General features: G+C 45.9%; 3 protein-coding genes and 1 non-coding gene across 5 annotated transcripts; all 4 read left to right on the top strand.

The window, feature by feature from the left end:
* The first annotated feature begins 4,805 nt into the window (after positions 1 to 4,805).
* LOC118094599 (dickkopf-related protein 3-like) lies at positions 4,806 to 9,098 on the top strand. The gene is made up of 4 exons (XM_060282083.1): positions 4,806 to 4,958; positions 6,444 to 6,621; positions 7,532 to 7,727; positions 9,044 to 9,098. Exons 1-4 carry the CDS (start codon positions 4,806 to 4,808, stop codon positions 9,096 to 9,098), a joined length of 582 nt encoding a protein of 193 aa, XP_060138066.1.
* Positions 9,099 to 10,099: 1,001 nt separating this feature from the next.
* On the top strand, positions 10,100 to 10,171 carry TRNAC-GCA (transfer RNA cysteine (anticodon GCA)). Its single transcript has one exon. It is a non-coding gene; the product is annotated as a tRNA-Cys (tRNA).
* Positions 10,172 to 17,429: 7,258 nt separating this feature from the next.
* On the top strand, positions 17,430 to 37,549 carry ARL5C (ADP ribosylation factor like GTPase 5C). 2 transcript variants are annotated; one of them, XM_035134961.2, is made up of 6 exons: positions 17,430 to 17,506; positions 25,156 to 25,216; positions 27,437 to 27,584; positions 31,695 to 31,778; positions 34,206 to 34,357; positions 35,661 to 37,549. In XM_035134961.2, exons 1-6 carry the CDS (start codon positions 17,461 to 17,463, stop codon positions 35,707 to 35,709), a joined length of 540 nt encoding a protein of 179 aa, XP_034990852.1. In that variant the 5' UTR covers positions 17,430 to 17,460; the 3' UTR covers positions 35,710 to 37,549. The 2 variants fall into 2 exon arrangements, 1 of the variants encoding a protein (XP_034990852.1); XR_004693767.2 differs by lacking the exon at positions 35,661 to 37,549 and adding an exon at positions 33,174 to 33,357 and having other exon boundaries at positions 17,431 to 17,506; positions 34,206 to 34,332.
* Positions 37,550 to 46,822: 9,273 nt separating this feature from the next.
* Positions 46,823 to 102,601, top strand: PLXDC1 (plexin domain containing 1). The gene is made up of 14 exons (XM_035134960.2): positions 46,823 to 47,167; positions 59,770 to 59,933; positions 73,834 to 73,977; positions 76,512 to 76,581; positions 80,085 to 80,207; positions 82,005 to 82,123; positions 82,778 to 82,877; positions 84,225 to 84,320; positions 88,082 to 88,163; positions 92,086 to 92,146; positions 93,481 to 93,622; positions 96,853 to 96,885; positions 97,948 to 98,108; positions 100,043 to 102,601. The coding sequence occupies exons 1-14, from the start codon at positions 47,068 to 47,070 to the stop codon at positions 100,151 to 100,153; spliced, it is 1,506 nt and encodes a 501-aa protein (XP_034990851.2). The 5' UTR covers positions 46,823 to 47,067; the 3' UTR covers positions 100,154 to 102,601.
* The last annotated feature ends 265 nt before the right edge of the window (positions 102,602 to 102,866 follow it).

Raw genomic sequence — 102,866 nt, 5'->3', positions numbered from 1 at the left:
CCCTAAAAAATTCTTTTTAGATGATTTGGCATAATATTCGGTTTGATTGATATATATGTGTATAATTTGAAATAATGAATGTGATATAATTGGTTTTAATTGGAAAAATTAATAAAAATATATTTAAAAAAAAAAAGGAAACAAGCAAGAGGTCACCGAGGAATCCACTCAAGAGTACCCCCAAAGCCTCTGGAAGCTGCTGTTTATCCAAATAACTTCTAATTCCCTTCCCTGCTGGGCCAATCTGTCCAGGGAAGAAGGTGCTAAAGATAGCAGGGAAGTAAACATGTCATTTGCAACCCCATTAAGAAAAGTGCTAATGCCATCACTGGGAGGAGATGAGTTGAGGGTGGTGATGGGATGTGTGGGGAGATCATTTTAGATAAACATACACACAACAACAACAACAACAACACCACACACACATACCCATAAAAACAGCTACTGATAGATACTTGGCATAATAAGCACCGCATAGCTGAATTAACAATAAAGCATTACAGCACTAATCCCGTAAGTCCTGGAGATGCAAAGAGGTGGAGGGAATATGTTGTAGATTTGTTAAAGGGTAAAAAAGTATCGGGAAATGATCCATAATCAATTGAAAAAAAATGTTTAAAAGGACTTTCCGAAAAACAACAACCCAGAGTCCTTTCTGTTGGGGATAATTCAGACTTAAATTCCCCGGTGTCAAAAAAAGGTTATTTATGTATGCTACAACTGCGGCCCATGTTTTGTTAGTCCAAAAATGGAAAACGAGCGAGGTCCCAACCAAAGAAGAATGGCAACTTAAGTTGACAGAATATGCACAACTCGCAGACTTAACATATAGAAGAAGAGAACAAGAAGAACATACGTTTAAGGCAGATTGGAAAACGTTTATTGAATATATGGGAAATAATTTGTGTGCAGCTGAAAACGCTGGCAGCATTAAGATAAATTCAACAAGTTTTGATGGATGCAATAATGGAATTCTGAATGGTATTGTAAAATATGCAGGGATTTAAGATATGTGAAACGAACCTTGGAAAGAGGAGAAGGGAAGTCACTGATAGCTTAAGGATGTAAATTGAGTATTTTAAATTATAAAATAGAAAACTTAATAAAAATTATATTGTTGTTGTTTAGTCGTTTAGTCGTGTCCGACTCTTCGTGACCCCATGGACCATAGCACGCCAGGCACTCCTGTCTTCCACTGCAAATCTCTCCATCCAGGAAAGCAAGAGGCATAATCGCATTTCAAAGATATGGTACATCTACGTAAGGAAGAGCACCCAAGGAGGGTGAGGAGCAGGGCAAGAGAATGTCTAGTTGTCATTTTAGAGCAAGACGACTCCCATGTCTTATTTTCCAAATGATGGACTGGCTGCGATTGATTCTCAGTTAAACATCCGGCTGTTGTTGTTTAGTCGTTTAGTTGTGTCTGACTCTTTGTGACCCCATGGACCAGAGCACGCCAGGCACTCCTGTCTTCCACTGCCTCCCGCAGTTTGGTCAAACTCATGTTTGTAGCTTCGAGAACACTGTCCAACCATCTCGTCCTCTGCCGTCCCCTTCTCCTTGTGCCCTCAATCTTTCCCAGCATCAGGGTCTTTTCCAAGGATTCTTCTCTTCTCATAAGGTGGCCAAAGTATATACAAAAGCAATAAGGCATTACAGATGGCAACATCTCATTTACTGCAACAAGATGGCAGCATATGAAGGTCACAGAAGGAATCAGTAGGATAAGGCAATAAAGGTTGGTTGATAACACGACTTGTATGGTAAAAGCAGGCAACGAGGGATCCATTTTGACCGATTAAATGTTCTTTGAGACTTGACAGCTTGCATACATACAAAACCCTTGAAACGCCTAGACTCTGGAACAATCCCTGAAGGGCCCCTAGTGGATGTTTATGATGAGTAGCACAGCTTAAGTGTGTCTCCTCCATCTTTCTTACAGAATTCGTTTCCTGAAAGGATGGGTGCTTGTCCACACGAGGAGGGCCTGTGCAACATTTTAAAACATTTTCCAAACTTCTTGCATTTGCTGGGTGCTTGCCACCTCCAATGTCTGCCTCACGTCCCCTGTGTGCTGCAAAGGATTCTGGGACATTCTGTCTGGCGCATCCATAGCATAGATTTAAAGCACTCATATGCCGCTTTAACAGTCAATGAATCGTAGGAACTGTAATTTTCTGAGGGCGCTGACTTCACAGAGCTACCATTTCCAGCTCCCTTATCAAAGTTCAATTCCCGGGATTCTCCATGACTGCTGAAAAGGAGTAAAAATGTTTTAGAAGTATGGTGTGGATATGATGCGTCACTTCATGTGGGGCATCGGCTAAACCGCTTGGGCCTTGTGTTTCCTCACATAAATAGTAAGTTTGGCTTACTTCAACTATTGGGTGCGGCGCTCATCTCACTTTTCAGGCCAAGGGAGCCGGCGTTTGTCCGCAGACAGCTTTCTGGGGTCATGTGGCCAGCATGACTAAACACTGTTTTTATATACATTTCGACCGATGACCAGTAGAGAAGATAAGAAGAAAACAAAACACAGTGAAATACATTACATAAACTATTACATATTGTGATTAAAAACAATGGGAGATATTAAAAGCCAACAAGAAATATAAAACAACTACCGGGTATATTAAAAAAGGAAAGAAAAAGCAAGGTCAGGTGATAATAATTCTAAAATTAAGACAAGATCCTGTGCCGACAAGGCATTGCTGCCACACAAAAAAACCAGCTACCTTGGCAGTGATCTCAGGAAACTGGTCAGTCAAAAGGTTATCAATATAATTATTGTCCATTTGTTCTCTGGGCACCTCTCAAGATATCACCTCTGGGCACCTCTCAAGATATCACCTACACAGCTTTGCAAGTGAGGAAAATATCTTTCTCCTCTCTATGCCATGGCCAGATGGCCAGACTTTACACTGCTCTACACAAAGAAAAGCTATGAACCATCTCACCTGTCGTAATTTGCTTTGAACAGAAGTTTATCTCCAGCAGTTATGGATGAGGGAGAACCCCCTTGAATCCTGAAACCGGGAATCCTTTTTAATTGTTGGTGCTAAGGACCGAACATCGTCCTGGGATATGTTCCGCTTTATGCAGGTTGGGGATTCAAAGTTTAGTGATGAAGAATATGCATTACGTGCAGTGGGATGCATTTAACTAACCAGAATGGAAAATGCAAGCTAGGGCTGAGCCTCTTGGCAGCCTAGCTAAGACCAACCAGCTAACCAACCAACCATTTTTTAATCAAGTGAAAGGCTAGCGGGGGTATAGAGCAGGCATAGGCAACATTGGCTCTCTAGATGTTTCGGAACTACAACTCCCATGATCCATAGCTAACAGGGCCAGTGTGGTCAGGAATCATGGGAGTTGTAGTTCCAAAACATCTGGAGAGCCAAGGTTGCCTATGCCTGGTATAGTGTGTTTCATTGTGCCTTGGCTTCTGTGCTGGCAAAACGCTATAGTAAATGGACTTTAAATATGGTAGTTCCCCTGTGCATCTGATTAATAAATCTTTCCCTTCCCCCCAACTTTTTTTTAAATATTAAAAGATTTTCATGAATAACTAAGGTACATATAACGTCTCTGTTTTCAATGCGTAGATTCTTTTTTACATGTCGTTTGCTGTGAGACATTGTTGTAATAGCCATTGTGAGCAGGGGTGCCAACTTGCGCAAAATATGGGGGGGCGGTATCGGGTAAGCCCTGCCCCACATAATTAATCACAACACATGGTGCGCACACAAACCATTTGGAGAGCATTTCCTATCAACTGGGGGGGGGGAGAGGCACCTCTCTCAAATATTTTATTGTGGGAGCAAAACCGACTTCACCTCCTATGATTGAGAAGTTGGGGGGGGGAGGGGGGAGAATGAATCTTTCCCCCCATCTTAACCTCACAGTCAACCAGGAAAAAAACTTACTACAGTATATTAATTTAGCTGCCCTGGGTGCTGTCTAACTATCAACTGGATTTAAACTGGGAAGCCCCTTTGCAGATCAGTTTTGACTGGGGAGTGGGACCCAAGTAAGAGGCACCATACACTATGGTTTTTTTTTAAAAAAGAACAAAACTAATGAGCAGGGGTCAGCAACCTTTTTTAGCTGTGGGCCGGTCCACTGTCCCTCAGACCATGTGGCTGGCCGATTATTATTTTTTTTGGGGGGGGGGGAAGGAAATGAACAAATTCCTATGCCCCACAAATAACCCAGAGATGCATTTTAAATAAAAGCACACATTCTACTCATGTAAAAACACCAGGCAGGACCCACAAATAACCCAGAGATGCATTTTAAATAAAAGGACGCATTCTGCTCATGTAAAAACACGCTGATTCCCGGACCATCCGTGGGCCGGATTGAGAAGGGGATTGGGCCGCATCCGGCCCACGGGCCTTAGGTTGCCTAATGAGCAAGCATTAGTATTGTCCTATAAAAGGGTAAATGATATTAACGCTCTCTGTTCATGGTTTCATAACAGTGACCCACCCCCCCTCCCACCCCAAAATAATGTTGTCTTAAAAAAAATGGAGACAGGAGCATTGCTGTGCTGCCATGGAGCCAGACTTCTGGGGTGATTCGTTTACTCTTCTGGGGGGGTGGACGGTCAGGCACTTGTAATAATTAGGCTAAGCCCCTAAAACCTGATTGCCTCCTCCTCCCCATTAGATTGGCAAACAGCTTAAGCAGCAGGAGCCGAGATAGGCCTGGCTATATAAACTTTCCCAGGCATCCTCCCTGTACCCATCGCCTTTGCCAACTGTCCTTCAGCCAGAGCCGTCAGTCATCCATCCGTGGTCAAGATGAGGAGCCAGATTTGCCTTTTCGCCTTCCTCCTCTGCTGTTTATCTGCGGCGCAAGGCTCCATCTGGGCATGGATGCACTCTCTGCCGCACACTGCCAACGGGGTGCCACCTCGCAGGGACCCTGGGTCATCATCCGGCCAGGAGCTGACGGTAAGCATCTCCCCCCAACCTTAGAAAACAGCAGGGCACCTTTGCCTTTTCATCATGTGGGTTGCCTAGCTTCTAGCAATGAGGAGGGAGGGCAATTGGTATGAACAAGTGAGTGGAGTGGGGAATCTGTCCTATTAATCCTGGGATAGGGAACCTGTGGCTCTCTGGGTGTTGCTGGCCTCCAATTCCTTTTGTCCCTGACCATTTGGCCACTTTCGGTGGGGCTGATGGGAGCTGGGATTCAACAACATCTGCAGGGCCACACCATTAATCTTTGTTGGTGCTGGCAGCAACTTAACTCCCACAAATCTGTTTCCAGCTCCTCCAGCTCTCACCTAGGCACTTCCAGCGTAATTATAAAGCAGAGAGTGTTTCTGAGCATGTTCAGAGTGCCAGACTTAACCTCTGGCACTATTCTTCTATAAAGGAGAGGGGATACAAGAGAAGAGGTGGAATTATAGGAAGAGATCTTGCAGGAATTAGGAGGAAGAGTAGATTGCACTGAGCTGAGCTCTGATAAATTAGCTCTGATAATTTCTAAACAAAGAAGGTTCTCAGTTCAGGTCCACTTGGAAGCCATACTTTCTGCCCTAGAAGACCTCTTGTTGAACCCACATAAGTAGGGTGCTGGTTTTAGTTGCTCTGGAATGAGAAATTTGTAGACGCAGAGGCCACCTGGTTACAGCTTTTCTCACTAAAAAGAGATGCATTGCATTTTTTATTTGAATTATAGCAATTATTTCTAAATTTGCATCTGTATAGATGAGCATATGCTTCTTCTTTTTTGCAAATATGTCACCTGTTTTGTCCTCTCTCTCTCTCTCTTTTTTGACAAACACAAGCAGCTACCCTAATGGGGAGTGAGAACTAGTTCTCTGAAATGACCAGATGTTGCTAAGCAAATCTTTTACACCTCCACATGTTGCTGATCTCTCTCTCTCTCTCTCTCTCTCTCTCTCTCTCTCTCTCTCTCTCTCTCTCTCTCTCTCTCTGTGTGTGTGTGTGTGTGTGTGTGTCTGTCTGTCTGTCTGTCTGTCTGGGTGTGTAAAACTTGAGTTTTGGAGCTTTTTAAAAGGCATTTTCAGCACGATTTAACCCCCGTCGCCGGTTTTCCAGCACATTTGCCTGATTTCTGAAAAAATAATCCAGGACACAATTTTGGAGGCGAATTCAAGGACATGTCCTGGAAAACCAGGACGTATGGCAGCCCTACCCACATGCATCTACAAAGTGTGGGTGCCATTTTTTGTGGGTGTTAGTTGGTGCTCCCTAAGAGCTGGAATCTCTCTCCAAACGACCCAGCCTCTGTGCAAATTTCAGCAAGCTTCAAACTAATAGTTCTGTCCAGCTTTTCTGCCATGGACTCCATCAGGCTGCTGGAAATCCTTTGCCAGCAGCCGCTGCCATTCTTTATAGCTTAGCAATTGACACAGCTAGATCATGTGTACAGTATCTGACCCCCATCTTTCTCCATTCGCACTGCAGGCGGCCGTGTGCAGCCACGAAAAAAACTGCCCCCGTGGATTCTTCTGCGACCACCACTTTGGGCTCTGCCTGCCCTTCAGGCAAGAAGGCGAATTCTGCCGACGGGATGCCCACTGCGCCAGGGGACTTAGCTGTATGTTTGGCAAATGCCAGGAGACTCTGCCTGGCGGCCAGGAAGGTAAGCCATGCGGTGGGGTGGGGTGGGGTGGGGGGACTGTTTTGCAGTGTTTCTTTTGCATCTCATAGTAGCAAAGGTTAGGCCTTTCAAATAAGGAGCCTAAATGTCTAATTGGAGCTCTAGTAGCACAGGGAAGAGGCATGTCATCATTTGTGCATCCTAACTGCAAATTTTTCTCTCTGGAATAAGGAGGGACAGGGCTTTCAGATGGAAGGACTAGGTTTCCAAGCAGGCTGAATGAAGACCCAGTAATTCATCGAGCTAGAAGTCTGCACTCTGCTATGCAAAGTCTGAAAGGACAGGTTTCTGCCCCAAAGAGCTCACAATTTAAAATCCAACACAAGGGAGGCAACAGAAAAAAGCAAGGGAAATTGAGGGAGAGGGGGAAACATGGAGTGAATACATTTTGGGTTAGAATTTACCATTGACTGTAACTATTATTTATGCATCCTTATCTTGTTCTTGAGGGCTCTGGAGGAAATGGAGGGTTTAATGTGAGTCCTTCCGTTGCTCCCCTTCCCCCCGAAGTTGGACTCCCATCTCCCATCAACCCTAGACAGCAAGGCAAATAGTAGCTGGGAGCTGTAGTCCTGTAGCATTTATTTTCCCCCCTTTATGTTTTTAGGTACTTTCATTTTGAAACCCAAACTAATTCGGGGAGGGAAATTAATACAGTACATCACAGATTAGCAAAGTGCTCTAGATGTCTAAGACATCTCAGTTTTTCAAAAAAAAAACTTGCTCGATGTCAACGATTAAGGGCGTCTCAGGTTTGCAAAGTTATCATGCCGGATTTTCCAAGATTCCAAGGCATGGAATCTTTGCAAAATGTGCTAGGTTTGGAGGTCTGTATCGCCATCCTCAAACGCATTTGGGTTCTCAATTACTCTCCCTTCCTTGCCCTTCGGAGGTGCCCGCTGCCACCACGATAAGGATTGCTCGCCCGACGCCTGCTGTGCCCGCCAGCATGGGGAGAAAGTCTGCAAGAAAAGGCTCCTTTTAGACGAAGGGTGCTACGTACCCGAAGGAGGGATCGCATTCAGCGTGAACCAGGTGTGCCCCTGCCTAGAAGGACTCGTGTGCAAAAAGATGCCCCCTAACCGAGAGTAAGTACTGATGTGGACTGGAAGTGGGGGGGGGGGATGGCTAGCAACATATCGTGAAATTGCTTCCCTTCCACCACGGGGCCCTTAAGCAAAGAAGTGCTTTGCGGAACGTGGTACGAGGGCTCCTCCCAGATGGGTGCATTCTGCAACCGTGCTTGTATCTGAAGAAGTGTGCATGCACACGAAAGCTCATACCAATGACTAATAAGGTGCTACTGGAAGGAATTTTTTAAATTTTGATTGACCCTGCTTTGTTCTGCAATGTGCCTCCACACACTGTCGTTGTTGTCTCGAGCAGGTAGTAGAGTGCAATAAAAGCGGGACAAAAAAAATTAACCAAAACATTTGTGGCATAAAAAGGTGATGGGGTTTTAGCGGGGGGGGGGGGAGTTAAGGGGTATCGAAACGAAGCAGCGCCACACTTTTTCACAGGCGTGAATGGCATTGAAAATGTGCGTGATAATAGCCCTGAAAACATTGTGAGCACAAATAATAATGAAAAGGACATGTTGGAAATCTCAGGCTCATGGCCCTAACCAGGCCTGCCAGGTCTCCCCACGTGGTCCTCCACACTGGGTTTTTTTTTGGGGGGGGGGGTCAAGCCCTGCCCTGCACCTGATGTCATATATGATGTTCAGGGGTAGGGCAGGGGGAAAAACATGCAGCACCTGGCAGAAAGCAGGGTTTTTGTGACACTGCTGTTCAGGTTATTGCTGGCTCTTTCAGAAGCCTTTCAAATGCACTTGCTGATGAGGTGAGGTGATTTTCAGCGCTTGCAAAGTCACCAGGCTTTGCAAGTGCTGGCATCCTCAGCTGATCAGCGGCTCCTGCAAAGCCCAGGGCCTGGTAAGTGTTGCTGGTGTGCCTTTTGCCCACTCCGCACCATTTGGTTTAAAAAGAAAAATGGGCCACCTGGTGTCATTGTTAATGTCAGGGGGTGGATGCCAGCCCCATCCGTCTCTCAAATTTGGCCCATGGGCAGGGGAAAATCCCACGGGCCAGATCCACTTCCCTTCCTCTGCACTAGATCATTAGGTGTGCTTTATTATTATTATTATTATTATTATTATTATTATTATTATTATTTATTACTCGATTGACAATACGAAATATGCACCTGGCTAAGGTGCGCACTAACCTACATCTTAATCACAGAACGTATTTTAATCTGAGTCACAGCCAGCTCCAGAGGCTAATGTCAATGTGCTCTGTCTCCTACCTGACGAAGTATGCTGTGTGACATGAAAATCTGCTTCAACACTCCTATAAAAGTTTTTTTTTCTCTCTCTCTCTCTCTCTCCCCCCCCCCCTTGCAGGGCCTCATTTGAATACCGGTCGGATAAAAGTGTCTGGAGATGCCAAAAACAATAGGGAAGCAGGGAGTGTGGATTTTTTTTAATATTAAAAAAAAACAGAGCTGTATTTATTCCATGTAAATAACACTGTACATAAAAACTGTTTTTGCCCTCCTCTTTCTATTGGACGTTTGTAATCCAAGGACCGAGTCAGTCTTCCCTCCCACGCTCTGTAATTTTTGTTTTTATTTAATGAATAATATGTACATGAAAATAGTGCTTGAAATTCGTGAATATGCAGATTTACAATAAACTGAAAGCATCATAAGGTTGTATGTTGTCTTGAAATCTGTTATTGCAAAGTATTAGGAACACATAGCCCCCTTTCCCATAAAACTGTTTGACGGATTAATGTGTATTGAGTCACATTGTGCTAATTAACATTGGCCCTGGCTGGACTCCAACTCCCATCATGCCTTGGTATGATGGGAGTTGGAGTCCAGCAACATGTGGAGAGTCACAACTTCCCCATCCCTGGTCTAGACTAGAGAATGATATTCTTAGGGCTATATTAGGTGCAAGACAAGAGCAACATCTCCATCTCTTTAAATGCAGATCTATCCCAATTGTGGTGTGTCCATGATTTGTAGAACTTCCTTCCCCTGGAAGCACATTAAATTGTGAGCTGGATTATTTTCCATTCTTGAAATACTTATTTAGCACTTGGGTTTTTACCAGGTATACATCTAATTCATCTGGGTTACAATTTTTTAAAAAATAATAGTTAATGAATATTCTGTCAAATAGGTTTCTCTGGATTGTTGGTACTTTAAACTGTTGTCAATTCTCCAAGATCTTAGGATGAAGGGTGAGATAGGCAAATAAAATGAACTGAATACTTGTGAGCACTTAGCTACCCTTTGCAGAGAGAGCCATTTTTATAAGGTTGTTTTTCGCAGCAGGAAAAGCAAACACCCTTAACACACACAAGTATCTTCCAGTTATGTGTACTTTAGAAGCAATGTGGGTGTTTACTCTGAAGCAGAAAAACAGTACAAGCAATCCTTTTGGGCAGCTGGGGGTATAGCTCAGTGGTAGAGCATTTGACTGCAGATCAAGAGGTCCCTGGTTCAAATCCAGGTGCCCCCTTGTTTTCTGTCTAATTCAGGAGTTTCATTTTTCAGTTTAAAAAACATGTTCTGTCTTTTCTAATTATTGGAGGAAAGGGTGCTGTTTGTTGTGACACAGTTTAATAGGAAATTGTTAAATCTCATAATCTGTGTAGTGCGAGAAATTAAAGATTTCTGTTCAGCTGGTTACAGGAAGGGTGGAAAGTCATACGAAGAGATGCAAATATAAATTATTAAGGTCTGTAAATTCTAATGTTAATTGACTCATGCAGGAATTCCTGCAAGGCTTGATTTGCTCACTTTTGAGATACAACTCTGACAGAGCATTTGAGATCCAGGGCTATTTACTGATAATTGATTCTGCTTCAAGAGCCTTATGGGGAGATTAAAAACCTGATTTATCTGCAAAACTTTACCGGGCAGCAATCATATCAAAATCACTCGGTCTGTTGCAAAGGTCAGGAGTTTAAAAGGACAAGAATGGGGAGAGACAGGACTAAGTGTGGCCATGGTGGCAGGGGGAGGTAATCAAAAAGCACACACACAAAAACACACACACACTCCTGGGAATTGTAGTTTACCCCTAGAAGAGCTACAGTTCCCAGCATCCTGAACAAACTGCAGTTGCTAGAATTATTATTTTTGTAGGGGCAGAGGGAAAATGTGTTTTAAACAGTGTGCACACGGCTCCTGGGTTGTGAAATGAACAGTTGAGCGTTATTTCATGGTTGCCTGGCACATTTTGAAAAATAAAACTGTGTTTGTTGGGAGCCTGAAGTCATCCTATGTGAAATCAATTCACCCACAGCCCAACTAAACCTTCCACGTGATATCTGTGACTGGATCTTCTTAAATAATGTTTTTTTCCCCCAAAGCAGCTGCGTCTCTCTCTCTCTCTCTCTCTCTTTCTCCCCCCCCCCCCCGTGTGTGTGTGATATTTTGATCAGGGTTGTGGTGTTGGGGCAGAGGGATCTGATATCTTCCCACCCACCCACCTGCCCACCCCCACCCTTTCTGCAGCCCACCCTGCTGCTTGCTTTTAGGATAATATTACTTGGGGAGATTCAGTCACAGATACCTCCCCATGTAATGTCAAGTTTGACCTTGTCGGGGGAAGGGGGGGCAACTGGATTTCCAGTAAGAAATGCACTGATCCATCTTCAGATAATAATAATTATTATTTTCAGGCCCCTGTCTGAGGCTTTGCCTCTCCAGCTTTTATCCTGGGTTAGACTGTGTTTTAAATTTCAGTTAGGCGGCGGGGGGCGGGCGGGTTTCAGCTGAGGGAATGGCTCTCTGCTCATGTTCAGAGGCTGAGGTTCCAAGGCTTGAGATGCAGCTAAGATTCTTAAGGCAGTTTTTTCTTAAAGACTCTGGAAAGAGCACATTCCACAGGACACATCAGACCCATCAAGTCTGGCTGATTCCAAGAGATAGGAAGGGAAAGACTCAGTGTGGTGAGATGCCCGGGGTTCAAATCCTCCCTCAGCCATGAAGCTCACTGGGTGACCTTGGGCTAGTCACCTTCTCCAAGCTGAACCTACCTCACAGGGTTGTTGTGAGGGTAAAATGGGGATGGGGAGAACCATGCATACTACTTCAATTTTATTGGAGGAAATAATTTTTTTTTAAAAAAAACACCAACAAGGGTGGGTTTGCATTTGTAATTTCTTAGTGCGTATTTTATACGGTCTCTACTTTCCACAGGACTGGGGGGGGGGGGAATAGAAGCTTAACACGTTACAAAGCAGAGGAAATGCCCACATCCTGCCTTGTAAGAATCATACCACCACAAAACCGTGACAAACTGTTTCATTCCACAAAGAACAAGAAGAAAACAAACCAGGCTTATGGTTTTGAAAAAGGTTTTCTGCATGGTCATCTTCTAGATTCCGGGATTTAAAAATAATAATAATAATTGTATCATCAGCTTATTGTTCAGCAAGTAAGTAGCAATTGTTGCCTTGGTCCCAAAGGGTACAAAATAGCCAGACAGGAATATTTTTTTAATTTTTATTTTAAACCCACCTACGTACGGTATATGGGAACATGGCCAATCGGGGGACGGATTTGACCTAGGCCTCAAGTTTCAGAGGGAGCCTCAAATTTAGACAATGTTTTTAAGCGTGCTCTCACGTTTAGAACTGCACATTTAAGTAAATAAGAGATACGTTTTAGTAAGACACCTTTATTTTTTGGTCAACTGATACAGATTTTGTCATTTTTAAAGCATTTGAAATGTCTATCAATATTAAAAAGAAAACGGTGCCTCAAGCTTAGACTGTCCCCTCACACTAACAATTAGTGCAGTGTTTTTCAACCACTGTTCCGCAGCACACTAGTGTGCCGCGAGATGTTGCCTGGTGTGCCGTGGGAAAATTTGAAAAAGTACTTTATATATAGTCAATATAGGCACAGAGTTAAATTTTTTAACATTTTCTAATGGTGGTGTGCCTCGTGATTTTTTTCATGAAACAAGTGTGCCTTTGCCCAAAAAAGGTTGAAATACACTGACTTAGTGCATATACAGAAAAAGCATGGGGGGTGGAAAGGTTTTTGTTTTTAAGAAACAATTCAGATTTTTGGTTTTGTGTTTCATCATTTTTTTTATTTTTTATGACTGCTTGGGGGCCTCAAAAGCAGGAAGTGACCCGGGCCTCTCTGAACTTCTCTCTCAGAGTAAACCACAGTGTATTGTTATAGTTCATTTATATAGTATTGCTTTTCAGTACACAGGGCCTCCTACTCTGGATGTGGGTGGTGCTGTGGTCTAAACCACTGAGCCTCTTGGGCCAAGGGCGTAGCCAGGATCAAAACTAGGGGGGGGGGCAAGCCATGATCATTCAGGGGCGGGGCCACAAAGTGGGAACGTGGGCGGGGCTACAGGGCCAGCTGGCCTGACGACATCGTGGTGGCGGCAGCGGCCACCTTGTGCTTCTGGGGCTGGCAACGGCGGCGGCTACCCTGCTTGGCTGGAGAGGACGGGAGGGTCGGGCAGGCAAGAGGGGGTGACAGGGTGGGCGAGGGCAAGGCAAGGCACGGCCGCAGTCACGACGGCTCCGAGGCGTTGCTGCATATCAGCATAATATTTCAACCATGTTGTGGGTTCAAGCCCCACCTTAGGAAAAAATTCCTGCATTGCAGGGGGTTGGACTAGATGACCCTTGTGGTCCCTTCCGACTACAATTCTATGATTCTATTGATATATTGCCATAGCATATGCATCATTCTGCTTTCTTGAATTGTCCTACTCCTAGGCATAGCAGCCAACTCCTAGAGGCCTAGGTGCCTCCCCCCCCCCAAATACTAGTAAATACCGTATGTGAAAGAGTCACCCCCCCCCATGTTGATGGGCTTTCTATGTGGGGCTTATCTGCCCCCCCATATTTTATTAAGAATGGAAGAGGGAGGGAAGGAAGGAAGAAATAGAGAGAGGGATAACTCATATTTGTGGGTGCCTCTGGGTGACGCTGTGATGCTGGAACTCTGCAGCAAGAGGACGGGAGGGTCGGGCAGGCGAGAGGGGGTGGCAGGGCGGGTGAGGGTGAGGGAAGGCACGGCCGCAGTCACGACAGCTCCGAGGCGTTGCTGCATATCAGCATAATATTTCAACCATGTTGTGGGTTCAAGCCCCACCTTGGGGGGAAAATCCTGCATTGCAGGGGGTTGGACTAGATGACCCTTGTGGTCCCTTCCGACTACAATTCTATGATTCCATTGATATATTACCATAGCATATGCATCATTCTGCTTTCTTGAATTGTCCTACTCCTAGGCATAGCAGCCAAATCCTAGAGGCCTAGGTGCCTCTGCCCCCCCCCCAATTACTGGTAAATACCGTATTTGAAAGAGTCACCCCCCCCCCATTTTGATGGGCTTTCTATGTGGGGCTTATCTGCCCCCCCCGTATTTTATTAAGGATGGAAGAGGGAGGGAAGGAAGGAATAATAGAGAGAGGGATACCTCATATTTGTGGGTGCCTCTGGGTGATGCTGTGAAGCTGGAACTCTGCAGCAAGAGGATGGGAGGGTCGGGCAGGGGAGAGGGGGTGGCAGGGCAGGCGAGGGCGAGGCAAGACAGGGCCGCAGTCTCGATGGCTCCGAGGCGTTGCTGCATATCAGCATAATATTTCAACCATGTTGTGGGTTCAAGCCCCACATTGGGGAAAAATTCCTGCATTGCAGGGGGTTGGACTAGATGACCCTTGTGGTCCCTTCCGACTACAATTCTATGATTCCATTGATATATTACCATAGCATATGCATGATTCTGCTTTCTTGAATTGTCCTAGGCATAGCAGCCAACTCCTAGAGGCCTAGGTGCCTCCCCCCCCAAAAGAAATTACTGGTAAATACTGTATTTTAAAGAGTCCTCCCCCCCCCATGTTGATGGGCTTTCTATGTGGGGCTTATCTGCCCCCCCACCCAGTATTTTATTGAGGATGGAAGAGGGAGGAAAGGAAGGAAGAAATAGAGAGAGGGATAACTCACATTTGTGGGTGCCTCTGGGTGATGCTGTGATGCTAGAACTCTGCAGCAAGAGGAAGATACCGGTACACCTGTACAGGAGCCTTGTAAGCAGCTTTCTGCTTGATTTACAGCAAGCACGTCCAACAGGTAAATTGTGATCTACCAGTAGATCACTGGATGTCTGTGGTAGATCACTGCTAGATCACTGGCACCCCTAAAAAAAGCTCACCCAAATTTTTCCTCCTCCCTAAAAAAAGTTGAACTATGACCTGAAGCCCTAAACAAAAATGGGCCTCCCTCCCTCCTAAAAGAAGCTCAACAAGTTTGACCTAAACCCCCCAAAACAGGGCTTCCCTTCCTTAAAAAAACTCAACAGCTTTGACCTGAACCCCCCAAAAGGGGGTAGATCACTCCCAGTTTTTAACTCTGTGAGTAGATCAGAGTCTCTTGGGAGGTGGCCACCCCTGATTTACAGTATACAGATGCAGGAGGAGGGGCAGACTGGAACACCAATGCTTTTTATAAACATCACTGTGTCTATCAAAGCTACAGCCCCCCCTTCTTATTCACTTCCTTTTAGCCTTGCAGGGCCACCTTAGTCAAATTGAATCCTCTGCACCCTCATTAAATCGCCAATAGAACTGTTAATGCGATCCCTGAATGCCCATTAACAACTCCCACTGAATAACAATAGGGTGAATAGGGTGGACCTTGCCTGAAGGGATATTCTGCTCCATTGTCTTAACTGCTTAAGTACTGGTAGCCACTTTGCTTTATTTATTTGATGTATTTTTGTTACAGCTGTGTTCCCGCCCCCAGCAAGTGGAGAGCTGCTCTTGCTAAAGCAAAGCCCTTTCCACTTCAGTTTTTGGAGGGGCAAAGTATTGGCTATGGTCTGTAAAATACAATAATTTTTTGCTTCTGGGGGGGGGCAGCTGCCCCCTCCTGCCCCCCCTGTCTACACCCATGTCTTGGGCTTGCTGGTCAGAAGGTCAGTGGTTTGAATTCGCATGACGGAGTGAGCTCCTGTTGCTCTGTCCCAGCTCCTGCCAACCTAGAAGTTCAAAAGCAAGCCAGTGCTAGTAGATAAATAGGTACCACTGCGGTGGGAAGGTAAATGGCATTTCTGTGCACTCTGGTTTCAGTCACGTTGTGCCAGAAGCGGTTTAGTCATGCTGGCCACATGTCCCAGAAAGCTGTCTGTGGACAAACGCCGGCTCCCTCAGCCTGAAAGCGAGATGAGCACTGCAACCCCATAGTCGCCTTTGACTGGACTTAACCATCCTGGGTTCCTTTACCTTTTAACCTTTACTCTAGTGTAGGGAGATGTCAGCTGCCAGATGTCTCCCTGTGACACTTTAATGCACACATTAACATGGGGGTAATGTGTTGGGCTAGAGATGTTGCAGGGGGTTGGGCTAGATGACCCTCGGGTTCCCTTCCAACTCTACAATTCTACGATTCCATGCTTCTAGTCAGCTTTCGTATTGAAACCAAATATGAGTCTTGCGGCAACTTAAAGTCATGGTTTGCCAGCGTTCCCCCTACTGAAATCAGTTTCCATTCGCCAATACTGTATAAGTCGTCCACCCCCCCCCCCAGCCAAATCTTGGTAGAACAGCAATTGTTTTCTTTTTTGGGCTGGGGGTTGTACAACTGGGGAGGGAACAGTTGTAGCATTTGTGTGGTGCCTACAACAGTTTCTCCGATTTTCCAATGTGCCCTAAAAGGCCGAAAACCTCCTGCTTTAAACCCCAAAAGCCAGAAGGATCATGAGCAAAGAGTTGTAAATACCAGCACTTTGGATTATGCTGGGAAACACACAACGCTCAACACGGGTATGTGTGCAGCTCAGTGATGCTCATTCTTGGCCAATGCACTTTGCACAAGTTGAAACATTTAGAGTCTAGTGTGCTGCAGGAGCAGTATGAATAATTTTATACTACACACAACACAAACACACTTTTAAAAAATGTACCGGTATTTTCTTCAGCCAAATAAAAGCCAAGATTCCAGATTGGTTTACCAGCATCAGTGATAAAACACTCCCTGGCCTAAGGCTTAGAATCTAAAAGGCGCACCAGAAAAGGAAAAGTGATTGGGAGGGATGAGGAGGGGGGAAAACCCAATGCGATAAAAAGCCAATACAATGTGCACTCCCCTCCACCTGCTTTAAATACCAGACTGTTATTCCTTTGATGGAAAGGGTAAGAAATTCCGGCTGGTCTCCTTGACTCCTTCTGTTCCAATAATTTTGTAGCACTAAAGACAGCAGGGCTTGCCAACCTGAATAAAATATTTGGGTGGGGGTGGGGTGGGGGCCAGATAAGCCCCGCCTCACATAATCGATCACACACGCTATTTGAATGGCGATGCCCATCAACTTTGAAGGGCCCCCCCGGCTCCCTCAACTATTTTATTGGGGGGGGGCACGGACCCCTAGCAGTTGGTTCCTAGGAGAGAGAGAGAGAGAGAGAGAGAGGGGTACAGGAGGCGAGCCCCCGCGCTTTGCCTGGAGCAAAAGCACTTTGCACATGCTCGCCTCCCACCCGGAAAAGAACTTTGCCCTTCCTGTGCGCCGTTCCCCCCCGTATTTGCCGTTCTCATCCTCCGATGGCGCTCGCTCAGACAGCTGCCCTTGTTGTCCGGGGTTCCCTCGCGCTAGAGGAGGAGTTCCCCCACTTTGGAAAAAGCAATAATAAATCCCTCCAGAGAGGGAGGCGCGCAGGAGGAGGAGGAGCCGGAGCCCGGGCGCGCCTCTCCCCTGGATGCGTCACCGGCCGAGGCTATAAAGCGGGGCTGGGAAAAGGGCTCGCTTAGGCGGCTGCGGGGCTCCGTGATGGGGCAGCTATTCGCGAAGCTGCTGAGCGTTTTCGGAAGCCGCGGTAGGCACCCCCTGCGCCCTCCCACGCTTTCTCCTGCGCCCCCCCCCGCACGTCGCCCCTGCACCTTGCCTCGACCCCCACCTCCTCCTCGCTGCCTTCCTTCCTCTCCTCCCGTCCCCTGTTTTCCGCTCTTTTGTTGCAAACTTTGCATCCACCCTCCTCCTTTTTATTGACTTCGCTCTGGTTTCCATTCCCTCTCCTTTGTGTGATTCGCTTTTTCTCCTTCCCTGGCGGGTTTCCCCCTCTTGCTTCCATTTTCTCCTTTTCTTTTGCGCTCCTCTTTTGGTTTCTCCTAGGCTGCCTTCGGTTTCTGTTGAGTTACTCCTCTCTGTTTTGTTGCTTTTCTTTCCCTCTCATCAGTTTCGCCGTCATCTCTCTTCCCTCGCTGTCTTCTTGTTTTTTTGTCCTTTCTTTTTTCCCCTTTCCCTTTTTTGTCCTTTCTTCAGTGACTTTCATTCCCCCCTCGTCGTCGTCCCCTTTCAAGGAATTTAAGGCCATCTGGGAGAGTGAAATGGAGGGGAGGGGGAGACGAGCCCTGACCTTTTCAACACCCCAGAAGAAGCTGTGGAAAGAATGGCTTTTCCTGCGAGTTGGGTGCGGGAGAGTTGGCACGGTGGCCTCGTTTGCACTGTACATTTAAAGCACTATGATACCGCTTTAAACAGCCATGGATTCCCCCAAAGAATTCTGGGAGCTGTAGTTCGATAAGGGCACCGAGAGTTGTTCGCAGACCCCCTGTTCCCCTGACAAATCTGCAATTCCCAGATTTCCCTGTGAAAGCGGGGTGGGGTGGATTGTTAAACCATTTATGAGAACCGTGGCTTCGTGAAGCTAATAGAGGGACATTGCTCAGCACCCTTAGCGAACTACAACTCCCAGGGTTCTTTGGGTGGGGGCTGTTTAAAGTGGTATGATGCTGCTTTAAATAAACCGTGCAGAAGGGGCCTTCTCTCTCTCTGTGTGTGTGGTGCCTGAATTGTGTTATTGGTGGACAGAGATTGCCATGGTATGAAGCGGAAGGAGACAGAATGACACCTGTGTGGGCATCTGCCATCCAATGATCTACTTGATCGTTGCAGGGGGTTGGACTAGATGACCCCTGAGGTCCCATCCAACTCTACAGGGTGACTGATCCTGAAAGCTTGGAGGGACGTTGCTGTTGATCATCTATAATGCAGCATTTTTTCCTGACGCAATTAGCATCTTTCATGTTTCCTTGGGGGGCTGCGGTGTATCGAGCCAGCTGACGTAAGCATAACTCAATATGTGCCTGGCACGCTTGCTAGGTTAAATAACTTCTGTCTGGTGAGGGCCAAAAACATTGACTGGGTTTGTGTTATTAAGAGGGCAGGCTGGGGTTTGTGTGAAGTGTTTTGTGTGTGTGTGTGTGTGTGTGTGTGTGTGTGTGTGTGTGTTATATGCAGAGGAGGAGGAGAAACTCTGTTGGGGAACAGAGATGGGATAAGGGAGCGAGCAAAGGCTGCCTTTGAGAGCCGCATTTAAATGTGAAGTTATTGGGAGGAGGAAAACCTGCAGCTCTTGTACCTCTCTGTGCATTTTCTGTTTGAATCCAGGAGGACAGTAGAGCAAGTGGATCTAGACAAATCCATTTCCTCGGGGAATGTTGGGCATCTAGTGTGTTGGCTGTGCCAGGAAGCCCCCCCCCTCCTCCTGGTGACTACAGGAAACTGTGGAAGGTCCAGAGGTTTTCTTTTTCTTTTTTTGTGTGGGGGGGTGGGGATGGCACAGCCCCTCCTGTCTGTGTTTGGGACAGTCTGTGTTTGGGACAGTTCGCTTGCTCTGGCAGGTGTTTGGTGGCGAGAGGATTTTCCATTCTTTGTTCAGACCATCTTTCATGTTGGTGCGGTCCTTTTGTCTGACAATGAAAAAACCGCTTCTGCTCAGAGCCTTTTCAGACCTTGGGGGGTGGGAAGTGATAAAAGACCCCTTTGTGAGAGATTCTTGTCTTGCACACCACTTGTATGCTGGCAAGTTTGCATTTCCGCTTCTGAATACACGTTTATATGCAGAGATTCCTTCACACTCCTGTAGAAACACTTGTGACCGCATGTGTTAGTAGGAGAATATTTTCCTGTGAATATTTTCACAAAGCAGGCACAAAGCTGCATGTAAGATGCATGCGTACCTGCAAATGTGTGCAGGCAGACATTGTTCAAAGTGCTACAAACTGGTGTGTGTGCATGTATTGAACACAAAACTGTCCTGGGACAGAGAATGCTGCATTTCCCAATCCGGAGTCCTTCAGAACTACAGCTCCCAGCAGCCGCCACCAGCAAAGCCATGTTATCATGGCTGATGGATGTTGTAGTCCCAAGCCCCATGTTGAAGGAGGCTGTCATTGTTTGAAATTAGCCGGGTGTGTTTTGCACCTGACATCTCCATCATCTGGAGGTGCATGCCTGGGGATCATTGGATCGGGACTGTTTTTACCCACTGACCCCACATCCTGTAGAATTCTGTCTGTTATATTTTATCTGCACGATCGGAATGAATTTCTGGAACCAAAATGCTTTTTCTGTGCAGCCTGACCATTAATAAAAAAAGAAGTTGGAATAGCCAAATATATATGTGGGCTGTTCCTGGATCAAGTGGTGAAAGAGGAGAGCGCAAAATAGGGTCTGAAGCTCAACATAAAAAAAACTAAGATCATGGCCACTGGTCCCATCACCTCCTGGCAAATAGAAGGGGAAGAAATGGAGGCAGTGACAGATTTTACTTTCTTGGGTTCCATGATCACTGCAGATGGTGACAGCAGTCACAAAATTAAAAGACGCCTGCTTCTTGGGAGAAAAGTGATGACAAACCTAGACAGAGACATCACCTTGCCGACAAAGGTCTGTATAGGTAAAGCTATGGTTTTCCCCGTAATGATGTATGGAAGTGAAAGCTCGACCATAAAGAAGGCTGATTGCCGAAGAATTGATGCTTTTGAATAATGGTGCTGGAGGAGACTCTTGAGAGTCCCATGGACTGCAAGAAGATCAAACCTATCCATTCTTAAGGAAATCAGCCCTGCGTGCTCACTGGAAGGACGGATCGTGAAGCTGAGGCTCCAATACTTTGGCCACCTCATGAGAAGAGAAGACTCCCTGGAAAAGACCCTGATGTTGGGAAAGATGGAGGGCACAAGGAGAAGGGGACGACAGAGGACGAGATGGTTGGACAGTGTTCTCGAAGCTACGAACATGAATTTGACCAAACTGCGGGAGGCAGTGGAAGACAGGAGTGCCTGGCGTGCTCTGGTCCATGGGGTCACAAAGAGTCAGACACAACTAAACGACTAAACAACAACAGCCGGATGTTTAACTGAGAATCAATCGCAGCCAGTCCATCATTTGGAAAATAAGACATGGGAGTTGTCTTGCTCCAAAATGACAACTAGACATTCTCTTGCCCTGCTCCTCACCCTCCTTGGGTGCTCTTCCTTACCTAGATGTACTGTACCATATCTTTGAAGTGCGATTATGCCTCTTGCTTTCCTGGATGGAGAGATTTGTTTGTTGAAATTCTGCGCAGCTGGAATTTAGCCTACGGTAGGCAAGTGTCTCATCCATTGCTGTACAGTCGTACCTCGGAAGTTGAATGGAATCCGTTCCGGAAGTCCGTTCGACTTCCAAAACGTTCAGAAACCAAAGAGCGGCTTTAGATAGATAGATAGATAGATAGATCAGCTAAACCTCAAGGAATCTGCATTCTGGGATCTAAGAGAACCTAATAGGGATTCAGCTGAAATCAACGAAGTGCTTTCTGTTGTGAGGACTTCCCCATCCTATACTTGTTTTAGAAGTCCGTAATTATCTCTCCCCTTTTGGTTTAATGTAAGTCAGGGATGGGTGATCTTTGGCCATCCAGTTGCTCCTGGGCTCCAGCCCCCATCACCCCTAGCCAGCATGGCCCAAGGGATTATGGGTACCGTTGTTCAGCATCATTGTGAACGCTGCAGGCCCTTCATCCCTGATGTAGGCGTCACTGTGTAAGCTTGTGTTGCAACACCAACAACAAAGACTACAGCCAAAGCTTGGAAGTTGAACGGAACCAAGGCGCGGCTTCCTGCAGCCAATCGGAAGCTGCAGTGGACGTTTGGGTTCCAAAGAGCGTTCGCGAACCAGAACACTCACTTCCGGGGTTGCGGCATTTGGGAGCCAAAATGTCCAAGTACCAAGGTGTTTGGGATCCAAGGTACGACTGTACAGTGGTGCCTCGACTTACAAATTTAATCCGTTCCGTAGGCACGTTTGTAGATCGAAAAATTCGTAAGTCGTAAAGCGCCATTGGGAACGCGATTTCCCATAGGAATGCATTGGAAACGGAAAAATTTGTAAGTCGAAGCTACCCCATCTAATAATTCGTAAGTAAAAAAAACCCTATCTAAAACCGCCGCGGTTTCTGTTCGGATGTCGAAAAAAATCGTAAGCGCGCGGCCATTTGCCCCATTCATGAGTCAAAAAATTCAGTTGTCGAGTCGTTCGTAAGTCGAGGTACCATTGTACCTAGTTTGCACCTGGCCCCTGGGAGGCTCTGTATGAGCACATGTGGCCCTTGGCTTAAAAAGTTTCCTTAATTCCAATTTTGTGTGTGTGTGTGTGTGTGTGTGTGTGATTTCTGACGTTTGAGACTTCTTCACTTTTAATCCGTATATCTCCTTTTTATACAAGGCGATTTATAAGCTGAAGAGACAACAAAATACACAGCACAGACCACACAGCTCATAACAATCTGTTCCAATGTAACAAGTTATGCTTTTAGCATAACTTTAAAATAAACAATATATGTATATCAACTAAAGAAATATCCCATCATTCATTAGAATATAATAAAGCAAACAGTAAAATTAAGTATCAGCAAATAATAATTGAACAGTTTACACTTGACAGTTGCAACAAAGAATTACTAAACTATACTTAATTAAAATAACAGCAAGTTGCAATGCATAAAATACCACAGAACATAACAAAACCACTAATGGAGTCTGTTACGTGAGGCCAGTCTTGGGATATGTCTCTGGAGAAAACCAGTTCTTCCATTGTGTTGATTCTTTACCTTGCAGTAGAATTTCCTTCCTTCTCCAGAAAGCAATTTAACCGTTTATCTGATGGAGTCGCCAAACACTTTCTTAATAGGTAGGGAGCTGATATTTTAAAACATGGCTCTTGGCCAAAAACGACAAAAAAGCCTTTCTTGTTACCTAATCTGGCCATATATGGAATTTTTACCCTAGCCGACGGGGAGAGACAGATTATCATCTGCAACTTGCAGCGTAAAACAAACTTTTCCTGAAACAGTCGTTAACAGCCATCAACAGGTTTACCACTCCTATCAGCCCATCACTCATTCCCATCACCCCCACCCTCTGAATATACATAAGGGTCTGGTGGATTCTGTTTCAGTGTATCTGACGAAGTGTGCATGCACACGAAAGCTCATGCCAAAATAAAAACTTAGTTGGTCTTTAAGGTGCTACTGAAGGAATTTTTTATTTTGTTTCGACTCAGACCAACACGGCTACCTACCTGTAACTTTTCCTGAAATGTTCATGAACTAAAACACTTGTCGGGTGGGGAGTTGTTCGCTGGAGTCTTGGCTTTTAACCTCGGCCATAACCAGGTACAACCTGTTTGTTTTGTGTTCCGATTTCTTCTGTGTACTCTGCTGCAAAGTTGGTTTCTAAAGTGCCCAAGGGATGGAACGGAGGACAGTGAAATTCCGTTCGTACCTGATTTTTTTTGCTGATAGGAATTGAAGTATAAAGAAGTGTAAAGGCCATATGCAGCTTGTGCCAAACTTTTCCCTTGCTCCAGGCATCCTTTGGACTCGACAGTTGTGTGCTCTGATGCCTTTGCTACACTGGCTGGGGGTTGGTGGAAATGCAACATTTGCTTCCGAGTCTTGGCTTTGTTGTAGCTTAAGTCCAAACTGTGGTTCCTCTTTGAGCTCTCTAAGGTTCTTGGTAATGCAAGGGCCAAGTACAGTGGTACCTTGGTTCTCAAACGCTTTGGTACTCGGAACAACTTGGAACCCAAACACTGCAAACCCGGAAGTAAGTGTTCCGGTTTGCGAACTTTTTTCGTAAGCCCAGCATGCTCTGTTTTGAGTGTTAGGCTTCCGATTTGAGTGCCACACTTCCATTTAGAGTGTTACGTTGAGGTCTGTCTGTTTTTGCTTTTTATTTTGCGTTTTGGTTTTTGAGGCTCTTTTTGTTTTGTTTTTGTGACTGTGTGGAACCCAGTCCAGCTACTGATTGATTGATTGATTGTGTGACTGCAGTACATTGTTTATGGCTTTCATTTTATGGATCAATGGTCTCATTAGATAGTAAAATCCATGTTAAATTGCTGTTTTAGGGGTGGTTTTTAAAAGTCTAAAACGGATTAATCCGTTTTGCATTTCTGCCTATGGGAAAGTGCGCCTTGGTTTTGGAACGTCTTTGGTTTTGGAATGGACTTCCGGAACGGATAAAGTTTGAGAACCAAGGTGCCACTGTAATGAAAAAAGGGGACGACAAAGTGAGTGCACGCATTGCAGTCCACGTGTTGATTTGCTTGGCTCCTAATACTAAGCCATGGTTTGTTTTTGAAACAAACCACAACTCATCCTATAGGTGACCAAACAAACCATGGCTTAATTACCCCAAATTTGGATCCCCCCCAAGCTCTTCTTGCCTTATGCCTTTGTAAGTTTGGTGAAAATCTAGGGTGGGGTGGTCGTAGAAACCATGGTTATGGAAGGCTGTTGGGGTCACACACATAATGCCACAGTTAAAACAATCAAGGTTCATAACCCAACAACAAACCATGGCTTCGGGTCATGGTTTTCATAGAATTGTAGAGTTGGAAGGGACCACAAGGGTCATTTGTTGGTAGTAAAGATACCACACTTAAAGAGGCTGGATGGGATTCACACAGCACTAAGCTAAGGTTTAATAAACCATAGCTTGGTGTTATGTGCGATAGCAAAAGGTTGCTTGGTTGGTGTGGATGCCACAGCTTTTGGAAATCTAGAAACAGAGCCGGACCCATCCTTGAGAGACACCTCTGATGGACCCACTCCTACATCAGTGGGTCAACCCAAGCGAATTTCCCCAATGTTGATTCTCCTCTGATCTGTGCCAAACAGTTGCTATATTTAAGTTTGATTCATGGTCAGTAATTTGTAATGACAGCTCTCCAGCGGGAGAGTGGGGTGTTGTGTGAGGATGCAAGACAGCGTTGGCTGGGTTGACAGGGCTCTGGCAGTTGCACAAAGATGTCTAGAGAGGGACCCACTGGCATGGGGAAAGGCTGAGTTTGGGATGCTCCAGAACTTATTATGCCTGCTATTTGTTGCCTTCCAGTCAACCTAGTCATGTGTAGCCACTGTTTCAGCTGCAAAAGGTTATGCACATATGGCAATTGAGTGTCTTTGCATAAGAAACTTTCTGTTCTTGTTCATAAGAATGCTGAATTGCTCTTTGTTGCCCAAACATGGACAGCATGGCAGTAGTCTTCTTGTGCAAGGAAGTGCACAAGGGGATATGCTAGCTAGAGGATGATAGGTTGAGGAAGCCTGAGTTAAATAAATCTCAAACTTCATTTTCCTTAGAAACTTGTTATCAAAATCTTGAACATCTGCTGTGTTTCCCCCCCCTCCAGAGCATAAAGTAATAATTATTGGCATGGACAATGCTGGGAAGACCACCATCCTCTACCAGTTGTGAGTACCTCTCTCACATATTGAATTTTTATTTATGTTCAACATACTGGTTAGATATGAGGGGTTCTGTGAAGCGTACACACCCTACATTTAACACACCCACTCAAAGAATCCTGGAAACTGTAGTTTAAGGCTGCTGCGAATGATAGCTTCGTGAAGGGTAAACTCCAATTTTGAGGGGGGGTTGCTTTAAATGTATGGTGTGCTTTAAATGTGCTTTAGATGTACACAGGTTGCATTGGGACTTGGTGCAAGACTGAGCCTGTTTCAAATGTCAGGGCTAAACTGTGCCTCACACATGGGGAGATTCATACAGGAGGGGAGCAGCCATGTTTGCACATTGCAAAAAGCCACTCTTTAAAAAAAATGTTTTTATTGGTTTTCTTGTTAAAAACTTTGGCAAACAACATAATGGCAAAAACAAACAATCTTCATCCACATGCTTCCTTTACAAAAAGAAAAAAGGCAATGTGGAAACAAATGTATAAGAAAAAAGAACAAGGAACACAGAGACAAAACACACAAAAACAAGAAAAAGATAAAGAAGAAGAAAAAGCAACACACTAGATATTAGATAAATACTAAAAGAATAATCATTAAGTAAACATCATTTACATATTTTCTATTTTGACTTCCAATTGACCTCTCTGCAATTTCTGAGTTTTAACCTTGTTATATCGCACAATTCTTAGCCTATTTACATCATTGTCTATTCCTTGATTTACATTGGGTTCAATTGCATTCTGCCAGTTGGATTTTAGATATCTTGCTATTCATTATATAATCATCAAAAATCCTCCATTCCTTTTTTATCTTTTGCTCTGTCTGCCCTCTTATCATTCCAGTATATTTTGCTAGCTGTGCATATTCTTTCATTAAAAATTGCCATTCAAGTATGCTGGGTGTGTTGCTACTTTTCCAGTTTCTTGCGACTAATATTCTTGCCACTCTTATCGTGATGCGATGCCTGCTGAGCACTGACCAGTTGCTCCCACTTTGCTTCTCCCCGGCCTCACGAGATGAGGATAAACAAACCAGGGCGCCTTTGCTTCCTGTTATGTCTGAACCAGGACTCATGGTTTGTTTGGCTTCCTGATAACAGCCAACAACTGGCTAATAATCGAAGACAAACCACAATTACGGATTTGGACATAACAGGAAGCCAAGGCTTCCTGGTTAGTTTCTCTCGTTCATACCCAGTAGAGGAGCAAAGTAGGAGTGACCAGACAGTGTACACTTGCATGTCGCTTGTTCACAATACTGTGTGACATGCAGATATGGGGCCTTTTGTACCTAAATGGTGCAATTTAATTCACTGTGGGTAGCACTCGCTATGGCTGGCGCTGGAACTTAGCTGAATACAACTCTTTGTACCCAAAGACAATGCTTGAAATATTAATGAAATAAAATAATGAAATAAAATAAAATAAAATAAAATGATAGATGGGTAACCTTTGGCCCTCCAGTGGTTCCTGGGCTCCAGCCCCCATCACCCCTAGCTAGCATGTGGCCCACATGTAGCCCTCGGGCCTTGGGTTGGACACTGTGCTGTGGAATGTTCTTCCCAGGGAGGTTCTACTGGCGCCTTCATTATACTGTATACCTCTAGCAGCCGGGCAAAAACGTTCCTCTTTAACCAGGCCTTTGGCTGGCTGACATCCAATGCCCTTGAAAAATGTGTTCGGGAGGGGGGAATTCTTGAGTTTTTAAAAATGTGTTTTGTATTTTTATATTGTGGTTTTATCTTGTGAACCACCCTGAGACCTGCAGGTATAGGGCGGTATACAAATTTTAACAACCACAACAACCTTTTCCCATTGGCCTTTGCGTATTGCACAAAGCGTATTGCACAAAGCGTATTGCACCAAGCTGTGTATTGCACAGCTTCTCAATGCCAAGGCAGGGTTATTGTTGCTGGAAATCAGCCTTACCCTCCAGTCTGGACCCTTCCAAATGTTGGTGGCCTCCTGTCAGCTTCACCCACCATGGCCAATTGCCAGGGAAGATGGGAGTTGTAGTCCGGCAACTTGCGTAGAGGACCAGGTTGAGGAATCCCGTGTCACAAGCCTTCCCAGCATCTCCTAGATGTTGTAGATTGTTAATCAGAGCCAGGGGAGGAAGGCCAATGTGTCTCATAAGCCCAGCTCATTTTTGCAGGTTGGAGGGTGGTGAGGTAGCTGTTGAGGGCACAGGTGGCTTACTTCCCTGATCACCTTCCAGCCTAATGAACGAGGTCGTGCACACATCTCCTACGATCGGCAGCAACGTGGAGGAAATCGTCCTGCGCAAGACACACTTCCTGATGTGGGACATTGGTGGGCAGGAAACCTTGAGGTCTACTTGGCACACCTACTATTCCAACACAGAGGTGAGCTGCGTGGATTCAGCCAAATAAGGCGAAAGTAAATTAGGAGGGTTAGACTAAACGTTAGAAGAATTTCCTAATGGCACAAGCTGTTTGACCTTGGAAGATGCTTTGCCTTATTAGCAGAGGCTAGACCAGGAACCCCAAACTGCGGCCCTCCAGATGTTTTGGCCTACAACTCCCATGAGCCCCTAGCTAACAGGACCAGTGGTCAGGGAAGATGGGAATTGTAGTCCAAAACATCTGAAGGGCCGAAGTTTGGGGATGCCTGGGCTAGACAGTCAACTTTTATCAGGCATGCTGTGTAGTAGAAGTGGGTTTTCTGCACTGGTAGTGAACTGGACTTAGATGACCTTTTAGGCACTTCCCAAGTCTGATTCCATAAAAAGAAATATTGCAGCATAGAGAAGATCCAGAATGAGTGACCTCTGCACTAGAAAACATCACATCTCACTGTCTGTCTGTCTACCTGGATGCAAGCATGATCCTCTCAACCCATTCACCTTCTGCAAAGCAGCCTGTTCCATCCAGATTGGGGTGAGATGAGCAGAGGGTTAGGTGTTTTACAGAAAAAGGTGCCTGTAAAGAAATGCAGATTACTTGAGCCACGTCAGTCAAGCGACATGTGCAATTAGCAGAAGACTCAAAAAGCCCTTCTAGGGTCACTGGCCAATTAGAGCTGGGAGACAATTCCTTCCCAATATAAACTGGGGCTCCAGGTTCCTAGCCTTTGGAACAGTGACTAAGACTGAGCTTACAGATCATGTTTCGACCATGAGCTCACTAAGTTGCCTTAGGCAAGTTGTACTTCACTCAGCCAGGCATACCTGCCAAGTTCCTTCTTGAAAAATAAGGGATCGGACCGGAAGTACCAGACCGGAAGTAGCGCTGCCACCATTTTGGAACTGGGCGGAGCATGCTCAGAAGTGACTTGATGCTGCTTTGCCCAGCTCCAAAATGGCCGCCGCACCAGAAGTCGCGCTGCAGCCATTTTGGAACTGGGCAGAGCAGCATCAAAAGTCGCTTCTGAGCATGCTCCGCCCAGTTCCAAAATGGCCACTGCACCAGAATAAACTGAGAAAAAACAAAAAAAATCCGTTTTTTTCGGCTGGGAACAGCTGGAAAAACGGGGGTTTCCCGGGGAATACGGGAGACTTGGCAGCTATGCAGTCAGGTGAGCTCCCACTCACAACTTGAAGTGCTTCTGTCCATTCACAGCCTCCTGGCCTGCTGTTTGTGAGATCTAGGTGTTAGTGGCTGCTTAAAAATTCTGGTTGGAGAAGAGCCATAACTCAGTGAAGGACATGCTTCGCATGTGGAAGATCTCAGGTTTGGTATACCAGGTGGAGCTGGGACAGATACCCCTGCCTGTCAATTACCTGATGTCACAATGACATCAGGTGGCCTGTTTTCCTTCACCTGCATAGTTACAAAGGCGCATCAGCTGATGGACTTTCAGCAGGGAGCTGCTCCACACCTGACATCATCGTCTCTAGGGCATGTGGTCATGGCTTGGCCAAAACTTCCTTTTAGGCCAAATGAGGTGGCTCGGCTTGAGTTTCTTCCCCAACTTGGTGCAGACAACACTGGGCTGGAAGGACTCATTTCTGACCTAGTATAAGTTTGGAAGGCTGGTGTCATGAATTTAGTTCATTACGTTCTGCACTGCTATCCTGGAAATTATTTCACGTTGCAATGTAGTTGGTGGCCAGTTCAGGACACCGTGACTCACCTGCTATCTGATGAACAGAAATATCTGTCCCCTCAACTTGCGATGTTTGAAGTTCCAGCGTAGAAAATGCACACAATAATTTTGAACCCAAGTGTCAGTGGTTTGCAAAGGCGGCACGTTAATTTGAGCAAGCTGAAATTTTAAAAAGAGCAAACCCCCAGAAGTTCCAATGTTGATTTTAACTTTGATCTGATTTTAAGGGAAGATGATATTTACTTGTCCTGTATGCTTGCGTGTATTATTGTACTTCCAGTGGCCTGTGGCTGCAAGCATTAAATAGCTATCAACTCGGTATAAGGTTGATTCTTCTGGCGAAAAATCATAGCTTAGTCCTATTGTGCACTGCTCTGCATGCATAAAGCCCCATAGTCTGGCATCTGCAGGTAGAGAGGGGAAAAGACAGACCCTTCCTGAACCCCCGGAGAGTCACTCACAGACTGTATATATAAATCATACCAACCTAGATGGACTCGCAGTCTGATTCAGTCAAAGGCAGTTTTCCTTGTTCCTCTAATGGTATTCACAGTTGTCTCAAACCCAAATAGACATGTTCTGTCTACTGTTTTATCTCTCCTGGCATATTTACACTGCAAAATACCCTCCCTAACCCGTGCTTAGCTAGGCTTTGCTGGCTTTTCTTCCCAGGTCATTGGGAATGAGGCTAAAACAATATTTTGTTGGGAGGAACGAGACTTGAGCCCCGTCTGCGTCACATGCAGCTCCGTCTGCTCTGGCAGAACAAAGCCAGGCCGAGACACGTCCGTTTGACTGCCAAGAGGACATTCTTGACATTTCTAGAAGCAGAAAGTTCCCGCCCCCTTTGTTTCCCCCAACCACCGTCTGTGTGTTTTCTCCATTTTTTGCCCAGGCACCAAATCAATCAACAAAGCAAGACACCCAAAATAAACCTAATCCCTTTTTAAAGCAGTTTTCACACCAATTATGTATCGCTTATGGGAGAAGTTGAGAAAACTCGATGGCCCTGTGTATTCTTTCTTTCCCTACTCCCCCCACACAATTTAAATTTGGTACTCGAATGCGTAAATCCGTGGCATGTATAAATTGAGCCATTTTTGTTTCTGTATGTGTATGTTGCATAAATTTGATGCTGTTTATGGCAAGCGACCGGGAAGGGCCGTAGCTCAGGGGTAAAACATTTGCTTTGCAGGTAGAACAGGGTTTCCCAAACTTAGGTTCCCAGCTGTTTGGGGGCTACAACTCCCATCATCCCTAGGTACCAGGACCAGTGGTCAGGAGTGATGGGAATGGTAGTCCAAAAACAGCTGGAGACCCAGGTTTGGGAAACGCTAGTGTGGAAGGTCTTAGGTTCAATTCCCCAAATCTCCAAGTTGTGATGGGAAAGACTCCTCTCCGAAACCCCATCCCAGGAGCTGCTGCCAGCCTGTGTAGACACGGCTACATAGACCCAGTGTTCTGACTTTGTATAGGGCAGATTCTAATGTTTCTAAGCTGCAGAGCCAGGAGCTATTCAGAGCCTATAAACAAATTCCTGCTCAGCCGTGATCCCTGCCACCCACTCCATGGCTTTTTTGAGGTTTTGTCCAGCTTTAAAGGTAAAGGGTAAAGGTCCAGTTGTGTCTGACTCTGGGGTTGCAGCGCTCATCTCGCTCTATAGGCCGAGGGAGCCGGCGTTTGTCCACAGACAGCTTCCAGGTCATGTGGCCAGCATGACAAAGCTGCTTCTGGCGAACCAGAGCAGCGCACGAAAACGCCGTTTACCTTCCCGCCGGAGCGGTTCCTATTTATCTACTTGCACTTTGATGTGCTTTTGAACTGCTAGGTGGGCAGGAGCTGGGACCGAGCAACGGCAGCTCACCCTGTTGCAGGGATTCGAACCGCTGACCTTCTGATCAGCAAGCCCTAGACTCTGTGGTTTAACCCACAGCGCCACCTGGGTCCCTTTTTTCTTCTTCTTTCCCCCCCTTGTTCCATAAAATTTTATTAAGGCTTTTTCGTAATACAGTACTGTACAATAAAAAAACAAATCTAAATGAAAACAAAAACTGGAGGTGTAAGGTCTTCTGCTACCACAAGGGGACTCTCTCCAGCCCACCCACCCCCCAGTTGGCCCAGGAGGGGGTTAGAGGAGCCCCCGGAACATCATGCAGAAGAGGAGATTGCTCCATTTTTTTACCTGCCATCTAAAAGACTATAAAGCTGGACTTAGAGGAGAACTTCAGCAGAGGGAGGTCTTTCCACAGAAGTGGAGCCTTGTGGGGTGGTGTGGGTGGGGAGAGCTTCCCGATGGGGATCGAACAACAGCACCCAGCCTTATTAGGTTTTAGGTTTCAACCCTGTAGCTTTGGATTCTGTTGCCGAGGTGAGCTCATAGCTTTTGGTGCTTTCTGCTTCCTTTGTAGTTTGTCATTCTGGTGATCGATAGCACAGACCGCGAGAGGCTGACATTGAGTAAAGAGGAGCTGTACAAGATGCTTGCTCATGAGGTGAGTCTGTCTTGCCACACAGCATACAGAGGGGCGGTGAGGCTGTTTTGCAAGCTGTATATTAACCGTGAGCCAATGATGCTTGATGACAACCAAAGTTGAGGGTTCCTATATTTCAAAAAGTGAAAACCAGGACAATTTGTTGAGCTTTTTTTTGGTGGGGGGCAAAATTGTTGAGCTCTCTCTCTCCCTCCCTCCCTCTCGATTTGGCAAGAAAGAGAGAGAGAGAGAGAAAAGAGTTTTTGAGCTATTTTTAATGATATTCGCCAAAATCTACACTACCAACATGGGCTGCCATACGTCCAGATTTCCCCAGACACTTCAGCGATTTCCACCCAGATACTGCTTCTAACTGTAGTATTCCGGCTATGTCCGGGAAATTCTGGACATAGGGCAACCCTACCTAAGTTGCTGGACTTAAAGGTAAAGGGACTCTTGACCATTAGGTCCAGTCGTGACCAACTGTGGTTGCGCGCTCATCTCGCATTATTGGCCGAGGGAGCCGGCGTATAGCTTCCAGGTCATGTGGCCAGCATGACAAAGCCGCTTCTGGCAAACCAGAACAGCACATGGAAACGCCGTTTACCTTCCCGCTGTAGCGGTTCCTATTTATCTACTTGCATTTTGACGTGCTTTCGAACTGCTAGGTTGGCAGGAGCTGGGACCAAGCAACGGGAGCTCACCCCGTCACAGGGATTCGAACCGCCGACCTTCTGATCAGCAAGCCCTAGGTTCAGTGGTTTAACCACAGCGCCACCTGGGTCCCAAGTTGCTGCACTACTGCTGCCTAAAGGCCCAGATTGCACATGGCAATTGAGATGGCAGAGTTCTGTGGTGGTCCGAATGGACTGTTTTATTTCAGACTGGGCGAGGATCTCATTTTCGAATGTTCTGCTCTGGAACAATTGCCCCACAAGTAGAAAGCTAGCTTAGCAGGCAGCAGGTTGTGCAAGAGCCTTCCTCCCCGGTGAGTCTTTGCAGGGAGTCTTCACATGGCAAGCCACGGCCTTCTCTCCATGCAAATAAAGATTCATTCATCCCCCACCCTGGAATAGCGCATTCCATTCTGCCATCTCATTCTGCTGCCTGCATGTGTAGACCAGGCTTGACAGCTGAGCACAAATTGCCTCAGGGAAGAGGCCAAATATTCATTAAGGTGCTTGATGATACATCTCCATCAGAAGTGAGGAACCTTTGGCCCTCCAGATGTTGCTAAACTCCAACTCCCCTAAGCAATGACAAGGGATGATGTGAGTTGTAGTTCAGCAACATCTGGTGGGCCAAAGGTTCCCCACACCTGAGGCGGCCAGGAAATACCTAGTTATTTTAAACGAGTTCAAGTCTTAGGAGCAGATCAGTTGTATTGAACTTAGGATCTTGTTGGTGTACTCTCAGAACCTTTTCCTATCATCTTTGAGAAATCCTGAAAAATCGGATAAGATGCCAAAGTGCTGGAGGCAGACAATGTTCCAATCTTCAAAAATGGAGGAAAGGAACATCTGGAAAACGACAGGCCAGTCAGGCTGACTTTTGACACCAGGAAAAAGATATTAGAACTGATGTTCAAGCAAGTCTAATTGTAAGCATTTTAATAACAATGCAGTGATTAGGTGCTCACATGAATTTGTAAAGATTGAATCCCTTCAAATTAATCTTATTCCTTTTTTAAATTGGTTTACTAGGCTGGTGGATTGTGAGAATGTTGTGGATGTAATTTATCTTGATTTCAGCAAAGGACTTGACAAAGCCCCCCCCCAACATATATTGGTTAGCAAATTGGCTAGATAATAATCTCCTCAGGTAAATTCAAGGCAAATAAGCTAGATAATAATCTCTTCAGGTAAATTGGCCAGATAATAATCTCCTCAGGTAAATTCACAGCAAATTGGTTGGATAATAATCTCCTCAGGTAAATTCACAACTGGTATGAGCAGCCTAAAATCACCTAGTGAGCTTCATGGCTGAATGGGGATTTGAATCCTGGTTGGACACCCTAAGCCAGGCTTCCTCAAACTGCGGCCCTCCAGATGTTTTGACCTACAACTCCCATGATCCCTAGCTAACAGGACCAGTGGTCAGGGATGATGGGGACTGTAGTCCAAAACATCTGGAGGGCCGAAGTCTGGGGATGCCTGCCCTAAGCAGTACAGAAGCTGGTAAGACAAATAATTCAAATGCTGCAGGCATACAGAGTTCAAATGTGTATCTTACACACGTTATCTTCTGATGTCCTAAGATGGACCTACATTTGGTTACTACAAACATTAATTTGGCTGTCTAAGAAGCTTTTTTTTTTTTTTTTTACTGAGTGACCTCCCATATCTTTAAGCCAGTAGTTTTATGCGTCAGTCCTATGGTTTTGGGTGGGCAGTAGTGTGGCTCAGAGAGCTGGACATAAATGGGGAATTTTCTCCTTCCTCTCCCCAGGACCTGCGTAATGCAGCTGTGTTGATTTTTGCCAACAAGCAGGATGTCAAAAATTCCATGTCTACCTCTGAGATCTCAAACTTCCTTACCTTGAGCTCTATCAAAGACCACCCGTGGCATATTCAGGGATGTTGTGCGCTCACAGGAGAGGGGTGAGTACCACCCATTTAGGCCAGTTTTGTAATCTCTGGTTTGAAATGGGCTTGTTTTAAACGATCAAAGAACTATGATTAGCCACAGTTTGTCAGGTCTGGATGAAATGACAAGGTGTAGTAGCTAATTGCAACAACACTAGAGGAGGGAGGAATGTGTTATTCAAGGGCTCACGGCAGTTTGTTCCTGTCACAGTAAAACAAAATAAACGAAGCACCTTCCAACATCTGAGATCTGGTGCTTTTTGGTATTCTCTAGTGCTAAAACACTTAATTTGTGCATTAAAATTGTTTTAATTGTCCAAAATCAGCTGTTTAAACAACAACAACAACAACAACAACAACAACACACACAAGTATTTATATATAAAAGAAACTGCAGGTAACAATTGCCATCTTAAATATTGTGAGATATATGTTGCCTTTCCATTTTTTAAAATAATTTTAAGGATGCTTTTAATAATGCTTTGCAGGTATAAATACCTCAATTAATAACGTAGACATTTTAAAATGGCTAAGTTTTTAAGTAACTGCCTGTAGAACAATAGGATGCATAGACCTTTGACACGTCAAAGGTTGCAAATTTAGCTCATGTTAACCATGCTTTTCTTTCAATAAACCTTTGCTACTTCACTAATTTTGCCCAGAATTTATTTTAAAGGATCCTGGGACTTTAAGTCTTAGGGATCAGTGTTTTTATCTCTTGCAAATCTGCATCCTGGTTGTGTGGCAAAGGGGACATAAAGGGTGGGGCAGAAGGAGGAATGCTATACAAAGCCTTGCTTCTTTCTTACGAACATAAACTCGTTTACTGTAATCAGTGAACACTCATATAACTGATCGGACGTTTCTCTAACCTGGTGACTGCTGTAACATTTTTCTAATTGAAAAATATTGCCCGTCCTGTCCCCCACTTTAGCCAACCTTTGTTATTTCTGATAATGTGGCTTCACCATTTTAGACTCAGGCGTCATCCTCAGTTGGGCTTGCCCTTGGCCTAGAAAGTAAGAGTCCGAGAGGTTTTCCGCTTCTTCCGTGCTTTCTATAGTTTGCCACTGAATTGGAACAAATGTCAGTCCGCGGAAAAACTGATTGATGTTCGGTAAAGTAGGAGGACAAACAGAAGTGTGGGTGAGACCCTCGGTCTGGGCTTAGGATGGAGATATGATGAGAAGAACAAATTAGGAGGAAGATAAGGCGCTTGTCCCTTGGCAGACAGCAGTGATAATATACCAGGTTGGTTACTAGGAGCTGTGCTTTTGTGATTTCCCCAGCACTAACTCTTCCTCTCTACTCCCTGCAGCCTCCCAGCTGGTTTAGAATGGATGATTTCTAGAGTTGGAGCCAAGTGACAACAGCCAAAGCTGCTTTTGGGAAAGAAAAAACAAACTTGCCGTGTATTTATTTCCATTTGTGTGTTTTTTTTACAAACACTCAGGACTTACTGGAGCTTGATTGGCGCTCCCCCCCTTTTTATTCCCAAAGCCACCAGAACTTGATTTTATACATTTCTTAGAACATGGACCATTATAGAAAGTGATTATTAATTGTGCCTGCGGATGTGGGGGATGGGAGCTTCTTCTTGGACCAACTTTGCCTTACGAAAAGGGAACATTCTTCACGGCACGGCGGAAGGGAGAAAACTTAAAGGCTTTGCTCAAGCACACCTTGTCAAAATGTTAGCCTTCTCTCTTTTTTTGGGGGGGGGGAGGTTATGAAAGAGCTAAGCATCAAAAAAGCAAGGAGTGCCTTCAGCCTTCCTGAAAAAGAAACGTGCTTTGCTTTATCATTGTGGGATTTACACAAACTTTATGCTTTGACCTTTTTTGCTCTGGGCTCCGACATACCTGGGCTGTGCTTCCCACACTGAGAAGATGCGGAAGAGACTTCTGGAGCTGATTCTTTGTGTTCCCAAAGGGTTGTTCCCATTTCACTGTGGATAAATAGATGACAGAACGATCTGGGCACTGAATTGCTCTTTGGTGCTTCTCATCCAATCCGTTTTTGCTAGAGTCCTGACCTCCTTCCTTTTGCATGCGAGCCTGGCTTGCCGAGATCGAGAAAGAGCTGTCTCAGCAGCTTCTTCTGTGAGGGGATTTCTCTTGGCATGCCAAGGCAAGTCTGGGACATGAAATCTGGAGGAAGCTGTGGTGTATACATACAGAAAGCAGTTCCCGTAAGAGTGGCAGAATTTTCGTGTGGGGGGGAAAGGTCAGCCACTACCTTCATAAGCTAAGCAAGCAAGAAAAACTTGCTAAGTTGGCAAGACAAGCAGCTTATTTTTAAACCTCTGTGCAAACACCAGGATAATTTGGAGGAATGGGGAACAATAGTTGACATGTGACCCGGCCCCCTCACTGCCTGGTCCTGAGAGTCTACAAAACCCCCACTGCAAGCCACAGAGGTTAGGGCCAGACTAGACATGACTGGTTGTAACCAATGTTACTCCTACTCAGAGGAGACCCATTGAAACGAATGCACACAATTTGCTTAGGTTCGTCATTTCAACAGGACTGCTCTGTAGAATTTGGTTGGCCACAACTCGCTGGCAACTGTATGCCTTGTAAACAATGGCTTTCATTTGCAATTAATATGCAGTTTTTGTGAATGTGCTTTACACGTGTAGCAGAATGAGGCAGCACAGCAAACGGGACCATTTTGGACTGTAGATGAGAGGCTATTCAAAAGTGGCATCCCTCGTGTTTTTAAAAAAATCATTTTCCCTGCCCCCAAAGAAAGCTAGCATATGAGAGAGAATATTCTGTGGCACAGCCCTTTTGCCTGCTAAGCCAGTTTTCCATTTGTGTAGAAGTTTTACATCTACGTATAATGCATTCAGAAGTGTGATTTCAGGATGCAGTCTCGAATGGTGCAGTCCATCCTGGCAACTCAACTGTGTGACCACCACATGTTGCTGCATGTGTAGGCCAAGACATAGGAACTAACATGTAGTGCCTCGGTTTCTCCAGCGTGGTAAATGGCATCCCGCTTTGGAGGCTGTACAATATGCTTGATAAAGGTACAGGAATGATGTAGTCTGTAACTGGAAAGTTCTGCTGTGTTTTAACAGAGAAAGATTTCCCTCTCACATCTTAAGTGTTCTCCAATTGTGGGTTTTGTTTTTAATATTTCCAGACATGATCTGTTTGGAGGTGTTTGTTTTTTATATATAATTAAAATGTTTCTTTATTAGATGTGTCCTCCTTATATTTTGCACATTTGTGACTTGCTAGTTACTGCCTGATCTTCCTGCAAACAAGACCTTTGCCCCATGTGGACCCAAGCCACAACTGCGTGTGACTTCCTGCTTCCCCACAGTATCATATGACTCATCAAGGTTCTATGCAATTTGCACCTGCAGATGTCAACAGCTGCAGAGTGGCATCGCAGCCATTCCTTGCCTGGCACCCTACAGGTGCTGAGGTTGGCAAGCCTCATCCGAAGCACGTAACTCGGGTTGGTGCATCAAATCTTAAAACTGGCTTGTGGCAAACCGTATTTTCTGAGTAGAATAATAGTTCCACCTGGAGCATCTGTGATTAGGCCAGTCCTCTGGCAGGCGGACAGCCTGCCTTTTATTCCCCCCGTATACATTCTGAACCTCTGCCTGGAGGTCATCTCTTGGACCCGGTCAGCTATCCGGCTGCTGAATTCTGCACTACAGCAGCTGCAATTTCTGCACAGCCTCCAGAGGCAGTCCTGGATCTAATTTCAGTTTATTGGTTTTCATCCAGCCCATTACTGAGCATGACGCTAGTCTAGCACATCCATTGTCACACCTGGGGATGTAAAGGAGAAGTAAAGGTAGGTAAAGGGTAAAGGACCCCTGGATGGTAAAGTCCAGTCAAAGGCAACTAGGGGGTTGTGGCACTCATCTTGCTTTCAGGCCAAGGGAGCCAGCGTTTGGCCACAGACCGCTTTCCAGGTCATGTGGCCAGCATGACTAATCCGCTTCTGGTGCAACAGAACACCGTTACTGAAACCAGAGCGCATGGAAACACCATTTACCTTCCTGCCGCAGAGGTACCTATTTATCTACTTGCACTGGTGTGCTTTCAAACTTATAGGTTGGCAGGAGCTGGGACCGAGCAACGGGAACTCACCCTGTCGGGATTCGAACAGCCAACCTTCTGATTGGCAAGCCCAAGAGACTCAGTGGCTTAGACCACAGCGCCACCAGTGCTGCATGCCACCAGCAGATTGATGGCAATGCAGCCCAACTTCCCCAGAGGACCCCAATCAGAATTTTAATTAGAACTTAGCATGGGGGAATAAAATCAACCACTGTGATAGCCCACCTTAGAGGACTCAATGGGCTGACCAAAACCCACCCTCTGGAGACGCCCATCTGCAAAGTAAGACAGTATGACCTACTCCCAATTCAGATGGATAGCTCAGTTGGTTAGAGCACAGTGGTGATAATGCCAAGGTTCTAGGTTCCATCCTCATAAGAGACAGTTGCATATCCCTGCATTGCAGGGGGGTTGGACTAGATCAGGGGTAGGCAACCTAAGGCCCATGGGCCACAAGCGGCCCATGGGGGTCGTTTAACTGGCCCATGAGCCACCCCTGAACCGAGCTGCCCACTCGACGAGTCCCCACGCACTGTGCTAAACCTGCGCAGCGTGCCATGGGGACTCTCTTCCGTGGCACCGGAAATTGCATCTGCGCAGACGCTAGAAATCGTGTCTATGCAGATGCCAGAAATCAGGGATGCGCATGCTCACACACGCCCACAATCCGGCCCATGGAGGGATCTCTGCTGGAGTGAACCTGCCCAGGCAAGGTAAACCTTGCCGACCCCTGGACTAGATGATCCTCGGGGTCCCTTCCAACTCTCTCGGTGCTCTAGAAGGATACCAGGGTTGACGGTTTTGAAGGGATCAAGTAGAATCAACAGGGTCACATTGCCCATCTCTCTCCTGGCAAAGGCAACCAAAGTAGTACTGTAGTGTCCTTTTCCAAAGCCAGACCTGGATCCCAATTGAAATGGATCTAGGAGCTTAGTCTCATCCAAAAGAGCCTGGATCTATTAAGGGTGATGGGAGTTGTCCAAAACATCACCGGGGCGTGGAACACTGGGATATAGGGTACTTCAGGGGCTTCAGTCAGTCTTGTGTACATTTTGTGGGGAAAGATCTATGCAGAAGGACAACCTGCCAGTAGGAAAAGTCTCTCCATCCCACCAGCCCACCCCAAATCTCTCGGGCCACTAAGAATTCATAGGGCGTCCTGCAATGCTGTAACTATGCATACCACTTATTAGGAAGGAATTCTGCTGTGTAGTTTTGCATCATGCAAAGCTGTTGTTCTTGCCTTCCCTTCCTTGCTTGTGGTTAATCTCATCCCTGCCCAGGTAACAGGCAGGGCTGGCCCAAGGCATTTCGGCACCTGAGGCAAACCCCAAAATGGTGCCTCCCTCCCTGCCTGGGAAGATCTACATCAAGGACAAGCAGAGGAGTGCGGAGAAAGACAACCCGACATTGGGATCTGATGACCTTGCCGCCTGAGAGAGTCACCTCATCTTGCCTCATGGGTGGGGCGGCCCTAGTAACAGGATGACTTGATAGCCCTGGAAAAACATGAAGACTTGCAAATCAAGGCTGCTCAGATCTTTTACAATGGGGGATTTGTAATCAAATATTTGGCAGGCTATTTTGAGTCAATATCAAAGACTCTCTATAGGAAAAAACATGTGGAAAAACAAATAATGACACAGAACACCTTATTCCTTTTGTGTCTCTGTTGCTCTGCTATAACTAGAAAGTACATTTCTACTGTCCGGGTGTTGTGGAGGAAAAACCCACTTTTCTCCTCACTTGTAGTAGTGCAAAAAGGTTTTATAAAACGATAATGGGATGTTTCCCCTCATAATGTTGTGTTTAGCCTATCGGTCTACCCAATGCTATTTTCTCTCTCTCTATATATATATATAGAAAAAGAGGTGCTGGAATTCACCATGAACACCTCCCATGTTCTCTTATAACGACAATGGCGTCCATCTGAAAGGTGCTGGAACTGAGTTCCAGTGAGTTCTGGCTAAAAAAAGCCCAGTCTACCAGTTGAGAAATATCTCCAGGCCTGAAAGCTTTGTAAACAACAACAACAACAACAACAACAACAACAACAACAACTGTTCAGGTCTCTAAGCAAAGCATAAGATTCAGCTCTCAGCATTGTTTAAAGAAGTCGTGGATTTTGCTGGGGTTGTGGTTTGAGGTACAGGTGTGGCAGAATTAAGCAATATATAGGGTTTTCACCCCTAGATTTAAGGGCCCAAACCTAAGAACTAAGGGTGGCCCCTGGTGATATCATTAAGCATGACACATTTATCACATGAAGGTATCTGAAGAAGTGTGCATGCACAGGAAAGCTCATACCTATGACAAACCTAGTTGGTCTCTAAGGTGCTGCTGGAAGGATTTTTTTTGTTTTGTTTTGTTTCGACTACGTCAGACCAACATGGCTACCTACCTGTAACAAACATTTATCACAGTTCAGCACCTGAAAAGGAAGTGCAGAGGTATTTGCACATATGCTTGTTGTGAACTGCTCTATAGTTTTGGTGGTTTACCTCCTCCCCCTTTACTTTTCAAAAGAATCTTTATTAAATTTCTTTGATGTAAGTAAAAACTAAAAAGGAAGAAAGAAACCAATTAGGCGCATGACTGTGTATAGGCATGGCGCAGGGAAAGAAACAATTCGATTTAAACTGCAAAAAAGGGTGCAAAAACAGCATGAAAAGAGCAATGAAAATGACTAGCAATCCCAGGAGCCTTTGCAACTGCAATCCCAGAACCCTTTGCAGCAACCATTGAGGTCTGGGGAGAGTTTTGAAGGTTGGGAAAATAGGTTTGGAGGGAAGTTTGTGGTGGAATTTGGCAGGTTTTTTGGCAGAGTTTGACTGACAGCCACCATTCATGCCCGTCTGGTAAGTGCTGCTGGTTCTCTCAAAGGGTTTCCAGAGACTTAAGAGGTTGTTTGCATTGCAGGTTTTTTAGATGGCATAAGTAGAATGTCGCCTGTACAGTTTCCTTTCTCCGGCATATATTTCCTTCACACTATTTTCAAGGTTTCAAGAGGAAGAAAGCGCTCCAAACGTCCATGATGGTGGGGGCAGGCATAATAAAATGCTTCCCGTGTTTCCTCAAATGGGTCCTTTTATCTTTTGTCCCCTGGTTGCTATTTTCATAGCTGCCAAGTTATCCCTTTTTTACAGGGATTTTCCCTTATGCTGAATAGGCTTCCTCGCGAGAAAAGTGAAAACTTGGCAGCTATGGCTATTTTTGTGTTGTTTTTCCCCCTAAAATAGCACCTGGCTAATATTTTAATTTTTTTTCTCCACCACTGGTTGATATTTACGTTCTGGCGCGTCTTCCAGCTCTGAGCTGCAACCACTTGTGCTACAACTCCCCACCTCCCAAATAATAACCCCTCTTTTCCCTCAGCCGCTATGTCCGTTTGAGACTTCGGAGGTAGCTAATGGCAACGGCTGGGGAGGCATTGGCCCAACCTCCCTAGGCCTCACAATAATGGCAGGCGGCTTTTCTGCCACAATTTATGATTAAAAATATCTGCATCATGTCTACAAATGGGTGGGCGGATGTCACAGCATAAACTTGGATGAATTGACCTTCCGTTATCTGTCTCTGAAGGAAAAGGCAGAATGGACGCTGCAGGTAGATGTATTTAGAAGTATATTTATTTAGAAACGTCAGCTGGCTTGCACTTAAAGCCCTGCACAGTTCTCTTCATCGCTTTCGCGGCAAGTGGGGGTCGTGAGGGAGTCTTCAGGCAGCCCTACGGCACCCCCTCCAATATTTCTCCAATAACAACAACAATTTTATTATATACTGTACATGACAGCCATCTGACTGGGTTGCCCCAGCCACTCTGAGCAGCTTCCAACAAAAAAATTAAATACACAATAAAACATCAACCATTGAAAACTTCTCTGAACAGGGCTGCCTTCAGGTGTCTTATAAAAGTCAAATAGTTCACATCGGATTTGGGGGGGGGGCAGTGCCGGATTTACGTATAAGCTAAACAAGCTATAGCTAAGGGCCCCACTCTCTTGGGGGCCCCAAAAAAATTTTAAGGAAAAAAAACACCTGGATGTACATTTCCAAAATATAAGATAAAAAAACAAATAAAATAAAACCTACATACTGCAACAGTGTTTTGCTTTGTGTTGTGTAGGCTCCTATGATGTAAGTCATGGGCCCCGCCTGCTAGCCTGCTCCCTAAAATATCACCGGTTTGCTCATTTCTTTATATAGGGTGCCTACATTCTGCATGGACTGGTTGCCTATTAGGTCCATAAATTACCATATAGCATATATTCAACACAAAAAACCAGCGACAATTTGTTGTTGACAAAGGACAGCTGGACATATAAAGGGCCCCATTACCTTCAGTAGCTTAGGGCCTCAAGGAACCTAAATCCGGCCCTGCTCAGGGCAGGCACCACTATGGAGAAGGCCCTCTGCCTGTTTCCAAAGAAAATAGGGGCATCCTATTCCATCCACGTGCTGTGATAGGAGTAAAAATTGTAGTGAACTTCATTCCCAAAACCAATAACAAACTACAGCTCCCAGGGTTCTTTGGGGGAAGCCATGGGTTTTAAACGTTTGGTGTGGATGTGATGCTTAGTCCCAGGCAGTGTCCCTTGTGCAAAGACCAGGCCTTCTCTCACCATGTTCCCATGTAGAAGACTTGTATTCAAAACAGTAGTTATCTGCTGCTTGCCCTTAGGACAAGGGTAGGCAACCTAAGGCCCATGGGCCGGATGTGGTCCAATCGCCTTCTCAATCCAGCCCGCGGACGGTCTGGGAATCAGCATGTTTTTACATGAGTAGAATGTGTCCTTTAAGTTAACATGCATCTCTGAGTTATTTGTGGGGCCTGCCTGGTGTTTTTACATAAGTAGAATGTGTGCTTTTATTTAAAATGCATCTCTGGGTTATTTGTGGGGCATAGGAATTCTTTCTTTTTCTTTTCTTTTCAAAATACAGTCCGGCCCACCACATGGTCTGAGGGATGGTGGACTGACCCACGGCTGAAAAAGGTTGCTGACCCCTGGATTAGGATATGGAGGCTGTAGCTTCCTGGTGAGCTGTTGTGCTCCAGTTTTTCTTCTTGAGGATTAGCTCCTGTTAACTTGCTAGGCCCCATGCTACAGTTCATTCATGTCCTAGTCATTCAATTCTTCTTCCGCCTCCTCCTTCTCCTTGCTTCACTTTGTGAAGAGAACTCACCAAAACATCCCCACGCTGTGACTAATTTGTGTCGCAGAAAAAATCAAATAGGTGAATGAGACACTTCTGCACCCATGGTAACAACTTCCAGAGACGGTTTGTTTTGCAGGAGAAACAGCAAAGAATGTTGTGGCATCTTACAGACTGGGGCATTTATTATGACCTGAGTTCACAAAAGCATCTGCCATGTGCTGATCTTTAAGGTGCCACAAATTATTCCCTTACCATTTTCTTTCACACCCATAAATGGCATTACCACGGAGGGGTTAGGAGTTGTTATTCAAGACTAGAAATCCTCATTAAGCCTCTATGGTGAAATGACCTTTTTTTTTTCCCTGGTAAGGCTCCAGAACATTTTGCAACTGCACGCAGGCAGAAATTCTTCATGGCAAAGCACAAGACGCTTTATGCATTTATTTCTTTATAACAATATTTGTAAAATCATAAAAACATCAAAGCAGTTTACAACAATAGTACACAAGTATGGACACACATACAAAAAACAACAACATCCAGGTTAAAAAAAACCCCACAAATACCAGAGAACATTAACTATGAAAGATTTTCTTAGTTGCCTACATAAGCCTAGTGGCACAGAAAAGTTTTCAGCAGACATTGGAAGATTAAATCAAAAGGCACCGGCTGCATCTCTATTGGAAGAGCATTCCTGCAGCGGAAAGCACATTTTGTGGTGGTTTTGTTACTTTGGGGTTTCGTATTTACTCCTGCCATTTTTGTTGTGCATAGATGCCCTTCTCCAGGCCATGCATCCACAGGAAGCTCTGGGCAAGGCAGTGTTATGAAAAATGTGCCCCAAAATGCGTTGCCTTTTAAGAAGGACAGACGCGGGTCGGAAGCTCCAAAATTTGCACTAAGTTCAGCTCCGCCGGGAAAATGACAGAGACCACACGATGCTGTCAGGAAAAACAAACTGATCCCTTTATTGCAGAATGCAAAGCTACAGCTGTAGGGTCCCTGCCTCTGGAAAGAAGGAAGGAACCCCGGGAAATGGTAAAGTCCCCTTATATACCCTCCTGTCCCTGCATGGAAATCTCTGGACTGGGAGGGAGGGGGAGACAAGGGCAACGGGTGGGGGATCGGATTAGCTGGGTGCGGAGATGACTTTTCCTTTCAGATGGAGAGATGTCAATTGCTCTTCTCCTGTCGCTGATGGTGCTCCCTGTTGTTTGGCAGGAAGGGCAATCAGTCGAGATGGGTGCAGAGGTGGGGCAGTTCCTGGCGATTTCCATGGGGTGGAAGTCCGCCCGGCAGTGTTTTCCTCCAGGCCATGGAAGGGTGGGCTACGTTGAGGATGGCAATATATTTGAATAAAGTTGTTCCAGCTAATCCCTCTATTGTCCGTGTGTCCTTGAATGGGTATAGGGTGGTAGTAGGGCAAGGTTCAGGTGGGTTGAGATCATACAGGGTTCATACAGAAAATATACCTGGAAAACATACCTAATGCAGGGATATCTAATTAAAAGGTAGCAGTCCTGACATATACAGTTCTAAGATATAAAACAGCAATTCTAATACAGAGGCAGCGGATAGAGATTTCATGGTAAGAGAACATATAATAGGCTGTATTATTAACTTGAGTAGAAAAGTGTCACTTTGGATTTGGGCGGTTTCCCCCCCCCCCTTCTTCTGGAAACATTGTTTTGTTCTGGGCGGAGGGGAGGTGGAGAGGGGAAATGTGTGAGTTTATGCTAACTGTTGTGCATATGCAGATCCTTAAGCCTTCCTTCAGGCAGGGTCGCGGGGTGGGGAGACAGGGAAGATGGCATTGAACAGGATTCTGGGTATTGCAGCTGTCAAATTCTGTCACCCCTCTCTGTTCATTAATAATGGTGTCCTGCAAACCCCCCCCCCCAATATGATTTTATAACAGCAGGATGCATCTTGCAGGTGCCACTCATCTGTTTACTTTCTGTATGATTTGTCATGGCCCAGAGGAGATTTTGTGGTGAGCAACCCCACTTACTCCTTTTTAAAAAAATAATTTCAAGATGTCACCATGCATTTATGGGCATTCTGCAAGCCAAATGACCATGACCGAATAACTTTATTTTTGTGATTTGAAGGGGTGAGTCCCCAGTCGTGGAGATATAAAATATACAATGCAATACATTCATTTGGGAGTTCAGGGACGTATGAGCTTTTGAGTTGAGGGACATGTGTAGTTGCCTTCATTTTTAGTGCTTTGACCTACATTAGCTCCCGGTACGTGTCTGAGCACAATTCAAAGTGTTGGTGCTGACCTTTAAAGCCCTAAACGGCCTCGGCCCAGTATACCTCAAGGAGCTTCTCCACCCCCATCGTTCAGCCCGGACACTGAGGTCAAGCACCAAGGGCCTTCTGGCGGTTCCCTCACTGCGAGAAGTGAGGTTACAGGGAACCAGGCAGAGGGCCTTCTCGGTAGTGGCGCCTGCCCTGTGGAACACCCTCCCATCAGATGTCAAGGAAATAAACAAATATCTGACTTAGAAGACATCTGAAGGCAGCCCTGTTTAGGAAAGTTTTTAATGCTTGATGTTTTTGTCTGTTTTTAATATGTTGGGAGCCGCCCAGAGTGGCTGGGGAAACCCAGCCAGATGGGTGGGCTATAAATATATTATTATTATTATTATGGAAAGGGGAACTTGTAACTAACTCCAGGACCACACTTTATTATTTATTACTATCTTGGCCAGAAATAAGGAACATATTAAGGAAGTGACAGTGTTCCACTTTTGAGTCTCTCGGAAATGAAAGGGTCTAAAGGCCTTGCAGAAACGAAACTCTAATTTTAGGGCACCCTGTTGATGTCTTTTGATCCAAGTTGTCTGCTAAGGAGAGCATTTCCTCCCCACCCCTGTTTTTCAAAGCTCAAGTGTTGATCCTGCCCATTTAAGGTGCTGGATCCAACCCGGAAACCAGTTCCACACAAGACAAACGTGGATCTGAGCATCTTTCCCACTTGTATCACATGGGACAGCAACTGCGCAACGCGGGCGATGTAGGTGTTGCAGGCCGGTTTAGGCGCAAATTGGTTTAAGCCAAATATGCGAAAATGCCTCAAGACTTCCTTTTCTCTTTTTTTTGGCATTCATTTCTCACTGAACAGCATTGCATGGCTATGCTCCCAACTGGCCACCAGAGGGCAGGCACTCCCCCTGTTTCATCCACCTCCTTTGCTTCTCTGTGTCTCTCCCCCTCCCTCCCATTCCAAGCCCTGCTCAGCTGAGCTTTGACAGTTGCTTGCTGCAGCCCCCAAATGCTGGGTTTTCTGCCAGTCGAATTCCTTCACGGACCAGGAGGAATCTTGCGGGATCTGCTCATTCCTCGCCAGGAGCCTGGAGGTGGCAACTGCTGAGAGAAGAGGGAGCCCGGGAGCCGAGGGAAGAAACTGCTTGGGGAGGCAGAGCGGAAAGTTGTTGCCAAGAAAAGGTGGCGCTTTGGAGGGTCACAGGGATGCACCCTGAATCGCTGAAGATTTCGTGGGGAGCCCTTGTCCTGCTCTGGCTGCTGCAGGAGGAGGCTGTGGGGTCAGCAAAGGAGAGGCAAGCAGCAGGTACTACCCACACCTTCCGGGGCAGTGCCACCCTCGTGTGACACTGTGTGCAAAGTGTGGACAGGAGTGGGGTGAATGCCGGGGATGTGCCTGGCAGAGAGCATGCATGGGAGTGTGCATCTGTGAATGGACCAGGGATCCAGGCATGCTCAGGCAGAGCATGCAAGGGGAGGCAATGGTGAATAGGGATCCGATCTGTGAAGGTGTGTAGACAGGTGTGCGAAATCAGGATCAAATGTGATAAGGTGGGAATGAGGTGCATGTGCAAGCCTGTTAACATTTATGAGCATGATGGACGCGGAAGTGTTGGGTGTTGGCATAGGAGTGAGGGATACATCATTCAGTATGTGCACAAGTGTACACGAAATTACTTGGGCCTGCAAACAGAAAGGTTTTAGAATAAGTACATGCCAGACAGGAATATTATCAGTATATGGAAGTCCTCCATCCGTGCAAAAACGCACGTGTGTGCATTCAGATGGTAGCGCTCGCAGCAATGAGTGTGAGCAGGTGTGCTGGTGCCTGTGTGTGCAGTTGGTCACCGCTGTGCACCACAATTCTGTGCAATTCTTGTGCGCACAGCCTTGCAATGTGCCTGCGTACACATCAAATTGCCCGTGTGCACTTCTGGCGATTTTGCACCAGTTTTGTTAATGGTTCGACGTTGGTTTGCCAGGTTCAGCCAATTTTGTAAAGGTTTCCTTTTCTTCAGGTTATTTTGAGTTGTGCTGTCCACACGTGTTGGAAATCCAGCATGCCATGCCATGCTTTAAACCCGCAGCAGGAGCCCACAGGGATTGGCTTCACCGTGTGAATTACCCTTTTGAACAAGCATGTGGCAGGGATGTTGCTTCCAAATGATTCATCTGCAGAGCTGCTGCACAGACTCACCCCTCAGCAAATTGTGCTCCTACTTAACAGCCTTTGCCCCAGGATACCCATTGGAAGAAAGTGGTTTTGTGTATTTGGGGCAGAAGCTGGCTGTGCACTACACTGATTGGCTGGGGGCTTAAATGGCAAGCCCACCTCCACTGGACCAGAATATATATCAGATCCATGCAGAGATTTAAGACACACACAATATATTATTTTTTAAAAGGCAGGCAGACCACCTGATTCAATGATTAAAAGCATTGTAGGGAGACTTCTTTTTAAGTACTGTATATGTTATTCTATCCTGACATTTGCCAGGATGTCTTGCCCTTGGGACCCACCTTGGGACCCAGGTGGCGCTGTGGTTAAACCACTGAGCCTAGGGCTTGCTGATCAGAAGGTCGGCGGTTTGAATCCCTGTGACGGGGTGAGCTCCCGTTGCTTGGTCCCAGCTCCTGCCAACCTAGCAGTTCGAAAGCACGTCAAATGCAAGTAGATAAATAGGAACCGCTACAGCGGGAAGGTAAATGGCGTTTCCATGTGCTGCTCTGGTTTGCCAGAAGCGGCTTTGTCATGCTGGCCACATGACCTGGAAGCTATACGCCGGCTCCCTCGGCCAATAATGCGAGATGAGCGCGCAACCCCAGAGTCGGTCACGACTGGACCTAATGGTCAGGGGTCCCTTTACCTTTACCTTGCCCTTGTATGTATAGCAGAATATAAAAGTCCATGTGTGTGTGTGTGTCAGTGATCCCGTTATGTGTATGTTTGTGTTCTTCTGTCCGCATAGTGAGTTTGTTCAAATAACCAGGTGCCGTTGTGTGTGACAATGATGGCAACCACCAACTCCCATCTATGTGGCATTTCAGATTGATGTTACAAAACTGCCCAGCTAAATTCGCTGTGGGTGGTGAGAAATGGCAGCCAGCGCTTGTAATGAATCACTCAGATGAGTGGTTCATTAAGAGCACAGTTTGGGCTGAAGACAAAGTTGCTGGCCTCACATGCAAGGGCCATGCTGGCTGCCCTGAGAAGAACGCACCGGTTTCCTCGCTGCTTTTGCGTGTGCACGGGAGCAAAAGTGCAGAAGCGTCTACTTGGGCACTTTTCAGCAGGTGTGAATGGGGACCAGTTCCTGTGTGCATGAAAGCAGGATTCAGGCATGTCGCTGCAACAACAGAGATGGTGCATCCGTTTCCTCCTGTGTGCGTATGTGGCACTAAACGCATTTGCAGTGTGCACATGGCAACAACAAGTGTGAATTCACTGCCTCAGGATGCGCAGCCAAGAGGTGTAGACAGTTTTAAAATGGGGTTGTGGAAGGCAGGTCTATCCATGGATTTATAGTCCTTACTGTTTCCCCTGCTGGTTGTATCTGTAGTTTGAGCTTTTTTAAATGGCTGTTTTTGTGCTTTAATTGTGAACTGCTCCAAGAGCATAAAAGGGATCCAAGTGCAGGATAACTAAATGGGACCCTCAAGGTTCAGAGGCAATATTCCTCTGAATACCAGTTGCTGGGTGGGTGTTAGACTCATAGACTCATCAAGTTGGAAAGGCCCCTAAGCACCATCTAGTCCATCCCTGCAGTGCAGGAATCCTGCCCACAGCTGTCCCTGGGGGGCTTGAACCACCAACCTTCCGGTTAGCAGCCAAGCACACCAACCCATTGTGCCACAGGATATGGGGAGTGAAAGGCAACTCGTAGCAGTGGGAAACTGCCTCCAAGCTCTGCTTTGCAGAGGCATCTGAGTGATCACTATTGGAAACAGGAGGTGAAGCTGCATGGACTCTTGGACTGATCCAGGAAGGCTGTCCTTATATTCTCAAATTGTGTGAGCTCCTGTCGATGTCTTGAACTGAACAGTCATAGAGCAGAAAGGTGTCGTAGACATCCCATGTTGCATTGACAAGGTACGATTTGGAGAAAAGATACACACATTTTTGAACACACAGCCCTCCAAAAAAAGAGAGAGTCTTGTGGCAGCTTGATCTGATGCATAAAGTGCTGTTCTCAGTCTGTATGTATGAGGAACGGGGCCAAAAGGCAGTGAAATGCAAGGGGGAAATTTGTGACTTGCCATATGCAGAACCAAGATGTATATAACATGCCCTCCAACATTTCTCCGATGAAAATAGGGATGTGTTGTTGTTGTTGTTGTTGTTGTTGTTGTTGTTGTTGTTGTTGTTGTTGTTGTTGTTGTTATACCCTGCCCTTCTGACTGGGTTGCCCCAGCCACTCTGGGCGGCTTCCAACATATATAAAAACATAATTAAACATTAAACTATGCAGGGCTGCCTTCAGATGTCTTCTAAAGGTTGTATAGTTACTTATCTCATTGGCTCAAGGGTCGCATAACTCCATACCCTCCAACAAAATAATAATAAAAATAGGGACATTTTAAGGAAAAGCGGGACATTCCAGGATCAAATCAGAAACCGGGACGGGTTCTGTAAATGTGGGACTGTCCCTGGAAAATAGTGACACTCGGAGGGTCTGAAATAATGTAAGAACGGATTGAACAGTTCAAAGAAGCCATTGTAATTTAGCTATGCTTTGTTATACTAGTTTCACATGAGAAGAAGGAAAGAAGCCGACAGTTCTGATTAGGTTCGGGCTGAGTCTAATCAAATTTGCTGATATGCTTCTTGGGTTGAAGAACGAGGACTTCGAGGGCAGCAGCAGGATGTCCTGAGATGCTGAAATGCCCTCCTATATGAATGTTACCCTTTTTAAAAATGAAAGATCTGTGTCTATTTATTTCTTTATTTGCACAGAGACAGACCTGTTTGTCCGAAATAGACATCAGAAAGGCACTGTTGGCAGGTGATGCCATTTTTCCTGTTTTGGGATGAAAGGGCGAATGAGACCCAGATGGTATGGAGGATGTTATTAGCTCCTGAAATAGCGTTGGCATCTGGGTTAATTGCATAGCATTGCCCCCGAATTTGTATCTCTGCTAGGTGTTTTGTTGCGGTTAGTGAATTAATCACCAGTTTAGATTTAGGAGAGTTGCCTTTAACTGAGAACAGACTCACCATCCAAGGACTGTGTGAGAGAAATGTCATTTTCCTGTGAATGAGCTACAGACACAATTGATGATACAGTGGAACAGTTTTAGCTGGGAGCTTATTATTATTATTATTTATTAAATTTATATGCCACCCTTCGTTTAGAGATCACAGCTTTAGGGGACACCAGGCCACACGCTGTCACTTTATTTTCTAGGCCTGCCTTCATTTAGGGCAGTCCACGGCTGCCTTGACCAACTAAATTCTTTCTGCGGCACCCCTGTGGGGCTCAGGGGCCCGGTTATGTCAACCCTTGCCTGCAGAGCGGGCAGCCTCTCACCCTTTCTCGATCAGCCTCCCCTGTGGAGTGTTCCCTCAGCCTCCTCTCCCCTCTCCTTGGGAGTCCCCCGGGCAGCCGCTGCTGCCACCCCTGTCTCTGAGCTGCCTACCCCAAAGACAGGTGCTTCCTCACACTGCCCCACAGGGGCCTGGGACTTGTCTGTCCATCCCCAACAGCAAAGGCTGCTGGACTGGCTAGCTGGGCTCCCTTACCTGCTTGCTTCAGCTCCTGGCAACCAGCACCCACTGGCCAGCTCCAGAGGCACAATTTGCCTCTGGAGCTTGTAGCCAGGACTGCTGCATCAAACAGCTGTGCAAGCCTTGGGGAGGCAGAGATGTGAGAGGGCATCGGAAGAGGGGGGGAAGGAAAGAGGGACAGGAGCCAGTGTTGCCCGTGGGACCCCTGACCATCATTCACGGCACCCTGGTTGAAAACCACTGATCTAGGGAGTTTGTGCCTGGCTTGTCAGGAATTCTTTAGATTCTTTGCTGGGGATTTGACTCCATGGGTCCCTTCCAATTCTACAGTTCCATGGTTCTATAACTTTCATGATACGTTCGCATTAGGGACTTAAAACACAGTGATGTTGTCCCCGCCTGCATTTCAAGTTGCATTTTCACAGTATTGTTCTACAGAGAGGAGGAGGAGATGTTTTCACCTGGCACACATAACTTGAATTATTTCCCTGTCTCTGCAATTCCATGCTGAACTTCTGTGCATATGTGCACAAAGGCTTAAATACGGAGTGAACACAGCTTAAGTTTTCTAGGCCAGTTAAAGCTGGTTTGAAGGGGGAAACCCACACCGAACAGTCACATTTCTCAAGAAACTACAGGATTGCGGCTAATGGTGTATGTATGTATGCTGCTTCAAAAGCTAGCCGTGGGAACGTACGGGAGAAAGCAGTAATGTGCTCATACCCATGGAAACTTCGGAACAGCTCATGGATGACATCCCCTACTTGCATCTTCGCTCTGAAATAGGCAAAGCAGATGAATCATCCTTCTAGCTCTGCCTTTATTTTTAAGGTTTTCAACTATTAGAAGTGTCAGAGCCTGCCTCATGAGACAGCTGTCGGAGAAATGGACTTCGCTGGGTTCAAGACAAAGCTAGATATAGATATAGCTAGAAAGACCATTTCTTTGTCATTTTTTCCCCTTCTGATGCCTTGTGGTTGAGTCACACATTCATTTCTTTGAGTGGCAGCCTCGGGGCCTGTAGCCAAAGTGTTTGTGGTGCGAGGATCTAACAGGGATGGAAATCAATGCATAGCAGCCAGAACAACAAGCAGAAAGAGCTCGATGTGTTTTACAGTTATTTAATTCTATCACTTCTTAGTGAGCAATTGAGGAGAATACTGTCTGTGAGCTTTTCTTTATAACCCCATAAATTAAAAGCGTGGAGTCTCACTGCCTTGACATGAAAGCTGAAAATTCAAGGAGGGGGAACTCACATAGTTTTAAGGAAGAAGAGGCCTCCCCAAGCCCCCAACCTCTGCAACGGCTGCAAACCTGGACAGCCTGATTCCTACTAACTTCCTGTTGTTTCAGCCAGCACCTGTTCTTGGTATACCATCACTCATCTACATTTTGGGTGGTTTCTGGTAAGATGCCCTCAAATAAGGTATCCACTAGGCTTCACTGAGGCTGCATACACACTGCAAGGTAAAAGATAAAGGTAAAGGACCCCTGGACGATTAAGTCAAGTCAAAGACGACTGTGGGGTTGCCGCGCTCATCTCGCTTTCAGGTCAAGGGAGTCAGCGTTTGTCCACAGACAGCTTTCTGGGTCATGTGGCCAGCATGACTAAACCGCTTCTGGCGCAATGGGACACCGTGACAGAAACCAGAGCGCATGGAAACGCCATTTACCTTCCCGCCACAGTGGTACCTATTTATCTATTTGCACTGGCATGTTTTCGAATATTTTTTGTCCCAACCACTCTGGGTGGCTTCCAACATATATAAAACATAATTAAACATTAAATATTGAAAACTTCCCTATACATTGTTGCCTTCAGATGTCTTCTAAAGGTATAGTTATTTATCTCCTTCGCTTGGGGGGGGGGTCACATAACTCCATACCCTCCAACATTTCTCCAGTGAAAATGGGGACATCCTACGGAAAAGTGGGACATTCTGGGATTAAATCAGAAACCAGGACAGCTTATATAAATCCGGGTCTATCCCTGGAAAATAAGGACACTTGGAGGGTCTGCCATCACAGGAGTGGACCGGGAGGGGGGGGTGACCCTCATATAATTGTTCATCACCTAAGGAGCAATGAATGAACAGGACTTTTGAGGGAGCTGTGCAAAAGCATCTCATCTTCACATCCTTCTGTAATCAGAGTTTCTCCGTCCAGGTGTATGTGAAATTTCAGGGCCTCTTGTTCTTGGAAAGCACCTGAACAATTTTAGTACATCCGTCAGCAAGTCAACAAGGCCGGAACATCTTTTCATAGACAGCAAAGGTTATCTGAGTCAAGTACAACTTGGCATGCCCCAACGTCACTTTAAAACATCCCACGTTTGCTCGGATCCTTTGCCTGCAGCCCAATCTCAGCTGGAAAACCATGTAAACAGGAAAAGTCAGCAATGCGTGGCCAGCAGGAATGAGTCTCATGGTGCTTTCAGTGTTTGCCAGTTTCATAAAGTCTGTCTCAGCTTAATATTTTCACGCCAGGAAATGAGAGGGAAAGCAGCCAAACCATAGAGACTAACTAAGCCAAATGGCCTTCTAGGCTTGATTGGGAAATGAAAGATATGTTGTGACATCATCATACTCAGAATTCTGCCCCCATCAAACAGCAGCCAATGAAGTGAGGCAGGGGTGGCAAAATTCTGAATGCAAATGATGTCATGCATTTCTTTCACGAGATGTTACCAAGGAAAACAGAATATTTCGTTGTTTTCTTCTCTTGCTGTTTGCTGCTCTATGATATTTTGCAGGAATGTGGTGCCATGAGTAAAAATATATATGGTTGTGTATGCAGTGATTTTGTGAGGGGTGGAGAACCGTGTCTCTTGCAGTGAGCTCCTTGGAGGTAGGACAGGGTGTAAATATAATCAATAAATAGGAAATGATATTATGCTGATGTTCAAAATGGCAGAAGCAAGGTTTTGAATGATACAAAGCTCTTCTTGAGATGCATTTTTGCAGTTGGAGAGGACAGCTCTGGTGGGGCACACGATGCTCTGGTGAGGTCAAACAATTCCCCACCCAGTTACAATAACACTTTTTTAAAAAACAACAACAAATAAATAAAAATCCTATGCTTTTACTCTCAGGCTGTATACACAATACTGTGTATCTTTAAACCACATTCTTTCCCTCAAAGAATTATGGGCTCTGTAGTTTGTTGTGTGTTGCTAACTTGGTAAGGGGTAAACTACGGTGCCCAGAATTCTTTGAGGGAAAGAATGTGCTTTGAAAGTGCTGCAAAGGTACAGTGGAGCCTCTAGTTATGTACCTCTCTGGATACCTACGAACGCGGCAAACCTGGAAGTGTATACTTCCGGGTTTCACCGCATGCGCAGAAGCGGCACCTCTGCCTACGGACTTTTCGGGTTGCAGACGTAGCCCCGGAACGAATTTAATTTGTATCCGGAGGGTCCACTGTACAGTATATTGTATGCACAGGTTCAGGCTTGCACACTTAAAATCCTAGAACCGTAGAGTTAGAAGGGTCATCTCGTCCAACTCCCTGCAATGCAGGAATCTCAGCTAAAGCGTCCATGAAAGAGGGCCATCCAACCTCTGCTTAAAAACCTCCAAAGGGAGACCATCCCACTGTTGAACAGCTCTTACTGTCAGAAAGTTCTTCCTGGTGTTTAGTCACAATCCACTTTCTTGCAACTTGAAGCCGTTGGTTTGTGTCCTTGCCTTTGGAGCAGAAGAAAACAAGCAAACAAGCTTGCTCCCATCCTCCGTGTGGCAGCCCTTTAGATATTTGAAGATGGTTATCACATCTCTTCTCAGTCTCAAGTCTTATCCAGCCTAAACATACCCAGCTCTTCCAACTGCTCCTTCACATCAGACAGGACATAGAACACAATCTATACGAGACTATAAATTCATGTTTTAGAAATGAAAAGCCGACGCTTCCAGCCTTCTGAACTTTTGATGGCCCAGTATAATCCAGGATCAATTCATGTGCTCTATGCTTTTTAAAACCAGCTAGGCCTCTGAAAGTCTGATCTACCCCCCAAAAAAGGGGAGGGGAGGTTTACTTTCCATTACAACGGCCTATTTTTCCTCCCACCCCACCACCCCTCACCAAAAGCAAGTGTCCAGGACCTGTTTCCATCACCGTACCACTATTTGCATCAGTGCAAAACATCTGGATTCCCAGGCCCCTCCTGGAAGCCACAGCCTAAATGCAGCTTTGTGGAAGGAAGCAGGGCTAGGATGAATATATGTCATGGCATCCCTCATAATAAGAAGGAGCGGTTCCAGAGAGGAAGCCCAGAATAACGTGGCTGCTGTGTGACATTGGTTCCTTATTTCTAGTGGGCAGATAGGGTTGCCAATGCCTTGATTTAAATTGGCACGCCACAGAAGAAGCCTCTCTGTTACAAGGATTTGAACAGGGGACGCGCAAGCATGAAGTTTTAAAAGCGAGCTTACCGTGTTTTTACTTAAGGCGTCTTTCAATCCCACCTGTTCTCCAAGGAATTTAAGGGTAGCTTACATGGACCCCCTCACCGTGTGCAACAATTTTATCATCACAACATCCCTTTGAGGTGGGCTAGGCTGAGAGTATATGACGAACAAAAGGTCATTCAATCAAGGTGCTTCCAGGCAACCGGGGTGTTTACTCAGCATTTGTGGTGATTTGTTCGCAGGGAGGTTAGATGACGTTGAGCCAAAGCAGGTGTTACCCCATTCTTTCCAGGGCAGTTTCCTGTCACTTTCCCTATTGCAAAATAAAAATAAAAATCTGACCTTTTGGGGATTGTTATACAGTGGTACCTTGGTTTACAAACTTAATCTGTTCCGGAAGTCTGTTTTTAAACCAAAGCGTTCTTAAACCAAGGCGTGCTTTCCCATAGCAGCAAGGGACTCAATTTACAAATGGAACACACTCAACAGAAAGCGGAACATGTTCTGCTTCCAAGGCAAAGTTCACAAACCAAAACACCTACTTCCGGGTTTGCAGTGTTCTTAATCCAAGTTGTTCATAAACTAAGCTGTTCTTAAACCAAGGTACCATTGTAATTGTGAAATCAGCTATAATTGTGCAACACAAATCAGATGGCGTTATGGCTGAATCCTACCTGAAAAGGCAGCGTAGAAGTGATCTATGTTTTGTGGCTCAATGGAGATTCAAAATCCTGCCTTTCATGGACTATATGAGAAAGTATTATAATCAAATGAAATTGCGGGCCGGATTCGAGATGAAGCAGCCGTAGCAAAACTATTAAATAACTGTATTAGAGGGATTTCTGTAATAGAGAAGAGTTTGATATATAAAGCAGTAGGAAAAGGTTTGAACGAAAACACTGTGGAGCTGTGGGCAGGAAGTCAGTTTATGAAACAATGTAATTATTCGATTTGAAGTTGTGAAATTTTGGAAATTTAATTTTAAAAAGGATAATACAAAAAGGAGGTTCAAATCCTGGTCACTGACACACTAATCACTGTGGCTCGCTCAGTGATTATGATCTCACTGTCATTCTAGTGTCAAGCGGTGCGCTAGAAATAGTGAGAGGGTGCTCTTTAGATCGTAATGTGACTTTTCTTATTTCAAAAGGTGGCAAACCAGAACTTCGTACCTTGGAATGGTCCCTTATTTGCTCGGAAGAGTAGGATGAATTGCCTGTACACCAGTTTCATTTAGAATGTTTAGTATCTGGTAATGGCTGGATTCAAGTGGGCTGGGTATTGCCCTATCTCTTGTTGTAGGCAGAGTTTTAGTACCGAAAGCAGAGATGCTCTACTCAGGAGAGGCGACTTATTGCCCCACTTGCGGCCTTCTTAAGAGGCATCTTCTTATGTTCTTAACTCAAAATGTGCCTTCAGACAACCTGCTTGTTGCAAATATATGGGGTGGGAATGAGAAAGGCCATCTGTACTTTTTCAGAGGCACTGTTGCCTGTCTGGTTGCTTTGCATGTTCTAGGAATAGCCCCTGGCACCAAAAACTGAGTTTTATAGTTATCACCGAGAATATTTATTTCAGACCAATGAAAACCTTCAAAATCCTGTGCCAGGAAAAAACCTTCATTTTGTAAGCTATTATTATATCATGAATCATCTATACAGTGCATTTCATATACAAGATGCTTTGCAACTACTAATTGCCATTTATATAACTTTTTTTTTTAATTTGCAAAGTACCGCATAGTCCTGATTAGGTTTGGCCCTTTTAGTAACCTTCTGGTGTAGGTTAGTGCTATTCCCGTTTTACAGATGGGTGACTGAGGCCAAGCTGGAGCTGCCTAAGGCGCCTCAGTGACGCACGAGAGAGACAAAACCCCTTTGACAGGCGCCAAAAGCATTTTATAAAGGGCCCGGAAGAGGTGTGTGTGTGTCAAATACATGCCTTTGCTGCAAATGCATATGCCAGGGGTCAGGGACTGACTATGCTAGTTATTTCCAAAGGTTATGGACTTGGGCTCCCTTTCTTCCTTTTCAGCTCTCCTCCACCCATCCCAGCATCAAATGTCCTGCTCCATAGGAGAACATCTGAAATCTTGGCATCCAGTCTACTGTTGCTGCACACAAGTGTCAATGAACTAATCCCATTCCCTGGCTTTAGGAAAGGAACAGAACAGGATAAGCAAGACCTGCAACATAATAATGTTGCAGTGCCGAGTGCTTCTGTTCGCTGTTCCAATGGGTCATCACCAGAGGCATACCTGGGTTCCCTTGGCAAGGAGCTTTCTCGGCGCCCCCATGTCCCTCGCGCCCTTGACAGAGGAGCTGAGCCAGAGTTGAGAGGCATGATTTTTGCACCATTGGCGGGGGGCCAACCTGATATGCCCCTAGCCCTGGCCTCCTTAACAATTTCCCATGCCAATCCTTCTTCTACTCAGTTTTCCATGTCCTCTCCTCTGCCAAAACAGCCAGGGTGCTTCCAGACGACTTGTTTATTGCATCTTCATCGTGGTTTGTTTCCATGGAGGACGCTGGCTATTTATTGTGCATTTGCTCTGATTTCTTCGCAGGGAGGTTGTGTCAAAGCAAGTGTCGTCCCACACTTTCCGGTGCATTTCTCCACCGCTTTCATTTTTGCAAAAAGTAATAACTTTGGGGGGAAACGAGTGTGTTGTGCTGGACTGCCCGATCCAACTGCAATTGCACAACCTGGATTTCCTGGTATGTGATAGAATCCCACTGGAAAATAGTGACAGCCTGGAACCACCCTGGCATTCCATGCCCACTGAGCATGCTCAGTCCTCTTTGTACTTCTGCAAGGCCTTGGGGTCTCGCCTCCTGATACCTCCCTCTTGCCCATTGGTGGTCCTGTTTAGGCTACATAAGGCCCAGCACTTTCCTCGGAGGTTTTTTTAAAAAATTCTTTATTTGTTTACTTTCAAACATTACAAATCATATAGACACAAACAAAAAAATAAGGATTAAATAGAAACATTACAAATCATATAAACACAAACAAAAAAAATAAGGATTAAATAGAAATGGGAACAAAACAAGAGCAAAACATAAAAACAATTTTTCAATTGCACACAGAAAAATAAAAAATAAAGAAAAAATAAAATAAAATCTCCTCTAATAACATCAAATCAAATGAAAATATGCATCTTTTCAGCATCCCACCACCCTCCCCTCCACCCACCCTAAGTGATTACATACTTCCAGCCATTCTTGCCCTGCGCCTTTCATTTTCTAGCATACATCAAATGAAAATATGCATCTTTTCAGCATCCCACCACCCTCCCCTCCACCCACCCTAAGTGATTACATACTTCCAGCCATTCTTGTCCTGCGCCTTTCATTTTCAGTAGCATACACCTGTGTATCTTCTCGGAAGTTTGGAAACAGAAGGAATTATATCTCTGCAACAACCTGCCCCACAAAGGAAGACCTAAAGAAGAAAGCAGCAGCCTTTTTGGGGATGAAGAGGCATCTGCCCCTGTAAATCTCATGTGGATCAGTGAGGGTCCTTTGACAATGAAGGGTGTTTAATGCACCCAGGTTTGGCTGGCAGGGAAGGAAGGTTTGTAGCAGGGTCATTTCTGCAGACAGCCTCACATCTATCTTTCTCTCTCTGTGTGTGTGTTTTCCATCCAGGCAACCAAGAGACAGTATCAGAGTTTAAGGGCACAATTCAGATAGACAGAAGGACTCACAGGGCATTGTATGGAATGTGTCCTTGGTGCTAAGAAATCATTCTTCACTTTTCTTCCTCTCCCGACAGCTTGGACCCAGAGAGATGTCTCCACGGTTGGGATAGAACCTCATTCCTGGGAGCGAAAGACGCGGGAAACCTCGCCAAGAGACACGAGGACTCGGATCAGCGAAGATTTAATTGGCGGGAGCCTGGCTATTGACACTTTGGCGGACAATGAAACACAGATTGTGGTGAGTGTCGCATATAGGGAACAGCATGCAAGCCAAGGATGTGTCAGTTGGGCAGAAAGTTTTATGACTCGAGTAAGCCTTGTTTACTTTGTGAAAACCATGTTTGGGTCAGAGGGGGCAGGGAATCAGCCACTGGCAGCCCCCCAGGTCAATTCTGAACCAAAGTGCGGTGTCACTTTGACTTTTATTTTATTTTGTGTGTTTGTGTTTGTGTATGTTTTAAAGATATCGGGAGTTCGGTGCCTTACAAGAATTTAAGTTGCATTTTATTGCTTGCGTTTTGTATTTGCGTTAAGCTTTGTGAGCTGCCTTGGGGCCCCTTTTTTTTTGCCCACTACCTGAGTAAGCAGTTCTGTCTCTCCCACCTCTCTGTTTCCCCAAAATTGTTCGGCAGATGGAGAGGGCAGCACAACAGCCAGGAAAAAAGGAAACATCTCTTGTCACTCACTTGGCATTGTTCTGAACCCCCCGCATATACACACAGGAATGTTCCTTGTTTTGATGCTGTGTCGCTAAACAAAGTGTAGCAAATATTTGTAGGAAAAGCAGAGAAGAGGTACCACTGAGGAAGAGATTGCTGCACATCACCCCAATCTCTGAGCAGCGAGAGGCTCCATTTATTCCAAGCGCCTTCCCAGGACTTGGTTTCCTTAAGGATGAAGATCAGCAGAGACTGGGGTACCTTTAATAGATATGTCCAGTGCTTTTTTCGGGGGGGGGGGCGTTACGCAGGGGTATGCATACCCCTAAAGATTTTGTGAATCTTTGTACTTTTGTCCATTCACTGTATTTATTTTTCCTGATTTGAACTATAAAATGGTGATTTTCTTCAGTCAAAATGAGAGTACCCCTAAACATTTTTAAAGAAAAAAAAGCACTGTATATGTCTTTATTTACACGTACTGTATATAAAACCTGAGCATAGGATAGAGGGGCTTGTAGCTTTAAGACCCCAACAGATCTCACTTCTCCAATAGTCACAGCTTTGGATCCAGCAGGGGGCAAAAAATCTCTCTCTCCCCCCCCCCGCCCCTCTTTCCAGCTTCTAGCATTCAGCTTTTCAGCGCTCTCACACTACCTAGGAACTAGGTGAGGGGGTGGGGGGAAGGCTCACCCATTAAGCCCCGGAGAGCACAGTCACTTGGTTGTAGTGATTGCAACCTAACTCATTTGTTGAGATGCACTTACCGTAAGTGACCAGCTAAAGCAGGCATCCCCAAACTGCGGCCCTCCAGATGTTTTGGCCTACAACTCCCATGATCCCTAGCTAACAGGACCAGTGGTCAGGGATGATGGGAATTGTAGTCCAAAACATCTGGAGGGCCAAAGTTTGGGGATGCCAGAGCTAAAGTAATTACCTTAACAAAGGAACCAGCATGGCAGGTTCACCAGCCTTTTCTACTAGATTCTAACACTTACTAGATACAGGATCACAAGCCTGGAAGAGATGCAAGGATATAATCCAGAAGAATCCCCCCCCCCAATAATATCATGCAGAGCAGGCCAGGGACAACTAACTTTAAAAATATATTTTATTATTACTACTACGGTACTACTGCCACCATCTTTCATTTAAGGAGTGTCTTGTGTGCTTCTCCCCCTTTTTGTCTTATCCTTACAACAACCCTGTTCATGCTGAGAGTTAGTGACTGGCCCAAATGTCACCTGGTGAGCTTCGTGGCCTCTCAGGTCCTAGTCCCAACACTCTAGACCAGGGGTCAGCAAACATTTTCAGCAGGGGGCCGGTCCACTGTCCCTCAGACCCACTGGCGGAGGAAGAGGTGTGCGGAGAGAGCCCACCGCCCCCGGCAGCGCGATCTCAGTGGGGTGCCATTGCGGCTGCCCCCCCACCCACACTGGGCGCCATGCCCTCACAGGCAGAATGCCACGTCCCTGCAGGCGGCACGCCCTGCCCCGCCCCTGGGATGCGCATCAGCCCCGCCCCGCCTGCTGTCCACCCCGCAGTTCCGGAGCATGAAGCTCTGCCACTGCTCAGACCTTGTGGGGGGCCAGACTATATTTTTTTGGGGGGGGGATGAATTCCTAGGCCCAATGCCTTGGAGGAACTCTTTCCAGAGCCAAAAGGAGTACTGAATTTTCATTTACTAAAAGCGCTTTTAAAGGGCGGCCTTGTTTCCATCTTTCTGCTAATTTCCGCTGATCCAGCAGCTCTTGCTCAAGGCACAGCTGCAGAGGCTGGTTGAAAAGGACCGGCAATCCTTTCCCCCCCATGCGGAAGACCCGTTGCTGTGCCTGAGCTTGAAACCCTAGCTGTGCAGGCATGTCAACACTTCAAGCCCCCCACATCTCTCCGCCCCACAGCAAGCGATAATGCCTTGAAACCAGGCTGAGCGAGACACAAGCAGCATCTCCCCTTCTGCACCAGCTGCTGGCAGCTAAGAGTGTGCAAACTTCGCAGCTATGATGCCACACTACTGAAGTGTGCATCGCAGGTCCTACCCCCCCTACCCCACCCACCGTGCTTCTGTATTGATTTTAACTCATTAGAATTCGCTCCCCTTTCATCTAGGCACGGCTCACGCTCTTAATTCCAAAGCGCATAAGCAATGCGCCATTGATCTGAGCCACCCGGGGGAATTCTCTGCTGCTTCAGTCAAGAACCTCCTAAGCCCTTCCATTTCCCAACGCATCACAGAGGGGCACAAACCTTCCCACAACTGGTCTTAGCAGAAGGTCTCCACGTTTCCTCTTCTTGCCAGCCATCAGACCATTACAGGATCATTAGTTAAACACAACATATAGTTAAACGGTGGAACTCACTCCTACAGGAGGCAGGAGTGGCTTTGGGTGCCTTTAAAAGAGGAGCGGACAAATTCATGGAGGTAAGAGGCTGTCTGTGGCTACTAGCCACAATAGCTGTGCTATTCCTCTACAGTCGGAGGCAGCGATACTTCTGAATCCTATTTCAGGTGGGGCCTAATTAGGCTGAGAAAATGACATCCGTTTATTTACTTTTATCCTGCCTTTACCCACAAGCGCTTTCAGGGCAGCTAATAAATCCGAAGGATTTCACCGCTGCAGCCCTTTATCTTCAACAACATCCCTCTAAGGTAGGTTAGCGTGGGAGAAAGTATCTGGCCCTAAGGCCACTCAGAGAGCTTCACAGCAGAGTGGGGATTTGAACCCAGATCTACCCTGCCCCCCAATCCTACTCTGGAACTGCAAAACAGTGGCCTCTTCTTCCTCCTCCTCCAGCACCACAATCGTAATATAACCTTCCATATGGTTGGTTATTTTATATATATATAAAAATGTAAACATTTCCAATGACTTGTCTAAGTTGTCCCTTAGGACCAGAACGGCAGAGAACAAAACAAAGTTTTATGTTCAATGAAATGTGACCAAAAATATCATTGGCGTGGAGTTTTCAGTGGGCTTATATAACAAAGGGAAGTGTTTTGGCATAATCGTCTTAGGAAACACTGGATAAAATGTGGCCTTTGCGGTTACTATGCATCGGGGAAGTATATGGGGGATACAGGCTCAAAGCAAATCGTGCATCTGATATAAAGTACAATGTCTACATTAGGAGTGGCCAAACCCCAATGCAGAGGCCTGGTCCAGTGCCACAAGCAAATTTTTATGACACCTCCTGCCTCAACACCCCATTCCTTTTGGTGGTGGCGATATGATAAGAGAAAGCAGATATACCCTGTTTCTCATATTTTAAGACATACCCATAAAATAAGCCATAGCAGGATTTTTAAGCATTCAAGGAAAATAAGCCATACCCCGAAAATAAGACATAGTGATAGGCGCAGCAGCAATGCCGGCCGCGGCAGGAGGAGGAGGAGGAAAAAAATAAGACATCCCTTGAAAATAAGCCATAGTGTGTTTTTTTGAGGAAAAAATAAATATAAGACGTGTCTTATAATATGAGAAACACAGAAACACAGTAGTGGGCTGAGCAGGGCAGGGGTTAAACTTCCCTTCCCAGCCCATTCATTGCCTTGCTGCAAACCAACCCCAGATCAAACCCGCTGATCGTTTGATGAGTGCTGAAGGGTGATAACCCTTCTCTTCAGCCGATCTTCATGAATTACATAGCTCCGTCAGTAGAGCATGAGACTCTTAATCCCAGGGTCATGGATTCGAGTGAAAGATTCCTGCATTGCAGGGGGTTGGACTAGATGACCCTCGTGTCCCCTTCCAACTCTATGATTGTATGATGAGGGGCTCTGCGTGTGAGTGTCCTGTGTTGCACGCACATGCAAGAGTGTGGGCCACGTCTGGCCACGTCCACTGCTGGCATGTGGCCCCTGGAGGATTGTGCATTGTCTAGAGCAGGGGTGGCCAACTCCCAAAAGACTGTGATCTACTCACAGTGTTAAAAACTGGCAGTGATCTACCTCCTTTTTAGGGGTTCAGGTAAAAGTTGTTGAACTTTTTTTAGGGAGGGGAAAAGTCATATTTTTTAGGGGTGCAGGGCGAAAATTATGAGCTTCTTTTAGGGGAGCCAAACTTGTTGAGCTTCTTTGGGGGGAGCCAGTGATCTACCACAGACGTCCAGTGATCTACCGGTAGATCATGATCTACCTGTTGGACGTCCCTGGTTTAGAGCATGAGTAGGCAAACTAAGGCCTGGGGGTCGGATTACATGAGTAGAATGTGTGCTTTTATTTAAAATGCATCTCTGGGTTATTTGTGGGGCACAGGAATTCATTCCCCCCCCCCCAATATAGTCCGGTCCCCCACAAGATCTGAGGGACAGTGGACTTGGCCCCCTGCTGAAAAAGTTTGCTGATCCATGCTCCAAGGCATGATTGAATGAATGAATGAATAAATAAATAAATAAATAAAGCAACAATACATTTGAAAAGAACATTCAACCCACCAAAAAGAAGAAGAAGAAGAAGAAGTAGAAGAAGAAGAAGAAGAAGAAGAAGAAGAAGAGAAAAGCAAAACCACAGCATTGAAAAGCATTGGGCTAGAGACTGTGTTAATTGGATTTTGTTCCCATTCAAAACAATGGGACAACTTAGTCAAGTTGCATTGATTTCATTGGGGATTAATGACTAGTCCACCCCATGCATTTGACATGATGGCTGTGTGCTCCAGCATGCTCCCCTGTGTTGCTGCCATCTTGTAGTTTCTTGAGAAATAATTGCTGTTTAATGGATTCCCCCTCAAACCGGCTTCCATCTGACCTGAAAACATAAGCCACGGTCAAGCTGAGGTGCATACATTTGAGACAGTCATTGCACGTGCTCAGGTGACAGCTTAATTTAGCTGGCATGGGGAGGGGCATTGTAAGTTTGGGGAAACAAATCAGGTAATGTGCATTAGGTGAAGACATCCATGCCCTCACCATTTACCTTCCCACCGCAGTGGTTCCTATTTATCTACTTGCACTGGCGTGCTTTCAAACTGCTAGGTTGGCTAGGAGCTGGGACAGAGCAATGGGAGCTCATGGGGATTCGAACCTCCGACCCTCCGATCAGCAAGCCCAAGAGGTTCAGTGGTTTAGACCACAGCGCCACCCGCGTCCCTGTACAGCGCATTTGACGTACATGGCAACCCCCCCCCCCAGTGAATGGGGTACTGTAGTTTACCCCTCACATAGCTACAATTCCCAGCACCCTGAGCAAACTACAGTTCCCAGGATTCTTTGGAGAAGCTGTGTGCTTCAAATGTAAGGTGTGGATGTGACCTTGTGCAACTATCTTAGTCTGAATTCAACCTATGCAAAGCCTGGCAGGGCAAAAAAGTTATTATCCTCCTACCTGCAGAGAAAGGCCATCTTATCTTCCTTTGGGGGGGGATTTTGCAATTAGGGCTGCCACCAAAAAGGCCCTGTCCCGCATTTGCACAAATCACACCTGCCTGGGTGGTGGAATGCAGAGCAGGGCCTCTGAAGATAGCATAAATTGAAGGGCAGGTTCATGGAGATGAAGATTATCCTCTGCTCATTCTTGCAACTGACAGTTTAAAAGTTGGCAGGCCTAGAAGACATCTCTAATCTATTCCAATTGGAGTCCCCAAAGCAGAATAAGTGATAGCATTATGCACATAATTTTATTATGTCCTAAACTTAAAACATCTCTAATAAATGCCTGGTGGACCTTTTCCCCCTGGCCCTTTTAAAGCTACCAGGAACAAACTCCATTTGTTGTCCAGCTTGTCACCGTGACTGGACACTTTTTAGGATTTAGAAATCTGCCCTGATGTTTTAAAAAAGCCAAACCTACGTTCCTATCGCTAGATCTGGTTGAAAGGGAGAAAAACAGGAGGAGGGAATTTATGCTGGATGCAACGGCACCCCAGGAGGCCTTGGCTGCTGCCCGAGGGTGTTGGCTGAGAGCAGAATTCAGCAGCCTTTGCTGAGCCATCGGCAGAGGCAGAATGCCAGTGTCTCCCAAGCAGGCATTGCCAAGTGGAACTCAGCGATGGGTGGTTTTGAGAAGCCAATGGGTGTCTCCCCAGAATGGAGTAGGAGGTTGGATGCAAGTATGGTGTGTGTCATGTGTCTGTTCATGGGTGTAACATTGGTAAGACCCTGATTATAGCTTCTTTTGGGGGAAACCAGGGCCTCTTATTTCATTACTAAATTTGGGTCCTGCTCTGCTGCACTCGCAGTCCTGCTGCCGTTCCAACGCTCCACTGCTTTTCTCTCCTGACTTACCCCAATCTCCCTCTCCTGTATGTTGTCGCTTTTTAAACGACGCAGCCCTTTGAATGTAATAATAATAATAATAATAATAAATTTTTATTTATACCCCGCCCTCCCCAGTCAAAAAGCACACCAATAAAATTACAATAAAACATAGAAAGCAATTGATTAAAATACAGATTAAAATACAGTATTAAAATTTAAAATTTAAGTTTAAAATGCAGCCTGATTTTAAGTAGTCCATTAATCCAAGCCATGAGGGAGGAAAACACAGGGGTCAGACTAAGTCCAACCCAAAGGCCAGGCGGAACAGCTCTGTCTTGCAGGCCCTGCGGAAAGATGACAAATCCCGCAGGGCCCTGGTCTCCTGTGAAAGAGCGTTCCACCAAGTTGGGGCCAATACTGAAAAGGCCCTGGCCCTAGTAGAGGCCAATCAAGCCACCTTATGGCTCGGGATCTCCAGAATATTGTTGTTTGTGGACCTTAAGGTCCTCCGCGGGGCATACCAGGAGAGGCGGTCCCGTAGGTACGAGGGTCCCAAGCCGCATAGGGCTTTAAAGGTCAAGACCAGCACCTTAAACTTGACCCTGTACTCCACCAGGAGCCAGTGCAGCTGGTAAAGCACTGGATGAATGTGATCCCGCTGTAGTGAAATGAAAACTCAGGCTCGAGGAAGGACCCGCCGTGGGTGCTTTTCGAGGTGCCCCAGGAGCCAAGAGAAGGTCAAGCCATTTTGCAAACCCCACTTCCCACTCATCTTTCACCCTCATCACTGACATTGCTTCTTATAAACACGGGGTGCATACTGTATATATACCAGACATTTAAAGCACACTTAAGTGCATCCCTAACCCCCAAGAATCCTAGGAACTGTTGTTTGTCAAGGGAGTTAAAACTCTGTGAGCAGGGCTTCCCCCCATCCCACCCCAAACTCGCAGGAACTCAGTTGCGGCACCTCTCAGGTGGGCTGCACACTATTGCCATTATAAGGCATCATGGTGGGTTCCAGCATCTCTTTTCCTAGAAGAATGGCACTGTATGTGAGGCTTAAACTACAATACCCAGGATTCTTTGGGAGCGGGGAATGTGCTTTAATTGTACGATGTGTACACGTATTGATATTAACCTGGCAGAGGTGAATGCACTTTAAAACAAAGGAACAGAGGGGGTCTAAGGAGGAATCGCAGAATCACAGAATTGTGGAGTTGGAAGGGACCCTGAGGGTCATCTAGTCCAACCCCCTGCAATGCAGGAATATGCAGCTGCAGGAATATGCAACCTGCAACCCTGGCATCATCCGCGCCATGCTCTAACCGACTGAGCTATATCTATGTTAATGGAATAGCGAATAATTCATCTTACTTTGCACAGGTATCAAATTACGTCCTTTGCTGAATCAGCTTGATACAGTCTATGCAAGCTTTTGACTTTCACAGAACTCTTTGTCAGGCCTGGGAGCAGAAACTCTACATGCCTCTGCATCAGCTGAACCTTCCATTCCATTTTTTTTTTTTGTGATAAGAGGTTATTTTAACTTGTTTTGTAGCTCCTGTCTTTTGACCAGCATAGAAACCCTAATCTCCTTGCTTTTTTCTGGAGGATTCCTGTTAAGTGACGCCTTGCAGGGGGAAAGAACTGATTATATTCTTTTTCAGCTAGATAACATAACTAGACTTTACCTTATTTTCCCTTAATGATCTTGCTTTCCCTAGATTTCCTCCCCCTCCCCTCTGCTTGTTTTCTTTCTCTCTCTCCTCTTCTTAATTCCTGCTGTAACCAAGTCAAGGTGGCGGATTGGGACATAGTCGTGATCCAGGGATGAGGTCATGATAGACCGCATGCTGAAGTGCGAAAGCGGCCAAGTCCACCCATCCCCGGCATTTGCTGTTTTCATTTGTTTTCCCTCACTTATTTTATTGAGAACACATTTGGGAGCTTTGTGAGTGTGTGTTTGTGCACACAAAGGAGCAAATGGGCCACTATGGGTGGCGAGGATGACTATCCAAGCACCCTTTTTGACATCTCACAAATGCTGAAGCCCTTCCCAGCAAGGCTCATCTCCCACCTCACAGACCAGTGTTATGAGAAAAAAAACTGCTCCTTTCCCCTTATGGGGTACCCAAGAGCCCCTATAGAGTCCTTTTGTAGGTTCTCTATCGGTAGGAGAAAATAACAGAGACCAACCAGAGAATGTTGAGAAGCAAAACAGCTAGTAAGCCTGATCTTTATTAAAGCTGTTGCAACAGGGTGCTCCCCCCCCACACACACACAAGGGGGAGAGGGACCCAGAACAAAGGTGTGCCCGCCCTTATATAGACTTTGAAATTGCCCACTCTCAAACTCCAGACCACCCCCAGAAACATCATACATACATCACAGAAGGGGTGTAGCCCAGGACCACCTCCCCCAATACATCATACTGTACATACATCACTGGGGGCAGTCTAAAACAGAATCCTGAGTGCCTGTTGTTTATCTCACAGACTCACCCTAATCATACCTTAAATGTGCCCTTAAGGTTGGATTTGTGAGCACAGAGACAATGGGGAGATTTCCCATTTCCTTCAACCTTGCAGAGAAATATTTGAGGTCATTTTGGGAGAGAGAAAATTGTTTCAGGACTTTTCTGTGGGTTTCAGACATGTGGTTTACATATTTGTATGTGTTTGCTTGGTACATTTATGAACATCTATTTATGGAAAAGACCCTGATGTTGGGAAAGATGGAGGGCACAAGGAGAAGGGGATGACAGAGGACGAGATGGTTGGACAGTGTTCTCGAAGCTATGAACATGAGTTTGACCAAACTGCGGGAGGCAGTGGAAGACAGGAGTGCCTGGCGTGCTCTGGTCCATGGGGTCACGAAGAGTCTGACACGACTAAACGACTAAACAACAACATTTAATATACATAAGATCTTAAAATGTTTATAACACCAGGCATAACTCAAGCTATTCATCTGAGCAGAGGCTCTTCCCAGATCTTAACCCCCAGAATCTGCAGTCTTCTATTTCAGTGTATCTGAAGAAGTGTGCATGCACACGAAAACTCATACCAATGACAAACTTAGTTGGTCTCTAAGGTGCTACTGGAAGGAATTTTTCTATTTCATTTTTATTTTTGTTTCAATAGCAGACCAACACAGCTACCTACCTGTAACTAGAATCTGCAGGGAGAGAGAGAGAGCTAGGACGTAGCTTTGAATGTGTGAAGTAGTAGCAAAGAAAAGAGAGCCTCTGGGTTTGTGCGGCGTACACCCTTTCCCAACAAAATTGGAGTCAGGCTAAAAAAAAAAAACAGCAGCCAAAGGCTGAAATCCTTCATGGCAGATCAGACCCTGTTGTGAAGGCCACATGAATCTGTTGGTGGCATTCCAAGACAGAGTTTGGCTGGGATAGTGCTTCAATTCAGCCGGAGCTCAGCCGCAGAACCTCTTTGCAACATGGAGTCAAAGGGGGTACTGATGACCCAGGGTGATAGTGTGGGTCCAAAATCCTGTTTGGAAAGAGGAAAACCATATGTTTAGAAGAATGAAGAGAGAAGGGAATCGTTCTGACTCAAAATAATAACAACCCCACACTTAACAACCCAATAACCTTGGGTTCAGCTCCTGAAATCTTTAACAACAAGCAAGTTGAATGGAAACAAAAGCAGAACTTCTTGATGTCGTGTGCTGTTAGCCCACTTGCACAGGGAATTGTGCTTGCTGCAAACACAAATGGCTTTTAATGAAAACTTGGAAGAGTGGTGTGTCAGACACTTAACGGCCATGATAGTTAGAAGCGGAGGAAAGAATTCAGTGCTGGACTATGTTGAATGTTCCACCAGTACACACATTTTTGTTTGCCAGTTACAGGGGGGGGGGCACAGGGTGGTGGTGGTGGTGGGGAAGCCCCATCGTGCAAGCAGAAGATCTTGTGCAGGGCCTCTGCCAACCATACTTGTTAGGTGAATCCTGCCCACAATCTCCACTTTGAGAAATGGTGCAGTGGGTTAGTGCATCTGGCTGTTAGCCAGAAGGCTGGTAGTTTGAGCCCACCCAGGGATGACTGTGGGCAGGATTCCTGCATTGCAGGGGGTTGGACCAGATGACCCTTGGGGATCCCTTCCAATTCAGTGATACCACAGTGATGGGGCTCTCCAGGCATTGTTGGATTACAATACCTACAATACCTGACTGTTGGCCTGCATTGTCTGCAGATGATAGATGACTGTGTCTACTAATGTCTGGAGGACCACAGCAGTGGCGGAGCTTCATGCTCTAGCACCGGGGGGCGGAGAACAGATGGGAGTGGGGCTGGCGCACGTCCCAGGAGCAGTGCGCTCCCCCCACACTTCTCTTCCTCTGCCACTGGACCACAGGTTTCTCAACCTTGGATTGCTAATGGCTGGATAATGGGTGGACAGGTTCTTCTGGCCCTGCTGATTCACCTTCCTGGATCACATAGCCAGTCTTTGTTGGAAAACTGATTGCCAAATGGACCACTGGCCTAACCCACTGTGATGATTTTGAATTGGAGTAGTGGTTGTTTGGCTTATTAGTTAAACCTTACCAAAAAAAAAAAGAGTCTCTAAGTGACCGAGTTAAAAGCCCCAAAGGCGTAACGTGTGAAATACAATTCAGTGAAACCATCCCAATGAATAACTCATACACACAAACCAATCAGAAAAACAAAAACATCAGCCGCAAGAACACACCACCCAAAAGGCAATCAAGCAGCTTGTCAAGATCTGTCAAGTGCTTGGGAGAAGTGAAAAGTTTTTGCCTGGTGTTGAAAGGACGTTGATGATGGTGCCAGGAGGGCCTCACTGGAGAGAGCATTCCACGAGTGAGGAGCCACGACTGAAAAGGCCCTGTCCCTTGCTGCTACCCTCCGAAACGCCCCCAGAGAGTGAACCCAGAGAATTGCCTCAGATGGAGGCCAACGTGGATAGTTTCATATTGGGAGTGGTGCTCCAAAGGATATTGGTCTCCCGAGCTTTATAGGTTAACACCAGTTTAGAACTTTGCCTGGAAAGATCAAAACTCCACTCAGCCATGAAGCCCATTAGGACAAATCACTGCCTTAGCCTAACCTACGTTGGAGATAAGTGCCATTCACATCAACATACGCCACCCTGAGCTTGATGGTGAAAAGGTGGAATACAAATGTTAAGAAATAAATGGGAGGGGAGGCACCATCCAGTTCAGGTGAGGGGAGCACTTGGCCCTCCAGTTGTTGCTAAACTATGACATCCAACTTACCTGGCCATCAACCATGCTTGTTGGGGCTGATGGGAGTTGGAGTCAGGCAACATCTGGAGGCCACAGCGTTCCGACACCTGGTCTACTTCTTTGTAACACTGGTGTCACATGGATGGAATCTAATAGGGAGGAGAGGCAATAGGCCGGGAGTAGAGAGCTGCCTGTTTTGGATGAATGCTACACCAGCTGTCTTCAAGCCAGTATTGCTCTTTGTTTCTGCATCCTCAAATAAAGCTATCCATTCAGCTTTGTAGAGTAGTGAAAGAGTTAACCAGAGCATCCCAGCAATTCAGTCCCAAGTGGTAGAGGATGATCATGGAGCAACTGAAGGTCTGTTTCAAAAGGAAAGAGCCTGGTCCTTCCACCCTTCCTCCAAGAGCAAGAAAATTAGGTTTCCTCCTCCACCGCACATTATTACAGGGAAAGAGAGTGATTTGCTGAAAAACAATATGGAGGGGGGAGGGGAGAACCTCTTTCCACATTAAATGCTTCTCTATAAATAGAATTCCTATCCTATTCCCCATCACCAGGTTTGAAAAAAAAGTGGTCTCTTTGGGAGATATAACTAGATCACACAAATGGAAGCTATTTTCTGTTTTTCTGCCTCTCATTCTCTGCCCCCAAGCCATTTAAAGGAGCAGCGTCAAACAGTGGAGCCCCATGTAGCAGTCCCTGCTCATAGTTGTAGGCCAGCCGTCCTCAGTCTGGTGCCTTCCAGGTACTTTGGACTACAACTCCCATCAGCCCCAGCGAACACCCTTTGTCCTGTTAACCACCAGGCCACTCCTCTAGGTCTTCACCACTGGACAAAGGCAACATCAAGCTATGATTTGCACCACACAGATAAAAAACTTCCCTTTCTTTTCTCATCACCGCAAACAAAGTGGGTAGCATCCAATGCTAGTCCTGCTCAGAGCAGACCCATTGAAACGAATGAATCAGAGTTGGTCATGTTCATTAACTTCAGTAGGTCTACTCTGAGTTGGATTACCACTGGGTACAACCTCCCCCCACCTTTTTTAAAAATGGAATCATTTCGCACATTTCCACCTGCCGGACATCAAAGTGTATGGTGGTCAAATGATGTGTCCGCATGGGTGGGTCAGGCCTCAGTTCTATTCTGATGCCCTGTTCATAGGGCCATCCCTACCATTAGGCAGAGTGGGGCATTCTTCCATTCTCCCCGAGTCCCTGAGCTAGCCTGATGCCCTGAGGCACACTGAGGGGTGTCTTCTCAACCACCAGTGTTGAAATAAGATAACAGCTGCCAACTTGGTCGGATTCCATTGCATGGACTGGGGAGCTTGGTCTCGGGCAGCAAAATTTCTTAGGGCCCGCCAGGTCAATTAACACATGAACCAGCTGGAACCTCTGCTGGAATTTCATTTTTATTTTTTTTGAGTTTTACAATTCAACATCAGAAAACGTTTACGTAAACCATGTCAGAATATTTATAGTCATTGGCAATTGCACCATAGAATTCCCATAAAGGGCTTCATAAAACTTTGTTTGATAGCAGCTGGTATGAGTTGATTTTGGACTGGTCTGATGTGGAACTAACCCTGTAACCCTATGCACACTTGTCTGGGAGTAAGTCTCATGGAATTATTATTATTATTATTATTATTATGGAACTCAGCTTCCAAATAGACATGCACAACAGTTTCCCCTTGGACACACAGAAGTTTCACCCTATCCCAGCAGAGATATTCCTGAGGATGGAATAGAGAACTACATAGAATAATTAGAAATACATGGAATATATTTCCTGGGATTATGGGAGGTGGTTAGAAGAGTGCAACATTAGGGTAGCCTGATGCAGAAGAAGACAAGGCTTCTGCAAACTCTTAATGCAATCTGCAGCTGCTGAAATTCTACACAGCTGTTAAAGGTACAGGAGCCCTGGCCTCTTTTTTATCTGCCCACCCTCGCACACACATCTGGATGTTTCAATGGGAGACGAACCGCTTTGGCAATGGGTGCGCCTTATCCCTGTAGTTACCACAACTGTTTCTCTCTACTCAGGAAGACAACCACAACTACTATATATCTCGAACGTACGGTCCGAGTGAAGCGCGAGCCAAGGAACTCTGGGTAGAAGTTACAGCAGCCAACAGGAGCCAAGTCAAAGTCCATGGAATCCTCTCCAATACGCATAGGCAAGCCTCGGTGAGCATCTCTCTTCCCCTGCCCGTTTGTTGGCTATGTGCTTACCTATCTATGTATCCATTGGTACCAACAACCTGCCATTGCATTTCCAGCCACTTTTCCCTTCAAACCGTGATTAGGGTCCAAGATTTTGATAGAAAATAGATGAAATTGTACAGTGCAGGGAAAAGCTGACTGAAAAACATTTCATCTATTCAAATCGGGAGTGGGTGGCACTGTAGTCTAAACCACTGAGCTTCTTGGGCTTGCTGATCAGAAGGTTGGCAGTTTGAATCCCTGCGACAGGGTGAGCTCCCGTTGCTCTGTCCCAGCTCCTGCCAACCTAGCAGTTTGAAAGCACAACAGTACAAGTAGATAAATAGGTACCACTGTGGTGGGAAGGTAAATGGCGTTTCCGTGCGCTCTGGTTTCCATCACAGTGTTCCGTTGTGCCAGAAGTGGTTCAGTCATCCTGGCCACATGACCCAGAAAGCTGTCTGTAGACAAACGCTGGCTCCCTTGGCCTGAAAGTGAGATGAGCTCCACAACCCCATAGTCGCCTTTGACTGAACTTAACTGTCCAGGGGTCCTTTACCTTTTTTTTTCACCTTTACCATCTCGTCATATTTTGGCTACCTCCACCTATGTTAAAAAAAAAAGAGGGCTGAAATGCGAACATCTCCTTATTTTAACTGCTGTATCAGCATAGGGGAAAGCAGCTATTTCTGCACATAACACAAAACACTAAACTATGGTTTGTTAAACTATGGTTTAGCAAGTGTGAGACATGACTGGATGTTGAAGTGTGATTCGTTGTTGATTTATGAGCTTTGGTTTATTTTAATCATGGCGTAGTATTACGTGTAAAACCAGCACCCTTTCCTAACCATGGTTTGTTTGATGATGCCACCCAGACACTCTCCTAACTACAAAAGCACAAGGGAAGAGAAGCTGGAAAACAAGTGGCGTGTTGGAAACAAGCCATGGTTTCTTTGATTGTCTGTAGGACAACTTGTGATTAACTCATGGTTTGTTAAATAAGCAACTTGAACAAACCATGGTTTAGCACAGGCATCCCCAAACTTCGGCCCTCCAGATGTTTTGGACTACAATTCCCATCTTCCCCGACCACTGGTCCTGTTAACTAGGGATCATGGGAGTTGTAGGCCAAAACATCTGGAGGGCCGCAGTTTGGGGATGCCTGGTTTAGCACCATGCTGCTAACTAGCCATTCCTGAGCTCCTATGAGGTTTGACCATCAAATCAATCCTAAAACATCTGCTTATCTTATAACTGCAGCAGCAACATAAATCAGCAATTGTGCAGGCGTCTCACAGAATTCTATAGCCTTGGCCATTGATTTTTCTAAACTCATAAACTCTTAGTCACAGTCATAGCCAGTTTATTTAATTTCCTACAAATACATTTGTGCTCAAAGCAGTTTACTGAAGCACTCTAACACGCGATAGAAGTAGAGGAACTATAATAATCCGATACAAATTGTATTACTACAACATAGCGCGGACATAAACCTTAACTGGAAAGGTTAATTAACAATATTCTTCACATCCTGGAGAGGTACTGAACAGAACAGAAAATAAAAATACAGAAAGATTGCTTATCTTCACTGTAAGCATTATTAGCACATGTTGTGCAGGTGCTGTTTGAATTGACACCATGTGTTTTTTTGTGGGACATTTACATAAACACAGACTTACACGGATATCTTGGCTGAGTTGTCCTTTCCCCCTCCATCCAAATGGATCAAATATTCTCAAATATTTTGAGTGAAAGCTTAAAATTAAATGAACGTCCAAGGGGAGGGAGGTGGAGACTGCATATAACAATAGACCCTTTTTTATTATAGGGGAATACATGGAGAATAAAGTGTTGCAAGTTGGGGGGAATAGTTTTATGATTTTTTTGGATCAGTTATTATTTGCACAAATGAATGCACACGAGGGTTGAACTCCTCCATCAAGGGTTTCGTCTTGAGAAGGGGAGCCCATTTGTGCCAACATCTTGCCCTCTGCCAACGAAATCTGTACCCCGGGAATGTGAGCTATACTTCCAATAAAGCCTCATACAAGTGTAGGATTCAGCACCTTAAGAATCTCAGCCTCGTTTTTATATACATAATAAAAGGGCATTTCCTAACCCTCATGGGCAGCAAAGATGGGCTGGAAAATATACCTGCAGTTCTTGACAAATTCTCAGAAGCCAGGGGAGGGGCTGGGGTGTTGGGCAACCCCCGTATTTTGCAAAGCTCCTTGCCCCTCTCTGTGATGAGCAGAAGCAGAATAAATTGTGCCAATAGGTAAATACATGCACATCTGCTTAATTTGCAAGCATATAGTTTAATTACTGGCTTTTCTTGGCACAGAATCTGGATTCCGTCCTCCCTTCCCTTAATGCACAAGCTTATATTTGTATGCTTACAAGTTCCTCCATTTGATCTTGAACCCTATGGAAATTTGGGGTCGTGAACATGCTCAACATTATCACCCAGCAAGCCTCCTGCCTTAATGCTGTTATTCCCATCTATCCTCCTACAGAGAGTCATCCTATCATTTGACTTCCCCTTCTATGGGCATTACCTGCGGCAAGTCACCATAGCAACCGGAGGTGAGCTTCACTGGGTACCACATTGGGTTTAAGGGATGATGTTTTTTGGGCAAAGATTTTCAGAATACTGAGGGGGGTGAGGAGTGGCGATAGCAAAAGTATTAGAAGCAACGTGGCAACGTCCTTTGTGATATCCCCATTCCTTTACCCTAATTGCTTGGACTGCAGCCACTTTGTGTGGGAAGTGTGGGCCTGGTTTTGCCCCACTCCGGCCAATCTCACTGTTGCCTTTCCAGCAGGACTAGGCTCTATATTTCTGCTTCCTGAAATGGGGGGAAAGCGGTGGTTGAGGGGGACGCTGAAGTGAACCTGCAATATGATAATTTATTTCTCTTTCTTGTGTGCCCTGGCCTGGATTTTCCACATTGGGGAAAGTGTGACCCTCCAGACTACAACTCCCATCACCCCTTGTCACTGGTCTATGGTGTTTGGGGCTGATGGGAGGTGGAGTCCAACAGCAGCTGGAAGGCTGCACTCTCCTGGCCTAGAAGGAAAGCAAATTGATAATTACCGGAAATTATTCTCACTCCTTCCAAGTAGGGTGTCTGTGTGTCCTATTTTCCCCCAAGGACAGCCCTCTATTTGAAAAGCTGGCCAGTCCAAGTCCAGCTTAGAGCAGTGTTTCCCAACCTTGTGCCTCCAGATGTTTTGGGACTACAACTCCCATAATCCCTAGCTAGCAAGACCAGTGGTCAGGAATGATGGGAATTGTAGTCCGAAAACAGCTGGAGGCACAAGGTTGGGAAACACTGGCTTAGAGATAAAGAACCATGAGAAGGGAGGGCAGGAGGGACCTTTTAACATTGCCCATCAGCAACCTGGACAACAGACTTGGTGGGCACCCTGGTCACCTGGTCACATTCTATGGAGAGAAGTCACTGTATTTCTATTTAAACCGTAGCAATAATTTCTGCTCTTGCATCTATTCATTGTGTGCAAGTTCTGTATGCCCAGCTCCTCACTCACAATGCAAAAGTGACCGCCCTACTACCAAGCTCAGCCTATTGGCACAAAGGCTCTTAATCTCAGGGTCGTGGGTTTGGGCCCCAATTTTGAGTGAAAGATTCCTGCATAGTAGGGGGTTGTACTAGATGACCCTCGTGGTCCCTTCCAACTCTACAATTCCATGATTCTGAGATGCTTCAAGAAGCTCTGGAAGGAGGGGCTGAAAGAGAAGGCTGGCAAATGGTGACCAGAGGGCATCCCTTATGTCCAAGGCACTTTGCAGGCTGCCCACGTTGAAGGGGACGAGCACTTGCTTTACACACACAGAAGGTCCAACAGGGGTAGGCAACCTAAGGCCCGTGGGCCGGATGCGGCCCAATTGCCTTCTCAATCCGGCCCGCAGACGGTCCAGGAATCGGCGTGTTTTTACATGAGTAGAATGTGTCCTTTTATTTAAAAATGCATCTCTGGGTTATTTGTAGGGCCTGCCTTGTGTTTTTACATGAGTAGAATGTGTGCTTTTATTTAAAATGCATCTCTGGGTTATTTGTGGGGCTTAGGAATTCGTTCATTCCCCCCCCCCCCCCAAAAAAAATATAGTCCGGCCCACCACATGGTCTGAGGGACGGTGGACCGGCCCATGGCTGAAAAAGGTTGCTGACCCCCTGGTCTCCAACATTTCCAGGTATGGCTGGGAATGTTCCCTTATGGAGAGTGTAGATAATACTGAGCTAGATGGACCAGTTATTCGATTTGGTATAAGGCAGCTTCAGCTCCGTATGTTTCTGTGTTCACGAGAACGGGCGGATCGCAGAGCAAGTGTGAGTCACATCCCCCATCGCTTCTTCTGAAAATCTATTCTGCCTCAACCCAGACTGCTGCCCCTCCTGACCTCTGTTGACCTCCTGCGCTTCCACTTGCGGAGACATCTGGAATCTATCTGCGGTGTTTACTGGAACTTCTTGTTTCTCCACCTTCCTTGCTGTCCCCTCCGTCGCCCAGCTGGCAGCAGCTGTGCTGCTAGCCTAGCTCTGAGGATCGGAATGGCTTGCCCCCTCTGCTCTGAGATCCTGCAGTCTAGGTTTTCAGCACAGCAGCGAGCCTTGAAAGGTTTGCCTCGAAGCTGAGCAAGGCAGTCCGCTTGATGATTTTATGTCTCCACGCTGCCACTGAACAAAACCCACCTCCCCTCCCCTTCTCCCACCAGAGCATTGATGTCTTTGGTTTGGTGGCTAGCAAAGTGGGTTTTATTTACTTATTGCATTGCATTGCACTGTCCTCTGAGGCATGCGACAGAGGGTACATGTTCCTCTCCCCTCGCTCTCCACAACGACCCTGTCAGGGAGGTTAGGCAACTGGCCTAAGGTCACCTAATGAGCTTCATAACTGAGTGGGAATGAAAAATAGAATGGTCCTGAGTAGTGTGTGTGTGTGTGTGTGTATGTGTGAACACCAATCTGCAGCAGGGTTCCCATCTCCACTGCCCTAGAGAGCCGTCCAATCAGCAGTATGAAAGGGGAGCCTTTTTAACTACTGAGAATAAGTCTTCTCACCCTTTGTGCCCATTGGAGCCAATCAGGAGATGAGTCAGCCGCTGAGGATTGACTCCTAGGGTCCCTCTGGAGAAAACGCATGGGAATCATAGAATTGTAGAGTTGGAAGGGACCACAAGGGGCATCTAGTCCAACTCCCCGCGATGCAGGAATCTTATTGCCCACAGAACATTGAGGAGGAGTGGTTCTGCATGCTAAGCCTTTAGGAATACAGAAACGAAAGGTACATCCGTTTCCACGGAATGGTGTGCAATAGAACTTCAAGGGAAACACAACTTTAAGTTACTGCCCCTGAACATATGGAAAAAGAATATACAACATCTGGGCATCACACCAGACACAGGAGGACAATTAAAGGCATAGCAAACAGAGACACCTTCCAAAAAAATGTAGACCTTGTTATGCCAGCCACTCAATATTCTCAGTGGAGGGGTTACGTTAAGTAATATGTTTGAATGTCAGATGTGTAAGCGTAGGTCTAGAGACAATGGATAAAACAAACATCATTAGCTGTACTGCTGGAGATGTGTTTAATGGTTATTGTATTTGTATTTGTATTTGTTTGAAAACCAATTAATTTTTTCTTTTTTCTTAACTGAAGTCACTCTGAGAGAAGTTATTGCTACTCTCCAAATCATTTGCCCATGTATGTGTACAGAAAATAGTAGATCTAGCTGAAAGGCAGAGCATGGAGATCTGCATTGATTGTTGCAACACATCCCCAATTATTATCATTGTATAATTGTAAGATTATTGTAGAAGCTTAGAAGGTTGTGTACTCTTAGAAGGGGTTGCGGCTGTGAGGGTGCGTAGCTGTGACTATCCTGAAGAGCCCCAGCAGTTCTGAATCTGCTCCACTGCTGTCACTGCAGCATTCTGGCTCTCTAGAAAGCGACCCTGGGGTTCCTAGGAGTCTCTGGGGAAGAAGGCAACAGGATTGTAGATGGTGACATAAAATAGCTTGAATCCCTCCCTCCCTCCCTCCCTCTTGGTCTCTTTTGCCAGGTTTCATCTTCATGGGGGACGTCATTCATCGGATGCTGACAGCTACGCAGTATGTTGCTCCTCTCATGGCAAACTTCAACCCCAGCTACTCCCGGAATTCCACCGTCAAATACTTTGACAACGGTGAGTCCTCCTCACATGCAAACTTGGAAATAAATCCTTGGGAGCACTTAGTATCTCCCTTTTTGTTTTACACCAGAACTGGCGTTTATTTTGCAAAGCAAAATGTGAAAATCCAAAATTCTCTGCTTAGGTGCTTTTGGCACAGGACTATTTGTTTTGCAGTCGAGAAATATATCTGGACTATAGTCATAGGAACCAGCTCCTGGGGGCTGGGGGACTTTGAAGCCCCCCCCTTTTAGGGGACCAGGTCCCATCAATATTCAGAGGGTGTTCAGCTCCACCCCCTGACTCTTTACGACATTGCATATGTGATGTCAGGACGTCGTTTCAAGCCCCCTCAAGCATGTTGAGAAGCTGGTGCCTCTGACTGTAGTACCAACTCAATTTCCCTTTATTTCACACTTATGATATTTGTGGGAATGTTCAGGGATGCAGAAGAGGATATATTGTTTGATTATATCCTTTCCAACTTGTGTTAACATGTTCTACAATTTAGCAGAGTAACATTCCCCCTTTTAAACTTGCACAGCGGATGCGTTTGCTCAGGCTCGCTAAACCCTCTAAAATACGTTTCCTTGGTAATTTCCCCTTTAGTCTCTCATAAAAAGATAGACACGGCACAGTCTTCTATAAAAGTATAAAAAGAGTTTACTCCAGGGGTCCCCAGACTTACCGCGCAGCGGGCCGGTGCCCGCCGCGCCGACCGCGCGGCGGGTTGGAGGGCAGGGGAGTACGCGCGCAGCGGGCCGGAGGGCGGCGCGCCCGTGCGCATGCGCACACGCGCACGGTCGGGGGAAAATCGCCGAAAATCGCTTGTGCGCATGCCTATGGGCCTCCCCCGACCCGGAAGTGCATCGGAAATGACCTCTTCTGGGTCGGGAGAGGCCCATACGCATGCGCACAAAGGATTTTCAGCGATTTTTTGCCGATTTTTAAGATCGTCGCCGCGCCGCGCACCGTAAGAGCGGGCGGCGGCAGCGGGCGGCGGGGGTCATAGTTTGGGGACCCCCTGGTTTACTCACTCACTCATTCTGTTCACAGATGGATCCCAGAAGGCAGACTTAAATTACAAAAGTAATACACCTAGAAACTATCCCATAAGGAGACAGCTCCTTTGTCCTCTTGGCTGGAAGCCAAGAGAGCATCTTAGGCTAAGCAGTTGTTGGTCCTTCGATGAATGTAGTCAGAGAGAGAGATGGCTGCCCTGCCCTGTGCTTTTGTCATTGCCTGCTCAGGTGAGGCCACGCCCACCTTTGGTCACATGTAGAGGAAGTCTGTCCCAGCCTAGGAGGAAACAGGAAGTTCCAACTGGCTGGTCCAGACATCCCCTTTGTCATGCTGGCCACATGACCTGGAAGCTGTACGCCGGCTTCCTCGGCCAATAACGCAAGATGAGCGCCGCAACCCCAGCGTCAGTCACGACTGGACCTGATGGTCAGGGGTCCCTTTACCTTTTTTAGGGATGTTGTACTTGACTGCTCTGTGTTTCACATCCCACAATATTGATAAGATAACTCCCATTAGCCCTAGACAGCATGGCCACTGCTCAGGGATGATGGGAATTGTAGTTCAACAAGGCACCAAAATGGGAAAGACTGGGTTAGGCTAATCTATGGGCACGTGGGTGGCCCTGCCTTGTTTTTGGCAGGGAGCATGGCTAGTTGGCTTCCGAGTTCCTTCCTTGGATCTGTGAATGATAGCAGACGTTTCAAGTTCCTAGTCCCCATGCCAGCTGTTAGGGTAAAACAATGGCCTTCTCATATTCTCACCCCTTCTCCTGCTCTTCTTCCTCTTCAGGGACAGTCTTTGTGGTTCAGTGGGACCAAGTGTACCTGGAAGGAAAAGAAGACAGAGGCTCTTTTGACTTCCAGGCAGCTTTGCACAGTGATGGCAGAATAGTCTTTGGCTACAAAGAGGTGAGGGGAGTTAGTTTCTGGGCTCAATTCAAAGTGCTGGTTTTGTCGTATAACACCTTAGGCAGCTTGAGACACCAATACCTTAGAGACTGCCTCTCCTTGCATGAACCTACCTAAACCAGGCTCAATATCTGAGGCCCTTCTTCATGTGTGTCCCCCACCCTCTCCAGGAGGTGCAGGGTGGCAGCGGGAATATGAATATAGGCCTTATGGGTGGTGGCTCCTGGTTGTAGAATCCTCTTCCCAGAGAGATGTGCCTAGAACCATCATTATCTACTTTTGGGAACCAAGTAAAGACGTTCCTCTTCACCCAGGCATTTGGCTGTTTATTGGAATAATATATGCCCTAGCCTATATTGGTGTTCATCTTTTAGTAGGGTAGGGTGGGATAAAATTTGTTCCTTTTTTTGCCATTGCAGGTTGAGCACTTTTAATCTGTGAATGTTCTTTTATGTAAAAGATAAAATATAGGTGTTACAGAACTAAAAGGTGGAGTGAGTCTCCAGTTCTTTGTTGTTTCCTCTGCTAAGAAGTTCGTCAAAGTCTTAGCCATTTAGGAGGAGAGACACTCCAAGAGTGGGTGGGGAATTAGTACCTTTCTTTAACTCCATGGATGGGATTTTCTAAGCCTTCTTCCCCCTTTCCTGGCTCCAGATCCCCATGCCTGTCCTGGAAATTAGTTCTACACAACATCCCGTCAAAGCTGGACTCTCAGACGCTTTCATGATCCGTAACTCCTCCCCTGGCGTGCCTGGTGAGTCTGGGCTATTTGGAAGAGGAGAAGGATGGGAGTGGATCCCTAGACAAGTAGACATATTGGTTGGAGAGCTCCAAGTTCAGAGGACCAGTTGCTGAAGGGCCGCAGAGGGTGATAGCCATTGTCCTCCCGTCCTGCTTGCGGGCTTCCCATAGGCATCTGCTTGGCCACTGTGGAAAAGAGGATGCTTGACGAGATAGATCTTTACTCTCCTCCAGCAGGACTCATCTGAGGTTCTTCTGATGGGTTCTTATCTTAAGACAGACAGTGCTAGGGCTGAGTGACATGCCTACCACCATAAGCCAACAACCTCCAACCATATTGTCCTACCCCTTGTGCAGTTAGCAAAAGGGAATACAGTGGTACCTCGAGTTACAAACGACTCAGGTTACAAACGCTTCAGGTTACAAACTCCACTAACCTGGAAGAGTTAGCTCGAGTTGCGAACTTTTCCCCAGGATGAGAATGGAAATCGTGTGCCGGTGGCGCAGTGGCAGCAAGAGGCGCCATTAGCAAAAGCACGCCTCTAGTTAAGAACAGTTTCAGGTTAAGAACGGACCTCCAGGACGAATTAAGTTCGTAACTAGAGGTACCACTGTACGCATTCCAAAGAAGATAGCTCAACTGGTTATTGGCCAAATAAATAAATACCCAAAGAAGAGAGGACCTGTATTCTACATAGTCTGGGGACCTCCTGCTATAGGGAGTTGGGGGCCAAAAAGCTTTCTTCCAGCCCCTAAAATGCCAGAGGTGCTCCAAAACTGCTCACAAGCTGCACCATCGTATTTAACCGTGCAGAGATCTGCATGGCTATGATATGAGACTGCGCCCCACAAGGCAGAGGGCAGAGACCCGCCGTAAAGGTGGTTTTCCTCTTCGCAGTAACACCCGGCACAATCGTCGTGGTATTTACAGTCTTTATTACATACTATATACAAGAAACAGCTACAGTTCAAAATTACGTGTCTGAACCCATTGAGTCAGATTCGGGGGGTGGCTTCCTACCATTCCCGCGCCAACAAAGTAGGCTTGGGAATCGGGCCAGACGTCTTTGATCCTTACGTTTCATTTCCCTCCTTGTCTGTGCTGATTTGGAAGCCCCCTCCCTTCCTGAGTCTGAGCTTTCTTCCCGAGCCTCTGGGCAGTTGCAAGCCTCTTCAGCACCCCTGAGCCCCTGGTCTCCCTGGCTACTCTCCACTCTCTCTTCCGCTTCCTCTGTCTCTGGGTGGTTGCAAGGCTCTTCAGCATCCCTGAGCCCCTGTTCCGCCTCCTCTGTCCATTGCTCCTCCGAATCCTCCCTGACACCTGCTTTAATTGAATACCCCCATCCTTACCTTTTTTCAGAAGCTCACCGCCGGACCATCTACGAATATCACCGAGTGGAGCTGGACACCAGCAAGATCACTAGCGCATCGGCTGTGGAGTTTTTGCCCTTGCCCAGTGAGTCGAAAGCGCATTATGAAGCATGCCTCTAGCACACAGAGTCTCAAGTACTGTTGTCTTGAGTTAGATAAGGATGTGTGTGAGGAAAGCCTTCCTGGGCGTAATGATGATAATATGAAGATGCGTTTAACAGAGGGGTTTGAAGAGAAGGGAGCTGTTCATACTCCTTCTTTGTGACTAAGAGCATCCCCCTTGGCTTCTCCCACTTCCCCACTTGCAGCCATAGCTGAGTAAGGCAGAAACCTTGAATTTGAGGGAGGCGGCTGGAAATGCGTGCGTAGATTCTCCTCCCTGCTGAAGTCTTGCGGCTTAACTCCACATTATGTTAGTGTTGTGGGTTGCAGCCACATTGGAGGATTTTTTTTTAAAAAAAATCTGCTCTCCATCAAAGGAGACCATGCTGAGCTACATGGACACAGGAAGGGAAGGAGATGCTTTATACTGACTCAGACCGCTGCACTGAGTGGATGCAGCTGTCCAGGTGTACAGGGACACAGGTGGTGCTGTGGTCTAAACCACTGAACCTCTTGGGCTTGCCGATCGGAGGGTCGGAGGTTCGAATCCCCATGAGCTCCCGTTGCTCTGTCCCAGCTCCTGCCAACCTAGCAGTTCAAAAGCATGCCAGTGCAAGTAGATAAATAGGTACTGCTGCGGCGGGAAGGTAAACGGCGTTTCCATGCGCTCTGGTTTCCGTCACGGTGTTCCGTTGTGCAGAAGCAGTTTAGTCATGCTGGCCACATGACCCGGAAAGCTGTCTGCGGACAAACGCCGGCTCCCTTGGCCTAAAAGCGAGATGAGCGCCGCAACCCCATAGTCGCCTTTGAGTGGACCTAACCGCCCAGGGGTCCTTTACCTTTTACCTTTATAGGCAAGAGGTTTCCTTAGTTGTACCTGAAGATGCCGGGGACTGAACTTTTGTCCTTCTGCACTCAAAATATGTGATCTGCCACTGAGCTATGGGAGATCTTCCCTGATCTGACTCAGCATGTGGCAACTCCAGACGTTGGCCACTAGAATGTGACAGGGAGACCAAAGTGGGGGCTGACTACAAGGTGGATTTTTGACAAGGGTCACATTTACATCATATATTTAAAACACATGGCTCCGCTTCCCTAAAGAATCCTGGGCAGTGTAGTTTACCTCTCACAGAACTATAATTCCAAGCACTCTTAACAAGCTACAACTCCCAGCATTGTGGTTTCTTTTTTGGGGGGGGAGCCATGCACTTTAAATGTATTATGGGGGTGTGATCAGAGGTTTCTGGTTGCTTGTCACTGCTTTGCAGACATCAAAAAACTGGAAGCTAGCTAGGATGCAAGATCCCATTGATTAAAGTGGGGAAAGCACCCCAACAATTATGTATTTAACCAACAGCTGGTTAGTTTTTTGTTTATTTTTTAAAAAGACACATTCTCTAACTTCTCAATGGCTTTTCATGGACTTGGTTTATATAACCCTATTTGTGATGAAGAAGGGGAAGAATTTTTTTAAAAAAGGTGGAATAATAATAATAAAAAACCTCACCAACCGCCCTTCTTCGCAGCAGCACGTTCTGTACCTTCCACTCCTTGAGATGCATCACAAAGGAGACGGTTAAAGAGATAGCATTTAGCCCACGAGGACAATGCCAGGGAAAACAAAAACGTCCTGCTTGCCTCCATAAATACCCAGTGGAGGATAAACCTGTCTGGGAGATGCCAAGGTTATGCGCTTAAGCCATATCTGTTGGGTGTTTTATGACAACCCAAACAGCAGGCTCAGTCTGCTGCAACACAGGCTATAAACAAGTGCTCTGAAATGGTGTAAAAAGGGGGGGGGAATAACCCGTTGTTGTGTTAAACACACCCACCCACTCCACTTTGAAATGAAGACCAAAAATCAGATGAAAAGAGTCTTATGGCACAGATGTGGCCCCTAAGCGTCTCTGTGGCCCTCAGATCTCCCTCCAGGGCATGCCCTTCACTGGCCCCACTTCACACTTCAGGTCTTTTCACCCAGCTGGAATTGTGTGCTTGAACTTGGATAATGCCTCTCTGGTTGCCTGGCTGCAGGGCAGAGAGCTCTGTGTGTAGAAACTAGTCTCCTGTACAAGGGTAAAAAAAAAATTATTGGCTGCTCCACCTGCTTTTAACTCTTGTCCCACCCTGATTTAAATTAGAGTTTCTATCTGTAAATTTGCACATAAACCTATAAGTTAGCATATGCAAATTTTCATGGAAATATGTACTGCAATTTCCCCTCTTTCTTTTTTTTGGACAATGTTTAAGTAACCTATACAAGTACTACTACTACTATGAGGAATGCATGACACCAGAAAAAGAGTCCTAATGAGCTCTAGTGGCAGGGAGTACCGCTGACCCTGAAATATAAAAATATAACCAAGTGTGGATATCTAAACTTGTAACTATTAAAAATGGAACGGGGGAAAATGATTTTCCTACATCTTGCATTTCATACCCCACCTTACATCCAGAGAGCTCTAGACCAGGCACCCCCAAACTTCGGCCCTCCAGATGTTTTGGACTACAGTTCCCACCATCCCTGACCACTGGTCCTGTTAGCTAGGGATCATGGGAGTTGTAGGCCAAAACACCTGGAGGGCCGCAGGTTGGGGATGCCTGCTCTAGACGGTTTGTGTCTCTCTCACCGCCTCCATAATAACCACACCAAAACCAGCTTTTTTCATATACATAAAACAAAAAGTTGTCGCAGTGGGGCTGCTAGGTATTTGTAGGTGGCAGTGTGCTTTAGATGGCAAGGCGCATCATGTCAAAATGTGTTAAAAGCCAACAGCCCTACTGCATTTGGGAGCCCTCCTGCACATTATGCTGAGCGGGGCCCTAGACCTCTGCCCCCAAATCCTGCCTTCACGGCACCGCTAATCTGTCCGTGCCTCCATTGCGCACACCCAGTTTGGCCCTAAGAGCTGAGACGGAATGGAAGTCATGTTGAGACACTTGCCGGAAAATTTCAGATCCAAGCACAAGTGAGGGGTGATCGATGAAATCAGCATGAAACTGTTTTCTTCGGTGACATGCCGAATGCTTCTCCCTGAGGGAAAAAGGCTTGTTAAAATCCGCTGCCAACACAATGGAAGGAGATTGGGATACATCCCCCCACCCCCACCCCCACCCCGTTTGCTTCCAGCTTTTTGCTTTGACTCTGAGAGATTGCTCTGTACCAGTTTGTTCCAAAAAAGAGGAACAAAAGGTTTTTACTTTTAAGTTAGGAAACATCTCAGCTTTCCCTCATTTCTCTTGAATTCTGGGAGGATGTCCCAGGCCAAGACCTTGAGAGTAGGGTCAGATTTGCAGGGTGGGGCGGGGAAAATGGTTTCAGAATAACACATAAACTTTCTCAGCAGTCAAGGGAAGAGGTTTCCGCACAGAGTGGCCACTTAGCACCAAAAAAGAGGGGCAGATTTGCATAAAAATTGCACACACTAACTTTATTTATTGCACATTATATGGCAGATTCCCCCCCCCCCCAGGAGCTCAAAGTGCCAGACATAATTCTCCCCCCTCCTCATTTAATCCTTCAGAACAACCCTGTGTGGTACGTAGGTTAGGCTGAGAGACAGTCACTGGGCTGGCCCAAAGTCACCCAGTCAGCTTCATGGCTGAGTGGGAATTTGAACCCTGGTCTCCCAGGTAGCCAGCCATCCAACACTCAGAAAGCACATCTTCCAGGCTGGCTTCTGCCTCTCATTTTGGAAAGCAAGTTTTGGAGCTCTCATGCTTTCCCTCTTTCCTCTGCAGCTTGCCTCCAGCACCAGAGCTGCGAAGTTTGCACGACATCTGACCTAACCTTCAACTGCAGCTGGTGTCACGTCCTGCAGAGGTAAGGCACACAAATGTGGGAGGGGGTGCACATTTGCCCCTCGAGAGTCAAGTTAGCTCCCTCTAGTCTCGTCCTATTTATGGTGCATTTATGGTGGAGCTAGGTAATTTAAGACCCTGGGACTTAATGATCTCAGGGTGGGGGGAAGAAGGATCCTCCCTCTTTAGATGGCAATGCCCCTTACTTCAAAATGTGACAAGGCATCCCTATGGCACTTGGGGACCCTTGTATTCATTTGACTGAGCGGCCAGTTTTTATTTCTGCCCCAAAGTCCTGCCTTGATTGCCCTGCACCACACTTATGTAGGACTATGACAGAATAAAGATGTAGCAAAAAAATTTTTTTGTGAGGAGGGCAGTTCAATTACAAGCTTTTTCTAAAGCAAGTTTAGGAAAGTATGCACTGGCTACCAATTAGTTTCCAGGCCCAATTCAAAGTGCTGGTTTTGACGTAAAAAGCCTTAGACTTCTCAGGATCGTAAAACCTCAAGGACCACCTCTTTCCATATGAACCTACTCAGACCCTGAGGTCATCTTCTGAGGCCCTCCTTCGTGTGCCTCCTCCTCGAGAGGTTCGGAGGGTGGCAACACGAGAACGGGGCCTTCTCTGCAGTGGCTCCCAGTCTGTGGGATGCTCTCCTCAGGGAAGTTTGCCTGGCGCCTTCATTACACACCTTTAGGCACCAGGCAAAAACATTCCTTTTAACCAGACCTTTGGCTGATCTGATTTACATCCTATGCCCTTTTTACAAAATTGGGGTATTGGGTTGCTGTTTTTATTTTTATTAGGTATTTTGTGGTTTTATATCTTGATTTTATTCAGTGAACCACCCTGAGACCCCCAGGTATAGGGCGGTATAGAAATTTAATGGAGGAGGAGGAGGAGGAAAAAGAAGAAGAAGAAGAAGAAGAAGAAGAAAGAAGAAGAAGAAGAAGAAGAAGAAGAAGAAGAAGAAGAAGAAGAAGAAGAAGAAGAAGAAGAAGAAGAAGATTATTTCTAGTGGCTTTGTGACTTAGCTGAATGAGGTGTCCTGTTTGTAGAGCAAACAACAGGCAGACTTTGTGAGAATTGCCGTGAGAAATGGAGAGTTATTCCACTCCTGCTCTCAGTGCCCATAACCAGTGCTGTAACCAGATTTAAAGAAGGATAGTTCGACTGGGATGGAGGACGGCTTCACTTTATTTAATTGGAGTCTTGGCTTTTGCTTTATTTTGATTCCTTGTGGGACATCCACTGACAAACTTCTGTGTCGTTATAAATGAACAGTATTTGAGAATTCTGTATATGCACTAGGGTGGCAAAGCATCATGCTACTGTGAATTTATAGCTTGCTCCTCACCACCGACTTGGGAGGATCTTATTTGGCATCCATCTAACTCAGGAGACAATGGAGGGCTGTGCCTTTGGGGGGTGAAGTCAAACTGTCGGAAGGCTACAGCACCTGCTGTGGCTGTAGAGACATGTTTTCTTACAGCTGGGGCAAATGAAGGCCTCCAGTTGTGTTGCTGCAGACACACCATGGCGTTGCTTCTCTCTGTGCTCGTCATTTCTCCTCTGGTCACTGCTGTGGATGCATGGTCTGTCTGTCTGTCTGTCTATCTGTCTGTCTGTCTCCAGGCACTGTGGTTGTCTGCAGAGGGATTCCCACATGGCGGGGTTGGTGATGTTGCCTGCCTTCATGTCATGTTTGCAGTGCGCTGTGGGTTAAACCACAGAGCCTAGGGCTTGCCGATCAGAAGGTCAGCGGTTCGAATCCCCGCGACGGGGTGAGCTCCCATTGCTCGGTCCCAGCTCCTGCCCAACCAAGCAGTTCGAAAGCACATCAAAGTGCAAGTAGATAAATAGGTACAGCTACAGCAGGAAGGTAAACGGTGTTTCCATGTGCTGCTCTGGTTCACCAGAAGCGGCTTCGTCATGCTGGCCACATGACCAGGAAGTTGTACGCCGGCTCCCTTGGCCAATAACGCGAGATGAGCGCCGCAACCCCAGAGTCGGTGATGACTGGACCTAATGGTCAGGGGTCCCCTTTACCTAGCTTGCCCAAAGCACCCGGATATTTGATATGTGACCAGCTGCCCAAGATGTGTGGCTAGTCTTTACAGTTTGAGTCTTTAATATCCAAGATGACTTGCAATATGATTTGCAGTACAGTCGTACCTTGGAAGTCGAACGGAACCTGTTCCGGAAGTCCATTCGACTTCCAAAACGTTCGGAAACCAACAAGCTGCAGTATTTGCGCACTGCCTTACTGTGCATCCAATGTACTGAAATCCAAAACCAGTCTATGCAGATGCAAATGGAAGGATGCGGTTTGCCAAGCTTTCCATCTCTCCTGAAGAATAAGGTTAAGCTCTTCTCCAGCAGAGACAGAAAATCCCATCAGCAAGAAGGAACATTTCAGAGTCTTCCGGCCCAGCTGTGTTGGCCTGGAGTCACCCAGTTCCTCAGGGGAAGCCCTTTTGGTCTCCCTGTTTGTTACATTCACTTTTTCGTGTATCTGGTACAGTACACCCATCTGGGGATTCCGATTATAAAACCATATACTTAAAAATAACCTAGCCCTCCCACACAGAATTGAGGCCAGATGCTCATATTGTGAGCTCTCTACTGCTAGTTCTGTAGGCATTTTGAAGGGAGCACACTCCTTTCAGAGAACAGGAGGCCATAAAAGCCACAAAATGCTTTAGCAACCCAAGGAGCCTGGGTGGTGTTGTGTTTAGGGGAAGGGACTAGGCTGTGTTCCTTAATATCTTCAGGAAGTGATATTTTTATGGGTACTTGAAAGAAGCCTTGATTGCTAACCCATACCCTGTTTCTCATATTTTAAGACATACCCATAAAATAAGCCATAGCAGGATTTTTAAGCATTCAAGGAATATAAGCCATACCCCGAAAATAAGACATAGTGATAGGTGCAGCAGCAATGCCGGCAGCGGCAGGAGGAGAAGGGAAAAAATAAGACATCCCTTGAAAATAAGCCATAGTGTGTTTTTTTGAGGAAAAAATAAATATAAGACATGTCTTATAATATGAGAAACACGGTAGAAACACAGGGAGCTGCTTTCTACACGAACCTGTAGAGACTCTCTCTAAGGCCTACCTAGGGATGCTGAGGACTTTCTGCATGTAAACCTGACGTTCTACCACTGAGCTATGGTGCATCTAACTCAGGCATCCCCAAACTGTGGCCCTCCAGATGTTTTGGCCTACAACTCCCATGATGCCTAGCTAACAGGACCAGTGGTCAGGGATGATGGGAATTGTAGTCCAAAACATCTGGAGGGCCGAAGTTTGGGGATGAGTGATCTAACTTGAAAAATGATTATTTTTTATATATTTCTAGTTCTGGCGAAATGGGTAAGGTTCAATAAGTGCATGTCTTTGCATGAGACGATTCTTGCATATCTCAGGCCTGGTTTCTTCCTAGCATAGGAGCCAACTCCTAGGGGCCGAAGGGTTCTTTGTCTCCCCCATAATATATTTGAAGGCCCCCTGCAAAATGGTGTGTACGCACACCACATCATGTGATCAATTGTGTGGGGTGTGGCTTACCTACCCCCCCCAAAAAACAACAACATTTTATTCAAGTTGCCCCCCCCCCCGTTTCCTAGGCTAAACCACTCACATTCCAATCCTGTGGTGGCCCCTTGCCTAAATGACAGCTGTCAGGTATCGAGCGTTTTGCAATCTCCCATGGGGAACAAAACATTGTTGTCTGTCTCCCTCCTGCATCTTCTGCACTTCTACCTTTTGCTAAAGCAACACATGTGCAGGAAAGCAAAAGAGATACCAGATTGTCCCAATATACACAACACACACTTATTCCTTGGGAAAGCCATGGCAGTGAAAATGTCACCAAGCAGGTCTATATTTGTACCGTAGGTTAGATGCGTAATTGGCTACACGCTTCTCTTTTCTGTAGGTGTTCCAGTGGATTTGATCGGCACCGTGAAGAGTGGTTGGAGTATGGCTGTGACCAAGAGGTAAACTTGTGGTCAAAGTACAGTACTTAAAAGTATGAACATATGCAACCCTGGCTCAGTGCCCAACCAGTGTCTCCCACCTTCAAACTATTGATAACCCCCATTTCCTAAGAGGCTGAAAGTCCTAGCTGGGGAATCTTTTTTTCAGCCAAAGGGGTGCACTCCACTTCTACATAGCTGTAACGTTCATTATAATGGTGGAATGAGATCCAGTCGATTCGGCCTTATTAACACAGGGGCACGATCTGTAATAATAACCCAAAGTGTTTGCAGATTAAAGAAGAGAAAGAACACAAGGGAGCCTGCAAAATTTTGCAGCAAAGTGTTTCACATTCCGTTCCTGCTTCCACACAGTTTTCCATGTTTTCCTGCCAACAATCCATCAGCATTCCATGCTCGCTGAGCATGTTCAGTCCTCATTGGGTTGTTTTGGGAGCTTGCCCCCCCACCCGACCCCAAACCATTCCTAAATATTTTTAGGAAATACCTCCCCTTGTGCATGGGAACATATGCAGAGAGGGAGGGATAAACGACACCCACAGTGTTGGGAGTAAAGAATGAAAACAAAAGCACAGGCAAAATTATGGCAAGGAAGTTTAGGGCAAAAACCAGAACACAAAAGGAGGCGGTTGGATGGGAAAAGGTTTAGTGGTATCCAAACTTTTTTCAAAGAGGGCCAGATTTGATGAAGTAAAGGGCTGTGGGGGCCGACCAAAGTTGTTGAGCTTTTTTTTAGGATTGAAGTTGGTGAGGTTTTTTTAGGATTTTACCCCAGGAATAAACTGCCACAGATTAAACCGACTGGCGGACCCGCATTAGCCTCCCGAAATGGACTTTGGACATGCACTTTAAAAAAACGGCAGCCAAGCAATTCCAACTGGTAGGGATGGGTGAATCTGCCCATTTTAGTGTCTCTCCATTTCTCATGGTTCTGTTCTTAAGATCCGTTCTCCAGTCTTTGCATCGGTTAACGATTATTATTTTTAAGCTTAAAACAAGAGTTGGTGGACATTCTGTAGCCTCCTTCTGAAATCCTCTTAACTTTTTAGACCACAAATGTTTCCGAGGGTTGGTTGGTTGGATGTTGTTGTTTTTCGGAGCTTTTTGCTGAGCTATTGTGCAAGAGTAGCCCTCCCTAAAGCAGTGCTGTAATGTGGTAACACTGAGGAAGCGTTGCAGAATAACTAATAAAATTGAATGATATGTGCGTATGGGGCCAGTATAAATAAGTCCGCCACTAATGCACTTTGATTGCGTCAATGGCATGTGGCAGAATACACCCACAAAGAAACACCACCACTACCAGAATGACTGGTTGGGGCTTGTCGTTTTAGTTAGAAGAGAAGACCACCTGTGCCGACTTTGAAGACGATGAACATTACTACTCAACACCTCCCAGCGACAGTCCCTTCACAGCACTCAGAGAAGACATCACCACTTCTTCTTCCCACTTTGTCGACAGCCTAACTACAGAAGGTACCAGCCAGGGTTAAATGCTATGGTTGGAGTGGGAAAGGGAGGCCTCAGGAGGATGTCCCCCCTGTGTTTCCCAAACTTGGGTCTCCAGCTGTTTCTGAACTACAATTCCCACCATCCCTAGCTAGCAAGACCATTGGTCGGGGATGATGGGAACTGTAGTCTGAAAACAGCTGGAGACCAAGTTTGGGAAACCCTGCTGTAGATTATTATGTATTCTCTCAGATCCATAAACAAGGTTAGTTCATTTTCAGCACCTTGAGAAAACCAAATTTGCCTGAGGTAAGCCGTAATAGCTAAACCAGGCTTCCTCAAACTCGGCCCTCCAGATGTTTTTGGCCCATGATCTCCCATGATCCCTAGCTAGCAGGACTAGTGGTCAGGGATGAGTTTGAGGAAGCCTGAGCTAAACTAATCAGTTGGAAATTGATCTAGGCTTTTCACATAGTTATGAATTAGAATTGCATCGGCTATACATGTGCAAACACAGTTTGAAAGACCCATTGCACTGAATGTCTAAATTTAACATTTGGATGCGTGAATAAAAAGACTGATAGAAAAGTGTGGTCTTCTTGCTCCAAGCCCTCATTCTAGGCTGGCTAGAATGGCATCGCTTCCAGAGAGAGACCAGAGACCACCGGTACCTTTCGTTTTTGAAATTCACTTGTGAAGATCAGTGTGTCGTGGTGACTGCTTAAAACAGAAAACCACCCCCCGGCTAATTAAGTTCCCTCCAGTATGAGAAATTATGTCATATTCCCCAGGATCTTGTGCGTAATATGCCTAGGTTAGCATCAAAACCACTATTCCCCTCTGTGGTTAGCAGCAAGGTACCAGTTCAATTTTGCTGTTTAATAGTCCCTGTCGCAAGCTGCTAATTAAAATAAATAGAAAAGAACATTAGTAGTTGCCCTTCAGCAGTGAAGAAAGGAGAGGAAAGAATTCTTTTGTGACTGAGTTGACTTTGAAAAGAGCTAATAAATTAAGAGCCACTCTGATGGTTTCCAGTTGACTTTTTGAATCCGGGCAGGGAAATCGTTTTATTTTTATTTTTTATAACAGCGTATTAAAGCATGAGGTTAATTTCTTAGCTTGGTTTGAGACAAAGCAAACGGCACACACAACAGCCATCACCATGGTACTGGGCCTCAAGTCTTCCTGGGACTCTTACCCTCTGAAAAGGCACCCAAGCTACACTCGTGAGGTTATCAAAATAGATGATAACATATGTATGTATGATGGTGTGAGACTGATAAAATGATGAAACTTGAACGTTTATAATAGGAACGTTTTTCTGATGGTGAAATTGAAACATGAAATAAATCTAGGCCAGCTGCGAAGACATCATAGAAGCCTTCTTTCTGTTTTCATCTTTTACCCTTACAGTCTAGCTCCTTGGAGCCAGCTAGGGGAGATTATATTTATGAATGTGGCTGACATCCTAGTTATTTGGGTGCCATTTGTGCCTTCCCCTCTTGCCTATAAAAGCAGAGCCCAAATAATATCTTCCAGGGGGTGCTGTTAAGTGACAAGAGGAGAGAAGATCTTTCTTTCTCTCTCTTTCTCTCTTTCTCTCTTTCTCTCTTTCTTTCTTTCTTTCTTTCTTTCTTTCTTTCTTTCTTTCTTTCTTTCTTTCTTTCTTTCTTTCTTTCTTTCTTTCTTTCTTTCTTTCTTTCTTTCTCATTCCTTCCAGAGAAGCTGAGCTGTGGTGAGACAGGAAGAGAGAGTTATGACCTTGCTCAAATGACCTCTCCAAGTAAACGCTTCATGCTTTTCTGAATAAGCTGTGTAAGCAGACAAGTGGATGAGCAGATGATCTCGCTTGAAATCCGGGCTTCACAAGCATAGGAGAGAGAGAGAGAGAGAGAGAGAGAGAGAGAGAGAGAGAGAGAGAGAGAGAGAGAGAGAGAGAGAGAGAGAGAGAGAGAGAGAGATTGTTTTTTAAAAAGTATTATTCTTTGGAATAATACTAATCTTTTATAACATGTAGATAGTGCTAATTCCATATAGGGATATGAGAAACCGTTAAGTGTGGGGCCAGCCCTACCATTAGACAGAGTGAGATGACTGCCTCATGCAGCAGATGCTGGGATGTTGCAGTGGTAGCCCCCTGGCTGTTTCTCCTGATTCTTCAGGCTATACCCTTCTGTTGGAGAGGACAGAGCTGTGCATATCATATGGCCTACATCCCCATAACTAGCCAACTGCTCTCAAGTCTGGTGAAGGACTCTTTCCTGTTGCTGGTATTGAAATAAGATTCAACCACCAGTCAACTTCTGTACGTGGAAAGATGTGGAGAGTTGGAAGGGACCACAAGGGCCATCTAGTCCAACCCCCTGCAATGCAGGAATATTTTGCTCAATGCGTGATGATTATTGCTTGCAGTAAACACCCTTTGTTTTCTCCTTCAGCCTCAAATGTTGATTTTTGCTACAGTGACTCTAAGATTAAGAATCTCATGCTCTACCGACTGAGCTGCCTAGCTTCCTTTCCTTTTCATCCTGTTGCAGCTTAACATTTCAGCAACCTATAGCACAGCAAATCTGCAATTAATGTGCAGAATATTTCGTTCTCTGTGGTTCTTTCTCCTCTCTAGGAACCAGCTCGACTGCATTAACCCTTCATTTTCCAAACAGTATTGCCTTTATTTTTGTTTCTTCCTCCACCTTTCCTAAATTGCAAGTTGGTGGAGGGGATCATGGACAGTGCATCGAAGGATAAAGGATTATTTAACCCTTCCCCCACACACACACCACAGCCCCCTCCACAATATTTCATGAGTGAACACCTGGCTGCAATTGTCTGCAAGCAGAGTTGCTATTCCTTACCTGCATAAAGCAGAACAGCAACCACTGCATGCTCTTAAATGGATGCTTCCACATATAGCAGCAACAAAGTTCCTTTGTAATTTTTAACTATTCATTCATTCCTTCATTCATTCATTAACAAAACACATACCCAGCATAACAAGGAAAATATCGAGCAGTTAGATGGATGGAGCAATTAAATGCCACAATTTTTTTTAAAAAAACCACAGTCCTCCACAGCCAGGCCTATAAGCCATTCATTAAGTCAACACCACATTTAAACCATGATGTTTTTTTGGAAAGTACCTTGTTTTCAGGATTACCTTGCCTATTAGCAGCCAGACTTAGGAATCTGAACACTCTGAAAGACTTTGCCAAACCAGCCTATATCCTCTTTTTGTTATTGTTTTTGTTTTCATATAGATGATACGAAGTTGAACCAAAATCCAGAAGACGGTAAGTGCCTAATTATTTCTTGGTGGATATGCATATGTGTGGGAAGGTCCATGTTCTGGGGATGTGAGGTGTGCCCTGAACTGCTGTTTCACCTGGGATGACCATATGATTAAAGGTAAAGGACCCCTGGACGGTTAAGTCCAGTCAAAGGCGACTATGGGGTTGCGGTGCTCATCTCACTTTCAAGCCTCTGGAGCCAGTGTTTCTCCACAGACAGCTTTCCGGGTCATGTTCCCAGCATGACTAAAACGCTTCTGGCGCAACGGGGCACCGTTTACCTTCCCGTCGCAGCGGTACCTATTTATCTACTTGCACTGGCATGCTTTCGAACTGCTAGGTTGGCAGGAGCTGGGACAGAGCAATGGGAGCTGTATGAGTATAGCCCTGTAAAGGAAGCCACAGGCCCAAATAGCTGAATCCCCTCCTGACTGCCATATTCCTAAAACCTGGCATTCATTTGGTGAATATTTCTATGCACAACTACGGAGGAAGAAAGCATCAAAAGTTTCTTTTTCTATCTTTTTTATACTTTTCAGATTTATACATTTCACCGATTTTACAATCATTTTGACATTTCAAAACTTTTCTCCCTTCCCCCCTCTTTCTGCGTTTCCTTAAATTTATTTTTAATATCTTCTGCCTATCCTAATTAACTTAATTTGCTCACTTATTCATCTTCTTTAAATATATAATCTTATGAAACTGCAAGTTATTACAGTGACCCTGCCAATATTTTTATCTGTTTACAATTTATCTGTAAATATTCAGTAAACCTTTTTCATTCTTTTATAAAGAGTTTGTTATCTTGATTTCTTACTCTTCCGGTAAGTTTCGCCAGAGTCGGTCACGACTGGACCTAATGGTCAGGGGTCCCTATACCCTTTACCTTAAAGGCATTGTGGGTAATGGTACCCACAAATAGTGCACATTTCAGCCTCTTTTTGATAACTGAACAAACAAAGTTCGCCTTGCTGATCTTTGTAGGTTGTTTCTTTTATTGTGGCTGTATTGGAGTAATTTGCACATTATCCCCCCCAACCCTTATGAAAACTTCCCCTAAAGGTCTGAGAGACGACTTCCCTGCAAAAAAAGTAGAATCCCAGCTCCATACAGGAACCATCGTTGGAATTGTTCTGGCAGTCCTGCTCATAGCAGCCATTATTCTTGCTGGGATCTACATCAGAAGCAACCCTACATCCCATGCTGCTTTGTTCTTCATTAAGGTGAGTTTAACAGCGTAGTAAGCCCCATTGAGGCTTGCTTCCAGGTGAGTGGGTGCTAAGATTGCTACCCAAGAGCCATTTCTCCCTCAACATTTGAGAGGTTTGTCTATAAAATAAAATTGTGACCCAAATCCGCCTCTTGATCCCTAGCCAAGTTTTTTCCCTGCCGTAGAGTGCAATGCCCCCTGGAGATAATCAACTTGAAAAACGGTTGGGCATTGAGAAAGAAAATGACAAGCCTTTAGGTTTCCATCTCCTCGATCTTCTCTCCGGGCTGGTCTTCACCCGTTCCCTCCCTCTTTGGCGCCATCTTAATTTGATATATTACCCCACATAGCACCAGAATCTCCCCCCCCCCGGATGTTGTTTTGAAAATAAAGTTTTGAGCACCAGATTCAGTACTTGCTGAATACTGCGTCACAGATTTGTTTGTCCTATATTTTCCGCGTTCTATTTGGGATCCTCAGCAGCAGTTCTAATGCTCTGAAGTATAAAAAGGTAAAGGTAAAGGGCCCCCTGACCATCAGGTCCAGTCGTGTCCGACTCTAGGGTTGCGGCGCTCATCTAGGCCCTATACCTGAGCAATCTTTGCAGATGCTCTTCAAGAAGAAGGCACTAAAATATAGAATATAAAATGGTGATGGTGTTACCTTTGAGGCTGTGATTTTCATGATATTACTTCTACAAATATATGTATGCATCTGGCAGAATTAGAAAGGGGGAGGGGGAAGGAACCCTCCCAAATACGCAGGGTATTTCTACAAAATGAATAAAACTTACTTCCGGATAATCACTGCAATCCAGAGCCCTTGATGCAGTTTGATATGCACACAAAGAGCTTCTATGTGGGCAGACTGCCCTGTTTTATTTTTATTTTTTCAAGTAGAGGGGATAGTTCTCTGCAGGGCCTGTGTATGCTGACATGTCCTTCCTTTTGATCTGTATGGAGATCAGGAAGCTGCCTTATACCAGGCCAGCCTATTTGTCCATCCAGCCCCAAACGGATTGGTAGAGGCTTTTCTCTGGTCGAAGTCCTTCTCAACACCTGCTTACCCAATCTGTAAATGCAAAAGATTGAACCTGGGACTTTCTATATGCAAAAGCATAAGTTTTGACACTGCTGTGGGCCTCATCTTTAGGAAGGACAGCTCTGTGCACAACAACTCATTCACATATAAGAAATCACTAGATTGGTTTGAGAATGTATAGCAGCTTTCCCCGACCTGGGCTCCTCCATGTCAGGAACCTGCCCCCCCCCCCCGAGCGCAGGGGAAGAATTAGACTCAGAAATTGAACTAAGTGAACCAGAGATTGATTCTGCAGATGACACCTGGCTGACGGAGTCGAGGAAAGGCAGTTCAACCCCCTTTCCCAGGGAAGACTCTGTTAGCTCTCAAGAAGAGGGAGAGTTGGAAGACGGCCAGAGCATTGCTAGGCAATCATCAGATAACAGAGGTCTGAGTCTGTCTCAAGTGGAAGTGGGGAGGGAGCAGGCCAGCCTCTCAGTCCCCCTAGGCGACTGCATAAGATCAGAGGGCAACAGAAGGGCAAGAGGAGAAAGGCAGGAGTTTGCCGTCCTTCCTGCTGTGGGAGGGGCGAAAATTCAGACTGAACAACTATCGTAAATGTGAGCAGGCAAGAAGCCATGCTCTGGATGTGTCTTTTTGTAAATAAACGTACCTAAAACAGCTGAAGAGTCATTACTTCTTATCATGGCTCAATAGACTGCCAGAGGTCATTACACTCCAGATGCTTTGGACTGTATCTCCCACTCCCATCATCCCTCATCACTGGCTATGCTTGGTGGGGACTGATGGGAACTAGGGTCCAGAAACACGCAACTTTAGGAAGGCTGATGTAAAGTGTGTATGTGTCCAAATCGTGACACCCAACCCTTTTCACATACTGACGCCCTTCTTTTCTTCACGTCACAGCGGAGACCGCACCAGTGGCCTGCCATGAAGTTCAGAAACCACTCGATGTACACCGAAGTGGAGCCATCTGGCCACGAGAAGGAGGGTTTCGTCGAAGCGGATCAATGCTGAAGAATGCGTCTTCTTTTTTTAATTGCTCTCGCACCTTTAAAACGTCACCTCCCGTTTCCTGTTTGTTTCACGATGAGCACAACTGAAGAAAGAGCAAAAAGGGGAAAGTAAACACATAAAGAGCCCCCCCAAAAGAATTGAAATGGATACAGGAGGATCCAAAAGGCATGCAGGTTTAGCATGTGGCCTCTGGGTGGTTTAGCAGGGAAAGCTACAATGGAGTCGAAGCTTTTATTGCAGAGAAGCCCACTTCATATCGGTTGTTTTCAGGTGTAGCCATCAATGGCTGATTTCAGTGCCAGGGAAAATAAGCCTGCACTCTTCCTGCTTTTCTCAGGCATCTGAGCTGTATGGTAAAGATGCTTTTTTTTTTGCCTCTGTGTGTTATGGAGGGTGTTACGTATAATTTTTTAAAGTCCCCAAACAGTGGGAAAGCAAATACATTAAACTGTCCAAAGAAAGGTTAGGATAGGGGGAAATCTAGGCTTCTGGTGGGAGAGATTGAAGTTTGCCTTCTGAATAAACCCTTGAGAGATGCTTACGGATTATAGTTAACATATAGTTGGTCTGACTCAAATATCTCAGTGTCATTGCAGCACTTACTGCAGCGACTGACATTTGTGGTTTGTGGGGAGCTTAATCTGGGCCTAAAATGCCACCTTCATATTTATCTGTAACGGCGGTATAAATTTGAGCCACAAGAAAGCAAGCATTAATTAAGAAGGCCTTGCAATTGACAGTAATCACCCCAGCCGGAGGATAAAATACGTATTTTTAAAAGTTGGGTTTTCTGAGCTCTGAGTTGGGAGAGGAAGCTGAACATGAGAGGTGGTTGTTTAGTTGGTTCATAGTGTCGTACAGTTGCCCTGTAAAAAGGCAGTGAAGAAAGTGAAGCTTTTCCGTAGATATAATGCCCAATGTAGAAGTAGCCAAAGAGTAGGGCAAAAGGATTTAATAAATAGAAGCACAACTTGAGATGTAGTTCTTCCACTCTCCAATATACCGGTAGACATGCTTTCATAGGAGTATTAACAAGGCATTTTGGGGGCATTTCAGTGCTGCAATGGAACTGTAAAAACAGACACTGTGTGTCCTGGGCTGACATTTCAGATCTCAGTGCTGGCCTGAGAATCTCTGCTGTCTCCATGTACCTGTACATGGCTGGGGAAAGAATCTACATGTGGAATTGCAGGTTTTAGATGTGTTGACCATATCTAATTCTGTTTTTTTTAAAAAAACAAACCCATGCAAGAGCTTCCTATAAGTCAAATGACACATTCAGTTCATGTCCACAGCAAACAAGGACCTGAGCACCAAATTCATTATCTGTCATAACAATGCAAGGCCTCCTTTCTTTCTGTATACTTGAATTTACAATATAATTCGATGTTGAGGAGGGTGGGGTGGAAAAGCTTGTGGCAAGACGTTTAGTATGGATTGTCTGCATGGAATGCAGTGTTAATACTAATATATAATAGAAAATATTAATTACTTGTACTTTTTGGGATTGCTTTGGTTTTCGGAATAAAAAAGAGCGAAGATCACGACTGATGTGTGTTAAATTGCAGAATTTTCATAGTTAAGATTCGCCCATATGGTGGTTTTTAAAAGCAAAACAATATCCAGGGCACACCGCAGTCCACTTTTGCTCATGATTTCTATGTTAATTCCTTGTCTTACCCATCACCTGCCTGCTGCAATGGTCAAATTACAGGGGAACAGAAGGGACCTAGCCTCTCAAACCTTTTGGTTGTTGTCGTTGACAGCCCCCTTAGCTACCATTTTTGGAAGGCTATAAAGGGGAGGCTGTAATTAAGCTAAAATGTAGATTTCATTAAGAACCCCCTACTTTCTCAACCCCTCCCCCACCTCCTGTGGCAACTGTCAGTGCAACCCTGCACCTTGACACATGTGGCTTGATCCCCCCCCAAAAAAGAAAAAAACCCATTGCTCTGTCCAGGGATTCCCACACTTGTCTTCTTCTTCAGAGATCACTCATAGCCAAGTAAGATTGTCTTCCATAAACACAGTTTTAACAGTGAGTCTGTAAGTGACCATGGAGGCCAATTCTCGTTCCACACGTCCTTCCACAGTGGGGACATAACGGTAGTTTTTCAGGCAGGAGTTGATCAAGAAGTTGAGCATTGTTTTGGATGGAGGGGAGGTTGTAGCCTTCGCCTGCCCCTCCAAACTCTGGGATATCCCGTTAACGGGATTCGGGGGGGTGGCCAATGTCTGCGGGGCCAGGGGGGCCAGGGGCGAAGGCACTCCCCCAGATGGAGGTCCCTGCAGGGGTCACTCTATTGGCTGTAAGTCTTAGGAACCCCCGCCTGGATTGACCACACGTCACTTCCAGCAGGCGGGCCGGAAGTATTTAGATTGCCCCATGCCCAAGCCAAACCTCTTTCATCTGTATTCAATAAAGTTGTGGCCTGTTTTCACCCCAAACCCAGTCTGATTGGTCTCTTATTTATATGGGTTGGGGTATGGGAAGTCTGGTGCCTAGTCCTGCAACGCTGTGAACAGCACCTTAAATTCATTCCATGATGGAAGAAAGTAAGGGTCAAAAATAAATAAAAGTAAGGAAAATGGATGTATGTCATAGGAAGTGTGGTGGGTGTTTATTGCATGCAATGGCTTCACAACTAGTGAGCTTGCAGTAAAATAAACAATCACACAGAGGGTTGGATAGCTGGCCCCTCCCCATTGCTGC

Source organism: Zootoca vivipara, chromosome 13 (assembly GCF_963506605.1).
Source record: "Zootoca vivipara chromosome 13, rZooViv1.1, whole genome shotgun sequence".
Taxonomy (NCBI): Eukaryota; Metazoa; Chordata; class Lepidosauria; order Squamata; family Lacertidae; genus Zootoca; species Zootoca vivipara.
The sequence above is the reverse complement of the archived record's forward strand: the minus strand, read 5'-3'. Positions and strand labels throughout refer to the sequence as shown.

Coding starts and splice junctions, on each gene's coding strand:
- LOC118094599 (XM_060282083.1), top strand. CDS start 4,806: ATGAGGAGCCAGATTTGCCTTTTCGCCTTCCTCCTCTGCTGTTTATCT. Junction 4,959..6,443: donor CATCCGGCCAGGAGCTGACG/GTAAGCATCTCC, acceptor TTCGCACTGCAG/GCGGCCGTGTGCAGCCACGA. Junction 7,728..9,043: donor AAGATGCCCCCTAACCGAGA/GTAAGTACTGAT, acceptor CCCCCCTTGCAG/GGCCTCATTTGAATACCGGT.
- ARL5C (XM_035134961.2), top strand. CDS start 17,461: ATGGGGCAGCTATTCGCGAAGCTGCTGAGCGTTTTCGGAAGCCGCG. Junction 31,779..34,205: donor ACAAGATGCTTGCTCATGAG/GTGAGTCTGTCT, acceptor TCCTCTCCCCAG/GACCTGCGTAATGCAGCTGT. Junction 34,358..35,660: donor TGTGCGCTCACAGGAGAGGG/GTGAGTACCACC, acceptor TACTCCCTGCAG/CCTCCCAGCTGGTTTAGAAT.
- PLXDC1 (XM_035134960.2), top strand. CDS start 47,068: ATGCACCCTGAATCGCTGAAGATTTCGTGGGGAGCCCTTGTCCTGCTC. Junction 80,208..82,004: donor CGTCAAATACTTTGACAACG/GTGAGTCCTCCT, acceptor CTTCCTCTTCAG/GGACAGTCTTTGTGGTTCAG. Junction 82,878..84,224: donor CTCCTCCCCTGGCGTGCCTG/GTGAGTCTGGGC, acceptor ACCTTTTTTCAG/AAGCTCACCGCCGGACCATC.